Here is a 144179-nt window from a genome sequence, read left to right as displayed (position 1 = left end):
CCGCCGCGGTGTCCGCTGGAGGGTGTCGCTGTGCGGCTCTTGTCCCGCCTTCCCTCAGGCGAAGCGGCTCTTCCTGAGGGCTGCCTGCGCCGCCGCGGCCCCGGGGCTTTCCCGCTGCCCCGGGAGGGTGTCTGGGGTGGCCCGGTCAGGGACGGAGGGGACGCCCGCCGCCGCAGTGTGCTGGGAGGCACGGGGATGGTGCCGAGCGGGCCCTGTCTCAGTGAGATGCATTCCCTTTTCCCGCTAGTGCTGGAGGGAGACAACTGCGTGTTTGATGGGATGATTTATCGCAACGGGGAAACGTTCCAGCCCAGCTGCAAGTACCAGTGCACCTGCCGAGACGGACAGATCGGCTGCCTGCCCCGCTGTAACCTGGACCTGCTGCTCCCCGGCCCTGACTGCCCTTTCCCCAGAAAAATCGAAGTCCCTGGAGAGTGTTGTGAGAAGTGGATCTGCGACCCTAAAGATGAAGTGATTTTGGGAGGTTTTGCTATGGCTGGTGAGGAAACTAAAACTAATTATCGCAGTCATTGTGAGGAGGAGGTGATATCATACCAAAAAAATCCACGGGGTTGCCAAATCTAAGACACATTGCTTTGTGCGGTTGTTTTTTTCTGATCTTTTTTCTCATCTAGAATCACTAGGAACGATACCAGGCGTTATGAATACAGGTGGAGCTCGATACATAAATGAAAAGATATTTAGAGGATGAGTGTGCATAGCAGTTTTAAAAGGCAGCTAACTTGAGTTAGTTCCCAATTCTGGAATTGCTGTTTATCTGGTACAGAGTAGTTCTGTGAGCAGAATAAAACAGGGCAAGCTTATAATCCTCCAAACATTTCCTCCCCCTCCAGAATCAAAGCTTCAGTCTCACTAGTTGCTCTGCAGGAATGTTACATCATAAATACTATTCTAAGAGCTTAGTCTGCAAGAGACTTTTTTCCCCTAAATTCCCCAGCTATTACAAGTGGTCATCATGGTAGCTAAAATGCCAGCAAATTCCTGCCTGTCTGTGCTAAAGCTCTCATCATTATTGTTGGCATCAAAAGCATTACAAAGTACTTGGAGAAGCAGTGGTTATAAATGGAGTGAGTGGATCTAAAAAAAAAAACAAAAACAAAACCCGTCCCATTCCAAAATGCAGAACTCATAAAATACTTTTGTAATTGAAAAAAGCTACATAATATTTTCCCCCTGTTTTCTTACTGAATTATGTCTCCATGCCCTTTAAATTAGACTATTAGTTCAACATGAATAATAAGCTACTTTTACTGAGAGTTGAGGGCACTGCATTCTCTTCCAGTCACTGCTCTTTGTGGTCTTAAGCAGTTAGTTATGCCGAAACTCAGCTAATCCATTTGAAAAACAAGTAAGGAAGGATCCAGGAAGAAAAGCTCTAATAGCTTTTCAGAGTGCTATGAAGTGTCAGTTGTAAGGCACATAAGGTATAAACAAAAAGCTTGCCACCTTTCTACTATCTTTCCTTTTCTTTGATTTGTCTGACAGTGACAGGCTAATCTGTAAAACGCCTACAGATGGATTATCCGCATTCTTTCTAGCAATGGCCATCCCTCTTGCGAGGCCACCTGTTGGGAGCTTCACCATGCAAAAGGCAGAAATGCTGTTGTAGAGGAACTTAACAGCATGAGCTGTGCCTGACGGCTCAGTCGTGTTGCCTCATTCTGTTTACTCTTACGATAACCGCTGAACCAGACTATACCATTAGCAATATTTGCATAATACAGCTTAACACTGCCATGAGGGCAGGACAATGGTCAGAGTTAGCTATGGCTTTGAGTAGCCGTGATAACTCCTGGAAATTACTTCCCTCCTTCCTCCCCACCATCACTCTGGCTGTAATCTGTCAATAATTACAAGTTCAGGTGACTTTATGATGACTGGAGTAAAGGACTCTACTTCCATGCTGCTTATTAGTTTAGATAAATCATTCAGTCTCTCTCAAATCATATCTAATATAAATATTTTTATGTGATAGCTTTAGAACAGATTAATAATGTATTTCCATTGGAAAGAGTGAGGAATAAAGAATTAGAGTTCTAAACTGCTTAAAACATTGGCAATAATTCTTCCAGCTGTGGACTTGAATGAACTGAATCTAAATACTGTGCTGATTACACTGATATGCACCTTTCTGTTATTTTTAGATGTAGGAAGTTGCCATCCAGGGCTCCCAAAAAAAGGCAGATTTTGAAATTCCTAAATCCTGTCAAATGCTTGGATTTTGGACCTTTTTTTGTCTCGTGTTTCTTCCCAGATGTGGTAGCGTTCAGTTAGATACTGGGTTTTCACATGAGTTTTTCTTGTGATAAAGTTCTGTGGGATTTTGTCTCCAGCCTACAGACAAGAGGCCACGCTCGGGATCGATGTGTCGGATTCAAGTGCCAATTGTATTGAGCAGACAACAGAATGGAGTGCTTGTTCCAAAAGCTGTGGAATGGGCTTTTCCACCCGCGTTACCAACAGAAATCAACAGTGTGAGATGGTGAAGCAGACACGGCTTTGCATGATAAGACCTTGTGAAAATGAAGAGCCATTCGATAAGGTATGCTACAAAGGGAGCAGAGTCTCTTCAGCTGTAATTGCAAGGCTGCAATATTATGGTCTAGAATTCTCCAGATGCAAGTGTGCCTAAATAGACCTTTAAGCGTATGCGCCGCAAACCCAGTGGTTTTGTTAAGCTTTAGGCTTGCTATGTCTGCTCAGTAGCTTTGTGCTGCACCTCCAGCAGGTTGAGGGAGGTGATTCTGCTCCTCTACTCTGCTCTCATGAGACCCCACCTAGAGTACTGCGTCCAGCTCTGGGGTCCTTAGCACAGGAAAGACATGGACCTGTCGGAGCGTGTCCAGAGGAGGCCAGGAGATGATCGGAGGGCTGGACCACCTCACTTCTGAGGACAGGCTGAGAGAGTTGGGGTTCAGCCTGGAGAAGAGAAGGCTCCAGGGAGACCTTATAGCAGCCTTCCAGTACCTGAAGGGGCCTTAGAAGAAAGATGGGGACAAACATTTTAGTAGGGCCTGTAGCAATAGGACAAGGGGTAATGGCTTTAAACTAAAAGAGGGTAGATTCAGACTAGATAGAAGAAAGAAATTTTTTACAATGAGGGTGGTAAAACACTGGCACAGGTTGCCCAAAGAGGTGGTAGATGTCCCATCCCTGGAAACATTCAAGGTCAGGTTGGATGGGGCTCTGAGCAACCTGATCAAGTTGAAGATGTCCCTGCTTATTGCAGGGGGGTTGGACTAGATGACCTTTAAAGGTCTCTTCCAAGCCAAACCGTTCTATGATTCTATGATATTTTGAGCCATCCCAAACTGATCAGATGTATTGTACATGCAGACTATTTTGACAGCTCACACAGTCTAACTTCCCCCACAAAGGCAATTGTACTACCTGCATGTATACTTCAGAGCTGCTCTAATCATGCAGATGGATATGTCAGATTTCTAGTCTGTTGAGCATCTGGAACTGCAGAGAAATGTGTGAAGTCCTGCAAAATCTGCTTGGGTAAATTGAATGATATCTTAATCCTTATGATGCTTTTTCCAAAAGCAAATCCAACACTGACACTTCAGGTGCAATAAATGTACACATGCATTTTATGTACACTAAAGGACCTGACTTTTTTGCTGCTTCTACACATTATACAAGTGTTTCTGTCAGGGATAATATCATGTAGCTAGGTAAAAGGACCATCAGTTCATGTAATGTTCTGAGTGTTGGAAAGCATTGCTAAGGCCTTTGATGAATGCTTTGTTTTAAATACTGTGTTTTAAAATACTGTGTTTTGAAAAGGATATGAAACATTTGGGAAGAGTTGGGGAGGCTAACAAGAATGATCAAAGGTCTAGAAAACATGTTCTGATATGGAAAAATTGATTGAACTGAACTTTTTTTCTGAATGCAAGAGAACGGAGATGCATTCTTATAACTGTGTTGAGATATTGCACCCTGTTCTGAGTCCATGGGGAATACAAGAATAAATTGTGAATTTAGACTGCATAATAATTAATACATGAGTAAAAACCTTCCAAGCAGTAAGAGTAGTGAACAGTTAGGATTGTCTGGGTCAGATGTGGAGTCTCTGTCATTGAAGACTTCCAAGGACAAGTTAGACAACTGTCTGTTAAGAATAACATGGATAAAGCTGATTCTGCCTTGAGTCCCAAGAATTGGTAATGACTTTAGAGGTTTGCTTTAATGATATTTTTCCCCCTGAATCTAGTCCTGTAAATTGCTCATTTGGCTGCCTGATTCTCTGATGGAACTACACTAGCCTGAGAAGTTTTCCAGTGGAATATAGTTTCTTAATGAGTTTTGGTTTGGCTTGTCTCAGATGTCAAGAGTGGGCTTTAATTATTTGTCATTTATTCCTGGCCCAGTAACACTGGTGTCAAAGGGCAGATCTTGCCAGAGTTACCTGTAAGTAACTACTGAAGTAGCTGCAGAGTCTTATTGCTGTTGAATGAGCAAAGACAACAAATTTAAGTTTTCAGAGTAGACCTATATGCTTGCCTGTCAATTTTTAACTGCTTTCTGTCTTATGCAATGATGTATCTAATGTCTCTTCATATTTCTCTTAGAAAGGGAAGAAGTGTATCCGAACAAAGAAGTCCCTGAAAGCTGTTCGCTTTGAATACAAGAACTGCACTAGTGTGCAGACATACAAACCTCGTTACTGTGGCCTCTGCAATGATGGGCGATGCTGTACCCCACACAACACCAAAACGATTCAAGTTGAGTTCCGCTGTCCTCAGGGCAAAGTTCTAAAAAAGCCAATGATGTTGATCAGCACCTGTGTCTGTCATAATAACTGCCCTCAGAGTAACAATGCTTTCTTCCAGCCATTAGATCCAACGTCTAGTGAAGCAAAAATATGAAAAGCATAAATAAGGTAGTGCAAAAGGTATAAATAGTTTATACAAAACTTGACCCACAATCAGGTGAATGTAACAATTGCATATGTAAAATATCTAAGATGTTTTTCAAAACAGTCTAGGCGCTTTCTTTTTTCCTATAGTTTATTAAATACCTCATTTTGCATTTTCCCCCTCCAAATGCCTTTTATTCACTTGAAGGAAATTTTGTACCTTGGACAGAGCCTTCTTTTTTCTTGATGGTTGCATAAAGATTACAAAGCGAACAGCTTGGCTTTCTCCTTGAGTTAAGGGGCTCATGCCACGAGCCCTTTAAGAGTAAATGGATTCCTTGGGGAATGCATGATACCATATCACATAAGCTTCCAGGTTCTTAACTTCACTTTGCATAGTGCATGTAAACACTTAAGCGATGTTCTTTTTCCATTCTAATGAAACTCTGTTCTGATGACAGTAAAAATCTTACTGATGAAAGTGTTGCATTCTTGTGTCTTATGAAATACCTTCTATCTTTACCTCTGACTTTCTCTGAGGATTAACTTTGCACATAGCCCCAGAAATGGCAGAGCTATGATCTCATATCCTGAAGCATAACAGGTTGATAGTTGACAGCAATTAAAATTCTCTTTGGTAACTTCACTAGCAGTCTAATCCAAAACCCACTGAAGTCAGCATCTTAGAACTTGGTTCTAACCAATGTATGTCTGTAGATATAACTATTTGGATGCAAAACCAAAATTTCTGTAAATTCCTCTAAAATACTAACTGTATCATATGGTGCTTCATTTCCTAGAAAGGTGTATCTGTAAATAGAAACTGTATATATTGTAATATAACTTTACTAAGTAAATAAACTTTATGTGATTCAAAGTATTTTTTTCCTAGAGTTGTTTTTCTTAAACTACCAACTTTTAACGGTTAAAAGCAACAGAAAGAAAAAGGGTCTGCAGACTCCTAAAATCAAAAGACCCCATCCTGTGATGTTCTTAGTGTACCTCATTGTAATTGCTGCCTTAATGGGTATGCAGTGTCTTGGTGCAGGAAAGGGTGAAGAATTTGTGAGGCACACATTAGAAGCGACGTTTTTTTCAAAGTTACCTTGGGAGATAGGATGAGGTAAGTAAAGCGAGGTTTGGATGCAGTGTGCCCTGAAACGTTGTGCTGGTGGGGAAGAATGATAATGTGATCTGGAGTTTGGGGTTGGGTCCGAAGTACTAATGAAGTATTCCATTTTGTCTTGCAGCATTTCTGACTCATAAAAGCAGCCTATGACCCTGCTTGTGCTAGATAATGTATAGCAATATCCCCAAGGAATATAGAGCCTGAGGGTGGCAGTTTCACATGTGTTAAATCATGTATGTAACAGGATAGTGCAAACAGGTTGTAACAACAACTGCGCAGACATTCAGCTGCCTAGTGTGTGGGCCCAAGCTTAGCTCAGTGTGTGACACTGTTAGATACCAGAGTAGTATCTATGCCACAATCATTCCATAACCATGTGGTACAAAACAACTTTCTTGAGAAAAAAAGGCAGAAGGCCAAATCTGAGCATATTTGGCCTAGCGTCCTCCTTCTCTGGAAGAACTAGCAACCTCCAGTTTGGCAATTCCTGAGATACACAGAGGGTGGAACTCAGGTCCAGGTTAAGTCTTCTCTTCTCCAGGCTGAGCAACGCCAACTCTTTCACCCTGTCCTCATAAGTGAGGTGGTCCAGCCCTCTGATCATCTTTGTGGCCTCCTCTGGACTTGCTCCAACAGGTCCATGTCTCTCTAATGTAGAGAGTTTGTAGAGTTTTTCCTGGTTTGGCACCCCAGCAACCCTATGTGCTAGGAAATGATGAGTGCTGGAGAGCACGAGGCCAGGACTCCTCTATGTTGTTGAGGATCAGTTAAGGAGCAGGTTAGAATCGAGGAGAGAGGGAAGACGGATTATTTAAAACTACTTTCACCTCACATCTCTATCATCTGCCTCGCTGAGACTCAGGCTGGTTTGTGCACTGCTTTTCTAATATAATGCAAGCTACTGAGTATTTCTCAGGATCATCTTGCAAATTACGTGCCTCTTGATTTGCAAGAAACACATCAACTACTGAGCAATGCAGCATCTAATTGGCCAAATTTTAACAATCTTTGGATTAATAGAATCCAGCTAATCCCAAGCCAGGAGTCATTAGAAAGGAATGCAGTCAACCACTGATTTCCTAAGAAGCAAAATGGTTCACTCAATCACTTTATTTTGACAGTTCCTCTACTTTCACACCCAAAGTCATTTATACTTGTGCATTAGCTTATGATTGTTGCATTGCTTCTACTTTATCCCTCTGCTTTCCTTTCATGTTGTCTGGATTTTCATATAATGCCTTATGTTTTCCTTTTATTGGATCATACAAGCAAAGCAGAGGCACCAGGGAGAAGCAGTTCAAGTAGCTTCCCCTTAGCAGGCGAGTTGAAGAGCTTACCTGGGATATGAACCCACAACCCGTTGTACATTGAGATCATCCACTACTCCTAAGTTTGTGGGTTTTTTCCCCTCTAAAGGCAGGAGTTCAATTTCTGATATTTTCAGAGACATAAACCCAGCTTCCTGCTGAGACACTTCTTGTGGCTCATCCATCACTTCCTTTGAAAAGAAGACTATGTGCACCGTGGCATATTAGTTCAATTCCAACTCGAGCAACTCCTTTAGTCTACAGACATTTCCCCAGCACTTGAAACTATGGTCACCACTTCAGTACATCCAGTGCCAAAATGCCCCCAATAACCTTCTGTAGTGCTGCTTTATGTGACCTCCACGTCTTCAACCCATTTTGTGAGAAGGGAGTTGCATTGCTATGAGTGCTACAACCTTCACGAAAGAAAAGTGCTACAGTGTTCAAATCCTTACTAGCTATTTTTATTAACATCAGAACTATTGTAACCTCAATGTCTTCTTATCATGCTGTAGCATTTCAGCAGGAAAAATATCTTTTGGAGAGGAACACAAATGTTTCCTCTGGACAAAAGGAGCCAAAGATCTGACGCAGTTCTCCCCTGTTTTTCAGACTATATATATAATACCAATTCAGTGGCTATTTTTACCTCAACTCACTTGACAGAGCTTTTCATCTGGTACCAGTTTTGTTATATTCATTTAGATTTGTTTTGCTTTAATATAGACAGTTACTAGCTTAGTCTTTGGGCCAATTTCAGCCTGTTCCTGCAAAACGTCATGATACTGATTTAATTAAAACACAACAGTGGTGTGTCAAACCTGTGACATTTGTATAAGTAAACTTCAATGATAAAATCCTGAACTTCCCTATTTTAGGGCTGTGATTTTCCCAAACAAGCAACGTTAAATTATTCAGATCGATCAAAATTAAATAATTCAAATGTCAGCAATTCATTTTCACATCTCTGAGGATTCCTATCAGAGTGTTTCAGGAACATCACTCGACATTCAAAGTGTGGGTTCATACGGCAATATGTACTGAACATGCTATGTTGATGGAAAAAGCACAAAATATGCTGCTTGACTTGTTCATCCCGTACTCTCAGAACAAATTTACCTTTCCTTTGCTAGTACCAGTCAAGGACTGCCCCAAAAATAAGCTGGTTAGAAGCCATTTACTTATTTATTTGTTTGTTTGTTTGTTTGTTTATTTTAATGGCTCTTGACTAAGTGCACCTTCAAGAAGTGATGTTGATGAACAGCCAGTGTTACCCCCTACAGCACATATACCTAGTAAAGCTGTTTCTAGCTACTGCCAGGACTGTTTCATCTGTACGATTTCGTTACAGCAACAGGCTCCTTGCTTTTAATCTGCTTTGAATTTGCCTAATGCAGCAGTCAAAGACATATTCCAAATATGTCTTTTTTTTTGTCTCCACTGACTATGTAAGGAGACCAGCTCCCAGCCTCATCAACTGATGCCTGACACTAGAGTGAAAACCTCACAGTGACTAAAATTCTATAGCTGATTTCAGTAAGATTGTAGCTTCATCCTTTCTGTTTTCCAGTATAATTCCAGGAGTCGTACAATAAAAACTTCAGGAAAAATAGAATGTCCCTATTTTTTTTGTCTTTCTAGTCCAAGCTATAATTTGTCTTCAATCTATTTTTTTTTTTTAATTTACAGGTGTGTGGGGAGACAGACAGGAAGAAATATAGTTACTGTGTCTAGTCCTACAATTTACATCTTACAACAGCTCTGAACTTCATGAGATAAGATTGTATTTCTCTCTTCTGACAACTTACTACATTGGAATTTATTCTTAATTTTTTTAATCAATAATAAAATAATTCTTTTGTACCAAAGCCTTCTGTATTAACTCTTGTTTCCCAAAGCCATTCTAGTTATGCCTACCATGCTAAATTTTCTAATATGAGCTGTCTAGTGCAGGCACAAAAATGTGTGACCTGTGGGAAAATTCTGCTCTGATTTTCCCATTTCCGGTCCCAGTTTATGCATTACACAGGTATGAGCACCTGTTCTATGACCAGAAGATAGTTCACTGACATCAGCCAAGAGACCTACCATGCAGCTGTGAGAGGAACAGTTTACTTGCAAATACCTAGTAAATATGTTTTATATTGGTTTAAATCCCTGCAGTTGTCACTGTGCAGTGTTAACTAAATGTGCAAAGTTAGAGCTAACAGCCTATTTCTTTATGGTTAAGCACACATTTAAAATCTCATGTTCTCTCCATGGACTGTAGAGGGAACCCAGGTAATTCCCTGCCTGCCAGTGAGCTTGCTGGAATAATGTGAAATTAATCTCACACTAAGCCTTTCCACCAGAGAAACAGTAGGGAATAGCCATTGCTGATCTATTGATTTGTAGATTAGCAAATGAAAAAAAAAAACAACAACTTATTTATATCCCAAGAAGTAGATTTATCTGCCCTGGACATGCAAATGGTCATATTAAAATAATGAAGAAAAGTGCCAGGCTGACCTAAAATGCTTCAGTGTTCATGGGTGTTAACCTGGCTGTTGTTATTCTCAAAGTCAGAATAAAATATTGCCCCCCTGAATATTGCATTTCAGTTCATACAGGGAGACCTGTATCTCTGGTCTCCTAGGTTATCTCTCCTCTTCTTTAGCCTCTCATTCTATCCGTACGTGTTGAGCCTGTTTCCCACCCTCTTCCATATTTTTTCCAGGCTTTCCTCCACAAAACGCTCTTTTTATCGCAGTTCTCAAAGCCCACTCCTTATTATTCACTTCTACAGTGCCCTCAGGTGGTAAATTAAACATGCATATCCCATTGCCAGAGGCCTTCCTCATGCATCCCACGCACCCCCACGCACCCCATGCACCCCATGCATCCTTCCTTCTCCCTTTCTCCATGAGCCTTGCAGCCCTCAGGGTACATGTTTTGTCCATTCTGGTTGCAAAAACATCTGCTTGGAGCTAATCAGAAATTTTTCAAGCATATGTGTAATTTAATTTTGCTGAGAGCAAACCATTTACAAGGATATTTTAAAGAGGAAAAGTTGTGTTAAGGGAGGAGAGTTGCTCTCCTGCACCACCCAGGCTCAGCACCTCATCTCGCCTGATTCAGAGAAATTCGGAAAGAAAGAATCTATGCCTTAGGCCAGAGACTTGAGCCTGCACATGACCCAAGACTCTGCTCTGATAATCAGGACAAAAAAATAAGCATGTTAGCCCCTGTGGGTTGTTTTGGTTTCTCCCCCCCCCCCCCCCTTTAATTAAATAATTGTACTTCAATAGAAAGCTAGGGTTTTGTGCAAAAAGAAACAAATCCCAGAAATCCCTGCAGGGGCTGAAGGTAGAATTAAATCATAGAACCACAGAATGGTTTGGGTTGGAAGGGACCTCAAAAATCACCTAGTTCCCATCCCCCCCGCCATGGGCAGGGACACCCTCCACGAGACCAAGGTGCCCAAATCCTTTGAACTGCCTTTGTAAACAACTTTAATCGTTGAAATGCTTGAAAAGTTGTACCCTCACCACTTTGCAAAAACTCTGTCTTCAGACTGTAACATGTTGGGCTGGCTGATTCACAAACAAAATGTACCTCTTTGAAAAAAAGAATCAGACTTTCTACATGCCTATATACCTTCAGCACTCTGCAGCTAATGCTCTCACTCTGTGGGATGTGAGTTTGTGATTGTACATTAAAACTCTGTCATTCTCATACCAGGACCGTGCTAAGGGCTGCCTTTGCCACCACTGCATTGCTTAGAGGGAAGACGATTGGGGTCAGAATTACAAGCAGAACTTAATTTCAAATTTCCAGTCAAATCTGGGTTTCAGTGGGATGGCCCAGTTCTCCTCCAAACCGTGGAGAAGAGGGACACCTGGTGGCTACAGGCCACTTTTCTTGTCAACGATGACAAACTTCGGGCCTGAAAGTAGGGATGTATCCGGAAGGATGAGGCCAACTGATGTTACTCATGACAACTGCCACTGGTTACGGGGACATTAACAGCAAGGTAGGGCAGAGGTCTGGATAGCTGTCCTATTTTTAAATGTATGCAAATTATTATTAGCATTATGGCAGACCCTGGAGGCCCCAGCCCCACCAGGGGCCTCCTTTGGTTTGGTGTAGATATACAATGCAGAAGAAAGTTTCTCATCCCAGAGATTTTCCAATTAAGTGGGAAAGACCCAAAGGATGAAGGGAAGGAAAGACCCTTTTCTCTGGTTAGCACACAAGGCACTAAAAGCTCAGAATATACGAGCATCTTCCTCCCCACCACACACAATTTGTGGTAAAACTAGGAAATGAGCCCATTTCTCTTAAGTCATCATCTTCAGCCTTAACCACAAAGGCTCTCCTCCTCCTCTTAGCTTTATCCTTTCAAGTCCATCCTGCACTTCAGAGGATCATGTTGCAGAGGAAATGAAGCAATATGCTTTCTTTTTAGAGAACCAGAGGAGCCTCCGGCACCACATAAGACCTTTACAGACTAGAAGGACAACGAGCTTGGGGAAAATGACGGTCTCAGGAATGGTGACTGTTCACTCCATGGTGAAGAGGCTACTCTCTGTGTATGATACAAATGTACTTCACGCTGTCTTCATTTGATTGCAAACCACCATGTTTTGGGTAACACATTGCCTAGTGGAATATGGCTTTGCATCTCTCTTCCTTGGGATGCTTGCGGAGGAAATGTTCATCTCTCACTTAAATGCCCATTATTCAACATGGTTGCTGAATCTTTCCTCTTCCAGACTGGAGCGAACATTTTCATTTCCACATCAGCGTGAAAAAAACCCCAAAAACCCACAAAGCCTCGGGATCAGTATTTGCAACCCATGTACAGCAGCATAACCATGACTCGAGAGAGACAAGTGTGCTGGTTTTGGCTGGGAAAGAGGTAATGTTCTTCATAATAGCTGGTATGGGGCTGTGTTTTGGATTTGTGATGGAAACAGTACTGATAACACAGGGATGTTTTCGTTCCTGCTGAGCAGTGCTTACACAGAGCCAAGGGCTTTTCTGCTCCTCACCCCACCCCACCAGCGAGTAGGCTGGGGGTGCACAAGGAGCTGGGAGGGGACACAGCCGGGACAGCTGACCCCAACTGACCAAAGGGATATCCCATACCATATGACATCATGCTCAGCAGATAAAGCTGGGGGAAGAAGAAGGACGGGGGAGGACATTTGGAGTGATGGCATTTGTCTTCCCAAGTCACTGTTAGGCGTGATGGAACCCTGCTTTCCTGGAGATGGCTGAACACCTGCCTGCCCACGGGAAGTAGGGAATTAATTTCTTGTTTTGTTTTGCTTGTGCGTGTGGCTTTTGTTCTACCTGTTAAACTATCTTTATTTCAACCCACAAATTTTCTCACTCTGACTCCTCCGATTGTCTCCCTCATCCCACCAGGGAGGAGTGTGGGACCGGCTGTGTGGTGCTCTGTTGCCAGCTGGTTAAACAACGACAGTCCTTTTTGGTGCCCAACATGGGGCACAAAGGGTCCAAGATAACGACAATTTGTTTGGAATGTGCTAGATTGAATTTATAGCTGTTATAGCTGTTACAGCTGTATTAATCAGCAGGCTCCTGTGCTTGCCATGGGGCTTGCTTGCCTTACCGTATAGTAGAGTCTCGTGCTCGTTAGTGGCTGCTTTTTGCTTTTTGCTGCTCGCTGTACTGGTGTATTGCTGATCATCTCACTGTGCTGTGCCTGGGAACAGTTTGACAACAACAATGACAATGGGCTGGCAGATGGCCAGAGCATCACTGTTGTGTCTGTGCTGCTGTACTGGACAGGCTGGAGCTCTAGTATGAACTTGAGTTGAAGGGACTGTGACCTGTGGATGAGTCCACACGGGAGCAGGACACCCCAAAGCGTCTCTGGCCATGGTTATGTTTGTGCAGCAGCAGGTATATCTCTGAAGGGATTGTGGCCCAATGATAAGTCCACACTGAAGAAGGTACACCTCAAAGTATCTGTGATTGTGGGTAAGTCCATGCTGCAGCAGATACACCTTGAAGCAGTAGTGGCTGTACATGAGGTCATGCTGGAGAACCTCAAAGCATGTGGCCATGGATAGAGTAGGTACACCCACGACAGAGTAGGTACACCCCTAGAGGGACTGCAGCCATGGGTAAGGCCATGTGGGAGCAGGGACTGTGGCTATGGGTGAGGCCATGCTGGAGCAGGGATATCTCTGAAGGCATTGTGGCCCATGGAGAAGGCCACACTGGAGCAGGTGCACCTTGCACCTCAAAGTGACTGTGGATAAGTCCATGCCACAGCAGGTATACCTCTGGAGAGACTGTGGCTCATGGATAAGGCTCCATTTGGAGCAGGTACTCCCCTAAGGGATTGCAATCTGTGGATAAGTCCTAGCCAAAGCAGGGGCAATGGGAGGAGTTAATTGCAATGGTAAACTCTACGGTCTGGCCCAAAGAGGCCAGGAGTGGAGATTGTAATGGAAATACCTTTGAATTGTTGTAACCCAGGATTGGAGTTGCATGTTATAGGAATTACTGTAGCAAGAACCACCTAAACCAATGGAGGACAAGCCTTACAAGAAGCAGTGCAAGTGCAGCAGTGACCCGACCTGAGCTGGCTTTGGTGCCCAGTAACTCCACGCAACACACCACCTCCCCTGTCCTGAGTGACCACCATAACAGATGGAGCCCACAGTCATGGACTGAATGAACTCAGCGGACATTTTGTGGACATTTGTGGACATTTTACAGACATTTCACAGGGGTGGTCCATAGACTAAGGGAATGATATCTGTGTATTATATCCAAGGACAGGAAGAGGGGGTTGCAGTTGATGAGGTTGTATTGGGCAGTGTGGTACCTGAGCATGATGTAAATGGTTCCTCTTCCTCCTTAGAACTTGAGGTAACAACTGCAACTGGCTTGAGACATTTGCCATCTCTCAAAACTATGGTCTTGCCCTTCCCTCTTCCCTCCTGCTTCAGGCAGGCCTGAAGGTTACAGCAGAAACATCTTCTCTCTCCTTTTTTGTGTGCCAAGTGCCCGGGGAGCAAGACTCACTCCCCAGCCCCGGGGCTCCTGGTCCTGGTTCCTGGAAGAGCTGATATGTTCTTGCCTTAATTCATATTTGTTCATCATTTTAAAGCCCCTGCTCCAGAGGAGAAAAAAAAAGAGAAAAGAATCTGTTGAAATGCAAGTGCTGACCTTTACTGAGCTTTTCAATATTTCTATAAAGAGAGAGTTTTCATATTTACCACGAGGGGGAAGCAGCTGAAAAATTATCGGACACCCATTCTTAGAACTCTGTGGTTTTTGTGAAAAACACAGGGACATCCACAAAAAGAATGCAAGCAAATCAGTCTTCAGGTTTAGAGAAAATATTAACCTTTTCATGGCTGTTATCAATTCGTATCCTTTTAAGTAAATTTTATTTTTTTAAATTGTATTAATTGCAGTTAGAATAAAATTCTAAATTTCACAGAGGAAGGAAATCTGCTAGTGGAAACAATGCTTTGCTTCTATATATGGAGTGAAATAACAGAAATAGTTTCTCCAGAATTTAAATCAACCAGCAAACACATGCTACATGTTTAATATGAAGTAGATCAAAGAAAAAAATCTTTTTTAATTTTAGGTGTGTTATACTATACATTGAATCAAAAAATACATAGTTGTACTAAAAAAGCAGATGTTTTCTCTTTCTAATAATATATTCTACACACTCCAAATCTGTTCCCCAACCTAATTCATTTTGCTGTGTGTCTGAAACAGAATTTTTAAGGACATAACTACCAAAACCTAAGAACATGAAAAGTCTTAAAGCAATAACTAAGGTCACCAAAAACCTTCCAGTGCCCACAGCACCAGCAGACAGGGCAGAGAAAAAAGCCAGATGAGGCAGAGAGGTCAACTTCCTTCCCCATGGTCTTCAGCAGATCAGTGGCAGATCAAAAAATATGAGGTACTAGCAAGGTATCTCTTGGATGGCTTTTCTTTTCTAACTGATGAAAATAAAAGGTTTCTCTCTCATTTCATCTCTCTGATGACTGTACTTCAACAAGCCATGGAGTATTCGAAGTCCAAGGTCAACGTGAGTGTAGAGCTATGAAAAGCAGCTGGGGAACCCTTTGGGAACACTAATTATGAGCGTATGAGAAACGGTCTTCTGCCCTGTGTGAGACACCAGTCTATCAAAGATTGGCATTCAATAGCAAGCCTGCAGAATAGGCCACCTTTGAAAGCTATAATGAATAACCTCGAAAGAAACCCTTATAAAATCTTAAACATGCACAAGATACTAGCCAAGGGCTTAATAAAATACACAAGCCCCACACGTAAAAAAACAGACAAAACAAACAGAAACCTATGGCAACTCCAAACATAACAAGATGGACCTCATAAGGAGGAATTAACAGTAAATCTCTCAATAACTTGCCTTTTGTGGCCAGAGGTCTGCTATCTCCCCAGGGTATGGAGCAGAGAGAAACCAAATTAAACTGTGGTTATCTGATGTCTCTGGTGAGATTCACTTCATCCCACGTCAGAGCTCAGTGGGTAGCTAAAGCCCAGGACCGGGAGTCAGAAAGTCTGCGTTCGGTTCCCAGCTCTGCCACAGGCTTGCTGTGTAGCACTGGTCTACTTACTCAGCCTTTGTTTGCCTCAGTTTCCACAGCTTAAATAGTCAGGGATTGCAACAGTGCTGCAGCACAGGACGATGCTGCAAAGCCCGCAGCAGGGCTGCTCACACACCCGCCAGGACAAGGGGGGTAACCACTGTCCAATGTGGTTTTTTCTAGATGTTCACCATCACATATTTTTGAGTTCTGAGGATTCCTGACAGGGAAGGGCAGCTTTCTGACCAGCCTCTCTCTATGGATGGTGGATTAAGTGATTGCTGGAAGATGTGGCACTTCTTAATTGCAGGAGGTTGGTGTGCCTGCATGCTGAGCAGCATGGCAAGGGGAGAATGCAAGCAGCACCCAGTCCCGGGAGCCTGAGGCTGCGCCGGATGAGGCAGGCTGTGCTTGCTCAGTACCCCGCTGAGCTGCCCAACTGTGTTTTCCACCTATTAGTGACCATGAGTTGCTCAAGTCACAGCAGTAGGAACAGTAGAGAACTGTGACTATATCATATTGCAGCTATGATGGGGAACAACTGTGTAACCTTCGTAGTATGTCACCACTGAAAAGGTATCTTCACTCCTGCAGTTACGTGACACCATCTGCAGCAGTGTCAACCCCAGACAATGCGCATTTGATGCCCTCTGTGATCCGTGCAGTTTACAGATGGTGTCTCACAGCCTGGGGTAAACTCAATTTTGTAGAAAAGTCTTTGAGGAAGTTCTGACCCTAGTGCAGATCTATAACATCACTCAGCAAGGTCTCAACCCGTTAGGCGCAGTCATTTCCCATATTATCACAAAATTAAAATGCCGCATCCAGCCTGATTTCTGATGAAGATATACATAACCACACAGAGAGGAATTTGCAGGAAGCCTGTGGGAAGAGAGGGCTGGAGCCACGGGCAAAGGGCATGCAGATGGCATGAAGAAACACGGGCAAGAGTGAGCTGGATCCTGGCACAATGCTGGGACTTATCCTGACTGAACTTCACTTCAAATCACATGGAGAAAAGTCAAGAGAGCCTCTCCAATGCACAGGAGATCAGGGAGTCAGCCTGCAAAATTGATTGCTGCAAAAGGAAATATCTATATTAAAAATTTTATCCAATTAAAAATTATATCTAATTAAAAAGCAAACAATTAACATTGCCAATTCAAGCCCTCCAATCTAGGAATGCCACCGATAAAGCTGCCTGTATGAGGTGTGATTCAAACAGGTTCCCTCATCAGTCTCACCCCTTATTCGCTTTAAGAGTTGAATCTTGATGTTACAATCCCCTCAGGAGAATGCAACCTGGAACTTGCATCTTACATGGGCCAAAGCAACTACTGTGAGCCCCAGGAAACCCCCTCTAAAGATACTGGGTGTAGTGGGTATAACAGATGTGAGACAAAATAGCAGCTGGAGGAGGGTCCACAAGGACATACCAAAATGACAGGGCTCAAGATAGTAGGAGCTGGTTTTTCCTTGCAGACAGACAGGGAAATAAACTGTATGAGCCAAACAATCTGTGCTATCTCTGAAATAAGGTGAAATCAGTCAGGCAGGAGATGGACTGGCTGTAGTGGAGATGTCCTTCTTGACTACAGACCAAATATGAGAAAGGTCAGTCGATGCCACAGTTCCTTTGAGTGATCATAGGAACACCATCCTGATTCCTCTGGGCATTTTCTCTCCGCCAGACCTACATTTTGTATCTCCAAGGTCCTCACTTCCTACTAACCCTTAACGGAATGGTTAGAGGAAGCGAGCAACTCATTTACAATGTTCTCTTCATCGCCCTCAACACGGGACTCATACATGGACCTTACTCTGTGTGCACTTCTAGTTTCTACAGCTTTGAGACGTATGTTCTCTCATGGAAGTATGAATTAAGGCTTAAATTTGTCCCTTTGGAAAAATTAATTAGGTAACTTCAGACAGCTTTATTGTGTTTAAGTAGCCAGAATTACTTGCAATGATTGACAATCATTACAATAGGCAGTGGTTATATGGGTTGTAATCCGAGGGCTTGTGTCACAGGAAGTGCTTTCCGTTACTTGTAACGTCAGTCACATCTTGGCTCCCATGATCCCTCGTAGCCTCTTTTACCCTCTTGCTTTTTTTGACATGAGTTCTTCATAGGGCCTGCCTGGGGTTTTTGCTTTCACAGGGTTATTTTTAGATGTTTCCGTGTTTCAGATCAAGATGCCTTTTACATTAACTTCTAGGAATACAACAGGACAGCATAAGGCAAGAATAGGAGGATGGGAAGCTAGAAGTGATAGAAACGTATTAATAAGGTATCTGGGTCATCACCCAGCAGAAAGGATCCCAAGGACCACAGGAATCTTCACAAATTGTTCTGTATGCATAGAGGAGCTCTGCACAGAGGACACTTCCCATAAATGACTTTGGCAGCTGAGATACAAGTAGTGAGGACCAGTCCTCCAGCCTTCAGGGCTCTCTCTGTTGTGTGCCATTTGCAGGTCTGTTTTCCATTGTTTGATTTCATGTTTTTGAAGTTGTTTGATATTTGCATCCAGAAAATCATTACAAGAGAATTGTATCAAGATGTGTTTTAATGCACTTTATTTTTCCAGGCAGTTGTTCTATCCACCTCCCAAGTCCCAGAATCATACTCCATAACTAAATAAGAAACAGGGTTGTGAAATCACCTCCAACATGATGTAGCTCAGGCCCAGCCTCTAATGACTGTGTTGTTCATTCTGACCTACATCAAAAGGCAACGCAAAACTTGATTTGCAGTGCCCACACAGTGCTGTGGGTAGCGAGCCAGCCTGAGCACAACCCCGTCACTGCATCTTACAATCTTTCTGCAGATCAGTACTGTTTTGATCTGCTTCCTGTAGGTCTGAAGAGCTCTGAATAAAAGCCAATTGTACAAAAAAAAAATAATTTATTTCTTCATAGAACAAGCCAGTAATTTAATTGTGACAGAGATAAAGATAACAGCATGAAAAAAAAGCAAAGAAAAAGAAAAAACAAAAAACCCCCAACAAACCCCCAAAACCAACACCCAAAATTCTGTGTTCTCTTAAAATATACCTGTAAGGTTTAGCCAACATAAAGATCCATAGCACCTCACAGACTGACATCTCCTCTCCACTGGTTGTCAACAGAAGAAAATTACCCCTAACATGACCACTTTGTAGACACCTCTAAACTTTCAACCATTTTGGCTCTGAGCTTTGCCGTTTCAGTTTCCAGATTTACTGTCTCTGCTCTGAGTGTTACTGTTTCAGCCCCCTCTGTCAAGAAGCAGTATCAAGCAGCACACACAAAGCAGGTACCTACCTGAAACAAAAATTTGAAGACTTATGGAAAACACTTTCTGAATAAAGCAGAAATGAAAATCTCAGCATAAGTTTTCTTCACGTATTTTTCAAATACTTATATCACCTCTTGGAAACAAACCTAATTACCTGTGCCTAGCATGACAGTGCTTGTACTTCTAGCTCTGATCCAATAAAGGTCATGATAAATTATAATAATAATAGAGCACATGTGGAATTAACCTCCACACAAACACCTGGAGCTCTTGTAACTGGGTAGCACTTGTGCCTAACCAAAAACTGAAACTGGCTGACCTGGGAGTTTGGAAGTTGCAAAGCCATTCAGATCCAGCAAGAAAACCACTGCATTTTGGCCAAACTTTCATCTTCTTGGCTAACCAAAGAGCATTCTGGTTCAGGCCAAATTAAAACAGGAGATTGGCCTGCATGGGGAATTCATTTATAAAGTGATGTCATACTGCCCTGCTTTACCATCCCCAAATGCTAGCATTGTTAGGATAGGTCACTCTTTCCACTGCAGTAAGGTGCAGGTGCTCCGTGCAGCTGGCCCTGGCTCACACCAGCGTGGGGAGCGTGCCAGCGAGCCGGGGTGACGGCTGAGCAGCCTACAGGAAGAGCAATGCACTACAAGGGAGACTTGGACGAACCTGGGGGCTGGAGGAGCAGAAACAGGATGGAACTTTATGGTGTATAATGCAAAGCTGTGCGTTTTGGGAGTGCAGAAGAGTATTTCACAGAAAGCATGGGATTGTGATTTGAGAACATCAGGGGAAGGGAACAACTGACATGTATCCTAGCTGCAGCCGGGATGTGTCATGGCATAAACAAGGAGAGATATTTCTCTGTGAGTAGAGAATATAATTGATATTCCAGGATTTACCCAGAACAGGTAAAGGATTTTTTGGGAGGAACAGTATTTGATATGCATTTTTTCTTACATACTCATTTTCAGTAAAGGTGAATTTAAGCTAGAGAAGCTAGGAAGGAAACAGGGGAGAGGAATGCCTGCCTTACAAGACGCTATTAGAAGAGTCTGGGTTAGCTTGAAGCAAACACTCATGGACAAACCTTGTGATTATAAACACAGAAAAGTAGACCAAAAACAGAGAAAGGAAAAAGCTAATAAACTAGAAAAGCTCATTCAAGAACCCATGGGCACAGCGTGGCAATGAAGAAGTTTAGGCTGGAAATTTGAAAAGGGCTCCTAACAGAGAAAGTCAGCAACACATCCCAGTAGGAAGGGGAAAAACACAAAATCCAACTGATTTCTAGGATAGTGCTTGTTATGTTAATTTAAGCTGTCTGTTTTAATGCAGTGGCAAAGGGCTTGAGTTTGAGGTCAGATTACTTTACAGACCTAGACATTGGAGAGTCCTGGCTATGCACGGTCTGCCAGAGGAAGCAGCTGGACACTTCATTGACACCTGAATTTAACTGGGATGCCAAAATTAGTCTTTTGTGCCTCCTAAACCAGTTCAGAGGTTCAGAATGAGGCACCAGCTTTGCTGGGACCACCAGCCAGCAGCATCAGCCACCTACACACACACAAAAGCAATCCTGCTTTCATTCAGGTGACAATGGCAGGGGTGCTGCTCTCCCGTGTGCTGTATGTTAGCAGTGACAACATTTGTCTGGGAAGCAGGGCACAAGGACCTGGTGGGAACTCACCCTGACCCATGTTCAGCAGGGGATAAGTACCACATGGCTCAGCAAGGCAGAAAAGGCAAGAGGAGGTCAGAAGTCTGTGGGCAGAAAGAACTGTAGGTCCTGTCCCTGCTCCCAGGAGTCTCTCTGTTATGTTACCAGACATTGGATAAGATATGAAAACAGCTCTGGGAGCAGAGAGGAGAAGCCAGGCCACTTCCTTCCCAGCTAAATGCCCTCTGCCCTGAACTAAAATGTCATGTTTATGCTCTTTCTCTCCTCCAATGCATGCTGAATTCTTCCCTGCAGTTTCCCCAAGAGCAATGCAGCTTGCTCAGTCCAGAATAGTCTAGAGCTGGTGACTAAGAGGCTGCTGTTTGAGGGCAGCCATGGTTTTGAGTGATGGACAACTGTTGTAACCACCAAGGTATGGGAGGGGAACCAGCCTTTGCTGGACGTATAGCCTTAGGCTGCTCCTGTTTGCTAGCTGACACATCTGTAAACAGCTTTCTTTAAGAGCTGTAAGCCTCTAGCCAGACCTTATACAGATCAAACAAACCTTGCGAACAGATTCTTTCCTTCACCTAATCTTAAATATCCAGCCTAAACTGAGGTACTTTCCCTTTGAGAGAATTTCCCAGTTTTTAACCTAAGGAAGCAATAAAAGTACCAACAGAACTTCCCAAAGAAAATAAGGTTCATCTCCTTATTTACTCATCTCAGGTTAACCTCCAGGAAAAGACTGCAATGACTGTGTCTCCAAAATCTCTCTGCTACTCAGCTCTACCCCCGACATTTGCCCAACCCTCACTTCAGTGAATGAAATGTGAAAAGCGCCCCTCTTGTTTTCCTCCCAAAATACTACAGGTTTTTGGGCAAATACTTCTGATGCATGACTACAGTAATACATATGAAATGATGAGCTAAATAAATCATAAACTGTGAAAACTAGACCACTAAGATTTATTTGTCACTACTTCATGATATTTTTATTTTTAAAACTGACAAGCAGAGGAGGCAACACAGCTCCTAACACATGAAAAGAGAGGACATGCTGTAACATTTAACTTCAAAGAGCATAACAGAAATAGACTGTTGATCTGTATGATTATTTAAGCCAGAGTTTCCAAACTTTTAGGGTAATGGGACCACCATTAATGCTAAGACCCTCTTGTGGACCACCATGTACCCTGTATCATCAAACTTTTAATTGAAAACACAACTGAAAGCTGTTCAGTTTGGTTCTGCAGCCCAGCTGTGGACCACTTACCATAAGCTTGTGGACCACCAGTGGTCTGCAAACCACAATTTGGTAACTATCAGCCCAAGTGACTCAAGGCTAGAAATGTGCCAGAAAAAGCAACGGTGGGGTACTAATGTCATTACAAAGGTATTACACATAACTAACCATATGGATACAGAGCTCTTTATACCACCCGCAGCTTTCCATGTGGGAACACAATTCCAGCTCCTGATTGTCTTCTTGCTAATGCCTCCCATACAGTGCATTTTTTGCAGCACAACCTGGGATTGTTTATATGCATGAGCTTTGTGCCACAGCCAGTAGCTACAATTAAGGCATAATTATAAGTGGTAGGGCAGGGAGGAAAACTTGGCTACCAGTAAATTTCACAACCGATAGTTCTACATCTAATAAAATAGTTTAATTGGGCTCCTTCTTGTTTGACTCATTCTTTAACTAGCTATGGGCCTGAGCTGCTTTTTCAAAGTCCCTGCGTCTTGTGGGTCTGTATTTTAAGGCCTGGTTCTCCTTCTCACATAGAGGAGGTGGGGCAGTGCAAACCAGAGATCTCTAGCCACAAATGACTACTTCGAGTCTTGCCCAAATACAGTTTTCTTATATGTTTTGGGCATTCTTGAATGCTTGGTTTACGTTTTTAGGTCCATCCAAACTCTAAATACACATTGATCTTTGAATAGCAGATACTTGTTTAATCTGCTGTAATATACATGTACACACACGTACGTACACACACACAGAGGGTTTATCTACGGGACACAGTGAGGTGCTGTGCAGAAATGCCTTAACTATCTCTAAATGACCTTGCTGAGGGCTGCACAGCACCGCACAGAGCCGTGCTCAGAAACCCGGTGGACCTTACAGGCCAGCCTTTTCGTTTCTGGTGTCAGTGGATACCACAAGGCAGAGAAACCCAAGTTGTCTCTAAACAAGCTTATTCAGATACTACAAATAGTGTAGCCATGACCCCATGGAGCAGTGAAGGTATATTGTAGGTGAGACATTTTTTACTACTAACATGCTTACAGGCTTACATGGTGCCTTTGGAAAGGAAAATTCACATTCAGTCCTCACTGTCTCATGGAGAGGTAAACAAGCAGCGTGAAGCTGCAAAGCCCCCAGGTAATAACAGGCCTGTTTTACAATATGCAAAGTCCAAAAAAGCACAAAGGGAGGATTTCAAATGGCCAGAAGGGATGAGCAAGCCTCTTTAGAGCTCCTTGACCATCTCCAAGGTGAACCCTTGCAAATGCATTCAAGGGCTCAGAAGATATTTTTATGCAAAATTAATGTTTGGCACTTTCTGATTTGGACTTGGTAAGGCTTTTCAGACAGTATTTATGGCTGCTTGGGAAGCAAATGGCAGATATCATTTGGATACAGAAAGGTTGGGTCAGTTGCTCTAAATTGCACAGCAAGTCAGTGGCAGGGCCAAAAACCAAGGCGAGGAGTGCTGATTACATGTTCTGTTCTCTCGACCCTGCGCCTGCATCCCACTGCTGCAAAAGGCAAACACAGAAGAGGGAGGGAGGGAGTAAAAGAAGAGCAAGATTTAAAAATCTGGAAAAGAGATTGCAGAGAGGAAGATGTTGCATATCACCCTTTTGTTTGTCACATGGAAACAGCAGCGGTTCCCCCAGGCCAAGCCTGTGGAGACAAATTTATCTCTTGTGCAACATTAGTGAAGGAAAGAGACAAAGTTACTTCAAGAATGGACCTGAGCCAGTAAACCAACTCACTTTTGTTTGGTTGTAACAGAAACTTGCCTTATTCTTCTTTATCCCTGACCTTTTATTGGGAAAGAAATGAAAGTAGAGCTGGGCAAAGCTGCACTCAGGGAAAAAATATATCAGCAGCACATGGCTTCATGAGATGGAAGAGCCACGGAGACTTGTTTTTGCTACAGAAGGAAGATCACACAGATATACTCAGTTTACACAAACACTATGCTGATGCTAATGTTTGCCATTGCCCATGGCACCCCACCACGATGTGCTGTTCCAACACCACTCAGCCTCCGTGACTGAGAAATGAATGTGACATCTAACGCAACAGTCCTAAGTCCCTCTGGAAAAAAAAGATAATTTCTCTTCTTTTCCTTCCAGCGCAAGCAGAGGTGAACCTACGGTGCTCAGAGGCGTGCACGAGCCCCGCTTCCCATGCTCGGAGCCATCCTGCGGCAAGCTGCCCATGCAGGAGCGCCTGCCTCACCGCTCCCAGCTCCCACACGTGGGGCTGGCGCATCTCCGCCAGGGACCCGAAGGCAAGGCAGCTCCGCTTCCAGGGAGGCAATGGCTCTCTGTCCTCCTGCATCTTTGCAGCTCTCTGGGAGGAGATAACCAGCTCTTCTCTTCCTGACAGGGGAGCATGTGAACTAGCATTTATACTTTTTTCTCCATGTTTTTCACAAACTGTTTTTGGAATCTGGGAGCTTATGGGTCTGAAATAACCCAAAGTCTGTTTTTCTCATGATACCTCAGATCCTGCTTGGAGGAAGTACGGCAAGAAGACCAGACCTAATCTCATTTTATTTCATCCTGGAAGCTCCTTGAGGAATTTGAAAAGCCTGTGAAAACCCAAAAACAAACAGAGAAAGAAAAGAGAAGAAACCCACAGACAAAGAAATCCAGCTTTATTTGGGTTTCCCCTAAACACATGTTTCTCAACTGCACAGCACTGCTCACTGAGATGATATTTCCTCAGATGTCTTATGACTCAGAGCTACATAAACTATGTTTACCATTCGTCAGGGCACTAAGTGGTGCATATTTAGTTCTTCTCTATCCCTTTGCATTCTTCTCCTTATTAACTTTTCCCAACTGCCTGACCAGTAACTCCTTCCATCTCTGATTATGTCCATCATGACCTTTCAGGATAAGGGGACTTACAAACTAGGTTTTTTCTCTGTGACTTTATCTCCTTGTTTCAGGGCAGTATTTGGATGCAAGCTCTATTTTCCAAAACAAAGTGTAAGTTTCCATTCCCTTATATTTCAAATTACCAAAGTCAAGTAAAAGGTACTGATACTTTTCGTAACAGTGGAAAGTAAAGGGTCCCACTGTTGTTTTCATCCTTCCACTAAGCTTGTTATCACTACCCACTTTCTAATCCAAACTTGCCATGTTCCAGTGCTTTTCATGGGCATATCTGAAGCTGCATTATTAGTGCATTAGGAAGTCATATGCCCATAAAATAGCAGTGGCATCATTCAGTCACAGCACATCTGGAGGTTCAGCTGCTGAAAAAGAGACTGCTTAGGGGGAGACAGATTAAGAAGTGGTCTGCAAAGGCAGATACTTTCACAGGAAAAAAAAAAAAAGAAATGGGGGGGGGGTGTCCTCCAACTAATCCCAGTTTTCACTCCACTGGGGAGCTAACAAAGAACTCTTCTTTTTCAAGTCCCTCTGTTGGACTTATCTGACCACATCAGTGTAGAGGGGGTCTTCAGCTACACCTCCTGCCCCTAACACTAGAGCAATAGCAAGAAGATGGTCTTATAGGGGACAGGATATCATCCTGAGTCCCCATCTCTCTCTGCTCCCTGTGGCACAGCATGCCTGTGAGGCAGGGATACCGATCCCCGCTCCATAGGACAACTGAAAAGCAAAGGCCATCTATGAGTCTCCTCTTAGAAGTCTCCCTTCTAGGCTGGCAAAATCCCAGTCTGAATAACTCCTTGAGTCAGCAGCTTTCCTGTTCGGTGAGGGAGCTGCCACTTGTCACCTCAGATCTCTGCTTGCTCAACACCATCACCAAGCTCCTACGTCAACCCTACTGGGAACCAAAAATCACAATCATGTGGATGGAACAGGTCTTTCTGAGGCCCCTTCAGCAGAGACATCTGGGCTCTGACACATACCAGCAGGATCAGACCTTTCACAAAATGCAGCGCTACAGCCACTTTTTTGAAGAGGCAGCTGGAGCATGAGGTGCAATCACAACTCATCTTCTCTGTCTAGAAGACAACGCATGTGCCCAGGAAGCGGGATCTGAGGCTGGAGACCTTCCTCAACTTGAAGTGATGCAAACCCAGAGCTCCTACTAAAAAGCAGTCACCCAGACATTAGCCTAAAAACTAAGGCAACTTCCTCTGTTCACCATCAGCATGCTAGGTTTGAATGGACAGAAAAACCAACCTTGCAAGTCTTAGTTGAGGAGAAAGGACTCATCCAGGGTCAGAGCCAGAATGGTGGTTTGCTCTTCAAGAACTGCTCAAGGCTGCTCCCCACTCCACACATTGTTTGGACTGAGCTCCTGTGGTGATTTTCTCTCTCCATCCACTGATGAGGGAGCTTGAACACCCGTCTGGGTTTTCCTCGTCAGTCTTGGGCAAGTGGCTTGGCCTCGTCATGGCTTGCTGTAACCTCAGCAGATGTGCTGAGGGTCACATATGAGGTCTGTGGAAGAACAGGAGGCTGAAGACGGGGTCCAATGTGGTCTTCTTCATCAATCAGCTGTCCTAATTGCCTGAGCCATACTAGAAGTTCTCACACCCACAGTCCTGTGAAGTGCAATGTCACGCAGTGACATCTGTGACTAGAGACCAGACCAGAACATATTATCATATGTTATGATGTATGCCAGGCTATGACATGCTAAATGGGCCAGGCACCTGGCTCAGACAAATGAGGCATCACGAGTCTTCATTTAATTGGCTCAGAGCTGGGGGCAATTTGTTCTTTGCAGGATCTGAACCAGTGACCTAAAGGTGAAAAGCTCATTTTTCCCATGCTAAAGCTACTATTTTTTCCCATCCATGAGTTTTCATATTGGCTTCAAAACAACTGCTGCTTAAAAACCCCAACATTTTGTTTGAATATTTTGAGGTTTAGAGAGGAGGGTTTTGGTTAAATGTACTAAAAATAAAAACCTAAAACAATTAATTGCTGAAAAAAAGCAGTTAGGTTCAGCTGAATTTTTTCTAATAAAAAAGGAAAGAATCCCAAGGAGGATGGAATCAAAATAATGCACTACTGTCTTGCCATTTCTCTTATGAAAACAAGTTATGGTAAATATGGAAAAATAGTCTGATATTACAATAATTAAAGAGAATTGGTGTAAACTGTAATGTACAGCCATGCAAAGTCAAGAAGTGCCTAGTCCAAGGAAAGTTTTGACATCTGGAAATCGGTTTTCTTTCCATATTATCCAAAAAAAAAAAGTCAATATTTACGTGATAAAAACATTTTAAAAAAGTCATTCTGGAACCATATTTCTTTTCAACAAAATCACCTTGCTTCATTTGATTAATAATGGCATACCACATTTTAAAAACATGGTATTGACGTTAAAGGAGTCTTTTTTAAACTAAAAAGTGAAACATTCCCTTCCAAGAAGGTCAAGCAATACATTTCAAGCTTTATCTAAATGGCTTAATTTGTGTTTCCCCAAAGCAAAACTTTTTCAAAATGGTCACATTCTTGGGGAACTTTTTTGATTTTGAAATTTGGAAAAATGATAAAAGTCTGTTGCTGGAAAGGTTTCAACCCATTTTCCTGATTTATTTAAGGCAGACTGAGGCACACCACCCATGCAAAACAGCCAAGAAAACCTACTGAGGTTAAAACACCTCACCACGTGCACTGCTCAGGCCTTGCTTACACTTACCTCCTCCTGTGTAGTAAATTGCATAAATGCCCTTCAACCCATGTGTCCAGGAGAGATGCTGCAGCTGAACGACCACCTTGAGGAGTTGACATCCCTCGGGATGGGCCCACCAAGCAAAGCCATGGGCCGCAGCTCCAGGACAGGTCGCCCCCAGGCTGCCCCCATTGCCTTGCATTTGTTCTCACCTTGTCTCACCTCGGGCCTGTGGCAGCCCAAGGCAGCAGAGGAGAACCTTGGGCACCACTGAGGACCCATCCCTCCATGAATTCTCATTCATGTGGTGGCCTGCCTCTCCGGGCCAGGCAGAAGAGTTCAGCAGCTCCTGCTACTGCCAGGGTGGCTTGGTGGCCAGACAGGGACTCAAAAGCCAAGATGCAGCCCCTGCAGCTGCTGTGGTTAAACCATCTTCTTAATTACGCAGGAAAATGTGCTTGGAACCGCAATTTACATTGGTTCAGCTCACCCCTGCCTGAAACCAGAGGAAACTGGGCAAGAGGAAATCACAGCTCATAGCAGATATTGCCTATCTGCACCAGCCTTATCAGGACGCGGGGACATGTGGTGACCGGAAACCAAAGACTTTTTCTGAAACAGAGACAGTCATAACTAGAGAAGTTTCTTAAACCACACAGATTTTTTTTTCAGTTCCCCTCATCATGGTTCATATTAGCTGTTGCTTATTTAACCCACTCTCTAAGAAGCTACTGCCACCAATACTTGTGTTTAGCAAGCACTGAAGGTTTCCCTAGCATGTGCTCAAATGATTATTTATGTATTTTTACTTGTCATAGCCAGCTATGTCCAGAAACTCAAAACCAAGAACAAACTCTGAGACAGATCGACTTGCAACTATTACGACAATTGCCCTTGCTGTGTAATGATGTTTAAACCATACAAATTCAGCTTTGCAAATGTAGGATAGATTGCTTCTGCAGCTGTGTTTTAAAGACATTGTGGACTTCTTACTCCAAGCAGACTGAAAATTACTTTCATCATATGGTTTGGAAAAAATAGCCAAACCTCAGGGATTACTAATGATGGGTAAATAAACCAAAGTTAGCATTCTGGGGAACGAGTAAACAGTGGCAGTGCTTGAGATCCGACGTGGTGACCCAGGCAATGATACTGATCAATGCCTTCCCGGAGGAGGAAAAATTAGAGAGTGTGGAATTAGAGACACCATTCAGTTTAAAATGAATAGAGCCTTAAGCAAAACAGAAGGGAACAACCTTATAATGTTGTAAAAGGGCTTTTTGTTCGGCCTGTACCATACCTCCTTTCATTGTGCAAGGCTGTTATCATCTTTCATTAGTGGCCCTTTTGGCATAAAATTTTTCTCCCATGAAACATGCAAATTTTTATGGACCAAATTAGGACCATTAAATTAAAATCCTGGATGCTTGGCAATGAAATATGGCTGAGGAGAGAAATCTAAATGCAGACAAGAAACAATCGAATCACTTGGCAAAAAGAATAAGCAAATAAATACTTTGTGGCTGGATAAATGTTGTGCTGTGTTATCCTTCAGGAACATCCAGCGACATAAGCCCAAGACAGGCATAGGAGAGCCAATTCAAAGTCCCTTCTAATTCAGAGGCAACCACATGGACCTCTAGAATGGGGTCTCATCTTTTCTTTAAAAACATATCAATTTATTTTATTGAAATATTCACTACATCTGGAACCCAAGTAACCACAGCTACTGAGCTGGGGAATGACTATTGCTTCCTCTCACTGCATGCGTCCTGTTGGATTACCTCAGTGGGAGCCAGCACCAGCGGGAGCACAGGGGACATCCCGGAGTTGTCTGCCCATACCATGAGGGCTGGGGTATGTGCCTGCAGAGAGGCACCTATACAGAGGAGCTTCAGACCTTCTCAAGTGGAAAAGTGAGCTGAATGTGGGTCCTCACAACCTCTATAGGTGTCCCCACTGCCAATCCATGGGGACAGGCTCCCATGTTGACCCCTTTCCTGCCTCAGGTGGGGTGAGTCCTTCTAGACTGCACTTTCTGTGGTTCCTCTTTGCTCAAAATGGGGTTGGGGAGAAGGTTCAGCCCCAATATAAAATCAGATTAGTGGATTAAAGAACAATGATAACAGTCACTTTGGTGACTCTCATGGCAGGCCCTGTTCTTCTGCAGCAAAACTGGAGCTCTCTTAGGAAAAGCAGCGAGTCATAAATTTACAATTCCTCTTCTACTTTGACCACAGTAAGGCAAGGAGAAACATTAATTATCCATTCTTCTTGCAGTGCTCCTTACTGGCAGTGGAAAAAAGGCAGGAGGAAGGGTATTTCTTCTATCACTTGGTCATGACAGAGAGCATCAAGAAACACCTTCAGCTTGAGAAGGAGGATGGGGAATCCCCAAGGACAAGTAGGAAAATATGATGTGAAGGACTAGAGAGCACACAGTTTTTACAGGAATGGGCATGTAACAACAGCTACAGAAATTCTTACATAAGGAATACGGCACCCAACTCGAGGTGGTACTGGTATTAGACTTGTCTTGACAAATGAAGGAATCAGAGAGGCTGGTTTACATTAATTGCGTACACCCAGAATGAAATCTGAACCAGCAATTCTATATACTTAGTGCTTTCAAGAAGTCAAATTACTCAAAGCTGAAAACAATTATGAGCCGAATTATTTCAGAGAAAGAATTTAAACAGGAAAAATGTGAGTGATAATTGGGAACTAGTTAAACACAATTTACTAAGTGCCCCAAAAGTCACATTCTCACATTGCACAGAAGAGGTCAAGTGGAGCTAAAAACAAAAGCAAAACAAAATAAAAGCACAAACTGGCTTAGAGAGGAAATTAAATCAGCTTTTGTAAAAAGCTCCATAAACAATCCCCCTCCACCATTCTCCCAGCAACAAAATATTAAACAAACCAAACCCACATATATCATAATGAATAAGGAAGGAACTGCCGATAACAACTGTGTATCAGACTCCAGCAAAGGTAGATGACGGGAACGGGAAGCAACAGCATACAAACGGGGTGTACGGCCACTGGAATGACAGCGGGAAAGGACTTTTTCTCTTAAGTGTATCAGATGAAAAAGGCCTCCTAAGACTAGTAATTATTCACTGTTAGATGGTAAAAGTGGAAGAACTATGAATCATAGTTTTAAGATTCTTCTTTTTTTTTCCACTTGCAGGAAAAAAAATTCTTAGTTTAGTTCTGTACTGGGGTGCTGACTGGGGTGGTGGTGAAATGAAATAATGACAAGGTTATGAAAAATAGACTTAAATAAAGTGGCAAGTCCACATCACTTTCAATGAAGTATCTCACCCAGGAGCTAAGTTTTTAAATATTGATTTTCAGATTGTTAGAGTATCAAGAAACATATAGGACAGTAAGAAGGTTAAAGCTTGGCCAATTTTCAGAGGACATGACCAAGGGCAACTGAAGGAATTACAGACTTATCTGCCTGGCACTGGGCACAGGCAGAATAACAGAACGGTTGTGATGGGGCTGAGTTAGTGAAGAACTGGGAGTGAAGGGGAGGCAGAAAACACAGTTGGTGGCAATAGATACACAAGAAATAGGCCTTGTCAAACAACCACACATCTTCTTTCTGTTGAGGTTACAAATGTGGTTGATAACAGTCATAATGTTGTCACTATGTACTTAAATCTCCATAAAGAGATTCCGATTTAGGACTGAAGAACAGGGAAAAAGTAATGCAACAGTAGAAATTCAATTTGGTGCACATTAAATATGTTCAAAATAGCCTACTCAAAGTAGCACCGTTCAGTGCCTGAGACAGGCAGCAGCACCCGGGGGACAGGGAAGGTGTGAAGATGGACCTTTTCTGGCTGTGCACAGCCCTGTCCCACCACAGATCCCAAGTCAGGCATACAGTGCCCCTGGGGTCTTGGGGGATGCATTTTAGGAGGAAAAGGCCGCACTACTCAGCTTTGCAGGCTGACAGAGATGTTCTGCAAGAGATCCCTCAACTCTGGTGCATATTATGCGCCACACCCACAGCAGCACAGACTGTGTGATCAGTTACAAAGCTGGTCTCTGAGTACCTCGGGAGCTCAAAAAACAACCTAAGTATGATCTACCCAATGCCATATGTGTTAAACACTGAATCCAGGCCTCTGAATTGCTTGCCGATGCCTGGTCCCCACAGCTGGTAGCAGCGGATCGGGCAGAGGTGAACAGCATGAGTGGGGCCAGCACAAAGCATCCTTCGCCCCCCAGGTCCAGCTCCCACAGATGGCGACTTGGCAGGGCCTGGGACCTTACAAAGGCACATGATCTCTTGGGTTTTGCAGGCTTTCTGCCAGTTTGTTTAGCCTCTAATGCAGCCTGACACCCCACCCTTGAAAGATTATTGACGTCAGTGCTAGTGCTTGCTGGAAATACACTCATCTGCCCTACAAGAGGCATCCTTAAAGTGACTGCAAAGTCCAGACTCCTATGCTAACTTGATCCATGGCATTTACAATGACTTCCAAGAAGTCAGGCCATGAGAACAGTGGTTTTAAATTGCTGTGACAGATGGTATGTGTTTTGCTCACAGCTGGTTGTATGTGAATACGTTACGTTCTTTTGAAAGGATTTGGCTGAGCAACACAGAGAAACGCTACCAGTTTGCCTTGTCCTGGCTGCTGTGCTGCGGGTCAGGAGGAGTCGTCTGTGGGGAAGGGAGATGGCGTCTTCCCTGAAAATCCTGGGAAGGGGCGAAAACTGTCAGAGGGAGGATGCTGTGAGCAGAGGGAACATCCTTCCTTTGGCAAATGGGGAGCCTTTCCATGGAGCAGAAAGTTGGACATGTAGTGAGGTTCTTCTCCCAGATGCCTGGAGGGGACTGCGAGGGCTGGATGCAAGTGGAGAAGCTGGAACGAGGTGGCAGGACTAAGGCTTGAAGGAAAGGACCTGTCTGTAAGGACACAATGAGCAGGAATGAGATTTGTTTACAAACTTTCTTAATTTAATCCCATGTTTCCTTGAAGCTTTCTTCTTGCAATTTCTCTTCCAGTAAAGCCTGGATGTGGAGTTCACAGACCCTCCTGAGAGCACTGGGTATCACCCACTCTTCTCACAGCCAACATCACCCGGAGCCAAGGCTCAAACCCAGACTGGGGGCTTTTAGCCCATTGTCACAATTCCACCTTCTCCAGACAAGTTTTTTGCATTGAATATTACTCAAAACAGGAGAAAAAAAAAAAGAAAAAAAAAGACAAAAAAAGACATATTGCCTAGTTCTATGAGAGCCTTAAAATAATGCTTTTGTGGCCCATCCACCTCAGAAAAAAAAAAAAAAAAAAAAAGAGATGAACAACCAAAGGAGTATTAAGATAGTTGCTGGCCAGGAAAGTAAGAAATGCAACAATAGCCAAGTTTCTGCAAAACAGGGCTTTGCTGCCTGTTTCTGCCACATTTAAGGGACAGTCCAGAGAAGAAAGAGCTACTGGGAAATGACCAGTACGTTAGACTCTACGATCTTAAAGGTCTCTTCCAACCTAAATAATTCCATGATTCCATGACCCTGCGATGCCAGGCTGAGGTTGCACTGAGGCTGCGGCAGGCTGGAGCCCCTGCCCTGGCTCTCCACCATGGAAATGCCCTCAGGCAGTGCCAGCCAGGAGCTGAGAATTTCTTACAGGTCATACATGAGGTCCTTTTTCTCTTTTGCCTATGCGATGGGATTCCCAAACTGTGGTGCAAGCACCCGTAGGAATAAACTGCAAACATGTACGCGAGCACGGCTTGATCCGCCTCCTCCCTGCCTTGGTGCCCAGCTGTCGGGGAGCTCCTGCCGCTGCCACCCCAGTGGGGACCATCGGAGGACAGTGGGGCAAACTACTCAGAGGGGCATGCAAGCCCTGGAAGCTAGGGGGACTGGAAATATAACTCTATTTCTATGTATTTCTACACAGAAATGGAGACTGGTGAAAAAGCTCACTGAGCTTTTATTTGCAACCACTCTGCGGTTTCAAGGAGTGATGCTGCTGGTGGGGTCTGCCGCAGGGGTTTCCCTCACCTCTTGGGATTTTCTTCCCTTCTTAGGTTATTTGATGACGGATCTCTTCCGTGAGCTCTCTCATTTCACCCTCTTACCTTGCGAAGATGGCTGCAACAGCATTTCCCAGAGAAAGATGAGGTAGGGGAGCAAAGTTGGGCATCTCTTTAGACACCGTTCAGACATGCTCCCAGCTTTAAGTTCTATTTAGGCATACAATTATCTCTCTCTCTAGCAGTTATTTCAAGGAATGTTGCTCAATGAAAATTTACTACCTTAAATTATGCTCTGCATTGCTTAAGAAAACTTTAGCTGGGAGACTTGCTCTACTAAAAAGTTTAGAAAAACTAAGGATTTGGGGGTTCTGAATTAATCTTTTAACCTTGGGAAAAAGATTGGACTTGGTTTGAGTCTCCCCACTGAGAAAAAAAAACAACCATGAGCTGCTGCTTGATTTTTCATGTTTTGAAGTCATCTTGTTTTTGTAACACATTAGCATTACTAATATGTTTGAACAGATTTAACACAATAGGTCACAAATAGACTGAGCTGTACATGTAAACCAGGTTAATTGGTATGTGAAAAGATCCTAACTTGAGGTTTATATCTTTGGCCTGGATGCTACTTAACATTTTGTAACTTTAATACCTGCCACACATGTATTTTATCTTTTACCTCATTGTAAACAGAGATTTTAATTCAACATTTAAACATTATTTAAAAACTATTTTGAGTGTTTAGTGTTTTTAAATCTTCCATGGTTCAACATTTAAAATATCATCTATTCTGAGAAGAAATCAGTTGAGATGAATGCATCATTTAAAAAATACAGCGAAACCCCCCAGATTTTGAAAGGCATTTGCAAGCTAAGTGTATTTCTAGAAGAGTTAAAGAGATTCTGTATTAAGCTTTGAAACTCGTGCGCTAAACCAGCATCAGCACAAACACTACAGGGTAGTCAACAGCCCATATCAAGATAATCATCCAAATGCCAAAATCTATTCCGTTTTTCCCTCCTCCCCCTAAACTTTGCGGAAACACTTTTCTGAACTTCTGGGATGAACTCAGGTCAAGGGAATTTATCTAACCAAAATAAAAGGCAATTTTTACATCGTTCAATAATTTATAATTACCAAACATCTCATCAACAGACAAAGATTGCTTGCTTTGTTTGTTTTTACTGAAAGCTCACTACCTGGTAGGCCATGAAATACTAAGCTTACTGCACACTAATCAGCCTTTTAATCACGGCTGTTTTGCAGGCACCTTTAGAGATACGTAATCATTTTCTCATTTCCTTTTATATGCTATTTTGCTTAATCAATGAATGTAAGAATTTACGCAGTGCAGCACAATTAAACAACAACAAAATAAACAAACAAAAAGCTCTCCAAACCCATGCATTTTGGAATAAACTCAAGCTAATGGAGCAAACAATTACTATTCCAGCATGCAGAAGTTATACAGAAATACAATGGGCAAGTAAATTTATACATATAATTGTAGATGACAGACATAATACTTACTTATAAAGATCAAGGTTGTTTTCAACCATACATTACCATTTCTGGAAAATCAATCATCTACATTATTTTTAGTACAGGTTAGGAACTGGAGCAATGATTGAGTGATTTGCCAAGGACGTGGTTAGACAGACGGAAAACTGGAAACTGTGATTTCTTTCCAAAGGGAACATGTATCATAGTCACAGTTGGTATCACTATGCAGCAGAGTTCAGTCCTGTAATTCATGGTGTAACAGACCAAACATATTTTAATACAAAGCATCCTATTACCACGGTAACAGGACTTATCCTTGAGCAGACTTTAGTCAAGTTTGGGACCTACACTGGGACCGCAAGTAGGACAAAGCATTCTACACTTAGAGGGCACAGCGTAGCACTGTATAATCCTCACAGTGCTCTGGCAAATGGACATAAGATTATTACTCTGCTTTGCAGAGGGGAAGGCAGACACAGCAGGCAAGCAAAAAGATATGAAAGGATTTGCAGTTCATAAATATTTTTTCCAACACCCCAATGTACTTCTCCCTCCCAGTAAAACCCAATGTAGAAAAACGCTTTACAGCTTTAAACACATGCTCAAGTGCCCTCAAAAACCAAAAGGATTTAAGTATACAGATGTGAGCTAAGCACACTTAAGTCTCCTGCTGGATTACACACTGACACAAGTTTGATATGAGTGAGCAAACCTGCAGCCCAGTAACAGGCGTGCATTTAAAGCCAAGACAGTTGCACGGTACAACATCTCCATTGTACAATACCCCAGCATTTCACCCAGGAGTTGCATTGCGAAGGGGCAGGTGTCTATGAAAGAGTTAGGAAAGAGTAGACACTGAGAATAGTTTTCTCCTTTGTTAGCATGCTGCTTTATCTGGAAAAACACAAATTTTTAATTTCAGTTTAATATCAGAGCTATCCCAAGGCCACGTTTCCTGCAGCGCCTCTTCTTTTTCCACCTGGGAACTTTGCCCAGGCAGCTTCCATACTGAAGACTTGGTTACTGCTGCCTCTCCGTCATGGCTTTCAGAGGCTTTAGATGCAGCTTTGATCTGAGCAAATGGCAGATGTGCCATGCTCATCCTGTGCATCTGATCTGGGGCCCTGGGATGTATGGGGGTGCTCGCTGATGGCTTTGGCATGTTCAGAGCATCCAGGAGTCCTGGGGAGGCTCTGGGTGTGCCACAGTCAGTCTGTCCCTCGCTGCACACATCTTCCCAAATCCCAGGCTAAATTATAGGAGACTTCCCTGGAAATAAACAGTATCAGAGGAACGACATCACCGGTTCTTCGTCTTAACTTAACCAGCCTTTTGAGACTCCAGAGCTTTGAATAGCTGTCCAGGCCAGAAGGAAGCAACTGCTATTTAACATGATTCGATCTATTTTGCTGTGTCAGCATTCATCCATCCTCACAATAAATTATGTTGTGCGGGACGAAATATTCATCTTTCCTAGAAAGGTCTGGAGCACTGAAATTCCTTTTGGTTGGAAAGGAAATTCTTGGAACTGTTTTACACTTTTAAATTTACTGATTTGTAGAATTTGGGTAACCAGCAGAATCCCAAGTTTTAACCACACGTAGGACTCAATGTAAAACTAATCTCCTTGTTCCCTCAATAAATGCGGTTAGTAAATGGCTTGGCAATGCTTTACCTGGGCAGGGAGGACAAAAAAATCATTCACAGTGGAGAGTCCTGATCTAAAGATAATTCAGTATAAAACCAGGGTGAAAGGCAGAAAGAGATTAACCACCTTTCAGAGGGAAATACTGCTCTTTACATTGCAAATAGAGGGTATCAAAGAAAACACAGATGAACCAGATAATAATAGGAGCTTTTTCATTCAAATGTTAAGCACATTTTGAAGAAGAGATCCAGCGTACACTGATGCTTGCAGTGAAATGCTGCAAAAACAGTTTCTCCTGTTCTTTCGTCCTTGCAAATATAAAAGATAAAAAAGTGAACTGAAAAGATAAAAAAGTGAACAGAAAAAATAGTATTACCTAAAAGGGCCCTGGCAGGGTTCAGTGAGAGGATCTTCAGCTGGAAGCAAGGTGTGAAACAACGAAGAAAACGCTGGGTGCAGGAAAAATGTCCCAACAAGGAGGAAAACAAGGAGGAGGCCTGTGGGGAAGGGGAACAGGCTGCCAGTGAAGTGGTTAAACCCCAGCCCTTGGGTCATTTGAAGTGAAGCGAGAACACACTGCAGGGAACGTCTGTACAGGCAGGAACAAGATCATCTAACAGGGATTTTCCAGGAATTGTGTCTGGTACAGTGGAAAAGGCTGAAATTGCATCCTATCAGACCCATCTCTTCATGGCTGGTTGTTTCCTTTCAGAAAAGTGGCACATGTGGAACATACAAAAACGCACAGACGCCTAAACGTACCCCCAGTGTTTGCACATCTTCTGCGTCCTCCTGACTAGGAGGTCTGTGATCTGTCAGTTTACGCAAATTAATTTGCACAGATCCTCTCCCAGGGGAGCACTGGGCGTACCATCACTCTTATTTATGACACCCATTGGACCCAGATTTTTCAGACCTTTACCCAATGGTTATACGGGTTAAATAGGTCCATGGAGACGAAGGCTGCTGAAGGGAGGAGATCACACAAATGGTGTGATCACATTACCAGACCAGAAATACTTGGCACACCAGAGAGGAGTACATTTTCCCAGCAGCTGCATCAAACACAGACACGTACGTGGACTTAGGCAGCTCCTGAAATGCTCTGCTGAACAGAGCTCAGCAAACTCAGGGCCTTACGAGCAAGGAGTGAATCCTATCAAAGTCAGCAGAAACTGCCAGCACCATTAAAAAAACAAGTCATGTGGCTATTTGAGCAAATAGGTAGTTAGGCAGCTACCTTAAAACACTGTAAAATAATGACCTCAGCACAGGCAAGTCCTCATGCTTTGGATTGAAGTTCTCTTGAGCAAGAGATAGAACTATAGCATCATAGAATGGTTGGGGTTGGAAGGGACCTAGTTAGAAGAAAGCATAGCAAAAAGAAGTTGCTTAACTCTGCCCCACTGCAGCTAAGGCTATACTCTTCGATGCATGGATATACTCTACAGACATACCCTTTTTTCCTTTTCATGAACAGCAGTAAAGGTTTACTTCTAACACCTGGCAGATCCTCAGCTGAGCCCTCAGTTATTGGTTTTTGAGAACAGCCTCAGGATGAAGTGCAGAGAGATGGGCTGAGCTGAGAGCACACAGAAGCTCAAGGACAGCGCATACCTTTGGGTAGCAATGCGTAGTTTGACAGGCTCAGCTGCCTCATAGCACTGCAGGACAAGCCTGCACCAACAGGGGTAACTGGATTAGTTTGAACCAGTAGTAAAGATGATTTAAAATAATCAGGCTGCTTTGTGTCTGAAGCAGACAAGGGCTGTGAAGGATCATCTCTCCTAACTCCAGCTGTCCCAGATGCAAATATATATAGTCACCACCAGATCAACCCAGTCCCTCCATCACTAATTATCACTCTTGTTGGTTTTCTAACTAGGCATATCCTGTGTTTCCCAACCCATTTCCAAATAAAATGGGCCACATGAGTAGATCTCTAGCTTTTAAACTGTTCAGTGAAATAATCTGTTACTCCAACTGGAATGGGTTAGTGGGGAGCAATTCTGCAGGCACTGAGGGAACAACAACCCTTGCAGGGAGAGGAGGCAATAATTTCTTCAGCCAGCTCAGTGCAGCTGAAAGATTCTGTGTCCAGAGCCCAGGAACATCACACGATCCGCTTCTGCAATGCCAAGAAATTTAACCTTCTGCTGGAGTCGGTGACTTGTTAAACCATTCCAGAAAGTCCCACAAGAATATATCCTTAGGCAAAAAACCAACACTAAATTATGTGGGGATGGACTAAGTGGCTGCTGGAGAATTATTATCTTTGTGCAAGCTTTATTTGCTGGTGTATATTTAATTATGGGAATGGAAAATACAATCCTCTCTATGACATCCATACTGTAAAACTAGAATTAAGCAAAGGTACCCAGGGCATGAAATGTAGGCATGTACTTCCATAAATCTAAATCCATAAAATAAATACAAAAATTAAACAAGCATCTTTTCCAGGAATCAGTTGCAACAGTTTCTTTTCTTATTCAGAAGAGAGGTGCTTGCAGCTTAAAAAAAAAAAAAAAAAAAATTTGGGGGGGGGAAGGAGTGGGTGGATTATTTAAATACCAGTGAAGAAGGCAAGCTTGTTAAGATAAGAATGATGTTGACACAAAAGGGATAAGAAGATATAATCTGACCATGGAACACATTTAGGCTTGTCATTTTTTATCATTACAGTTCTTGATCTAGCTTCCAGCTAGAGCAGCGAGGCCAACAGCTTAACTCCACCGGAGCTACAGCTTGTTGCAGTTCTTGCTAGTGGTTTCCTAGACCAGTTGCCTTCAGTGTCAAGCTGGGATGCAGTGATCTGAAAAACTCTCACTACTGAAAGTATTTGTGCAGTCTTTTGGGTGAAATTCAGAAGTGCAGACTCTAAGACTATGGAGTATCGGATATTTCTTTCTCTATCAGGTAACGCTCATGTTATAAGCAAAGCTCCCAACTCTGCCCCGTCCTGGGCTACCCTTGTGAGACCTGCTCAATTCATACTTGATGCTGAAGTTTTGAGTGGGATTTTCCATGCTTCTCCATATCTTCAAATGTTGTAACAGTTGTACAGGCTAGAAGCTTCAAACCTTTTCCAAGCCCTCGTGGTATGTGCTGTATCATGTTACAAATCACAAGCCTTGAAGTATTTACCCTCATGAATACCCATCTGCCGTTACATATTCCAGGGCACAGAGGGTACTGGGAAGAGCTGAGGATGTCAGCCCTTCTCTGCTAGTTGCTCTGTGTAGTGAATCCAACACTTCCAACAGACCATCCTCGGATCTGCACTGTAGACCGCAAACAGCCATGATGTCATGGGTGTTAGATAACACAACTGTGTGGCTGTTCCCCTCTTTAGTTATATAGTAGGGAAGAATGTACAGCACCTGTGCCACTAAAGGCAAAAGTGAAGGGGCTATTACTCCTCTCGCCTTTCTCCACTTTCACCTCACCCTTTCCTATGCCCTCATAAACCTGCTGCAGATAACTGACAGTTTTGCTTCTCGTGTACAATGAAACACTGTCAAAAAGCAAGCAATTGCCCATGCAGGAAACAGAATCTTCCTGGGGGGCTGGACAAAGACCACAAAATTAACTCCCTGAGGGACCAGAAAGCCTTTTCTCCAACTTCAGTGCAACATGAAAATTAAGCATACCAACGTCCTCTGAATCACATACTTCTCCAACTTGGATGACAATAAAAATAGAATATATGTTAATTACATTATTTAATGCACAACTGCAACGTCCTTAGACAGACTGGTGGTGAGAACCTGGCTGGATCAGAGCAGAGCAGGAGAAGCCTATGAAGGACAGTGAACAGGGAGGAGTATGAAGGGAAGAAAGATAAGTAATAGGCAGATTGTCAGGCAATCCACCAACCTTGGAAAAGAGAAGTGGACAGCATCAGGTAAGGGCCAAGGGGAGTGAGGTGTAAAAAGTCACTCCCAAAGACTCAGAAAACCATCTAAACTTTTTTTTTTTTTAAATTGATTGAAGCTTTTGTCAATGAATACTCCAAGGAAAAAGTTTAAAACTGGATTGACTACATCAGAGTTGGGGTACCAGCCAGAATAATAGGTCATGATTTTGACCACAGGAGGGCTCCCAGGTTTCATGAATGCATATGGAAACCTTTTGAAGAAGGCTAGAGATAGATCATGAGGCATGGAAGATGAAAGTCATGGAGTTGCATTCTTAGTTCACACTGGATGCCTGCTAGGCCAGCTGAGCATACTACATATAATGGCTTTCTTCTTCAACAAAATAGAGGAACAAAAGGAACTATTTTTCTGCAAACTTCTTTTTCTCTATTGCCATAAAATAATCATTCTGAAAATATCAGGTATGAAATCCTTGAGGCAGCAGTGTTTCCTCTGGTGTTACCAGTAAGGAGAATCTTTGAAATTAAAGGGGTTTTTGCTAATGAATAATGTTTGGAGATTCAATTTTTTTCAGATGGGAAAGGACTGTCAACATCTAACCAGGCTGCAGCCCACACGTATTAGATACAGCCTGCCAGCAGATAATACATCCTCTGTGACCTGCTTCCTATTGTCTTTTTCTCTAGACTCTACAGATGTGGAGAGTGGACTATAGATCATGGGTTCATCCAAGGGCCTTGGGCATACGGAGGCAATGGTAGTCAAAGCAGATGAGCATCTGATTACGAGGCGGGTAGGGACAACTATTCATGTGGTTGTACAATGGAGGAGGAAGAGGACGGTGAAGTTGCTGTTGACCCTGAACTTCCCAGAACACCATGCTCATGCACCCCAAAACACATTCCAGTAGCCAGCTAGAAACACTGGAAAGACTAAAAGGACAAATAATAATGCACATCAGGAAGAGAAACTGCAGGTGAAACTGCAGCCATCACCAATGTCCTAGGGACTTTGTTGGATGAAAAGGAGCAGATGAGCAGAGATGGCCTGCCACAATTCCCAGTGAGGTCAACAATGAGACATATCCTGACCTCTGATGTGGCCTGAACTTCCCAGTCCCAGAAGAGACAATACTGACATTATTAATCGTTAATTTTCTCAGTTGTTAGTAACATTTTAGTTGGGCATGGCCTGTGTGGAGAATTTCTGTTTGATACCTCACATCTTTGATGTCCTACCCTCAATGACATTAAATGCCTCTATACAAAGCCACACACATAGGTAAAGGTCACCATCTTAAACACTCTGACGAGGATTTTCACCTGCAAAAGCTGGTACTGAGGATTTAACTGGACTAGAGGAGAAACTGGAGATGTATCAGGATCTTCCATGTCTTCTCTTCTGCAGCAAGACTGTGTAAGTTCTGAGAGAGCTAAGAGCTGGGAGAGCTGGTGGCAGTGCACGCTGTGGAGATGCATGTGCACAGAAATTGCACTGGCTGGGCTAACACTGGAACTATTTGGAGATGATGAACAGATCAAAGCTGGAAGAAAACAGGGAGGCCAACAGAAAAAAAAAAAAAAAACAACCAACAATGATACAGAGATAACAGAGGAAGTTTTCTACTTCCTACTTCCTCAGGAGACAGAAGAGGCTGAACAAGTTGAAGGTCCAGGAGATGCTATCAGAAGGGAATTGGGGCTGGAGAAGATTTATTCAACAGGTTTATGAAATCCTTGTTCCCCCTGCATCCGGCTTCTTCTGATAGATCAGTCCTTCACGTACAACAGATGAAATAGCTCCCTACTTTCTGCACACAGCCTGGAAGCAGAAAACTTCTCAGGAAAATATTCCCTGAAAAGGATTTAATCATTTTCTGCTGATGGTTTATGATGACAAATAATCCCACCTCTTTTCTAGTAAATTCCAGTTTTAGAGTCAATCAGTTACAGCTGTGCTAATCCACAATTACTAACTTTGCCTGCAGCTCTCCATGGTGAAACCTGCAGATGAAACCAGAGTGACCTCCATCTGCCTTTCCCCATCGTATTTAGAAAACAGCAGGTAAGGTAGAACAACGGTGCATATAACTGTGGATGCTATAGCAACGCAGGGATTTTTTTCTTTGTGAGGGCAGGTTTGAATAGGTTACATCCCAAACTTTTGACTTGTAAAGGCAAAGAAACCTGTGGTTTTGTTTACCACAGTTGACTGCAGCAATGCTGCTTTTTATGTCAACATACATTTTAGTAAATGTTAGCTTGTACTCTGTAGTGATGGGCTGTTTGCAGTAACCTTGGGAATACTGCTCTTATCTTATATTTACACAACAAGTGCAAAGAAAGGAGATTAGGTATTTTTCCACAATGTTTAAAATGCCTTTTTTTCTCCTGTCTTGAACGAGGGCTGAACTTTAAACATTTCAAACACGTACGGCCCCACTTGGAAGATGTACAGTTAACACAGTACTAGTCATTTGCTGGCAGGTCTATCTGGATCAGCGTATACTTGTATTACCGTGACTATACTGTGTATCTCAGGTCAAGTGCAATGGTTGTCTGGGACTGCAAGCAAGGGAAATGGAAACTAGAGACACAAAACTGAGCTGGACTAGGACTACAGACAGGGTGGACAGACATGTAGCATGCCACCCCTCTGGAGACAGGGGAGGACTCCGATAAGGAACCAGGCCTGTCACAAGCATTTTGATGAATAAGATTGATAGAAAACTAATTCAGCATGGTTTATTGTTCCGAAAGGGAGTTTTGCTTCTATAGCCCTGTATTCATGTTTTATTTCAGCCACATGATTCTGAGGCTTCTGCTTTACAAAACTTACCCTGTGCCCTCCCACCAGCAGATAGCACTACCAGAAGTGTTTAAAAATACCACATATCAAACCCCATGCAGGAGTGCTGTGACCAGCTTTACTGGGCTCACCGTACATGTCCTTAAACGTATTATTCAGCCTCTCCATGCCACAGTTTCATCCATGCCTGTGAGAAAAGCCACTTCCCAGGAAGGCTGTGAAGTTTCGTTTGCCCTCTATGCCAAACCAGCAGAACAAACCCCACTGCCGTAAGTGCAAAATGTGTTTGCAGAGCACCATGCTGGAGCAGAGGGGAGAGGAGGTGGCAGGTCTGAAGCTCCCACACATTCCTCTGCCCTGGGAAAACCTGGTTTTCTCCCATCTCTCTCGCAGGACAGAACAAGTGCATTTGCCCTCCTGTGGGGAGGGGGTTTGCAGTTTAAAAGAAAAAAGGGAATTTTCTCATGCTTCTTAGCACCAGGAGCAATATCTCCTCTGTCTCCTGCAGAGAATAGCTGAGGTACGCTGCACAGCTCTAGAATGTGAATTTAAAGTTAATTAAAAGATGTGTGGGGTGGACATGAGCCTGAAGGGAAGAATTGCTGGAATATCAGCTCTCGCTGCTACAAACTTATTTCTTTCAAGTCAGATCCTGCACTCTGTCCTCACCGTACAGGCCTTGACACTTCCGGAGTTCGTGTCCTGTTCCTGCAACCAGCAACACCTTCAGCGGGGAACTCCTTCAACTTTCCTGAGAAGTTTTCTGCTTCCTGACTACGTGCAGGAAGTAGGCAGCTATTTCATCTGTTGTACGTGAAGGACTGATCTATCAGAAGAAGCCGGATGCAGGGGGAACAGGCACTTCATAAACCTGCCAAATAAATCTTCTCCAGCCCTGGTTGCTTCTGGCAGCATCTCCTGGACCTTCAACCTGTTCAGCCTCTTCTGTCTCCTGAAGTAGGACACTTCCTCTCTTATCTCTTTATCGCTGCTTTTGTTTTCTGGCCTCTTCTACAAGAAGTGCATGTTTTCATTTGTTAAAATCTTCACACAATCAGTTGACCGACTGCATATAAAGCACTGAGAAGCTGGGGACTATGTCAGGATTGCTTTGGAGCAGCCTCCAGGGACACAGCAAGATCGGCCTAATTAAACATGAGTATTTAAAGTTACTCACACAATACTCCTGCGAATACTGGAAAACCTTCACAAGACGGCACAGACCTGACAATTATATTTTTTAATCTTCTCATTCATCTGGAGCTGAAAGTGCTTTATAAGACTGTACAAACTGATCTGCCATGACCAAAATGCTGGCAGTGTCCAAGCGAGTGCAGAAACTGTTGAATGCTGCACGTAACACCATGAAGGGACTACAGGCTGGAAATGAAGAACAGGGGAGTAGCAGTGAGCAGAAAGTATCAATCATCTAATCAAGCTGTTAGCTGACCAGGACAGAATATAACCAGTGGTAATTAAGAATGTCAGTACTACCAGTATAGAATGGTGACTTTTGCTATAACTTTGCCATCATAACCATGCTGTTGGTCAGGTTACTTGACCTGCTTTCAGTATATTAAGGATTTTGTTCCGGTATTTGACTGTGAAAAAGGGGTTAAAAAAAGTAACAGTTTCCTCTAGCAAGGATATTCCAATTGCATAACTGCCTCTGGAGGATTTTTCCCAGAGCAAAAGGACTTTGTTAGGTGTGCAGGGCACGTACCAGCTTTTGTTGCCTTGACAATTGCTCAGCTGAACTGCCTCTAACTCATTAAACATGCCTCAAATTTACATCACCAATTGCAAACAGTAATTACCCAAACCCTCAAAACTGGTGTTTGCTCGACAGAAAAAGCCAGCGCTTGTTCTCCTCAATGGACCTCTTAGCAGAAGCCAGAGAAATATCACGAAAAGGAAACATGTAACACAAGCAAGTGGTATTTCATATTTTCAAAATGGTCTAACAGGAATGGAAAGCAGAGGGGTTCCTTCCTACACACTGCCCTAAGCTAACATTCACCCTGATGAACACCAAAGGGAAATTACAAGTTTCCTTAAAAATGTATGCTGTTCCTGCAGAACTCATGTTGCTTAGACGGACTGACGAGGCTTTAGCTTTGCACTGGAGCTTTTGTGTTGATAAAGCATCTTTCAACAGGAAAAAAACCCCATGTAATTCACAGAAGTCACCGCAAACATTCCCCAGAACAGCTACTTCTGCCGGCACGGGAAAATAAAACAGCAATACCACACAAGAGAACGGGGCCAAGGGCTGAAGAGAAGTAAGCAGAAGTAAATTACTAGTATTTATTCTCACAGTAAGCAACTGAGTAAATAATAATAATTCCCTACACACTAATTGTCATTCTGCAGTGAAACTGAGATAGTTAAACCATCTCTCCCAACAATCATCACTAACTGTATTTCAAAAGCAAATGTCTCTGAACACAAGAAGAGTATCTTTCAGAGCTTAAATGTTCCTTTGGAATACATGTCATCTTATTTTGGGAAAAAAAAAAGAATTACATCATTTGCTAGATTTAATTAAAAAACAAACAAACAAAGCAATGGATGAATGTCAAAGCAAAACAGTAGTGGTGGTCTTTAGTTTATGAACCACCACATTATATCATCGCTAAAGTTGGTGTTGGAGGAATTAGGTTTTAACTGAAAACTGTTTTAAATCCAGAGAAAATACCCTTTGTAGCACATGTAAGAACGTAAAGTTTATCATGGCAGGAAGCCCTGCCAAAAGTTTACAGAAAAATATTTCTGTGCTACCAGACAACCACAAGAGACAATTTTTAAGTTGCAAGAATAGGATGTTTCCCAGAGCTTTGTACAGTTAGTAGAATTTCCATCCTAACACTTTGGGGGGATTTTAAAGCTTTCAAGTATTGTGCTCTTCTAATTTAAACAGAATTTGGCACCTAGAATAATAAAATTTTGCCTATTAGTCACAAGAATTTTATCATCAGTGTTATCGTGATTAATTCCAGTTTACTACTTTCTCTTAGATGGATACTCAGGGATGCAAGTTGTCAAAATTGTGCCAGATTAATTTTACTTAGGAGACCTGGCTGCTCATCTGTGTACATGGCTGAGATGGTTTCCAGCCCTTCCCACTTCCCTCCAGCGTTTGCTACGCTCGAAGAGAAAAGAGACGCAAACCACTTTGGTAGAGAGAGGGAAATCTGTAACCCCAAATGATGGCTTTGTAATAGTGCCACTAGTGGGTTTAGCCTGAAGAGGCATTCTGAACACCAATTTATCTTTTACATCATCTAACTAAACTAGTGCTCCATACCATATGCCTTCTATAACAGCTGTTCAAGCCAAATCAGGCCATTATCTAGATAGCAGGATGCAACGCTGTCTCTTCCATTGGTTAGGACTGTGCCATCAGTGGCACTCGTAGGGCTTGCCAGGATTATGAGACTCTGACTGCATAGAAATAGCCAACAGAGACTTGACCCACTTGACCAGGTAGGTGATGGCTGTAAAACACATACACTGCGTGGGGTTCACAGTACCAGAAGTTATACAGTGCAATCAGGCCAAGGGGCTTCCTCTGACAATGAGGGCTGGCATTAAGCCTCAGATTAGGGGAAAACTTTGCAAATTCTGGCCATTAGAACAAGATGATGAAAATCAGATTTTCTCCTCCCAGGTAAAAGCCCACTGCAGGGTGTTTAGCAATGTCATCTCTGTCAACATCTGCCTTATCTCAGCTTCCCTCCAAGTCAAAGCAAAAGCCGATGGAACAGGTGTCCCCAGTCACCAGCCCAGAGCAGCAGCGGGAAGGGATAAGACACAGTCTGACTGGCAACCGCGGATGTTGTCACCTCACATCCTCCCCACGGCTCCAGAGCAGGGCCAAGTAGCCTCAAGCATGGAGTACCCCTGGTAGCTTATTACACCAACCAACCTCCTCTCTCAGCTCTGCCCCTCTGGCAAAACCTAACCAGTAATGTCTACTGTGCATGTCTGGTTTATGGTCTCACTGCTGAGTACCAGGGCAGGGCACCTGGGCTCCTAGCAGTCCTCTTTCCAGCAAACCTAAGCTCTTGAGAAGGGCTCTGCCTGGTGAAAAAGAGAGATCTGCAAGTGCCTCTGAATGTCCCTGTGAAAGGAAATCAAAACACATTAAAAAAAACTGAATGTGTGGTTTATTATATTTAAGATGCTATGGTCTATAGGGTTTAAATATGTCTGTCACATAGTTAACAGTAAATGAATGTAATTTTACATGTTCAGTATTTTGATACACAGTACAGGACTACAAGTGTGGTAAAGGAGCATGGGAAATTAATATTTCCTTGATGCATGTATCAAATCCTGCAGCACCGCTTAAAAGCTCAGAGTAAGGACTCAAGCTGCAGTATTACAAGCGCTACTAAATAAACCAAGAAACATACCTATGTTAAACATTAGAGAAACAAAACAAATGACACAAGGCTTTAATATTTAGGATTTGATACAGGATTAAAATACTAATATTTTTAATGTCCTGGTTTCAAATTAATAAATATAAAAACAATATAAAAATATACACCAGTTGATAAAAGGATGCACCGAGTAAGGTTAGAAAGCTAAATTTCACTTTCAAACGTATGCAGGTATGTCTTTAGGGAGAGGATTTCTGTGTAGCTGCGACTGGTCTTTCGGAAGAAGTCCAAGCTTGTGAGCTGTTCGATGTCACGCACACGCGCAGTGTGCATCTTAAGAAGATCTTCAACCCACTTTGATTCATCCTCCAAGCTCTGAAATGTAAAAACCCCAAGTTTTATAATATATCATGTCAAAAATAAGCTCTGAAAGCAAATGCAACTTTTCTAAACATTGAGTTCATTTGAAGAATCTCTGTGCTCTGTTCAAGAATGACTATGGTAAACTAGCACCAAGAAAACAGATTTGAAACTTAACATGCAAGATGATTCCTACAGTTTTATTTTGGGACCCATTTTAGGATGGGGTTGAGACAATGACCATAGTCATCTAGGAAAAGCTGGTCCCATGTTGCAGGTGTTTCAGAAGAACAGCCATATGATTTTAGAAGATCCATCGGTCACTACATCATGTTTTAGCTCACAGAGAGAGGTCTACATCAATCAGTTGTGTATTAGCAAAGCCCAAACTCTAGGCTGTTTAGCTTTGAACCCTACCACTACACATTATTCTCATCTGACCAGAACCACATCTAACACAGTATTATTTTAATCTTTCCACTTTACTGTTAGGAGACCATTACGATTCATTACACAGTTAGGACTATGGTTTATGTTGGTACCTGCAAAATCCTGTTATTAGAACATACATATTATTCACTGATAGAAAAAAGACTTTCACTAAGCATTTCCCAATAGGAAAAAAAAATTAATTAAAAATCAGGAAGGTGATACTGCCAGAGTGATTGGGGTCGGGTTGCATGGCTATTATCTGTCTTAGGGGACTGCTCCTGCACCTCCCTGTGCCAGCTCCAGTGCTTGTTGGAGCCGTCCACAAACTAACATAGCTCACTAACACATGAGAAAATCAGCCCTGCAAAACACTGCAGTTACTGGCTGTTTGAGTGCGGTAACCAGCCCAGCAACATGTCCCATGAGCACTGGAGCCAGCCCTGGGGACTGCACAACAGGGAGCAGACGTGGGAAAAGGAGAAAGCAAACAGGACTTTTCCCCATTTGGCCTCTCTGGCTGGTACGTCTACAGCTCAGCTGGGGAAGCAAGTTAGAAATGGAGGGTGGTACCTCCGGGCATTTGGACTCCATGTGTGTGACTTGCAAATCGTGCTGATAAAAATCTATTTCTGGGCCTATTCCTGAAAACGAGCCCTTTTCTGACTGTCTCAGCGAGATCCTCTCGTCAATCGTCAGCAATGCCAGAGCCTACCCAACGCGGTAGACGTGCCACAGACCTGGCAGTGGGTCACGCCGCAAAGGCCAGGAGGGTGAGTGTGATCGTTTACACAGAGAGGACACGAAGTACCAGCTAGGTCACAGCTTGTTGCTCTAAAGCAAACGTCCATGACCCAGTCCGCACTTGTCTGGTTTGAAGTTTTTCAGCTCCAAATCAACTTTCCTCTCCATGTTGCTAGCAACCGGAGGCTGAAAACCAGGTCTGGAACATGAAAAGCAAGATGCAAATCAAGGGGGAAGAGAAGGGAGCGTGCCCTGCTCACTGCCCCTTGCCTGCGGTGCCGCGCTCCAGGAGCGCCGCCTGGCAGCACGTGGCTGCAGGAAGTCTCCCGCTCAGGGTTCAGCCTGGTGATCAGGTTGCTAGTCTGCAAATGGGCCTCAACAAGGCTTTTACTGCAAACGCAATCACTGTGACATTTTTGTTGTCTTCAAGGCTTCCTTTTGAGCAGGAAATCTGCATTTTACAGAGCTCAGAGGGAAGTGCCATTGCTACAAAGCTCGCTTTTTTGAATACAAGGAGGATTCCTAAGAGTTTGCAAAAGATCTGTAAATCAAAGGACTGAGTTTGGTTTTAAACCAAGTCCAGGGAGACAACATTTGCATGACCCCAGGAAATCCATCAACTGATCCAGGTTTTAGTTTCTCCATTCCACAACTGGCCCATGAAACCTCAGGTCCAGCAGCAAGGATTTTAAACACAGTGCTCTGCTAATGTGGTATTATATTACTGCAGAACAACGAATTAAGTATATACATTTAAAATTATAAGTTTTCTCCATCTGTGCTGGTTAGTCTCACCTCAATAGTACAGTGAGTCTTAGAAGGAAAGTAACAATTGAAAACATGTAGGTAAATAGAAATAAGCAATCAATTAGGAGGCTAACTTAAAATCCACTGGAAAAGATACCAGATATTCTGGACAAAAGAATCTCTCTGGATATCAAACTATTAGCTGGAAAGCTGAACATGATCAGAGTGTAGACAGGTGGGTGAGGAACTCATTAAAAGAGAAATTTAAAGGTTTTGCAGAAAGGGAAAACAGTGGCCTGGAGGAAGTTTCTAGTAGGGTTCCTCCAGCTTTGGTCTTGGAAAGGATTTTGTGTAATGTTTTCATCTGTGCTTTTTGTGCCAAGGCCATTAGTGTGCTAGTAAAAACAAAACCAAACCAAACCAAACTAAAACAAAACACACAATTGGGAGCTCCTGACAGTGCAGAGGAAGACTGGAACAGCATACTGGAGGATGCAGATGGGGGAGTCTGGAAACTGAAACGCTGGCACAGGTTGCCCACAGAGGTCGTAAGTGCCCCATCCCTGGAAACATTCACAGTCAGGCTGGATGGGGCTCTGAGCAACCTGACTGAATTGAAGATGTCCCTGCTCATTGCAGGAGGGCTAGATTAGATGACCTTTTAGGGTCCCTTCCAACTCAAACATAGATAATCTATGATTCTGAGTCCCTGGTATAGTGTGAAATTGGGTTACCCACCTTGATGGCAAAAAAATCTGCTAAGCTGGGAGCTTCTCAGGTGAAACAGTAGATAGAAGAGAAGGACCTGGGTGTACAGCTTGTGCATGATTGTGAGCTACCATTATAGCACAGCTATGGAAAAGGCAAATCCTAGATAGTATCAGAGGAGTTGTGTCCAGTGGAGAGAAAATAATTTCTATTTTGAGAGCTCAGCTGAAGTATTTTATCTCATTGATGTTCCAGGAAAAAAAAAAAATAAAACAAAAAAATCAGATGGGAACAGATGCATAGGGAGGCTACTGAAATGCTCATCTTCTCTTACAAACAGAGCACAAAAGATCCTGGGTCTCCCGTGAATAGAGAGAAGTATATGCCTTGAGAATCATCATAAATCATCACTAGGGTAAATCCCAAAGAAGCCCAGTGAAGGGCTATTTAAGCCATAGAAAAATGTTGACACAAGAATAAATGGGTATAACCTCACCATGAATAAACACAGTTTGGAAATGGAACAAATTCAAATGAGAAGAGTAGTGGTGTTCTCCAACGGCTGTGTGAAGAGAGAGAAAGTGTGTGCAACAAGAGCAGAGTGGAGGGGAAAGCTAATATTTCTTCAGATCTTAAAAGAAAGCTGCAGAGAGGTTAAGGAAAAATTCTTATATTATCCCATGCATTTCATCCATGAAGTATGGGAGGTTTTACACAATCACTTCTTTGAACAAATCAGATGGAAGACCATGTGCAAAAGTAAGACTGACACTGTATTTGAATGGCAAAATTTTGCCTGACTGTATTTTCACTCAAAAGCTACATTTAAATATTTTTGGACTGGTTCTTTGCTATGTATCTGCTAATGACCTCGCCGTAGCACAGAAGTTCCTCCCAGAAACATAAATATATAAACCATAAGTATCATGACCTACAGAGAAAAGAAGCCTGGGTTGGAATATAAGAAATCAAAGAGTAAAAGAGGCCATTATTCTAAATAGTTCATAAAAAAGATTTCAGCAGTTTAAGAGGACTGTGACGTGCAATATAGGGAGGAAAAAAATTGCCTTCGTCTTGAAATTACATACGGGCAGAGATAGGAGGACAGAGGCACTAATAACTGCCAGATTAGTAACTTCCAGATCACCAACTGGACCTTGATTCAGAGGAAAGCAGTCCAGAGAAAAACCATGATGAAATATATGTAGGACTTTCTGAAACTTCTGGTGGAAGACAACTCTGCCCAAAGCAGTTAAGAGTCTAAACAGGGGGAAGCCAGACCTGCTCAAGAGAGAGGGATACTGCTCCAAAAGCGTGGTTTTAAAAAGAGGGACCTGAAAGCAGGCGATGTTTGATGAATGAGAAAGAGACAGTGTTCCAGGTGAATTGTGTACAGAGTTGGAATGACTATTTCTGCCTGTTGCTGGAATAGGAGTCTCAACTTTTTGTGCCAATACAAAATTCATAACATTAATGCGTTCATTCAGGAAACGGTCTCCTGGCAGCCTATAGTGAAGCGTCTGTGTGCAGGAATCCACACAGCTGTGTAATGGGAGAACAAGTTCAGGCGGAAGGACAAGTCTAAATACAGCTGCCTGGGAGGACTGCTGTCCTTGCAGAGCGCCAGAGCCCGTGAGGACTCGACTGCTCTCCTGCCGCACGATCAGCTGCCGAGTGTGCGTGTTACTTTCTGAGGTGCTAACGAGACCGAAGCCTTTGTACTTCACCAAGATTCTTACGCTATAGGATTTTGCATCCTAAAGGAAGATAGGAAATGAACCAGGAGGGTGTCTGGTCACCTCTGGTAATGAGATTCCAAACTTTTCCCTTGAATCGAGACGTGATCTGGAAACAGCCAGAGCTGGCACTCTACCCTTGGCAGGTTTTAGCATATAGTTTTAATACTGTGTGGGTTGGATGTAATCATGCTGTCTGATGCACTCAGACTCCCGTAGCAGACAGACTATATTGTACCTGCGTATGGAAACAGACCTCAATAAAAACATCAGGCTGGCTGCCAGCACAATACATCTACGCACACAGCCTCCTCCCGATCTGCTTTGAGGTTACACTGACAGTGCCTGTCAAAACACAGAAGCCCACAGGTTGTTTACTGCCAACCTACTGTACGCCAGCTCTTCCAGACAATTTGAGATGCAGTAATAGTTCCGTATTTTCTCTGATATCATGGAGGAGTGCTTTTGTCTAATGAGTTGAACACAACACTTAATAGAGCCCTACCCTGTGCTTTCATTCAAGACATCAGTGAGCACTAGCATCTAACAGTAATGGGGTTTCACAAGTCCCGGGGACATATTTACCATGGAGCTACAGTAGAGCAGCAGAACTTACATTGCAGCTCTCATCATTGTCAGGCCGGTGGGGAAGGATGTATGAGAGAACGGAGAGTGGTCCATCGCACTTGTCGGCTGGCTGAGTGAAATCTAAGCAGCTGGTTATGATGGTGTAGTAATGAGTAGGAATGGGGATGGCGCTGCCTTCCACAAACCTGGGGGAATAAAGCAAACGTTATCCCCAAAGGGTAAACCTGTTTGGAAGAAGGTTACACAAACAGCATGGTCTTTCCTCCCGTACGTGTGAGGACACACGTACATTACTGATTCCTAGACACTGTCTGAAAATGAGCAATACCACATGCCAGTGCTGAAAGGCTTCTTCAGTTCAGGGACATAGAAAGCATTACTGAATTATCAAAAGGTTTGAGTATCTGACTCAATAGCACTGCTATGGTTTGCTCTGGTATCCAGTTGTCAGCTTTTAAGTAACTCTAAAGTTCTAGAGAATTTTAGAGAAAATAGATTATTTGGAACATAATTGAGCTTCATCTCAAGGATGAATGAGCACTTCACTTCAAAGTCAAGGTGAACAGTTACCTGCTGAACTGCCATTTCCTTATTTTTACCACTGTCCTACCTACAGGGGCATTCAGTCTTGATGAACAATAATTTTAGGAAGAGCTAGAAAATTATATCTTCTCCCAAAAATTGAATAATGTGCAGATAATGAATTGTTTAAGAAAAAGCCATCATTAAGAGAAGCAACAGCAAACCAATTTAAAGACAAACTCTTACTGTTTTATTTTGTCAGGTGTGTCATGTAAACCATCATAGTCATAGTCAAAGATAGGTCCACTTATAACATTGACTCCATTTCGTTCAGTGGCATATCTCTTCACCAAAACCCTTTGGAAATAGTTCCATACCTCTATGGGGGGGGGGGGGGGGGGGGGGAAAGGAAAAACCACAACAAAAAATAAAACACATCAAAATTTGGATAAGTCAAAACATGCCAAGATTATAAAACAATTTTTTCCCCCTGAAAATAAAAATCCATTCACACAATGGTAGGGGAAATCAAAGACTAAGCATTACAGATTTATTGCAGCTTCATTCAGTTTGGTCCCTAAAGCCTATTCAGAGTTCCTTGTTCTCTGTTGATTTTTTTTTTCCCCAACCAGTGATAAAGGAAATGTACGGTACCACTCCCAGGCTGGCATTGCCACAGACATTGCACAGAGAGCTTGCTGTTCCTCCACCAGCCAGCAGAAACAGCTATTCACACGCTTTTGATGTCCCTATAAACACTTCCTTTGTCTGTCTTATCTACTTACAGGGAATGGTGGTGTGCTGCGGGGTTTTTTTTAATTCTAGAAAGGAAACAGCACCGTGATAAAGAGCAAACCCCAAATATTTTAGAAGAAAGGGAAGTACAAAGGTCATATTCTTCCAGTCAGATTCTCCTTGGATACAAAATGTCTAACTTTTTAATTAGGTGCCATCAGGGATGAGCAAATTATGGCAGGGCTTCTCATTACAGCAACTTTTAGGAAGAGCACGACACACTTTCTCTCACCATGCCCTCCCCAACCTTAACTAGTTAAGATGCTTGCAGAGAGGGGAAACACGCTGGAATCTCCAATTACATCATTCTCCTCCCTTTTTATTTTAACACTAACAGAAGTGTGTGTAAACAAAACAGCTCAGACATGTAAAAGTTTAACTTCTGTCTTGTCAGCTCAGACCCTTATGTCCACGGTTCCCCAGCGCTGTCGGCAGCGCCAGCCCCAGCAGGTTCCCCAGTACGCCTCGTCCCAAGCCCGCTCAGTGCCGCACGCGCCCCCTGCTCGGCTGACGCGGAGGGCCCCGCACGCAATGCTCAACAAGAACCTCAGCTGCAGTAACCATTTGGCAGTACCACTCCTCCAGCTGCTTGCTCCTCAGTGCATCAGCCTTAACAATAAAAATAGCCCAAAAAGAAAAGCCTTTTTTTGGTTTTTTCCTCTCCCTGAGTTTTCCAGCTGAATCTGTTCCCCACTTGTTCCCACTGCTGCCACAGACAGCAACGTCAGTGCAACAGGGGGGCAGCCCAGGGGCACCATCTTGCAGCTCCAGCAAACTGGGAGCTGCTTAAGCCAGGCTTACTACAGAAAAGATGGATACAGAATTATGGCCTAGGAGGGGGTGGGATGGGGCAGTGGACTAAAAAAACAAAGCAGAGGAGGAGGCTTCTGCAGCCAGCACTGCCACTGAAGCCAGCGTAGCATAAAACTGCCACCTCGTATTTTCCCTGTTGTGGAAAAAGCTCCGTATAACGAGCTTATAATCAGCTCTCTACACTGCAGCCCGCACACATGTAGTGGTTCGTAACTCCCCAGAAAGGATATTAGCTCCCGCATTTGTTCTCAGGGAATACTTCGCCCACTTGTGATGAAGAGGAAGGCCACTAGACAAAATGAGCTGTTGGTGGTGGGTAGTTCTCCTGTGATTAGCATCTCAGCTAATTTGCTTAGACTAACATTAGCATGAAGAGCATTTTTATGAAGTGATTTGAGAGTGGGAAATCCCCAATAATTTTGCACTCTGTAATCAGTTAAGTGCCTTTGCTCAAATTTCCAGCAAACATCACCACTTGTTCCTACTCAGAGGTTTTTTAGTTAAAAAAACTCTTTTCTGGTTGAAAAGAAAAAGCCTCCCATAGGCTTTGATGTTTGTCCAAACCTCTCTGGCCTAAAGTCTGAATTGGAAATCTCACAAGAACAGGCTCTTGAGATTCTTCCAAGGCTTCTCAATTCCTGCCAAGCCAAAAATGCCACCAGAATAGCCTGATGGTTTTCCTACCTCTTGGCAAAACTAGAGAGAAAAGGGATGTGCAGACAAAAGAAACGTTAATACTATATCCCTGGAGTTTCAGGGTTTATAAGTTTCAGACAGGTTTAAGTCATTCCTCATTTTCCACAAATTGGTTTCCTCTTCCTTTTTCTTTATAGGTAATAAATATGTTTAGTCTCCCTCTAAGGGCATGAATAGAAAATAAAAAATTATCACTTGTCCCTGAACATGCTGAGTGCACACTCGCAGGCTTGCTTTGAGAAGTAAAAACATGTCGTCCAAGGACGTTCTGCACTAGCGTGGGCTACAGACAAGAAAATCTGAATGATCTTGCACAAACGGAATTACTGCTGCATGAAACAAAATTGCCGAACTACAGCACGTCTGTGCTCTTACCTTAGCCCAGCACCGAGGAAAAGAAACCTTTCTTAAAGCTTAAACCTTTTTTGTGGTATTTTGCCTGCTCATACCTAGAACTATACAGGTGCCCACATGTATTACCTGCTGGCCTCAGGTAACTGAACTTTATGTTCTAAACTTCTCCTATCAATTCATTCCATAGTGCAACACATATACCGTTAAAAAAAAAAAAAAAGAAAAAGGTTGGGAAAGAGGTGAAGCCATGGAAAAGGCACTTACTTTTGAAAGCTGGATACATTGGAATGATATTTGTTATTAGAAAAGCATCATATTTTGCTTCTGCAGAGGAACTTAATTCTGAAAAAAATAAACCATAAAAATATTAATTAGGTGAAATATCAGAAATTCAAGGAACATGAAAATATTTTAAAAAATTGCGTCAGAGTTCAACCAAAGGGAATACTGTCATCTAAACAGTAATCTGAATGCTATATTCAGAAGTGCACATTATAGGATAAAATTTTTCTTCAATGTGACAGCTGGACATGGAAGGTAAGGATTTTATCTTTGCTTCAATCGTCAACCACTTTAAAATATTTTTATAGCTCACATATTTTTGCAGTCTCAAAAATCAGAGCGCTGCTCTGCAGGCTTTTACAAAAGAGGCACACACAATTTCTGGGGAGAGGAGTGCGGGATTATCTTTTGGTTCTGAGCAAGCCTCTGCACCAGTAATTCCACATCAGAAATCCACCATAAAATATTTCAGCCACTGAGTGAGGAAGGCAGAGTAACGAACTTCACAGCTATGAGATAGTTGTGTCCTTTGAAGATCATCGCTCCAAGACTGAACCAATGTAACTGCAACAGGAGAATCCAGCACACTCATTTACACAGATTTTCTACTAGCACTTCTTCTATAAAATGTTAGACATTTTTACAGTATGCAAGAGTCTAATATGGATTTATCAGTTAAATATATATCTTTCTGCTGTTTGAATTCAAAATTAAAAACTCTGACTAAATTCCCAGTTTATGTAAGCTGGCATCTATCTGCTGACTTGAAAAGGCCAGCTTTTGAAGATTGTCTTCTAGCTTGTACTCCTACTCTGTGCAATTCTTCATTCACCTTTATTTTTATTAACTAAACTGGGTCGCTTCACGTTTGGTGCATGAAGCTGGGTAGCAGTTTGGAGCATCGCTTGCAGAGTTGAGAGACCACAGCTGTAATGGCAACTTCTGTCACTGGGCCCTTGATCTTCAACAAGTGCAGCAAGAATAAACTACCCATCCCATTTAGTCCCATATGTGACACCGGTGCAGAAGCAGCTCCTCTGAGAAGATGACATCACCAAGGAAGAAATCACCCCGGAGTGGGGGAAATTAAACCATTCCCAATATTCTTTCTCAACAATCTCAAAAGAACCCTTTAGTCTGTTTATATCTGATGGGAGGTTCCTTTCCAAACCTAAGGTTTTTCACTAACAAAAAAATAAAATTAAAAACCCTCTAGGTATTAAAAAGCTATCCGAACTTACGGGGAGGGAAAAGGAAGCCGTAGGAGAGCTGTTTGTCGCCTCTGTAGGCTGCGCAGCTCTGGCTGTTTCCTGGAGAAATGCGGAGGTCGGGTCTCACACAGCTGGCCAGGTGCTCCGGGACACCCGATACCTCTGCCTGCATTGAGGAACATACACCGAAATGACCAGAAAGGTAATGCCAGCATTTATAGCCAAAAGAAAACAATTTCATATAGTTGAGAGATTAGGTGGAATGACTTGCGTGGAGTCCCAGCTGTACAACCAAGTCCTGCTCCTGTACCTGCTGCAGAGCCCCTCCTTCAGGCAGCAGAACTCACCATGGGAAATACTTCAAGTGAAGTCACTAATTATGCTATCATAAAAAACCCACAAACCTCCATCAAGCAAACATTAGAAAGAAAATGAAAGCAGGAACAGAAACATACAGCCCTTCTGCATTAAAACTCTTTTCTCCTGAAGGAAAAAAAGGGATTTGGACATTGATTTCAATGGTATTTGATATAAATACTGGTGGGAAATTTTTCTTGGGGAAGGGGAATTTTAGAACTTCAGGAATAAAGGTATCAAACAGATTTCCCCAGGATTTTTTAAGCGCTTTCCAAGAACAAAGACAGCACTGACCTGTTTGGAAATAGTGTAGGATGTCCAGAGAGGCATCAGGAACGTTTCGCTGTAGCCACTTTCAAAGTCATGGTGATGCAAGATGTTGTATTTTGTGCGGTACAGTACTGCAGGGCGCCCATATAGGAGATGCTTATCTGCAGATCAGAAGAAATTACGTTTACATTTATTACTGAAAGCCTTAAAGATGAAAAAAAAAAAGGGGGGGGGGGACTGGCTTTCCAACACATGCTGATTCTACAGTGATCCTTAATGGGATAATGACCCTGAATAACTGCTAAGGAAATCTTGTAACAGAGAGAGCAGCAGTTCTTCCATATTTTTGGTTGAGATCCCTGTTCCAGGCTCACAACACACTTTGAGGTTAAAAGTCCCTTCTGCACTTGAAAACTTGCTTTTCTTCTGTCTTGGTGATATGTTATGGTTAAATGTCATTAGATACCTCTGACAAGCTTGAATATAAAAAGACCAAAAAAAATCATTAAAAGAGAGAGAAGAAAAATAAATTTCCTGGCTAATCTTTCCTTGTGCTGCACAGTTCATTGATTTTGATAACCATTTGGCAAACGGGCTTGGCTCGCTTTTGGAAATCAAAACATAGAAACAAGGAAAGCAGCCTAACGCTGTTCACAGATAGGCTTTTAACCCGAAGGAAAAGGGCATGTTTTATTAGTGTTCGAGTCCAAATAGAGGATATTTTTATAGGACACAAGAAAGAAAAGTAGGAAAAGCCTTGTCTAAGGAACTTTATGATAAACTTGCTTTATTCGAGAGAAGCTGAAGTAATCTTGTTCTTCCACATAAGAATAACAACACCACCTAAATTTGTGTGGTGGACCGTGCAGGAGGAGGGAATTATCAACTAAATGCAGAAAGATCCACGATCAGGTGCTACAGCCTGTCACAAAATACAACAAAATAACTTGCACATAGAAGAACTGTCTGTTGTTTAGATAAAGGGCACGTCATTCCACTTAACAGACAACTTAGAAACGAGCAAATAAAACTGGTTTAAATGCTTGTATCTTAAAATACATCAAAAATACTATTTTTATACTACTGAAGTGAAGAAGCATCAAAACCTTCAACCAAAATAAAGATGTTGAGATATCTAGGAGTACAATGGTGAACATGTTTTTTTCCTGATGCCAGAAATTGCCACAGCAGGGAGTAGCTCTTCACTAATTGCAAAAATCAGTTAAACAAGATGAAAGCTGCAGAAAGGCAATCTAAGTCACACAGAAAAGATGAAGAAACTACAGGATAGGCTGCATTGCCTGTTCACAACAGAAAAACTGAAGAAGTAGCTTGACAAGGGAATTAAAAAAACGTATATCCTTAGTCATCTGAGCAATACTATTTGAAGTATCTCAGAAGTCCATGTCTAAACTCAAAACTTCAGAATTTGCTAATTTGGACAATTGTAATGGTGAGGGGAATGCTGTGAATTGTTATGCTGAACCGGATCACAGCTGTGAGAAGGAAAGCTCTGCTTTAGCATGCCTTTCACTCAGTATTGCTGCTCAGAAAAGCAGTTCCCATCCCCTCCCCTCTGGTCCTATCGCTACGTTTTGACCTGGACCACAGCCCTGACACGGCTGAGAGTGCAGGCACACAAAAGTCAGCAGGGAGGGTGCAGGAACTAGTGGCCAGGAGAGCAGGGGATGCTTTCTCATGGGAGTAACATTGACTTGAACACTGATGAGGGACAGAATTGCGCTGAGCATCCCTGAACCAGCAGAGCATTTCTGCACTTGGTTCAATGGATAACCTGCACCCTAAAAACTAAGCATTAAAGATCTGGTCAGGGATTGTCAAAGCAGCTGTGCCATCCTTTCTAACACTGACCTGGTGAAATCTAAGCCTGAACAATACTGGTAAAACACAGTGTGCAGATGTGGTCTATGTTTTTTACCCCATTTATCGCTTGTGGTCAAGTGGAGCGCTGCCTCATGCTGCTTCTCCTTTCCTCATCTCTCTGCTTCCACAGTGGAGATCAAACCTCCTAACAGTGATGGAAAGGAAGAGCTAAAACTCCTATCACTTGGAGCAATACTTTAGTCCTGGTTACAACAAAAGATAGTGTGCACTTCCTCACATGAGCAGCACAGTTTTCCCCACGTCTCTCATGTGTGTCTATGTGCTATTTTGACAGTTACTTGAAAAGACGGTTTACTACACATTAACTAAACTAAAGCAGGAGTTTGTCTGGTATCAATGATGCAAACTAACTTGCAAAAAAACCCCAAAATAGGTTTCATTAACTGAGACATCAGGCTCTTACCTTCTGTTCCCTTGACATGAAAGCGCTTGTTGAGTTCATCCAACTTGTTCTTCTCAAGAATAGAAAAAAGGAACAAGATTAGGATCACTGGAGCATTCAGACATCTCATTTTACTAGGCATCTAGCAAAAGAAAACTAGTGCTATAAAACACTGATGATTTTTTTGTTTCCTGTTTTACAAAAAGCCATAACTGTTCCAAAAAGTCACAAATGCTTCACAGGAAGTGAAATTCTTACAGATCAAACCCTCCCAAAATAAATAAAATGGCTACAACTTTACTAGCCAAGTACTGCTAAGAAGCAGAAGCATCAGCAGATCCTAAACACCTACCTTATCATCACATGTACATCCTATATCAAAATCTGACACAGAAGGTAGAGCGACAGGATAAAATGGTTTAGCCACTTCATCTGGAACAGTTGGTTTATAAACATTGGCTCTCAGCAGGTGATTTAAACTCCCGTGGGTACCATTATTGGGAGCAGGCTTTAATCCAAGCAGATCTAGGAAAACAGCAAAGATACATGAATGACGGTTAGATTGCAAACGTGTATGCAGCAGTGTCTCTACTGAGCTAAGACAATTATTTTCAATACTGTTTACACCCGTGACATGTTAATGAATGCTTTTAATATAATAAAAATAATAACCTTTTGTCCAAATCATAAAACTGCAAATGCTGTCTGAATAGTACGGTGGCCTTTATGACAAGAAAGTTAATTTGCATCAAGACGTTGGAAAACAGTTTTATTATAACTACTCCTGCAGCTTCCAGTGCAAACCTACAGTCAATATATTGACCTTACACCAACCACCTGGAACACAGTGTTATTAATCACCTGCTTTAGAGATAAGGGATAATTACCTTTTTGGTATTTCAACTTTGAAATTAAATAAGTGAATTTCACGTTCAGCTAGAAAGTTTTTTTACCCTGGAAAATCAGTATTAAAGAAAAGATCATAATGAGTATCTATATACATCATCAGATTCTGCTTCATGGCTACAGCAGGAGTTTAGGAAACATAATCACAGCAGGAGTTGCCACGGAAAACTAAGCGATGCCCTTGAGCTGCTCCATGAGACATGCAGGTGCAAAAGCAGCTTCGGAAAGGAAACCTCCGTCCTAGACTGCTGAGGTGTGGACACCACACACTGCAGCGGTGGGTATTTCACCTCTGCAAAGCTATGGTAACCTCCTTTACTGTCCAGTTGATAGAACAGAGCAAACTGCAAAGTGCCTTCAGCTGTCCTGGCCAAAAGGCAAGTGCTTGGGGAGGGGGGACTGGGGAAGGGACACTGGGAGAGAGTCAGGGCATGAGCTCACAGGTGCCTAAGTGAAGCCCTGTTAGCTAAAACAGTGTGTTTCTCTTGCAATTTCTCAAGCAGGTGGCTTACCACACATGACGTTGTAAAGTTCAATATTTTCAAAAGGAGGTACTTTGGTCTTGTATTTGAATGTAGGGCCGTAACCTATAAAGACAGTCTTTAAAAAAAAAAAAAAAAAGAAGGGAGAAGAATACAAAAGAAGAGCATTAACAGGTAGAGGTTTTTTTCAGTGAATATTCACACTTTAGAGATCTGCAATTTCTTCTGCCTTCAATGACCCTCCCAGAAAGGTTACTGCATTCCTCATACCTGCATGCTGTTTATCTTGTTGTCATAGCCATGGTCTCCATGGAAGAAACATTTTCCCGTTGGTTTCTTGTAAACGTCCACCGCTTTCCTAAATTGAAAAAATTATTTTGAGAATTTCCTCAAAGGTGTAGGTATGGTGGCTGACCTGACAGTGTACTTTTTGGGAAGGAGGGATAAGGTTACAAGGCAGCGCATTGCTCATCTCTCGAATAGCAGTAGTGGGGACTGCAGGCTCATCCAGCAACCCTGGGGTTTCTCCCTCTGCTCCCACTATAACAGAGTACAAACCTAAGAGCCAGCTCTTACTCATTGATAACAACCTTAGCATCTATTTACTTATTTTCCTCAGACTTTCTCATTTCACATCAGCTCCTACAGACTGGAGGTATTTTGGACCATACTCTTCCAATCCTCACAAGGCCAACAAAGGCTTCTAAGAAAGCACATTTGAGATGTTACAGTGCTGCAAATGTCATACAATGCTGTAAAGTGCTTTCACCTGTTTGCCTTCCACCCAATGAACAAAAATGGGGAGCAGAAACAAAACTGGAGGGAGAAGAGAAATTGTAATGAAGATAAATAGCTGAGAAAATAAGTGCTGTATCATAAGAATGCTAATTTTCAGCTTGTTGCTGACTTTTGGGTTTGTTTTTTTTACAAAATATGTGGAAAAATAAGTATTGTGTCATAGGAATTATAATTGCCAGCTTGTTCCAGAGTACTTTTTTACAGTTTTATGAGGGCCATGTGCAAGCAATACATGCAGTGGACCAGATTATCCTACAAGTTAATTTCTTCATCTGCAATAAATGCTCTGCCAAAGTTTGATTTTGGCCTTGTAAATTACTAGAGTTATAGCAATCGGGTCTGTACCTGCCATTTTCCTGGCTCTGATTATACAATGAATTACAGTTACGTTAACAAATGCGTTATTGGTGAATGACATTTCAGAAAAATCTAATTATTAAATAAGCCAAAGAAAGTCTGATGTAATTAATAAGAAATTACTAAATGTAAATCAGCTTGGGCCATCCCATCAGTTCCAGTAAAATTCTTAAAACTAAAACTTTTATAGGCCTAAAACTTTTATAGGCCTAAAACTCAGAGTGGGATTCTTTGAAATGTACATGAACCCAACCACAGAAACTGTACGGGGCAACTGGCCAGCCAGCTAGTAGAGTTATGAAAGCAAGCAATTGGGGTTTCTCATTCACTGCTTCAGCAGAGTGATCCTTGCATAATTCACGGAAAGATAAGCACAGATGTCAAAAGGCACTTACAACACACCATGTGTTTGCCTGGCAGCTATATGGGCAAAAAAACCCTACCATAATTTAAAGCTCATAACAGACTACCGTGAGCCAAAAGCGGTGTCATCTTCCGAGAACCACCGCGTCACCTTTATGCATAAAGTCCCAGCCATTCTCATACTGTAATACACGTGCCAAACGATCAAAGCAAGAAAAATATATATATTAAACCAGAAAAGGGTACACAATTCATAAACAAAGGCTACTCCTCTCATGTTCACTCTATAAGTATATGTACCAACTTGTTTTTCCTTGCTCAATTTTTAGCTAAGAATATTAAAAAATGCTCATATTTTATAACTGAAATTCAGAGGCATATGGGGAAGTACAACCCAAAACAGGGTTTTCTCTGAGCTAAAGCATCCTAGTTTTCTGTGGATTTGTTTTGCAACACAATACACTGCCAACACTTTGATGGCCACCCTGTCATACCCTTCCATATGTTCTCAGGCATTCACCCACACTGCCAATAACTCCATTTTCTTTCCATTTACCCACTACATCCACTCAGCCTCTTGTTCCCTAACATCCCCTGGTCACACATGCCTTCCCTTTCCCCCCGTACTCCCTGCTTCCTCATTGGAATAAGCTTGCACCTCATTAAAAAAAAGCTTATCAGCTCCTATACTTGAGCTAATCAGTCAAAAACCACACAGCTGCTTGAGGAAACCAATCTGCATTTCTACCCTCTATCCAGCTACTGATTTTCCCAAACTTTAAAACAATTTTGTGTTCTGAGCCACATCCCTCTGCATCAAATGTGATTGAACCTCACCAGGAGTTCAAAACTACTCTCGTTCATGGGGTAGAAGAGCAAGATGCTGACAGACAGGGCAATCCCAGGTGTCTCGTTTCCTCAGGGAAAAAAAAAAAAAGGCTGAAAATCAGGATGCAAGCAAAAGCAAGAGTTTACCTTGCCACATGCCATTTGCGATCCACCAGTAAATGGACATCCTCAATTCTTCGGTTGTACGCATAGTGCAAGCGTTTAGGCAGGTGCTGTTTCAAGTAAGGCTTGAAGTGCTGGTCTGGCTTTCTACACTGAAAAATTAATGGTTACAAACAACACTGCTGTCAGTTAGCTTAGATGTGCATAAAACCTTGAACTACAGAAATCAAGCTGTTAAGGTCATTATTGATGATGTCTTGTAAACAAAGTGTACATCTAGAGTACATGGTCCAACCCTTTCTGTGCAGTATTTACGTAAGACGAGGGCCCAGGGAGTCATTCAAAGATGTATTTGGAAAGCTTCATTCTCATGACAGTCTTTTTGAAAGCATCATGCAAAACATCACACTTACTTAGCTCACAGATGAAGAATTTTATTCTAACTGAACCAAAGCTTAAGTTTCAGAGGAAAGCTGAATGCTTAAAATACATCTTGTCTGCAGATATATTTAAAGCCATCTGGTTACAAAATTTGATATTATTTTTTTTAATCAGCTTTTATTTTAAATACTTTTTTCCCATTAAAAGCAAGGTTATAGTTGAAGGCTATCAAATGAAATTTTTCAGCGTCTTTAAAGTGCTAGTAAAATATTTACCCTAAGAGATTATTTTCCATTTCTGAAGAAATGAATAAATAGACTCAATTCAGGGAGTCAAGACGGTCAGGGCGATTCTGGCTCTGCGCTGCCCAAAAAGGTTATAAAAGCTACTACAGCAGCAAACAGTGGAATTTATGAGACACATTAATCTGCACTCGTGAAGGGCACCATTTAACACTCTTTCTTCACGTTAATGGTTGGTTTTCCTGCCTAAAGAGTGAGGAGAGAATGCTGATTAATGCCCCAAATTAAGATATGAAGTGAGCGGTGCAGTATAGACAGAGATACCTCCCAGTTCTAAATACTTACTGTAAGGTTGGCAACAATGACTTTAGGGTCATCTGTTAAGCAAAAGAAAAAAAAAAAAGACAAAAATAAAATATTTTGCAGAAGAAAACATAAGCTAATAACATAGTTTTACAGAAGCATTCTTCTTAAAAGTTGGCTGATTGTTACTAAAAGTACACTGTATATATTAGATAAGAGATCATGAATATGAACTAAAGTTTAACTGTATACCCTTTTAGTAATATTTTAGTTGCTTAGGTAATGTTGCTCACTGTTCTATGATTAGGGCCTTAGATTAATATTTATTCTATTTTCTGAAAACATATTATTTGAAGTCTCTTGACTGCTTTCCTTTTAAATAAAAAGTCATCCCCAAACACAAAGACTTTCCTTGAAAAATTTTGAAAGCACATTTGAATGCCACAATGCACTTCCTTAGAAGCAGTAAGATAAATGTGTAACACTTATTGTCTCTTTTCACATTTCACATATTTCATAGGTTACTACAGAGTAAATGAAAAGCCACAGTAAAATATTCTGGATACATCTTCAGACTATTAAAGGTACATGCAAGATGGAGAAAGCCCAAAACCAGCAACAGTCCACACTAACTCCATCTTCTTCCAGAGGCGGGGGGGAAGAATAATTTTCAGTCCTGAGAGAAAAAACAGGCTAAGAGAGAATCTTAGGAAGTGAAAATCTCTTGCTTAACTATTCTTGTTTTGGTTGCTTAATGCACAATCATGCTGGGCTTGAAATGAGCTCTACTCAGTCTCAAAAACCACAAGCTGCAGGCTTACCCATTGCAAAGGTGTGTCTGCAGGCCTGAAGTTATCAGTAGGAAAATGGAGGAGGAATAAAAAAGCTGATAATTTGCCATTTATGGGGGTAAACCCCAGTTCGCAAAACTAAGGAATATATTTCTTTGTTCTGTGTCAAAACTGCTGATTTATAAGTAATTGCAAATATGCAAATTCGGAAGCTGTGGACAGAGGCCAAAAGAGGACAATGGTGTTGCAGGAACACCAGCAGTGTAACTCAGTGGTCAGTTGGATTAGCTGGTCTTTTTGGAAGATATTGCCATTCATCCTCCAAAGAAAACTGATTTTTCTCAGCAATTTGGGAATTCAAGGATTAAAAGATCTTAAAAAAATCTTCTCAGAACTGAAGATTTTCAGTAGTTTTCAGTAGACTGTGAAGTGTAAGAATTGAGTCTTTATGCTAGTCTAGTAAGTTTTATCAATGCATGCACTATTTTCAACAGATCTTTACAAAATCATCCCATATTCGTAGAGCATAAATACCCAGGTAAATCAGTTTACAGTAAAATAAATGCATATGTAAATCAGTATCTAAGAAAGTTTTACCAAATTCTTACAATTTCTGCTACTATTCTGAAAATCTTTAATCTTCAAAGATAATTTTTTTGTGAAATCTGTCCTCAACCAAAGAATAACTGAAGTGTTATGAGGGGTCAGTTGGCTGCCCCAACTATCTGATCTTCCCCTCTACCAAAAGTAGTCACCCTTATAACATATGTTGCAAAGCTCATAGGTTCTTCTGGTTAGTTTATGAGTTTCACAGTTTGCACAGTAGCTTAAACTGCTGGCAAAGCCAGGCTTGCCCTGGTACACTGAACCAGAGCAGCCACTGTTCTGGCACAAGCCCGGCACTGGTACTGCTGCCCTGGAGGCAGTAATCCTCATCAGAGCAGTAGCGGGGCAGCTGGGTCTGTAATGGTTTAAATCACAGCTATCTTCACCAGAGGACTCCTGCCTGAGCACTGAGCCCTCTCATCAAAGATCAGCTGGTCTCAAACACCAAGTCAGGGTGAATTTCTAACAGCATAGTACAAAAAAGCAGAAAGTTTTACTGTCAACATTGGCCCTGAATACGTGCCCTAAATCTCCCTTATATCCTTCAACATCCCCAGCCTGTTGCGGTTTAGCAACCCATGCCACTTCTCATCTGTGCCAAAAGCACGAAGAAGCTACTGAATTCAAAATTAACAATTCACTTTTTTTCCATTAGCTCAGAAGAGGTACCAGATGCTTTTTTTATACCCAATCTGTGCACTGCTGAGATCCACCAAGTCCCATTTTTGTTGACAGAGGGGAGAAGTGCATGAATAAACTCAAAATGACATGTAAACTGGCTTTGAGTTCCCACTTCTCTTTGCTATAAAAGGCTGGGTTCTAACCCAGAACATTTCAGCCATCTGCTTGACATGGCTCTACCACTGTGGGGGCGGTGAACTACAGGCTGGGAAGGGAGCAAGCAGGTGGTCTTCAGTGGGCTTCCCTCTGAATGGCTCACTGACACACTGCAAACTTACACCCTCAGCCCAAACGAAGCATGGAGTCTAGTTCTCAGGACATAAAGGGTACAATTGAATTAACTTACATTTTAGGTTATTGCTAGACCTAGGGCGAATTCGCCCTAAAGATCCAGGCAACAAAATGATATCTTCCACGTTAGTCAGATAGTTGCTTAAAAATTCAGTTCTTTCACAAGTAGTGTCTTCCATCCCTGCAGAAGGAAAATGCAAAATTAATCCAGCTTGAAAATAAACGTGTTTTCCAAAACAGCAGAGAAAGAGATCCCAAACAGCCCATGTATTCTTTTCTTTTGGATGACTAAAGACTAATCTTATTCTTGTTCTTTCCAGTCATCTAATTCCAGCATCAGACCCTGGTAGGAGCCAAACTAGGGGTGATTCAAGCACTTTTCTACACAAGAGAAATACCAGTCTCAATGCCGTAGAAACAGTCACCACATATACCATGTGTGCACTGACACATCTCCAAACTAAGCTCATGGAAAAATCAAAGTCTGTTTCTTGTTTAGTGTACTACTTTGGGATCTTTTTTTTTTTTTTTTAAACAAAGGATTTTAAGAGAAGTCGCACACAAAAGGTATTGTCTGTTGGTGGTCTGTTCTAAGGCAGCCGCAGATAAACAATTCTCTCCTACAGCCGTTTGTGGTGGGGAGGAATGTATTGCCAGTCACGGGCAGTTCTCAGCACAAAAACTGGCTCCCCTGGAAATCTTTCCTGCCCCTTACCCTTCTCTCCCCACAGCCAGACAGGAGGCATATGCCATTTTATTGCTAACGTAGCAGTTCTTGCGAGACTTTCATAAACAAAGATCTAGACAGAACAGGATCTTTGGTAGCATTGCTAAAAAGTTATACAAAAACAGGTTTATCTCAAACATGGTCAATTTTTTCTTTAATAAAACTTTTTCTTTTTATCTTTGCTAGTATTTACTATTTCTTCTATTGCAAAGTTTCTTCTGATGTCCGAAAGAATGAGACGTACCAAATAATATCTCTGCTTTTCAGTGACTCTCCATCTGACCCTGAAATATCTTTTTACCATTTTCCTCCTTCCTCCATTATTTCGCTGACGTTTTCCATCTAGGCTGCACACAGTCCCTTACAGATATTCTAGTCTTTCTCCTAGTAGGATAACTTGACCGACTAATTGCCATGGAAATGTCTTGCTCTAAAGCCCTATTCCTCCCCTCATGAAAAGGACAGCGCTACTAAATTGTTTCCTTCCATAAAAACTGTCAAAAAGATTACTCTAGGCACATTATAGCTTTCCAATACACACAAGGAGAGCTGCACTGGGATGTGATATCAAAAATGCCAAGCTTTGAAAAACTTTTAAGTGGAGGTGTGAATCCCCAGATCACTGTTATGAAAGTGTTCTCCAATGACAATTAACAGGCAAGCTGAGTGGCCAGTCCACGACGACACAGGCTGGTTTTGGGGATTTAAACTACCAGAAAAAAACAGCACAAAAATATCTTAAATGGAACTTTCATTTAAGCCACCTATTATATGTACAGCTGCATTGCCCAAGCATTTATATACTGATAAAGAATACTGTTTATTTTACCATGATCACCAACAAATATGACATTGACACATCGATGCAGCTTCAATTGTTTCAGTCCATCCATTAGTTGTCCTACTGTTTTGTCAATCTCTCTCAGGGGATTCACCATCATCTGTATAAATACGCAGAAAGGAAAAACAGTTAATTCCGTCATTGCGGCGTTCCCCCTTCTTCTACAAATGGAGGTCCTTTGGCAAAACTCTGATAGGATAACCATCCAGGTCAAGAGGCAAAGCCTTGGCTGAGCTGTTACACCTACAATTACCGTACCATTTCCTTTCCTATATCCACGCTGTGATTTCATTGTGAGAAAGCCCTGCTGAGATGTTGACACAAGAGAGCAAAACATCTTTATGGCTGATCCAAGGCCTCCCACAGACACATGTACATTTGGTATAACAAAGTATAGATATTAGAAAAACGCATGTGACTTTGGGGTTCAGTTTGTTTTAGATAAATAGCAGTACTTTTAAAAGGCTATTTTATGTGAATGGTTCAGTCAAAAACGCGAGCATGAAATGAAGCTTTGGACTTGCCATTATGTGCCAAGTCATTTAATGAAATTCACTTCAAAGGACATCTGATACTAGGATGACAACATGCAAGTCACTTGAGTAGCACATGGGGCTCAGAGGGAGCATTCTTCAGCTTCAAAGCCAAGAGTTTCCAACATCTCAAATGACAGTTTTGGCAAAATTGTCAGCAGGCCACAGAAGACATGGATACAGTATTGTGATTTCTTCATTTAAGTTTCCTTTTCATTAAGAAACAAAACCGAAAACACAAAGCCACATTGACAGGACTGTGTTTTCAGCTATAAGAAAATGAAGCATTTTTTACCAGATGGCATAGAGAAGGGAAACGACTTAAAGTAAGATTTTAGGCAGAGGACTCAGATTTTGTTTTGGTTTTGAGAAGAAAACATTTCTTGTCACTATATGCCAACTTCCTCCTCACTTGTCTGTTTGATTTGGCTGGTCCAAGTCTCCGCAACAAAACATCAACCCAGTGACAAACAGAATGCTAACAAATTTTGGATGAGAAAACCTAGATTTTGGCAGAATTTTCTGAGAAGAAAAAATAAACACCATATTAGTGTGACCCAGAAAGAGACGGTTCAGAAATTCTCCCTCTGCCCAAGTCGTTAAGGGATGGATGTTAAATGAGTCTGATAGGTTAGGAGATGAGACAGGAAATGTCATCTCCCATGTGGCACTATAAATACACGGAGAAGGGGCTCATGAGCGATGGAATCACAATGAGGAACAGGAGCAACAGTTTCTGCAACATACAGAAATGGTTCAGGAAAAGGGTGAAATTTTAAACTATTTTAATTCAGAAAAGCCTAAGTAGTCAGCTTAGTTAAAACTTTGAAACATTTCGAGTTTAGAAAAAAATGAAAATTGTCTGTTTCAGCATTCCTCCACTCTCAAATACAAAGAATTTCTTTAACAAATGGGAATTCCATTTTTATGAAACTCTATTTGTAGAGCATCAGTCATTAAGGAAATACAACTTTTACTCAGAATACAAAGCTTATTCAAGGAAGCTGGAAATCCAGGTGGATTTCCCATTAATGTTTACTTTTGTCAGCAGGCTTGAGGCTTTTTTAAAAAATAGTAATAATTTTTGAAAAAGAGCAACAATACTTCCAGAGATTTCAAGGATTTCAAGTTATGGTAATTTTGTTTAGCTACCTTCTTCACCAATTTAATCTATAGACCTGAAGAGACATTTCTGAAACTGTAAGAAAGTCAATATAAATCAAAAAAACCCTGTTTTTAAAAGAAACAAAAAACTCACACAGAAAACCACACCCCCACCCCCCCCAACACCTTCAACTTTGCAGTTTTCACTACTTGATTTTGTTCAAAGCAGCTCTTAGAAAGACCCTCACCAATATTTCTTCATCTCATTGCATTCTGTCTCTCTCCAATTTTTAAATTCAGGTATCTTTTATTATTCTATATGATGCTCAAGTTTTTCCCCAACTGGTGTTTGCAGCCTAAGGCTGGCTCTAGGTGGCATAAAGGATTTTTTGTGTGGACATGCTACTCTTAGAGCTTATCTTCTTTCCCAGATGCAACTTCCAAAGAGTTACTGGTAAACAAATAGAATTACTGCGTATACCTTTCTTCACCTAATATGTTGATATCAAGACTTTGCAAGGGTGTACAGAAACATTTTATCTTTCAAGATATATTGAACCCTAAGGTGGTGCTACAATAAAGAGTTGATACTATTGTGAAAGTATTGGGTATGGGATCTGAGACATATAGACCACAACTGTATTCTCTCCTGAGTTTTCCCTTAGAAGCAGCTTGATTAGAAGGGATACAGAATTTCACTGTATCCTTTTTATTATTCTTTTTTTAAAAAAATTGGTAGGATCCAGCCTGTACTATATTCCATTGCTCTCCAAGAGCAGCAAAAGATTAACTTACAGATATGATGGGAACTATTGTGTAATATTAGGATTTTTTTCTGAAATAATAGTGATACATTTTCACGGTTGACTTAACAGGAAGAGTTCTTTAGGGATAAGTTTGGATGAGCTTTTCATCCAGAGAAATAAAGGAAAAATAAGGGTTACATATGCTGACATCAGTAGGAATGATATAAGCTCTCTACTACACTTCATGTCAGAAGGGTATAACTTGGAATGGTAAATTAATGAATAATAGCAATATCATCCATAGCAGTTATCAGTTATCCTCTCAGGTAAATCTGTATTAAAAAGTTCTCTGGAAAATTCCTGTTTTCTTATAGCGAATAATTTTTTGCATGTCCCTGTCTGCCATGTCTTTACATTTAAAGAAATGGTCTCAAAATAACTGTTTTAAATCGTATCATGCAACAAGTCAAAACCCACCCCTACGAAAAAGCTGTTGAGAATAGTGTTTATAGCCCCTTGTAGGACACAGAGCAGTGTCAAGGCTTTTGTTTAAAGCCTAAAGAAGAAATATTTAGGTTGTTTATTTGAAGAGGCTTTGAATTATTTAGTTAAATTTCTGAAACAAAAATAATACCAAAGTGGTCTGTAACCCCTCCTAGTACGTTTGTTAGTGCCTGGTGGAGAAAGACAGTACACTAAGGAAATACCCTTTTCTTCCACTTACACCATTTTTGAGTAAAGCAATTTCTATTTGACCTTTTTCTTGTGAAAACAGACTGCACAACTTCTATTGCAAATACAGCATTCAGAACTCATGTAATCAAGAATCCTCTACTCTCCACAGTCACAACTGGCTTTACTTTTTTTTTTTTTTTAACAACAACTTTTTAAAGTTCTTTCCCTTTTAGATTTTATGAGTCACATTTTCAGGACTTTTCCACAACCACGATGACTAGACACAGAATCTCAAATAATCACCAGGCTCCCAAGAGCTGGGGAGTTAAGGAGGCTACAACATATTGCAGAATTTGTCATAGCTCAGAAGGGTTAGCAACACTGGTAATGTCTTCCCCGGGATTTATCTGACATTGCTTCCAGCTGATGGCTGGATTTAAAAATATAAAGAGATTATAAAGATGATTTTCTCTAATGCAAACAGAGGCTGAAGCAAGAAAAACATAGCTCCCAGAAGACTTGGTCTGGTTTGGCTGCTTTCCTTTGGGTCCTTCAGTACGTTTATAGAAGTTTTGTCTGCAAAATCCCAACCTGAAGCACGGAGTGAACTCCCAAGTTGAAAAAAATAAAGCTAGAGTAGTGCCTAAAAAGTGGCGCTTCCACCATAAAATTTTGGAACATATGTAAACTTACTTTCTTCCGACGAGTTTCCGCAGCATATTGATCCACTTTATGTACTTTTCTTCTTCTTTTCTTTGGTGCTGCAACTGGTCTTTCCTGTCTCCTTTTAGGAGGAAGCTTTCTCTTAGGTCTCTTGGGCGGAGTAAGAGGGGAGCCATAACTACTCTCCTGTACTGGCGGGGAGAGATGTCTGGACTCAGAAAAAAAGCCTGTCTTGACTCACATCAGATAGTAAAGCTACCTGTGCCAGCTAATTCTGAAGCATAAATACTGTGGCCTTGTAAAAAATGTAGGCATTTGGACAATTTAGGATCTGTCTCTCTTTAAGGAGGAATCCACCAAATTGTACCGAAAGCAGAACAGCAGTTACAAGAGCGGACAGCATAAAAGCAAATTAAAATGGTGTTTCAGAAGATAGGTGGGGCTCCTGGTTTTGAAAATATGTAGTTATTTGGGGGTTTTTATTGATCAAATATTGATCCATGAACATTATCAAAATTTAAGTAAACTTAATTTCAATTTAAATAAAATTCACTCCATACAATTTAGTGAGTGTCTGGGGTACAGTTTCTCTGGTGGAAACGCAACATTTCACTTGGATGATGGCTCAGGTATGAGTAATAGAACCTCTCTGGTCCAAATGGCTTTCTGCAAGGCTTCCCATACCCACGTTTTGGCTGAATCAGTGGCACTGGGTACCCTCATCAGTATCATTAGCAGATGCCACCATTGTGTGCCAGGCCATGCACCCCACTGAAATCACCAGAACCCCACTAGCCACTATTTGGGGACTGCAGGTCTGCAGGACAAAGCTATGAAGGTGAGACTCAGTTAGCATGGCGCTTGTACCCTTCAAAGCAGCCAGGCAAGGCAACTAGTGGCAGCCCATCAGAAAGCTGCACTGCTACCTGCCTTATTACCAGCTTCATGGGCAATTTGAGAATTTTATTTCCTAGCACTTCCAGTGTGGCATCTTACTGGGTAATGTTATTGTTCATAAATGCACAAAAACCTGGGATAGACTTAAGAGATGGGAAAAAAAATTAAGACATAACTGGAAAAAACCTACTATCCCATTAATCAGCTTGCTCATAATTTTGAACTGTACCACTCTCACTGACTTTAACACAAGTCGCAGGCTCTTGGCACTGCTCGGGATTGTGTGTGAAGTGCTGATAGATGACGCCTACAGGGAGATAGTAACTACGATGTGCTGTGTATAACGGAGCACGCTGAGTGGGCTTGAGAAGAGTCGGAGATTTATGATGATATTTAACTTCTATGTACTTAGGCAGCTTCTCACAGTTGTTCATTTACAGAGCTATGTAAACAGGGAAGGGAAGGAAGGGGATGTTACCATCTGCCATGCTGTTTCATTGCTTCCAAGGCAAGCAGCTGGAAAGGAGATTCTAGTCCAGTCTCATTCGTCTCTCTCCAGAAAGGCATTTTAATAAAGCAGCACCAGAGTTTTCTGTTTTTAAAATGCTTCAAGCTTTGTGCAGTCCTGATGAGAGGAGCGGCAGGGAAAGGAAGGATTCTCGTTTTACTGTCTCTGAATCGGCTCAGACAGAGCTCCACAATGCCAGAAACACGCGAGCGCAGGAGACCCAGGTCTGAACACTGAAAATAGCCGTCTCAAGACAGCATGTTAGAGGAGCAGCAGGAATGGCTTAGCAGTGCCAGATTTCGATGTGGTTTAGAACTCTTACGGTAGCTTATTTCTAGAATATTTTTTTTAAAGATAGCTTGGAGGGGAAAAAAAAAAAAAAAGCCAAGTTCTTATTAACCAGCCAAATCTTAGTCTTGCTTGAGAGGAGTCAGAACAGAGTTATGGAGGAGGGAAATGAATCCCTCCCTGCTTACAGAAGGGAACCGTAACATCACAAGGGTAACTAGCCAGCCAAAGCTCTGCTTCTTGACCCGGATGGACCAACCTACCAGAGTTCAACTGCAGAAGCACAGAGGGAAAGAAAAAAAATATGCAGAAGTAAATCAAGAGCAAGCACGTATTTGATATCTCCCATAACTACTCCTGGAAACGTAATGGGACCCACTGAAGTACTTCCTAAGAAGTTTATTCATGTCCCGCAAAAAAATCCCACCACACCCAAAGACAAAAAAACCCCAAACCTAGACAACCAATTCATTTACACTGAAATCCGTAATGTTAGAGGACATGCAAAGTTACACTAGTGGACACTGGCCATAATCCTTATTCCATTTATATCAACAACACTGGCAATTCACCAATAAAGTTTAAGTGCCTCAAAGTCTCTTTATTTCTAGCTTTTAAAACACTCTGCACATAGGCTGTTGTCCATGTCCTGTGAAGCCCTGAGTGCCATCCGCTGAAGTCTACAAGCTGAAAATTATCAATCATGGACACCATTAGACCTTAAAGGTAATACATTTAAAATACATTTAGAACACTATTTGGCATAAGAAGCTCTAGTAAACACCCACTTTAATGGACATTTTTAGGATTTGGAGGTTTTCAAGGTGTATTCCTCAAGCTACTAAATGCAGAATGAAAAACGCTGCATAACATCGTCACTCTTCAAAAGAAGAAATAAGAAGCCCGTCTTAAATATTGTGAAGAGCTTGTTTTCAAACATTATTGTTTGACTGATCTGCCTTTGCATGAAGAAAAATGAAGTGGTCAGAACTAGTCTAACTGCTGCCAGCTGTATACAAGAAATGAATGATTTCAAGGGGAGGTCATGGTCTCGTATCAAGGAAGCAGCTGAAAGGGATCCCTTGGAGGACTTTCTTCCCAGCTGATTTATGTAAATTTTATGGCTCCTAAAAATTATATTGAAAACAGTGTCAAGGGAAACAATATAAAATACTTCCTAGCTTTTCTATCCTGAAACCAGGCCCCTAGCAAATCTCAGCATCTGTATACTTACACAGCTGTGTTCATTTATTTAAATTTCCATTCACAAAGTTATGGCCACTGTTTGAACTGCAAACCCATACATGCTCATCTGCTAACTCGTCTGTTCTCAATTTCCTAAAAATCAATTTCATGCTCTTGTGTTTAACACAAATGGCATAAATCAATTTATTTGTAAACTTTCATAAGCTATTAATTCACACTTATTAAGCTTTGCCTTGCAATTAGAAGGCAACCTTTAGATAACCATCCAGAAGAACCCCCAAACAATAAGTGTCTTTGGGGGCTTTTTGCTTTTATAATGACTTTTCCTATGATGATACAATTACGCTTCACTTTTTAGACTCTTACAATTAACCTGAAACTAGATTACCACATTGGATGCTAAACTGGTTTGTAAAAGACTAAAATTTAAAGAACAAATTCAATGTCATCATCTTCATATTCTCCTTTAAGTCCATGGAAAGAGCCCCACAACTCTGTTCAGAAGGAAGTGGTGTCTACAGATAAATAAAATTAGAGTTGTCAGTCATAAGCCACACATAATATTTGTAACACTTCAATAAAAGTAAGTATAAAACATCACTGAGTAATATATCTGTGAATCAGAGATCTCTCATTACCTATACCTTGCTTGACCAAGTCAGACATCTCTCCTGTTCTGAGCCAAATGACTACACGGAGACTTATCACTGCCTGTCAATTTAGCAAGAGCGTTGGCAGATTTTAACCATCGTTTATCCAGAAAAAAATGACTACCTCCTCCCCTCCAGTATGATGTTTCAATGCTGGTTTGGAATAACTCACACCTGCTGCTCTGGGACCATGGCTCAAACTGCCCCAACAGGGCTGCTACCCACAGCAAGGTCATAACCTCTGCAAACTTACTTAAACGGCCCAAATAATTCAAGTGTATTTAAAAAGATTAATTCTGCTTCTCTTTGCTTTCTTCTGCACTAGAGAACAGCTATCAGATGTATATAAAACAAGTAAGAAACTACTGCTGGGCACCTGGCTGCTCAAGGAGATTTCTATTACCTTCCAAAGGGTAGGTATCTGATACGCTCCTCGGTTTTTGAAGATTTGCAAACATTTGTTTACTCTTTAAAAAGTATATATAAAACCTCCTAAAGTCTTGTGATGGCAACCTGCAGGCATACATTTGCACTGAAACTAGGGGACCTTTGCTGGGTGTCAGAGATTATCGGAGATGCCAGATCCCAGCTACCCCAAACAGTAGGATATTTGCGTGCAGAATTTACTTTCCCTCCCCACAAATCCCAGACAAGCGCATAGTCTTTAAATTCCTGTCCCCTGGACAGTGTTGGCAGGGAAGCAGCACTCATCAGTCCCAGCCAGCTACCCACAGCTCAAACAAGGGGTTAATACTGTAGAGTTTTGTGCGTAATTATTCATTAAAATACCTTACGGTGATTCAAAACTTTTTCCAAACTCAGCAGTCCAGTCCTGAGGGAACAGTACTGACAAAGCTTTCTGAACCCCTGTAGGGCCTATATAAAACTGGAAATAGCAGCTTTTTATAGTTCATGACAGACTGGAATTATTACTTTGGCTACTGCAGGCTGTCAGCTTTAAAGAAAGCTTTTTCTTCTCTGCATTTTTCCTCAATATTTTCTGCATTATATTTTTATTATTTTTAAGAAGGATAAATTGTTTGAGGAAAGTTAAATTATGCTGTTGCACCCAAATATATTCCTGTCTTTGCCAAATAAATCTTCCCAGTTGCATTATCCTATCACACAGAGAAATAGCCTCCTGAAAGGCACGGGCACAGTTCCTTCTCTCAGAAGTGAATCTCATATGATAAATACTTAAGACAGTAAGTTTGCTTTCTCTGGCAGCGGGGAAGCATTCTGCAGAAATGGGTGGAAAAAAAGTTGCTAAAAATGTTACTCCTGAGCAGTGGCAATTATTCCAAAAATGTTTTTCAGCCATGTGCTTTTTCTGCAGAAGAAAATCTATACTAACCTCTGAGTTGAAAGGACCGTATCTGTGGCCAGCAGCATCTGGTTGTTCAGAGTAGAAAGCATAAACATAAGGCCTGAAAGAAGGAAAGGTCTTGTTCAGGATAGCTTTGCTTTGACAACAACAAAAAACCCCGGATCTTTTAGGTCAAGTCAAATCAAGTCAACCTTCCAATGAGAGTTGGCTTTATGGATAAAGAACTGTTTATCAGTCATGTTTCCATGGTATGATTAAGCAATTAGTTGTTCTACAGTTTTATTAAATCCAAGAACACATGCAGGGAGGCACATGGGGTACCATCTGAGGACACACGCTCTTTCTAAATCTTGTAGGAGAGATCACAACAGCAGCTTGCCTGAGCTTTGGAGCCAGCAGCATGTGGGAACTTGTGTACTAAAAAATACTCATAATTAAAATCTTAACATTTTCCTAGTCCTCAGGGTCCAGTTCTGCAACTGCCATTGCCTGTGAGGTTGTTAAACCGTATTAGACTCAGTAGGATAACAACAATCCAAGCTAATCCATGTAACGAAATGCTTCATGATAAGAAATAAATTCATACCATACATTTATGGAGAAGAATCAAAATGCTGATGGTTAAAAGCTAAGATTAAAACAAAACCAAAACAAATCAAAACCCCAAACACAACCCCCCAACAAATCCTTAAATCAGTAAGAACGTGTCACAGACAAAAATTATTTTTAGAATTAAATTTCCCCTTGCTCTTCCAGCTACGTTTAGGGAGAAGACAAACCAGCAGTTATCCAACAGCAGACGACAATAAGCGAATTACCTTTCACTGTCTGGAAGTGTTAGCCACTGCAGTATTGTTAATATTCTGCGCTCATGGGGGATGACACTGGACCACAAAATACAAAAATATATCTTGTTACCATAAAATACAAAAAGCATCAATAAAGCCTTGCTATGAACTAACATGATTAAAATAAATCATAATAACATCATTTGCTTTTAGTATGCCGTATATTCTTTCTTGCTTGATACTGATTCTTATTATGCAAACAGAATCACTTCAGATCTCCTGGATGTGCACATACTCCACAAGAAAGATGATTAAAAGTTTCTAACTAGAGTCAGAACTCAAGGGAGTAAATCTAACTGTTCTGAATAGGAGTGAATAAAGATCCGTCTGGTAGCTTTAACCCAGATGAACCATTTTTATGCACAATGGTGCTGCCATTGGATAGCTGGCATGAGTCAAAACCGGCAAATAGCTCACATCGGTACGGGTTTAAACTACCACCCTGCTCTGGTAGTCTTGAAGACACTGGAAAAGTTCCCACTGACTTAATAGTAACCAAACCAAGGGCTAGGCTGGTGTAAATCAAAACCAGAGCCATCTGAAACACCAGGCCATCAGCACGGTGACTTGCACAACGTTGACAGCTTCTCACTCTGCAGAACAGACTCATCCTGTTTCACTGTTTCTATCCTGAGACTTCTCACTTGGCTGCTGAGGCTCATGCTATGGGAATGACTAACCTTATAAACAGCTGTTAAACTTCCAAATATCTCATCTTAGGAAAGATCTGCAGGTCAGTGACCACGCAGTTATTTTAATACAATAGTATAGTCAGTCCAGATTCATTAGATCAATAGCAGAATCCCAAGGCAGGAATCAAATACAACCGTCTTGGATTCACCGTGCTGAATTGAATTCAGCACTCTTTGGAAACGTCTGACAGAGAAACAAGGATGCCAACAGCCATTGTGAAATCAGTTAGTTTTTAATGCCTTGTAGAACAACAGTGGTCCTCAGTCTCCAACTACAGAGAGAAGTTTTGGTTGTAAAATAACTATAAAAATGAGAATATATGCTAAAATTTGCAAACAAGGTAGTATCATAAAGCACAATAATAATCTTGGGTATTGCCCAGTTTTGAAATTTTTATTAATTGTGCAATATGAAAAAAATCTATTATTTCACTTAAGTCATTTGTGACTAAGATGTTTTTAACACTTCTGTTTTCCTGAAAGAGTTTGCCTGAAAATTCTCCCAAAGAACATTGTGTCCCATATTAAATAATACAGTTTTAAGGCATATATATTTCATTCATACATAAAGTGGCTGTCTCACTCCCTTACTTTTGGCATTCATATGACATATCCTTGGTTACCTTCCGTAACATTTTATATCCCAAAGCATGCATTGGCCAGGGTGTTTATGGTGACTATGTAGTTTTAGGGCTTAGGAATCACATTAATTTCTTTGTTTTGTAGAGGACCAGACTGGAGCTCTGTCACATAACCATCTCGCAAGCCTACACCTATCATCAGCTTTGTACGTGGTATTTATTATTTATTATTCCCTCCATATGCCATATGATATTTAGAGTAGCAAAGAGCATTATTCCTAACGGAATCACAAAAATTAGGCAAACGCCCTTAGTACTTCAATCTTGACAGTTTGCCCATTTGCTTTGCTCCTGCAATCCTGCCACTACAATGAAATAGAGAGATTGATCCACATGAATTCCTCAGAACTCAGAAATGATCAAAATTCATTCATTTTCAGTTAGGAAGATACGTCTTCGTTGGGACAAGGGAAAATAATTTGGAACCATTAAACAAAAGAATAAACAGCAAAGATCCTCAAGGCTGTCTTTTAGGAAAGGGAAATTGGATATCTTACTCAAAGGTCAGAATGGATGGTAAAATGAATGAGTCAGGCTTTTGAGTCAATTAGGCTGTTGATGTCAGATGACATAAGAGGACAATAAAAGAGTCTTCCACAAACACTCAGAGGACTTGGAAACATTGGTAGCAATACTAAGAGGCAAAACAACACACCGTGAAATGAAAGAAAGTAATTTTTTACATAGTCACACATCTTTTCTTCAGACAACAGCTAAAAATCAGTGTATGAACTTAAAGCAGCAAATTGATGCATTTGCTTTAGTTATCAGAAACATTGCACAAATGAAACAAGGGAGGGTTACACATATGGTCTCCAAGCTACCTAATGCTTAGAGTAAGGAAAATAATTTAAAAAACACTTGCATCAAATTAATTCTGAATTATTAGTTACTAATCTCCAGAAAACAGAAGGCACTTACACAGACCAGAAGAACGTGCCAGCTTTCACCCCTTGCTTGGCTGCAGTAATCCAAATCTAATGAGGAAAATATAAGAGGATTAGAATGTGTTCAGATCTTTAATGACTCTCTGAAATCAAAATAAAATGTTTTCAAGACACATTCTTCTACCCTGAGCCTAGAATGAAAATTGCAGTCTTCAGCCTATGTGCCTAATTCAAACACGTGGAGTGACAAACCTATGCAAATTCTGTAGCAGTGGATCACCCGCTGTGCTGTAGGCTCTCACCCCTAAATCTCTGTGTTATTTTAATGCAAAACATTAGGATTCATGGCCAGGAATGTCTCCAGTATTCCGTTTAATTTTCAAACCCAGCCACTACTCATCTGAGCCTTTTAGTGTTCAAGTTTTGGAGGATTCTAAGGAAAGAACATGGCTTAACATTAATCAGTATCTGCATAAATGCCCCTCTCTCCCCATATTCTACCATCTGTAGCCATCAACAGAAAACGTGTTAAGAAAGAGTACACAAAAAAGGGCACAGATGAGTGAGCAGGGGTATAAAGAAAGCAGGGAGGGACACCTTCTTCCATCGATGTTTAGAAACTTTTTGAGCTCACCCGAAGTGGTGATTGATGGAAATGACGGAAACAATCTCCGTGAATTTTTCAAATCCTTTTTTCAGTCCTTCAAATCTCATATATTTTTCACGCTATAAATCAGTTTGTAGCAGCAAGTTCCACAATGTAGTCACACACCACATGAGTGTATTTTTCTTTTTGTTTGGTTTAAACCTGCCAGTTTCACTGGGGTTGGGGTACTGTTCTCATACTTTGAAAACAGGTTATTAATCCTTTCTCTTCCCACTTCTATACAACATTCAGGATATTCGTCTTTATTTATTCCTCTTCGAGCAAGAGTAGCCTTGGTTTGTTTGATCTTTCTCTAATGAAAGCCACGCGCTACCCCGGTTATCCTCATTACCCTTCTTTCTCTCTCTCTCCCTTCACCCTCTTTTTCTTTTCTGTTCTGTGAATATCTATACTAGGCAAGGGAATGAGAACGACCAAACATCAGAAAGGTCCACAAGGAAAGCAACCAATATGAGTTTGTAGCCCTGCAGAACTAAATTTCTCTTGCAAGGAACTATCCAAATTATCCCAAACCTCATTTCAAAAGTGGTAATGGCTAAAAGGCCAGCATTATGTATGTAACTACATTATCTCTTGCTATTATTTATGCATACTACAATTTATCCATTTCACAAGCAGTTAAGCCAAAACACAGTTCCCTTACTTAATTATTGCAAAATCTTTGGTTTACTTTAAATCAACTTTTTGAAAAGACATTCAAGGCCCCTCTACCTTGCTCAAACAGGCACTTATAAACTGTCATCTGGGCATGCAACATTCCAACACCATGCCTAAATCATTCATGCATCAATCTTAATTTAAATAAATTTGGTACAGTCTGATGAAAGATCATATGCACACTGAGGCTACAGTGAACAGGAATTAAATTTGGATATTGTTATGTTATTTATGGGAAAATTGGTCATCTTTGCCTTTCCAGTGCCCTGGACACACCCTTTATCTTTCATCGTCTACTCTTCCAAATCTTACTGGACTCAATCCAGTTAAATTAAAATCACAGCTATAAAAGATCATTTGTTTTTATTGTATTCTAACTTTTTGGTAATGTATACTCTTTTACAGAGAATACATCCATGGTAACTGTATAGAAATGGTGGTTTACGAAATAAATGCAGCAAGGGCAGGAGCAGAATGGCCACAGATTTGCAGCCCACCCTTTTCTGTTTTCAGGTGCTTCTCCTCAAGAGTCTGATTTCAGGGTTGGTTCATATTAATCTGTGCTCAAGCTGACACCCAATGGAGAGTCCTCCAAAGCATCTCCCCCAGCCTCTGCAGCCCCAGCCTTCCACGAGCACTGAGGTTTGCACAGTTAACGATGACCACAAGATCACATGGCTGCAAAGTAACTCCACCAAAAAAAGAAAAAAAAATGGCTTTGAATTTATATTGGAATTTGGTTTGGAATTTTTGAACAACAGGGATATTGTTTTCAAATGCTTGCAGAATACTAGTCCTGACAGGATGGGTCAGAAGGATGCAGGTGAACAGAAGAGATGAGGAAGTGTGCCTACAATCCACTGATGATGTCACTAAGCCCATTCGCTGCAGTCAGAGGTGTGACTACTATGCAAGGATGCATCCACAAGCTCGTTTGTGTCATATAAATCAGCACAGGGTATATAACTTCAGCCTGGACCCTGTGCCTAACTAAGGCGGGAGCTACTCCATATTCATTAGTGGTTCATGAGCTTCCCAGGTAAAAAAGGCCCACACTTAAAGGAATTACATTTTTCTTTGCGTTGCAGGTTTATTCCTAGAGCAGAGGAAAAGATGTCAAATGCAAATTCAGCATGAGGACTGTCAGCTCCACTGCTGGTATGCTCTTTGGACTTCCTGTACTTGGAAAACCATTGTCCCCACAGAGCTGCAGCAGATTTATTTTTCTTTGAAAGTTTTTGTGTTCCTACAAAGTTTAAATCATTTTGCAGATATCTTTGGGAAGGTACCAACAAACTAAGTCCAGGGAATTCAGTATTTAGAATTTACCATCTGTTAACTCTAGCTTGACTTTCTAGTGCTTTGGCCTGCACAGGTCCAAGTGGTCCAGCCTGCCTGGTTGGCCAAACCAGGCCAGCCAAGTTCCACCCTCAGCAGCTGAAGCTGTCCTGTGCTGCTCCTGACTGTCAGCACTGCTGAAACCACCCGTGACCCTGCGGATTTTAGGCAGCGATTTTAAACATGTGCCAAAAGACACTCTCCCTCTGGCCAAGCAAGTAAAACAGTAGTCATTTTGACAGATGAATAATTAGGCCCTGTGTACATTGCCAAGGTACCCAGCACGCCTGCAAGAAGGTGGTAGCTGGTTTTTTATTCCTGTCCAGCATAGAGCATGCTACATGAGTGCCATGTGAAAACAGCATGAACACCTTTCTGAACAGGGAGTAACACAAGATAGTGGAGATCACTCCTAGTTGCGCACTCCTAAGTGAGCAATAAGGGGAGAGCAGTCCAAAGGCACCAGGACTGGCTTCAGACCTGGCAAAACTGCACCGTCTCTGCTCCCAAGTATTTCACCTGAGGAATGCAGCCATTTACATTGGCATTAACTGTTTGGATGAGGACATGCGTCTGCTGCACTTGAAATAAGCTCAACAGCTAAGACAATGATCTGCTGAAGTCAAAGACCAGCAAATCAAAACGTCCATATCTGACCGCAACATCTGAGAACTGAGTCTGAAAAATAAGAAAATTCAACACTACTCAACATCACACCTAAAGCTGCTACTCATAACAATACATTTGCAGAGAAGCAGCAGTCATCTAGGTGGAAGACTTTCTGTCTGCATTGAACAAGCTTTAAATCAAATTTCCAGGGTGTTTGAGTTGTGACAGTTATGCTGAGTGGTAGCAATCTCTACCAGAGGTGTCCTTTTTTAGCCAGACCCTTTACTGGCTAGGTAAAATTAGACAACAGACTGGAGCAGCTGATAGGACCACATAAGTTTCCTTACTACCCTCAGCTATAGGATAGTAACTCTAACATAAAAGCATGACAAGCTGTTACTGCAGCCTAATCACCAGTGAACATCTCTCACTGTCTTTAAATTAAATTCATTGTCTTTCAAAGCAGACTACAAGCCATGCCTCTTGCAGGCTAACATGAGTCTACGTTGTCAACCAATGTAGGATAGAAAAAAAAAGTTAGTTAATGCCCTCACGACCTTGTCTATCCAAAACAATTGAAATTAAGAAGGGAATAAGGGTTATTGTTCCATTTCCTCTCTGTTGGTTAAAGTCACAGTCTTAAAGTTAATTAATTCTAGATGTTCCAGTACTGAGCATGTAAATGCAATGCGTTATATACGCTCTATGGCTGGTCACATCTGTTCAGGTCACTTATCATAAAGTTTGCTGTGTTAGGCATTGCAAGGTCAGTACCATTTGTGAGCTTATGTAATTTATTTGCCATATGTAAATACGTTGGTTTTAACTGTTAATATGTTAGAATTTTATAGTCAGCTGTTTAACTATGTCAGATGTGCAACTGTGGTTTGCATATGGGACAAGCCTTATTGTATGGCAAGCTATATAAAGGCCAAATTTCTGAATTAATTTGCTAAAGCAGAGAGGAGGGGAATAAATATTTAAAAAAAAATATCAAAGATTAACCAGTCTGTCTTCATACCATGCCACAGGAATTAGAGAGTATCTAACTCTTCCAATGCAGAAAGAAGTGTTAAATTATGGCCCCATAGATACAACTCTAGTACTCTGGCAAATGTCCCAAGAAATAATATACATGATTTTCTAGATGTATATGAAACATATCCTGTAAGTTGAATTACTGTCATTTTTATGTCTTCTGTGTTGAATGACTACAATTCTTCTCTTTTATTTATGGATAAAAATAGACAAGCTAAGCAATAGTTTAGTTGGCAATGCCATATGGAACATGTAAGTCCCAAGTTTTCCCTTCCTCTGACTGCTGGACACGTTTTCACACAGATACTAGATACAGAGTTATTCAAGATAGCTGTTGAATTGTCTTGGAAAATCTGCACGGAAGGTGAAGCACCTCCCTACTTTAAATCTTCCATGAAAAAATAAGAGCCCGTAACTTTGCAAAGGCTGCCCTGCATTTGTTGTGCCATGAAACAAGTGGCAGCAGCACATCTCAGGTCAGGGCTGATGGGAGGGACGACTTTGAAGTCCTGCCCTTGGGCCAAATTGTGCAAGCATGCTCCCACTCACCAACCAGGGAAGGAGATTCGTGTCAGGAGCAGAGGAAGCACGTTCACCCACTGCGGCGGAGAGTTGGTAACGCATTAATGCAAAATCCCTTCCACATCCAGGCAAAGGTGGGAAAGGGGAAATCACAGCATTTCTCAGGTAAAGAAACACGTACAAGATTGGTGCAAGCACGCAGAATTAATACCAGGGTGGTGTCACATGTTACACTCCTGCACCATTTGCAGTTTGTCCCGCCAACAAGGTAAAACATGGAGTAGCCCCTTCCACACTCCTTACTCTTTAGCAGGACACAAATGATCTCAGAGCTTTGACAACTAAGCATTGCCTTCTTGCCCAGACAGAAGATTTTGGTACAAAAATCCTCTTAAATAATTAGACAGACTCAAAGAGCCCTGTTGCTTGTTCATGGCTCAAACTAGACACAAATACTTATAAAAGGACAATTATAGGCATGCCTCCTTCTGTTTCCCCCACCAACCAACCAAGTGATTGCAAAATATGTTCAGGACAAAATGGCACATGACAGCTTTCTGCAGAGCCTGGGCTCCTCAGATGCCAATGCTTGGGCTGACTAGGCAAGAAAATGAAAATAAGAAGTTCTTTCTGTAATCGTTAGATAGTTAAAATCAACAAAATTCCAATTAACATGGAAGCAAAATGGTTTTATCCCAAAGATTGATATAGAATGTGGAATTTCGATGAAATTGGGAATATTCACTTAAGACATGTAGCTATGATGCCTAGTGTCTACAGGCATACCTTGCTGACTGTAAAGACAGCTTCACAACATCCTGTCACTGATCTAGGAACGCCATGGCCCTTTTTAAGAATTATCTCAGCATCTCAAGCTGGGCCCTTTTTGCGGGTTGCATTCTCTTTAAGAGGTTAATGATGAAAAGAAAGCTTCACACATGGTGCCCTAAACAACCTTTAATACTTTTAGAGAGGCATCTTTGGAGCCAAACTCAGATCCAAGCTAGGTTACCTCCTGAAGGACCCTCTCTGTCCCCATTAACCACAGACCGGCAGTTTTATACCCATCATCTTCTGACCTTGGGGAGGCCAATGGATTATTTCTAAGGATCATGAAAGATCACTTTAAAAAAAACCCTATGTATTGTCTGTAGTGTAAGGTTAAGCTCACTACATCAAATCAAGAGATGGAAAACTACTGCTTAACAGAAGCCAAAGGCAGCTGTGGCCTAATGTAGTGCTTAAAGTTACTTGGGATGAAAACAGAGTCTCAGTGTCATGAAAAATGAGCGGTAAACTTAGTTTCCCCCTTGGGAGCATGGGCCCTGATGCTCACCATTTCTGTGAGATGCTGTAGCAATAGGAGGAGTGGTTTTTGCGGCTGTTTCCTATCAAATACTTTTGTTTTGAAAACAAGGCATTTTAAGCTTGTATAATAAATCAAGGCTGTATACTAAATCAGAAGACTGGATTTCAGGAAGTCCCACAATCAGCTAGAGCACCTCGAAACACTTCCAAGCTACCTTCTCCCCCCTTCTCCTTTTCCTAATGCTCTTAAAATTAATTTCTCATAATTCCTAGTGTAGAAACATTAAGCTACTCATCTGCCAAATCCCACTGATGTCCATGGTAATCTGGCTGTTTCCTAGCAAGATGCTGAGTATTAGAAGAACTAATAATAATTTAAAAAAAAAAACCAACACAACAAATACACCACCAACCCCCCCTCCCCCCCCCCCCCATTTTAACAAAGCCATATACAATATGCCAGTTTCCAGGACCAAGGAAGTATTTCAGAACTTATCAACATTAAATTATATTCTCTTCTAGGCAGTTTTAGCCATAATATGAGGCGGGGGGTCCCAGACCCTTTTTCTGCCTTCCTGGGCAGAAAAATATTAATTCCCAATTCTGAGCAAACCAAGTACCACTCTGAAGTTGTTCGAGTACTCCAGTTTGAGACCCAAGACCTAAAAAGAACCAGATGAATATATGATATGACAGAGAAGATTTCTGTGGTATGCAGACTGTGTTTCCCTTCCTCCTCCCTTAATTTTACTATCTTGTCTCCCAATACCCAGCTATTTTTGGCAGTCTGTATCAATGCAATATTTAGAGAAAATTATAAAATGCATTAGAAAGAGACCACATCTAATCCATATCTAGATGGAGATAATTTTTTCTCATATCAAAATCTGCAATTCTCTTATCAAATGTGCAATTCTTCCACATGCAAAGAAAGTGTCATTTATATCATATTTCTGCAAGAGATCTTCCACCTCCTTACCCAGCCACTATGGCCACTCTATCAGGTTTGCAAACTTACAGGTTTCCCTCATATTAAGCGTGTGGGGGTTGAATTATAGCCCATCCTCTATGCATTTTTTTTTTTTTTCAAATTCTCCAAAGACATCTCCAGTTTATTACATTATTTGTGTGTTTTTCCTTTTTAACACTTCTTCAGATCAGCTGGCTTATTTTATCATCCTTACTCGTGTATGCAACACACACCCCTCTCCTATGAGGATTTCATCCAGTGTACGGTCATCCACTGTTGTGTAACTTTCTTGAACACTTCTCAGCTGATATTTTTCATGATCCTTATTTACAATCCAGAAAAACTTTTATTCTCTGAAGCAGCATATGTGTTGCTAATGGATGGGTGTGGGAATTACCAATATTCCCCACTCAACACAGCAGGTGATGAAGTATTTATAGACTTACATTGTACTTTAAAAATATCGTAGTCTAAAAATGGAGATATTTGTACAGTCCCCAGTAGTTAGTTCCCCACTAACTCCTATCTAATTGTGATTAAGGTAAGATGCACAATTAAATTTGCAATGCATAATTAAATTACAGCTGCTTAACAAGTTGTCACCCAGCAGTTGAGCCACAATATTGTGTATGAGCTCGATGCTTGACTGCAGCAGGCACAGTTTGTTAGCTGTCTGGCTGTAGCTGAGATGGAGGAAGAGGTTACCCGCTGCCGCCCTGTCAGTGCTCCTAGTTTTGATCCTGCTTCTTTGCTCACATTTAGGAGGATAATAGCTAGGCACGTTCCTCACCCTCTCCTCTCCACACATCCCCCACTAAAAGCTAACCCGGGCCATAGCTGGGCAAGGGAGTGACTACACTCAGTGTGATGCTGACAAATTTTACAAGAGCATAAATACCTCATTCTGGCACAGCTACAGCCAGACACATCTGCCTGTCGCACATCTGCCTGCAGCTCTAAATTGTCTTGTCTCACATTTGTTGCGGACTAAAACCACATGCAGACAAATAACACACACATTTGCAAAGCCTAAAACCATCTGAGTAACTTCCTTTAGTCTCTTGAGATATTTCTGTCTTAAGAGATTTGGGGGATGACACTGATCAATTTAGCAAACAACTTAGCAATGACAGATTATAACGTCATGGAATCCTAGAATGGTTTGGGTTGGAAGGGACCGTAAAGATCATCTAGTTCCAACCCCCCCTGCTGCGGGCAGGGACACCCTCCACTAGACCACGTTGCCCAAAGCCCCATCCAACCTGGCCTTGGACACTTCCAGGGAGGGGGCATCCACAGCTTCTGTGGGCAACCTGTTCCAGTGCCTCACCACCCTCACAGGGAACAATTTTTTCCTAATATCTAATCTAAATCTACCCTCCTTCAGCCTAAGGCCATTACCCCTAGTCCTATCACTCCATGCCCTTGTAAACAGTGTTCCCAAACCCCTTCTGATCTCCCCATCTCTATCACACCATTCTTTGTGGGGTTAACTGGTTAGGGAGCTTTTAAACTATAGTTCCCTAAGCAATAAGTGCAATGAAATGTGAATGGATGTTGGCTGCTTGCACATAAAACTCATTGATTTAATTTAAACCCACTTTTGTTGGCAAAAGAAGCCACCACAGATTGCACTAATAGGGGAAAGCGCAGTAGAAGCAAGGGGACTTTCTTAGCTATAGTAAAGCAGAATACTTTGAAGGACACCATTTCCTCGCCCAGAATAGAAATGCAGAGCTAGAGAAACCACCGAGTCCAATGCTAATCTAAGAGAGAGGACCTAGTTCAGCCACTGCTGCTGTGCTCGAGGCAGAAATTAATTCACAAACTTCTACAGCCTCTGCAGCAAGTCAGGTAACAGCGATCACTTGTGGACTTCACAAATGATAATTATGAAGTTTTGCCATGCTACGCTGACAGAACATTAATACTAAAGCTGCCACAAGAACATTACTGGGACGAAAACCTGAGAAACCCATAATGAAAAGGAAACATTATGCCACAGTGACAAAAATATAGTAATTCGTGCTATACTGCTGCCTAAAGTGAGGTTTTTCCCTAGCCACATCTAATTTATACTTATCAACGCAAGCACCTTTCCATAATCAATGGCTTTATTATTCTGAAAAGCAAAAGCTAATTCAAAATGTTACATTAAATTGATAGACACAGGGCCAGCCAGGAGGGAGGGGGCAGATTAGGTACAAATTGTTCACAGATGTATTTTTTTAATTATTATTATTGGCTATGTTCCACAGCACAGGGGGAGGGGAAGGAGGAGGGAGAAGGAGGGAATCTGAAACTTACTGGTTGACCTCCCCACCATCTGTGATTGAATTTCTCTCGCCCTCGAAGACTGAAGCTGGCATCAAACACTGGGTCATACATCGAATTGCCAACGATTCCATGCGATTCAGGATAGAGTCCCTTTGTGCAGAAGTGGATTAATTAGTACAACCCTAATGCACACAAATCCAGTTCCTCATAGCTATCTGCAAATACCACTAAATGGTTTTAAAACAGGTATCTTTGTAACTGCACAGCAGAAAAGGTTTTAACTTTAAGATAAGCACATTTAAAACAGGCTGTAGTAATGAAAGCAGTAGGAGATGATTGAATTGTGCTAAAAAGCACAAAAACTCCTGTTACCCGATACTTTATTTTCACATTGGTTAAAAGTTAGTGTGAGGCCATCTAAAGTAAGCAAAAATTTATGAAAAGAAGATTGATTTGAACTTTCAGTTCCTCTTCATGAATTCCCTTACTGGAAACAGTAATTCATTCTCTAGTTGCAAGAGTAACACTTTGCATTTCCATTTTATAATGTTTTATCTTCACCAGAGATAAGAGTTTTTTCCAAGAAAAAAAACAAGACAAGTCACCCGAAGCCATGGCTTTATATCACAATTTCTCCAGCGGTAAAGCCATTTAAGGGGTTTCTCTTGACCCTCTCCCATCCCCAGCTATTCATTTCTCCATCCCTTCCTTTCTCTTCCCATTTAACATTTGTGCAGAGGCTGCAGGAAAAAAGGGGGAAAAAATGCAGCAGCAGGTAGGAAGTCCCTTAGCCCAGCTTTGGGAGCACTCTCACTGTCACACAGGAGTGTTGGCACCCCAGGGTGGGGACAGCCTGGCCACCAGCTGTGCCACCAAAGTGCAGAAGTGATGGTTCATTTTACTGCAGGGCCAAGGCAGCATCCAGACAGGCTCAGCAGCTGGAAATTTTTAAGTCGGCTGCTAAGTCAGCCCCACTAACTTCAACTACTCGAATGAAGGAACAACTGCTGGTTGTATCCTGGGGAGATTTCAGAGTGGATTTTTTCCCCTAGAGAAACTGTGACTTACACAGCAGTACAAATAACTGCAGAAGCAGGCATAAGAAAACACAGGAAAGCTGTAACACAGTGTGTAATGGTGAGATACCATTAATCTCAGAACTTCAAAATACTGAAGAAAATACTTCACATAACTGAAGGCCAAAAAGGATGGACAGCGAAGCAGTTTTATTAAAATAAAAAAAAAAAAATAGTCCTGCTTCCCACAACCCACATTTCTACTGCAATACAACATTTTATCATCAAAAAGTCCTTCCCAGGGACTTACAGTAGCAAGGGTGTACAAGTTGGGGAAGGTTTTTGTCGGGTAGACAGGTCTCATGTAAGGAGAATGTGTTCCACAAGATCCTGAAAAATCAATAGGGAAAGCAAACATTAGGAAGTGAAGCTCTCAGACATGGAAAACAAAGCCAAAGGAAGTCATTTGCTGTGACACAAAATACTGCAGAAACTGGTTAAATTTTAACCAATTTAAATGAACATTTTGCTGCTTAACACTGGCAGGTCTTACCACGAGATAGTAGTAAATCCACTCACACACTCTTTGTACTTCATAATAAACAACTGAAGTAATGCAGCCAGAGGACTACAGAACCAGCTACATTTCCACAGACTGTTTTTCTTTCTGAGCTAGCCTCCTTCCAGAGTCATTGGAAGTATCTTGCTAAGTAAAACAACACGAGAAAACACAGGCTAATTTTAAGCGACAAGTATAGTAAAGCTGCAGGTTCACAATGGGTTTTGGCCGCAGCTCCCCAGATGGCTACACAAATATGAGGTCCAGCACACACACACACGGGCGGAAAAACCAAATAAACCAAACACCTTTCAAGAGTATGGGCACACACACAAACTACCATGCTATACTAAGAAGCTCAAATATGCGTTGCGTCCAGTGCTCCACAAACCCAGGTGGATGCCCACTCCCCCAGAGGTGAGTGGCAGGGCTGCTCATCGCTGGGCCATGTCCCCAGCCAGTTATCACACATTCACTGCAGCTCCTGCACCCACTTACCCACATGGCCAACATTTCTACTTGATTAAGTAGAAAATTTTGTGGGCGCTTCCCAACTAGCCTCTAAGAGTGCACAATATGTATCATGTTCTGAAGATGCCTTTCTTTGCTGACAAATCCATATGAAGGTGACCGATTCTGAGCAGCGTTCCCCAAAGCAGCAGCTCTCTCCCCATACTCTGATTGCCACACACTGCTTTAGCCAGGGTGCTACCAAGCCATCAGTTGATACCATCTAAACCAAAGGGGGCTTCTGCCATTTCACTTTCATGGAAAAAGACTGTCTTTGCAGACCTTTCAAGTCAGAGGAGCCCTGCGTTCGGTGCAGCCCTTCTACCCACTGGCTCCACGCTGACTTCTGCTGCTCAAGGAACAATGAAAACAACTGAGCTGCAAGAGATTGTCCTTCATTTATTGTAAGAAAACAGATCTACTCACTCAGTTTTTCAATATTGGGCATGACCTTGTTCCCTTTCTTCATATATGATGCACGGAAACCATCAACAGAGAAGATGATCAAAGGAGGACGAACAAAGCTAAAAGCAAAAGCAGCAGGAGTGTAAGGCAGCATTTCAAAATGATTTTTTTTTTTTTTCCATTGGCTCACTGAGATTCCAGAGAATCTTAAGTACAGTTAGCGCATATAGGTCTCTAATTTTTTTTTGCTTGCTTTAATAGATCATCACAAACTGATAATCTTCACACTTAGTAACATCCAGCATTTGCTCACAGGCAGTGAAAGGGCTGAGCTCCAACATAAAAGACATCTTCCCTGAGCAGCTAAAAGCATACGGCCCAAAAAGGCAAGTACTTATAGAAGAAGATGGAGAAGGAGAAAAAATAGTATGCATGAGTACCCACCCTAGCTTACAATCTGTAGTTAAAAACCACATGTCTCTGACAGCTGGTCTTCTCTCTTCACAAACAAAAGTCCATGTGGCATTTTGAGTGAGCTCTGTGAGGCAGAGCTCATTCTCACATACTAAAGATGACAGTATGGCATGTTATTTTATTACAATTTTATTTACTACTACTACTGGAAGTTGACCCTAAGCTGAGAGAAATGTGTCCTGGATGGACACACCTGGTCTTTTAGTCACCTGCTGCAGGGGTAAGCAGCCATCACTGTCACCAGGAGAAGCAGGGGCTCCTATCTCCTCCAAACTATCCTCCTAATAGCACAGACTGAGCTGCAACCCAATGCAGCACCTGAGCAGACGCTTACCTTTAAGGATAATAGCAAGCCAACTGGTTTCAAAAGTGCTTACTTTCTCCATGTTATTCATGTGCTCAAACACCTCAATAGGTCAAGCCTGTATCCCACTGCCATTTAGAAATCCTTTCATTTAGGAAGATAACACTAAAAGTACAAAATTCAATTTAAAAAAAATGGCCTGAGCTATGTTCACGTATGGCTCAACCTGAATTTTATTGAAATCAGAAAAACCTAAACCTTTCCGCTGGCTTCAAGGGAGTTTGGTTACCTTCCCTATGCAGGTAAGCGAAGCAGATAAACCCATCAGCAGGTGATCAAAGACCAAGAGTTCAAGCCCACATATTATACACCACTACTCATCCAGCAGCTCAAAGGCAAATGTGTTACAATACTATCAACCTAAGAGTACAAATGAGGAAGCACAGGAAGCATCCAACCCACAGCCATTTAGGCTGCGGGACAGGGCCAGTTTAGAAATGCGGTGTCTAGAGGTCCAGGGCAGTGCAGGGACCATTGGCCTTGCTGCATCTGACTTTGCAGTTGTGTGCAAAACACTTACCCAGCTGGACATTCAGGAGCCTTTATCTCTTCACAGTCATCATCCACCCAGTGGGTTTCTCCTACCAGAAAAGTCACATTGAAGTTTAAAAAAAAAAAAACAACAAAAAAACCCGAAAAAAACCCCAAACTGTGGACACAGCTACGGGTTTCACAGAATATGTCAACAAAAAATAAAGTCTAGTTCCAGTTAATGGACTGTCTTGTCATACTTCCATGAACAACGAGCAGGTCTTTTCACAAAGCTGAACAGATTACCTGGTCATACTCCATTCAACAAGAATATCCAAACTAGCACTCCTAGAAGTAGCTGTTAAAACTGGAGTTAAAAGTGTTCTTTTGACCTCAGGAGACAGTGGTAATACTTCAGGCACAGTGGTAATTTATTTTAATTTTTTTATTTTCGATCTGTCAAAACAGGTAATGCTGCTTCTGGCTGTGAATTCCCACCCTCCTCCCCAGCAGCTCTGATGTCTCCATGAGCTGATTCAGCTGGCTAAAGACACAAAACAAAATTCATCCTGGGGAAGAAAAACAACCCTAAATAGTTTCCAGCTGGTTTAGATAGCTGATCAGCTCATGGATCAGGTGAGACTCAGACACAGCTAAAAAAAGCATTAATACTCTTTCAGACCTAGATTAGTTAAAATTACTTTATATAATGAACTATTTTCTTAAAGTTTTCACTGCTGAATGCTGACAGTGGCTCATGACTTGCACTTTCACAGGTCAAGTGAAAAACAAATTATTAGCTAATGAGGCTCACTTCCTGAACCTGGCACTATTAAAGGAACTGCAGTTCAATTAAAAGAACAAAACAAAAAGCACCATAGAAAAGATCTGCAGGAAATGTGTTCTGCAGCAATTCCAACTGACCATGACAGGAGGTGGAGGGACAATTTCCAAGGGAAAAAAAAAAATAAATAAACAAACCCAACACACTATCCTCAGATAGGCAAAGGCATGAATAAAGAGGAAACACTGTTCTCACATAAGGCTTACTCCTGTCAGAGTGCCAGGGTCATTGAGATCATTTGTTATTAACCAATTAAACAAAGATTATGGACATTAAAGCTGGAGACATGTAAATTCCTCTGTCTTGACCCTTGTAAGAGGGAGCTCACAAAAAAGGCAGGAACTGAAAACCGTATCAGTATTTAAGTGGTCTCAGCCTTGGGCTTCCTTGGGAAGGGAAAGAACATAATTTATGGGGGCTTGCTGGAAGATATGTATTTCATTTGGATTCCCAACAGCAAAACTCAAGTAAAGAAAGTATGGATCTGAACTATTATAATTTTCTGAACATGTGAAGTTGGCCAAAATGGTGTGGAAGAAAAAAATTCAAACTGTAACTCTCCTACCACTAAAGCTAATGAATGAAAAAACTAAGAACTAGCTGAGATACAAAAGTGAAAACCTGTAAAGCTCATTACCAAGGATCAGAAGACCTGCTTCGAATGGGAGACACATTACACAAGGCAGGACATGCTCCAGGAGATTGGGGTAGAGCATGAAAATTAAGCCTTCACAGCCCATCCACCCACCAACCAGTGCAGGCCATACTGCAGCGATGGTGTGTCTAGAAGGTGGCATGGTCATCCCCAATGTGTCATCTGAAGCCAGTGCCACCCATCTGCAAAATACAGGCCTTGTATTCTAGCAACCCCTCTCCTACAAGAAACAAAGCCTACAGGTGTTAGGCCAAGTAGTTTGAGGAGGAGCTTTTGTGGTGGGGGTGAGGAGAGCTCTTTGAGATGGAGATAAAATATCTAGGAATGCTCCATTCTTTTTGAGACCATCAGATCCCTGCTTTCCCTGTGATGCAGACAAATGCATCTGAACACTGTTGTGTTTTGCTTTAAACTCTTCTTCATCCACCCACACCTCTTCTCTTTCTATCAGTATATCTACAGGCAAAGACAGCATCCTTCTATTATCAACAAATTAGAAGTATTCACCTCTGCTAGTGCCCAGAAAATTACACATGTAATTCCCCATTCTTCCCCCCTCCTCCCAAAAAATCAGAACTAAACAAGGAGAGGGTTCCTTCTTTAGAAGAAAATTCTATACCCACAGGGCTGTCTTCTATCAGTTTTGGAAAGATAAGAGGTAGAAAGACCAAAGTCATACCTTTGCAAATGACTTGGTAATTAGTACAACAATCTCCTCTACTTAAGCAGTCTTCAGAGCAGTGACAAGCATTGTCATCATTCCTGGTTTCTCCACAGCGATCTTTGGTACATTCCCAGCCCCGAGCTAAAATATTCACAAGGTAAGCAAGAATGAGAGATTATAATCAAAACAAAAAGTACTCACTCAAGCAATAATGACAACACTTTAGTCGTTAAAGTTGGATGTAAAGTTTATGGCCCCATTTTAGTGATTTCAAGACCTCTGAAGTAGGCAAGTCAATCAGAAACAAAAAGAACCCTTGTGTCCTGCAGGTGCAAGAGAGCTTCTCTACCCACACACAAGTGTTTCTGCTATGCTCAGGTGTTGTACTCCAGGCTTTGTGCAACCTGAATGCCAGAAAAAGTGTGGAAAGGAGAAGACAAGAAAGGATCTTGAAAGATAAGTGGTGGAGCCTGGAGCACAAACTAAGAATTCTGGTGTTTCTTGGGTAATCCGTTCTTTTTCTTCCCTAGTTCAATCCATGGGAAATAAAATTGAAAAGAGACTATGTAGATACAATTTGATACTTTACTCCCACCAGTTCCTCACCCATACTGGGAGACTCAGCACCAACTGCAAAGTTATGAGAACAGCAGCTGCTCTTCAGGGAAAAGCATGACATGGCTGCTGTAAAACACTTCAGCTCTCCACATCTTGAGAATGAAGTTTAGGATCTGCCTGTCTAACTTAGGCAAGGGCAGTACATTGCTACACTTTGGAATAGAACTTAAGGATGTAAGCATATGGTTTCCCACGTCCTGGCCCAACCAAGAAGAATCTTTAAAAGTCACTTTAGACAACATGCACCCAGTAAAAAACACACCACATCAGAGCAATGTCTTTTACCCCCTTTTCTCCTTCATTTGGGGCTTTTTTTCTATAAATAAGTAGTATTTACAGATTGTGTATGTAGTAATTGCCTTAATAAATGCCTATGGGAGTATATGACAATTCACACAACAGTCCCAAGGGCTCTGCAGGTACCCATGCATGTATGTAGACATGGTGCACTGCGGACAGGAGGCTGAGGAACTGAAAATCTGCCCTTTGGTAGCAAACATCTTGTATTGTGCTGACAGTCTTCAAAAAAAAAGAGCCTCTCGTTCTGCAGTCATTTACACCAGGGGCAAAACAGCATCAGGCTAAAATTCAGACATTTTTGGCCTGGAACTAAAGTAGTTTTTCATACCAGATTAGCTCGCCATTTTTTGGTACCAAGCTATTGAAATGATATCATTATAAACAGAACTGAGGAAGTCGGGACTCCTAAGCATGGCACATCCATGGGCAATGATATTTTTAATCACTAGACTTCTCTTCTGGCTGCATAGGAAGTGTAATTCTTTGATAAAACAAGAAAATGTTTAATGTCAAAAGCAGAAGGCACCTGCGTCAACTCTGACCACTATGCAAACACTCAAGGAGATGGGCACAACTAATAATTTAAATGCACTATGCTAAGAAGTAAAACATAACTCATGGCCCTCTTTGAAGTTTTCCTTGCCTATGACTCATGAAAAAAACAATAAGAAAATGAACCCAGTGCTGTATTTCCATTCCCCAGGGTTCAATGAATTGAAGTCGAACGTTTACCAGTGTGTTATATTCATCCTGACATCTGGAAGTTGGAGTCTGGGGCAAGGGTAACGAGCCCAGCCTGTCACCTGCAGCTCACTCCGAAAGGACCCACACGGCTTCAATGCTCCCAGCTTCAGGGGCGCTTTCACGAGTAACCACAATGCACAGTCCACAAGCAAGCATGAATTGCTCCAATATTAAGTTATAGCTTGGGAGAAAAAAAAAAGGATGGCTGACATGGAATGATCAACTTCCAGCCTTTACCATGGCTCTTTTCATTGTAACCTGGAGGTCAAACTGGGGCCTGAACATGTGTTATTGCTCTTAATTGAGTATCAGAAGATCTACTTTTCATGTAGTATGAATAGTACCCTGCTTTTTCTGCCCTGGAAACCATGGCTGAAGCCCAGCAGTGAGGAGTGATAGGTGCACATCCCTACTGGTCCTTGCAAAGAAACATGGGCTGCATTTTGGGCTGACCCAAGCCTGCTTGGCAAGGTGAGGTGCGGAGGAGATGCAGGTTATGGCAGGGAGCGCTGGTTTATCATGGCAGGTTCTGACCGCTGGCATAAGCCAGGCATCAGCAGTGCCTGGCGGTGCAGGACAGGAGACCCATCGTACCTGTCTTTAAGCACAGCTCATCAAAGTCGAAGCAGCAGCTGTTGTAGCTCTTGCACAGGTTGTCACAGCGGCAGCCAGGAGGCTCTGCCTCTTGAAGTTCAAAGCATCTGTTTTTGCAGGAGCCAGAGGTACTGATCCAGGGGGAATCTGACAGGACTGTGTGGAACAAGAAACAGGGCAACATCTGTCAGGCCAGCAGTGATGGGACGAGGGGTTCAGTGCCGAGCCACTCAGATGAGCAAAACCTCGGCTGCCTGCTATGGGGAAGGGAGCAGGGAGAGGAGAAGGGTTGCTTGAAGAAGCAAAACCAAAAAAGAACAAATTCCAAAAAGGTTGCTCTTTTTAGGGATTAAAAAAAAAAAAAAAAAAAAAAAAGGAGGGGAAAAGAAAGGAGGAAGCAGCATGCTGTGATAATGTCCTGAAAAGAAACAGTCCTGGCTTTACCTCTGTAACAATCAAGAGATCATTAGCAGAAATGTATTGAAGTCTCCACGGCCCCATTCCAGGAGCTGCAGCTATTCCTCAGAAGCAGGCCTTTGTTTTCAGAAACCAAGTGACATTTTCACGGCTGGCTGGGCAGTTTGCATAGGAAAGGACTGCAATTAATCTACACGCAGTCAGCAGGACTTGGTTTGCTATACTGGAAGGCGCCAAATCAATGTCAAGCATGAAAGAAAACTATAAGATGCTCTGTAAATTAATGGAGAGACAAAGCAAGGCTTTTTGGTGGGCTTCTGCAGAGCATTAAATTATAAAAACTTAAAAAAAACCCAAAGTATGTAAGAAATCAATATATTTGATGTGTATAACTAAATGCAGGACTGCCAGCCGGAAAACCATGAATAATGTATTAGACTTCAATAATCTATTTATTAGTAAGAGCCCTTACTGTCAAAGCTGATATGTACTTCTCTGCTCTTTTCTCAAAACTTGCTATTTTATACACTTTATATATTTTATAGATTTTGCCTATAAGAGAATCTTACATAGCAGCTTATATGAAGCAGGAAAGTTGTGTCCTACTCTCCAGGGTTAATCATATTTTATGAAATAAAATAACGAATGTATGTTATTCTTTAAAAACAGAGGTGTTCCAAGGAAAATTTCACAATGCCTTTTGTTCCTTGAGAGACCTATTAAAATTAAGTCTTTGAAATTGTCTTGCAGTTTGTTTTCTTTTAGGCCACGGTTTGGTTTTGGTTTTGGCAAACCTCACCATGATTAGCAGTATGATTTTAAGAGGACTGATGCAATGGCACTTTCGGGAAACAGTTGCTCTGATCTCTTCTTATAGATTTTTCCCCTACCCTTTCACATAGCTGAAAGTTTAGTTTCCACATAAACTGAGGGAGAATCTCGTCCCAAAGGAGATGGCATTATCCCAACACTGTGAGAATCAATGGAAAAGATGAAGGGGGAGTTTGGAGGTGACGTTGTAGGAGCTGATGTCCCACCAGCTCCCATTCCCAGCACAACTGCTCCACCGTTTCCCTGGGAGTGGCACTGGCACTGGTTGGACACCAGCATAAGCCACTTCAGGGAGCAAACCTGGCAGCAAATCAACCCTACAGCAAGATAATGGGTAAGAAAACCAAACCTACCCTGGTTGCAGTCATGGAGCATGGCAGTGGCAAGGCACATTCATACCACTGCTGGAAAAGGTAGTAGTAGACAACTATGTCTCTCTCTGCTTTTGTGTCTCTTTCAATCAAGTCAGTAATGATCAAAGCAAGTAACATCGTACGCACAATGAAGTTTCACCCTATAGGTACATACCCTGCAAAGATGCTCTTAATGAGCCATCAATATTTTGGCCATTTGGAGTTCCAAGGAGCTAAAGGTTGTGTATCTATGCTGGCAACACACAGATCAGTATTTTCTTTACTCACATAAACAGGCCATAAAACTATGTTAGAAATTAATGACATGTGAATTGTTTCAAAGCATGCTAACAGATTTTCAGAGATATGAAGTCTTTTTCATTATTCTTCACGACAGCTACTTCCTGCCAAGTGCTTCTGAAAATCTGTTACTAAAGAATATTTCCATGTTATTTAACCTCTTCTACTACTTTCCTTTTTGGAAGCCAGGTATATATAATCATAGATCCAGTAAGCTGCAAATCAAAGGTATTATGGACTCAAAGGTATTACATACCAGCTTATACTATATATCCCTTACACTGGCATTCCCCTCTTCATTTCAAAGGGATGAGAGGGAGATCATTTCAGAAGGTCAAAAACCACATGCCAACATGCGTTTAGGAAAGAGAAGGTGTAAATCTGACTACAGATTACATAAGTGACAGAGTCAACTGCAGTTCAAGGAATGTCTAGCTGTTGCAAAGAGCAGCTCATTTATCAGGAAACCACTGGAACAAATTGCCCACAGAGGCTTCACAATCTCTGATCTTGGAGATTTTGAAGAACAGGTTAAACCAAGATCTGTCAGGAGCACTTCAGTAATAACTGACCGTGTCTCGGGATATAGAGATCATCTACATAGCTGATCAAGGTCCCCTCTAGCTCCATCTTCTGTAACTGTGAGTAGGGTTTCCAGTTCACGTAAGAAAGGTTTAACCCATCTACTTTGTCTCTTATTTTTTCACATCTCTTGACAACTACTTCATTACTAATGTGACAAATTATCCCAAATTCAAGTCACATCTCCTGAGCCAATGTAGGACACTTTCCATATAGCAACATGAAAGAGGACTTGGTTTAATTCCTCTGATCTCTGAATACATTAAGATCGTTCCTTTGTTTATCATGCTTGACCTTGCCTTTGCAGCCAGACCACAATTTTCAGGTCGTGCACAATGCCATAGCATGGGTACTGGTGCATGCAGAATAGTTTGAAAATATATCATCAGGAGCTCCATCTCTGGTGAGCATTTTCAAATTAACAGAAGCCCCTGTACAGAACAAACTCCGACAATTTCAAAATCCTTTTCAAAATTCCTGCATCCCGCCATAGCTCCTGCAATCAAACCATGCAGCAGGCAGAGGGACCTCAACATGAAGATCCTCCCCTCCTTATTTAACACATAAAACTTTTCACAGCCTTTTCCATGTATTCTTTTTTTTTTTTTTCCCCCGACTAAACTCAAAACAACCATCTAAAGATTGTCTCTTACGTCATAAGTTAGAGAGAGAAGTTACATAGGGCAATAGTGCCTTCCTGATTCAGTCCATGTGGGTTGCTACATTTCCACTGTAAAAGTGTTATATTTACCTTGGAAAGTGCCATATCAAACTATTTGCTCTGATTCTATCTGATTACAATATTTAAAAAAAAAATCAAATTCATTTACTTCCAGTAGTATTTCAATCATAGGACTACACAATATAGACATGTTCACACAGTCATTACAGGAAGGAGACTACCCGATAAGAATTTGCCATTTTGGATCCTATGGATCCCATATGGAACCTATATGAATCAACCAAATACTTAAATAAAACGTCCAGAACACCAGTTTTGCTAAATAATACTCATATTATGAACTTGCATTTCATTTTGCAGAATGCCATTGCAATGAGTAAAATTTCAATGAAAAGTTGCATAAAGTAAAAAATACCTCCTAACTGTTCCAATACAAGAAAGATATGAGTCTGCTTTTAATGACGTGCTTAAAAATCCAGTGAGAAGGGATAGAAAAACTTCAAGTGTTTCTCCTTCCAATACTTAAGCTATCATCCAAGGAATGTGCTTCAAGACACTACTAAGGCCATTTTCCCTGAAAGTGCTTATAAATATGTCTAGAAATCTTATAAAGCAAATAACGTACAAAGGCAAAGTTATGAAAAAATGGGAGCCTTGGCTCTCTAATGTCTTTTAGAAAGTTTAAGTCAAAAAATCATTTAAATGAAATAATTGTTGAGTACAAATATTAAATATCCCAAATGTATAAAGGCATATATATCTGTACACTGTAAAAAGAGAACAAGAGGGGTTTGGGCATTATGGTACTTCTTTGACATGTATTTATAAGGGACTAGGAAAAAAACCCCATGTTGGTTTTGACTCATAGATATGTTCTACATTAGATGAAAACTTAAATTTGCTTACAATCATGGCATACCCCTGGAGAAATAACAAATTGGTCATATACACTAACGGTTGGTAGAGAGACAGTGTTTTGTCAATCCAAAGTAATTAACTCTAAACACCAAGAAACTTGGAAATAAATAAGCCAAAGCAGAGTGGAGTTGAAAAAGAATTTACAACAATCTTTTATTCCGGCTATTTCATTGCACTGGGCTTCTGAAGAGCTACAACTGGAAGTCATGCAACTACGAGAGCCTAAATAGGTTCTTTCATCACAGTGCTCTAATTTTATTAAGAAAAGCACCAGTCTAACTTCTACTTTCTCCTTTAGACAGATGTGACTATAATACTTTATTCGTTGCTATCACATCCTTTTTTTTTTTTTTTTTTTACTGCAATAAAAGTAACAAAGCTGCGTAAACACAGGAGGGACAAAACCCTCTGTTACTTTTGTGTCTCTCATTGTTGCACCCTGACTGGACTCCTTCAATGCCAGGTGCTCATCCAAACCCACCTGCAAGCAAATTCCCTATAGACTACTAAAAGCACCCCATCTCGGGCCCTTCTGCAAGAGATCCTCTATTTCTTCCTATTTTCCTGGAATGCTGTGCTAAACCTCCTGCTATTGGAAACAGCCCACCGGGACTGATCCCGGCCCTGGTGGTGTCAAGCAGTGCTGGCTGGCTCAGCAGAGTTGGCACCGAGGAGCTGCAACGGGTCCCCAATATCGGACCTTTGGGACTTGGGTAAAAATCAACTGAACAGCCCTGCGCCACAGCCTAGATGGTCACCAGCGGGGGCAAAGCAACTGACAGTCAGGTGTTGAAGACGTGAGATGCAGATCCTTCACGTCACTATTACACACACTATGCAACTGCTCTACAGTTAACGTATTAGAAGATAGAAATAAATTTGGTTTTCAAGCAAATTTTTTCAGTGTTCTATAAAGATGAAATGCAACAGCCGCTACCTGCCTCTGCTCAGTGCTCAGCAGCCCCGATTGTGGCTGGGATTAGACACCAATTCTTGCGAAAGACAGGCAACAGAGGGACACATGCACTACCAGCAATACAACAAGCTCAGGCCATGATAAACAATTTTATAAATAAAATTCACAAGCTACCATTACAGACAGGTATTGCAAATGAAACCCTTTCACTTCAGTTGTATTAAACAGCTCTAAGTCAATGACCACAAGTTTTCTTTCCCCTGCCAAAGGAAGGAACAGAGACACAAGTCAAGCCTACTTTTTTTTTTAAAGAAAAAAAAAAAAAGACTAGGTTTCCATTTTATATATTTTTCCACTTGGACTATGCCTGAGCTCACAAAAACCTATACTGCCCCAGAACACAAACAACAGTCCCTTCTGTGGCATGTTCTTGCTTTCCTCCAGGAAAAAAGTAGGAGGCGAAAGAAAAACAGAGGACTCGGTGACAGCAAATCTGCGCGAACACCTGCTCTCCTCCGGCCCTCTCCGCCGTCAGATGTCTGCCGTCTACTGTTCACAAACCAGCATGACCTCAGGAGCCACAAGAAATCCCAAAAGCTTTTCTCACCAGCGCCTCTTGAAAGCATTAATCAAGTTTCTAGAAACCGCTTCGATAGCTACCAAAATAAAACCAGTACACTTAAACCCACCGGGGTGTTTCTCTTAGCTCTGGAAGGAAACTGTGCAGAGCACAAAACATAGCAAATGCTACATAGGAGCTGATGAGAGCGGGCTCTATGAGACTGACAGTGCTCTGTCCTAAAATAAGCTAGATTTTCCATAGTCACATGCACACAGAGCAAAAGTTTAAGTAAATAGGAGACCTATAGGGGAGTCCCAAAGGTCAACTGACTTGGGCTCAGCGAGTTATTTATTCTTCTCTATATCCTAGAGGGAAAAGGAACAAGCAAACTACTGTTTCGGAGTAGGAGCGGTTTCTAACCACAGCATATAACATAAGGGTATTACGCTGTACAATTTATGTCCGTTACTTTACCTGAGACCGGGCCCTCATCCCATTCTTCAGATCTCCTAAATCGATTTGTTGTAAATCCCATGCAGACATTTACTCCAAAGGCAAAAGCAAATAAAGATATAACCTGCAAAAGTAAAACAGCAAAGTGAGCAAACTGCACAAAAAGCAGGACTTTGGAGCGAAGAGCATTACGATTAAAGGGGCAGAGATGGTCCTCTGTACATTCGAGCTCCCCAGCACTGCAGTTCCCATCACTGGAGCAGCAGCTGACAGCGTCACCGTTGGAGAGTAACACAAACCAGAAGGGGTTTATGAATAAAACATCTCTTCCCGAAGCTGAAACGCTCCTTTTTGTAGGAACTTATTCAGGAGAGACGGGCTGCTACTCCTCCTCTAAAAGCAAACACGCTCCTCTCCTCCCCTACCTGGTGTGAGTGGACGCAGCCCTTCTTAGCCATACTAGAGAATTCTTGAAAAGCCTGCGCGGCACCGTCGCCTTTTCTTTATAGTGAGCGCAGAGCTCTGTTTGCTCTGGGAGTTCGGGCTATTAGCCACAAGTAATCCCACCTGGTGAGGTTGACAGGCTCGTGTGATTTGTCCAGGGGGTGATTTCATCATGTTTCACTCACAAATCGCAGCTCCGAGTGCAAGAAGCTCCAGGCATCATCCCTCGCTGCGCCCTCCCCCCAAACACACACACGCACGCTTTTATGTGGTTTCCTCTGGCAAAGCAGGGCTTTCTGATGTTGCTGCGGCCAATAGCTGTTCCTGCTCGTTTTATTCTCCTCGCAAAAGTAACATGGTTAAAAGAGAAACCAAATGCGTCTCCATCTGGCTCAGAGAAGGAGGAGGGGGGGAGCTCACTCGGGGCCGTGAAATGAAAATGTCCCGATGCCACCCTCAAATGTCACCCAACGTTGCCGCGCGGAGGGCTCGGCGTACGGGGCGAGCACGCTGCCGCAGCTGCTGACCTGGCGACGGCCGGGTGGGTTTTGGATGCTCGGGCACCCGTCTCATTCTCCAGGGGTGCTCCTGAAGTTTCTAACTGGGTGGCGGAGCAGAGTCCCCCCAAAACTCGGGACACCGTTAGAGCAGGGGGTTATTTTTCAACGCTGTTCTCCTGCGCTGCTGTGGCAGTGCAAGGCTCGGATCGATGGAAACGCAAGCAGTTTTATCTGAATAGCTGGAAACTGCAGACTTCCAGAAAGGAAGGGAAGTGACACGTTCCCTCTGCCCCACATTTTCCCATTTTCATCAACAACAACAGAAAGCTCGGCTGTTTGGATAAGCACTTCTATTTACAAAGCAAATGATAATGCTGAGCAGAATTACAGTTCAAATCAGTGGCTTAAATATTATTTGCCAAGGCAAATTATTTACCAGTGTAGTTTGCCACTTTTTTTCTGATGAAAGCTTCTTTCATTAAAGTATTTACTAACAATTACATTTAAAGGGACAGAGTCGAGGTTTGTAAGCCCTGGGATGGACTGAGCTTCCCTTGGGACCTGTCCCATATTCTACACTGGCATTAAGACACAGTACACTTTTCTTTAAACTCTCCTGCAATATTAAACACGTACAATTTCGAGCTTTGTTGAGAGGTACCTTTTACCTGCTGCAGTATCTCTCCTTCCCCACCGCATAGCTATACAGGGCAGTGGCTAAAAAGCCCTCCTCTTTGCTGCCCGCATCTTATCAGCCTGCCAGCCTTTGCGAGGAGCTGATCCTTTTTTATGCAGTTTCTTACCCAAAAGTGGCTCCATTGTGCTGCTGCATCTTTGCACTGTAAGCCTCAGGGAAACATATTTAGCCTACATCTTAGCTACACCAGGACATCTTATTCCTCTCCCTTGCACAGACCAGGGCTGTGAAGTCAAGACCCATCTTCTAATGTTCACTTCATCACTAGCCGGGTTGAAAATTAAATAGGTTGCAATAGTCAATATTTTTCTAGCAAAAAAACCATGCCCAGAGATCTAGAGAAAAGTAATCACCAAAATTTTTACTAGCTGTTCCTATAAAATTCTTTGCCTTTAGCCTTTGGTGTATGCTGTGGTTAAATAACTTCACCCCCGAGCACTAGGTAAAAGTACAGCAGTGTATGACAGCAGCAGAAGGGAAACCCAAAGTGTCACAAATAAAATCACTCAACGGTGTTGCCTGTCTATCTATCTCAGCTAATGAAGTTCATGATTTCATGGGCAAACATGGGAATCGGCAGCCCCAGGCTCTGCTCCAGCCTGGGACCCTCAGGTCACTGGGTGACCCAGGCAAAACACAACTGAATTTTCAAATCTGGTGGCCAATTTTGAACACTCAAGCCAATACATCCAACCTCATTTTCAGAGATGCTGAGCCTTTGCTCTTCCTGCATATCTTCCTAACACGCGGGTGATCAGTTCTTTTGAAAGAAAGTTCCTACATAAGGTAAAAATGGCCACCCAGAAAACTAAAGCAAGAAACAAAACCAAAAAATACAGCATCATGTATGCCTTCTAGTGATTTGAAAATACATCTTTCATTTTTCCATTCATGTGACCTCTCTGGAGCTTGTACACTGCACAATTTCACATACATGGAGGAGCTTGTTTTATGTTTCCTGGTCCATGCTACAAGTTTAATTAACCTCCTTTGTAATATCCTTTAGAACTATAGATGATGATGAATCTGAAGCTGCTAATCTTTTTCATATGTGTTATGTAAGACACATTTTCCAGTAGCTCTGAACTGACCACATACTCAGATGCACAATCATCTTTTTGTCGCAAGGATTCTGCCTGAAGCCACCCCACAGATGCACAAGGAATTTATTAGCATAAACAAGGTCTAATGATTTTGTTCAGGCAAAATTTCACTGCTGGGATCACTGGCAATTAACTTTTTAGCAATTAATTGCCATTTTACTCATCAGAATAGGGAAGACTAAAGCTGAAATATTGTATTCCCAGCCCAAGAATGCAGTGGTTCAGTGCAAGTTTTAGGGCTTGAATGAAACACATTAAAAAGGAATTCTAACAAGATCAACCGAATATTGAATGCCTCTCCATTGATTATTGTGCATAAGAATTGGCCTTTGGCTTTTATGGCTTATGTGATCGTAGTGATTGTTATTTCACCCGGGATGCAAAACTTCCAACCAACCACTAGGTGCCACTTTAAATGAGAAGTTCACGTTGCAACATTTCCACAGGGACAAGCATTCTTGTTCTGTTACTCCTGAGAGTTAATATAAGAAAGGCAATATTTACAGTCTTATATAAACCTGATTTTTCTTCAGCAGTTTTTTTTTTAATGAGAAAAGAAAATGCAGAGTAATCAAGTACGCTGGCTGAGTCAGAGGTTGGGATGGAGTGGGCTCTAAAGAAATAAGCCTTTTAAGCTACTCATCTCCACTTTGACTGCTGGATGCAGCCACATGGGGTGACCGGGGGGACAGGGTCAAAGCCTCCAGTAAGCTTTACAGCAGCATGAAAGGCAGAAAGGTAGAAGGACTTCTCCAAAGTCTCCCAGAGCTCTCACACACACTCACCCCCCACCCCCTCCAACACAGCTTCCACATATAGTTTTGGGCAAGAAAAAGAGTTAGTCTGGTACATGAAATAGCAATTTCAAAGAACAAAACCTTTTGATAAACTATAGAAATTAAAGCAGTGTCCACATCGAATCTCCTCAGATACAAGCACTGTGAAACCAAGTAATCGTCCAGCAGCCAAAGCGAACATGGGAAGATGTGGGTACCTCACTGAAAGCACCCTGAGGCTTTTTAGCAAAACCAGAGAGGCACGACATAACAAGAAAAGCTGATTCCTGTGTGTAAAGGACTTTAAAACATATTTTTATAGGACTTTATAGATCAAACCCAAATATCTTTGGCACTCAGCCAGTGCAGTGACCGATAAACCAGATGGAGAAGAAAGGGAAGGCAAGCGTGTGATGGCAAGGACAGCAAAAAGGCAGCGAAAGAACAGCAAAGCCAGCCAGGGTCAGCATTTGGTGACAAAAAGAGAGGCAAGAAGAGTAAGAGTCAGTGCTGGAGGGCGATGGCCTGCGATGCACAGTCCCTCAGCAGAGATCAGCCCAGGATCCAGGCTACAGCCACATACAGGAGCCCAGCAATGTGATTGCACAGCCTGGGTATGCAAGAAAGAATACACAAGAGTTGCTGAAGGATGAGGGACCTATATCTGCTCAGTTTGTAAGACTACCACTGAAGACCCCAAAAACAGGCTCACTGAGAAGCCCTCTTTACCTGATGGAGGCAAAACCTGGTGTGGCACTTAAAAAATTATGATCATAAAGGGTAGGAGAGGACACAAACGTTCGCATGGATGCGTTAAGGGGGCAGGCAGGATATAGAGGAAAAGAAGCTATTAGCATAGACAAGGGTCAGACTGTCCCTTCCTTGGGCTTTAGGACATCTTGTGAGAGTTGCAACAGCTTCTGCAAGTGTCTTTTTTTCTTACATACATAAAAGCTGCATTTTGTCATGGAAACAATTTCCGTGGCAGAGGGCACAGGACCCACTGTTGAGGAGCTGCACCACCATGCCCACTGCTACCCCATGAGACTGGGAAGACCCACAAGCCAGGCTGTGCTGATGAAAATACACCCTCCTCAATGCAGTGCCTCAAAACACCACCAACAGCACCTTGAGGCTTGACGAACAGTCGCCAATTATCTGTCTGCTCATCACCACCCTGAGGGTAAAGGTATGCAAACCATAGCGCCTGGCTTACTGGAGGAGTGTGCTGAGGATGACATTCTTGGCCAGAAAGAGCCATAAAGGGGTTCCAGACCCTCAGGGATGATCACAGGCAAATTAAAGTCTTCAAAATTGCAATTTGCTGCAGCCCAACCCTTGAGACACCAAGTGCCTTAGGCACCTGTAGGCCCATCAACATTTCTGAGCAGCCTACATAACGCCTGCAGGGTTCACAGGGCTGGGAGGTGAGAACCCAGATCCAGCCCAAACCTCACTGAGGACGACCAGCAAAGCACGTTGCATCCCTCCTCCTCTCCCCTTCTTGCAAGTGCCCTCCCAGGACGGCTACCAAATCACATCCTGCACAAGACACAGGTGTGTTGGGCGCTCATTTGTCCGAAACTGAGCCTACATGCTCTGCCTACCCAGAGAGAGGAGAGGAACTGATGGCCAAGAGAGGACCTGAGTCCGAGTCTCTGCTTTACTCATGTAAAACACTTGTATACTCACTGGGATGAAGACTGAAACCCAGGTAGGGAGCCTGGTGAAAAAAAGGGCATAATGCAGTACAGGAATAAATTCTTCCACACTGCACATCAGATACTGCAGCTTTGGTGGCTGAACGATGGCTCTGGATTTGGTGAGAACACTGCAGCTCCTGAAGTTGCTCTGATGCCTGTGGAGGGGCCTGAGCTCAAGCACATCCTGCACATGCAAACACCGTTTGTGCCTACACACAAGCAAACTAAGGTTTCTAAGCGGGGTCACATCATTTATCAGAGCAGCTAGGTTAGCTGAAAAAGAAGACAAGTTTTCAGTGATCTGAAGAAAACTTTGTGTGCCTGACTGCCTATCTCCTCCCAGCAGTACTACAGCTAATAGACCATCCACTCCAGTACAGGGTATCACACCTTGCCCTGTGTGTGACCACACATATGACATTAACAGCATTAACACTAGCCCAACATGTATACCTTCACCATCTTCAAAGAAAGTAACATTTTCCCAATTCAGTTTCTGGACAATATTATTATTGTGAAGCAGCGTAAGTACTTCACTAAAATGCACTGAGTTGATAACTATATTTCTTAAGACAATCATATATAAAAAGTCTCGCGTGCTGCAGGATGAAACCTGTTCCGTGATGAAAAAGATCACTTCTTCATGGCGGGGATGAATGAGTGAAACACGGAACCAAAGAGCCCAGATGTGTTTATAATGCAGCCCATGTGAGGCTAAGTATGTCTTCAGGTCCTCATCCTTACTTTCCACTGTTTGAGACGGTGACGGGTATCACAGGTGCCCGTCAACAGCTTTACATCCATGTTTTAAAAAGAGCTGTAGACTTCAGCGGCATGAAAATCACCCACCTACCCCCTGACAGTAGTCTGGAGGTCTCAAGGGCCTCGCATGGTACCTTGCACGTGCCACACACACTCACTGTACATTAATTTGAATTTTACAAGTGATACAACCTATTCTGTTGTCCTTTAGAAACAGCAAGTTAAAGCTAAAAGAGACAACCCCCCCAACAAACAGAGCAAAGATGCAATAAAGCAGATTTTCTATACTTCAAATCATGTTCCCAGTTTCATTGTGTAACTAACTCGTACATACATCCTTTACCCTGTTCGAACCTTTCTCAGTAGAATATTAGCTTTGAATTTCCTAGATATGTAAAACTTCTTATGGGGACTTCTACAATAATATCTCTCCTACTTAATCACATTTACCCTCAGCCCAAACTCTATTTTGGCACACTTTCAAGCTCAAGGCTTGGCTATGATTAAAAAATTTCCAAGTGCTAATCTCTTCCCTACAAGTAAAATGTGGATATAATTAATGCTGTTTTGTTTACTTTGAGCTTGTTTTCCCTTCCAAACAAGAGTTTCTGTTTGTTTGTTTTAAATCTCTTTTTCTTAAATGTTTTTGGCACTTGGATCAAAAAAAGAAGTATTTTAATTAATATTTTTCTTCTACTTAATCTAAAAAAGCCACTGGTATTTTCTAAATAGCAAAATCCTATTTGATTTCAGTTTAAAGAGATATGTTCTCTTTAAGCAATAGTGTTCTCAACTTGTTTGCAGTTGAGGTTTTGGACATCGGTGCTCTGCAGCAGTGATACTTCTGGGGAAAAAGCAAAGTATCAGGCTGGAAACCAAGGATTTCCTCATGGCAAAGAGGGACATGCCCTCACATGGGCACATTTTCCTCCTGTTTCTATGCTCAAGGAGGCATCTCAAGACTGAAGACCTGGCTGCTCTTATGGTGATCTATAGGTGTGCGTACCTATGAAGGCTCTTCTGGCACAGGAAATGAATGGATGCACATATGACAGGCTGTGACAGTGTTGCAGTTAATTAAAAAAAAAAAAAAAGGGCTGTGGGCCTTCTGGGGCTTGAACCTACGTCACATGAACACAAGTCCAATTCAAGTGCGGAGCTATTTTATTTGCATAGGGACTGCAAGACAGCACCACTAAATGCAATCAGTCCAGCATAAAGAGAAGGAAATCCTCTATTTAAAAAAATCCTGAATAAATCAAGACATCTTTTGCAGGTGTCCTCTGAAAAAGAAAAATAGTTATTAAAAGCTGGCTAAACTGCCTGGTCTGATTCACCGAGTGGCCCCCCAAACACTTATGTCGGGGAGGACACAATAAGAACTGCACAGGCTTTTGCTCAAAGAAAAATGCATAAAATGAGGACATAGCTAACACTGTCACAGACTTAGTCCTTTCTGCAACCTCTTTTTGGGGGTACTGATTTATCTTATAGTTGAAGACACATCTTCATAACTTACACAAGCTTTAGCTATCCCCCAGCTTTTGAGCACGGTGAGGCATTTGATTAACTTGGAAATAACTGAATTTTCTGCCCTCTTTCTTCCGAACAGAAATCAAACCAGCAGGTAGAGTCCAGATACCAAGCGTTTACCAGCAGCGCTGGCAGACTGGCTAGTCTTTGCCATCACTTCCATCCCTCTCGCCCCAAACTACCATTCCTAGGACCACGCTTGCGAGTCAGAACAGGTTAAAAAATTCCCTTCCTTGGACAGGTTTTGCAGTTGGATGAGTTCCTTGCTCTGGTCCTCAGCCCTGGAAGCGGCGTGTCAGTGAGATGGAGCGAGCTGCAAACTGCTACTGCTTCTGAACGCCAAGGCAGGTACTGTAAATAAGGAGCATCCCATGGCCGGGGAGCGGAGGGCAGAGCACAGACAAGCTCTTCTCTTCCCCCCAACTCGCTGCTGCTCCCCGGGGAGCAGCGGCACAGCAGCATGCGCTCGGCTCTCCGCAGTTCTTAACATGCGTCTGCTGCCGCCTGTTTTAATGGCAAAGCACAATAGCATAAAACAATTGCGTATTACTTTTTAGGTCATTTCGGACAGATGGGCTACTTTCCAAGCATCACAAATTTTCCTAAGCTGAACCATGTCACCACCACTTTAGTCGAACGCCAGCTTTTTTTTTTTTTTTCTGATTACAGCCGAGTGCAAAGATGACAAATGTAAGTACAAAGGGAAAAACATCCTGTTGGAACAGTACTCCCTGTTTTCTCCAGGTGAGAAAAGTATAAGTGACATTACAACAACAAAACAATGTGGAATTTTTTTTTTAAACCTACATCATAAGGTGTAACTGAACGAATTTCAAGCTCAGCAGGAATGTAATATTTAAAAAAATGAAGGAAAGTGCTGGAAATCAAAAATATGCAACTGTGCTAGCAAAGGTTTGCATAAGGATTATCAGGGGTTTTTTTGATATAAATACTTTTCTCACCTTTTCAGCATAAAACTTTGGAAAGGAATAAAGAATCATTTTTTTAATGGAGTACACAAGTAGACTGTAGGAAAACTCTGGCCACTTAAATATTAATAGATTTCTTCAATATTTTAAAGCAAATAATCTTATTGAGTTAAGTTTTGTTTAAGTCTTTTTTTTTTTCATCTAGCAATATAAGATTTTCAGAAATAATCGGTTCCTCAGTTTAATGATTGCTGACGGCTGTGAAACAAAAGCAGCTCTGCTTTGCTCAGCCCTCACAGAAGGCTCCCCACCCCAGTAAATCTCTTTTTCACAGCAGACAAGCCTAAAGTCAGCTTGAAATTATAGTTGTTGAAGTTTCCCAGGGCAGAGACAGATGTTCCTGGGCATCCACAGAGAGTCCGCAAAACATCTGGAACTATTTAATTTAGCATTCTTCCACTGTCCATTGCTATCCCTTCTCCAAGATGCTGCAACCAAGCACCTTTGAAGGCAGAATCCAACCCACGTGAAAAGGATTTGAGTAAACTACCACTCTGATGAAGAGAGTGGAGACACCTCCTTTTCCAGCAATAGTTTTGCCAGCTGAAGGAAAGGCCTCCAGTGCCTGCTATCCCTGCTCAGGTGTGCAAACTCAACATTTCATGCCTTCAGCTGAGGAATTGCTCAGCCTGGCTGCTTCTCCCCCTCCTCTGCACCCCACTGACCATGGGAGTTTCACTGCTTGCGTGATCTTCCTCCAGCCTGGTGCTGAGGAACACTAGAATTAAATCACCTTTAAAAAAACCCAAAACAACAGGCTTTGGGTAGAGAAGGCAGAATGGATGATGGAAACAGGCAAGGAGCAGCAATATCTTCAGGTGACAGCTGAAGGCAGCAGAGGAGGAGTACTCCCACCCCTGGGGCGAACTGGGTTCACTTTGCACTGAGAGCAGGAGCACGTACAAGCATCTTCTCTGGTAGCTTAAGCCGTGACAGCTGTTTTGAAAATGAGTATTCGACCATAACCTCATGTTCATAACCCTGCTAGTAGGCAGCCTAAGCCTGCTGAAATGTCTGCTTGATGCTGCAGATAATTCAGGATGGTTTTGGAAGATACCAGATTTAAAAAAACAACATCAGGAAAGCTTCTGCTTTCGTTGCTTTCTTCTCTGACCCATTATAAACAAAACGAATAAGTTCTCCCCAAAGCCCCATTGTATAATTGCCATCCCCTCCCGTGTGAACCACATGAAGTTCAACAAGGCCAAGTGCAAGATCCTGCACATGGGTCAGGGAAATCCCAAGCACAACTACAAGCTGGGCAGAGAATGGACTGAGAGCAGCCCTGAGGAGAAGGACTTGGGGGTGTTGGTGGACGAAAAGCTCAACATGAGCCGGCAGTGTGCACTTGCAGCCCAGAAAGCCAACCGTGTCCTGGGCTGCATCAGAAGAGGCGTGACCAGCAGGTCAAGGGAGGTGATCCTGCCCCTCTACTCTGCTTTTGTGAGACCCCACCTGGAGTACTGCATCCAGCTCTAGGGTCCCCAGCGTAAGAAGGACACAGATCTGTTAGAGGGAGTCCAGAGGAAGGCCATGAAGATGGTCAAAGGGCTGGAGCACCTCACCTATGAGGACAGGCTGAGAGAGTTGGGGTTGTTCAGCCTGGAGAAGAGAAGGCTCCGGAGAGATCTTATAGCAGCCTTCCAGTACCTGAAGGGGCCTACAAGAAATCTGGAGAGGGACTGTTTACAAGGGCATGCAGAGATAGGACAGGGGGTAATGGCTTTAAACTGAAGGAAGGTAGATTTACACTAGATGTTAGGAAGAAGTTCTTCCCTGTGAGGGTGGTGAGGTACTGGAACAGGTTGCCCAGAGAAGTTGTGGTTGCCCCTTCCCTGGAAGTGTTCAAGGCCAGGTTGGATGGGGCTTTGGGCAACCTGGTCTAGTGGAGGGTGTCCCTGCCCATGGCAGCGGGGTTGGAACTAGATGATCTTTACGGTCCCTTCCAACCCAAACCATTCTCTGATTCTCTGATTCTATGATAAGGGCAGGTGGAAGTGCAGTCAGGCTGCAGGACAGAGGGCACAGGGCAGAGGCATGGGAGACTTTTGGAGAGGTGTCAGCTTCAGCAAATAAACCAGGACTGACGCTGCCAGTAGCAACTGCCAGGACAGCACAGTAGATGAAGAGTACCCAATATCCCATGACTGTCACAGCCATCTCCTACCACCCATGGAGAAATGCTGTGCAGCACAATGGAAGGACAGAAAAAGACATCTTAGTGTTGGGGGTGAAAAAAGAGACAAAATATATTAGGAGAACAGAGCTTTCGAGATTCCAAAAGGGAATATTTCCTTCTTGTTCTCTCTATTGTGGGGCTTGGGTGGAGGAAACCATTCTAGTGATCTCTAGTCTATTGTTAATGCTCTCTCTCAGTTGTACCTCACAAGTCCTACATATATTAAGGGACATTAAAAAATTAGACCTATTTAGATGCATTGAATTTATGTGGTCAAGCACAAATGACCTTAGTAATGAATCCTTTTGGACTTGGCAGCCAGCTGAGATTGAGACCCTTCAGGTTGTTTCCTTTAAGAGAGGACTTAGACTGTGGCATCAAGGGAAGCTTTGGTACAATCCTGTCGTTTACAAAGAATGCACAAAAAATGCTGTTTCCCTGAGCTCAGAAAGGAATCCTATTGTTTTGGATATCCAAGAGGCACTTAGAGGATTCTTACATTTATCCTGAATGAAGGGCCATCAGCTCCGAGGGAATTTCACCCAATTTTATAGCAGTGACCTCTTCCCTCTGTTTCACCCTAAAGGGGTGACCATCTTCACTACCTCAGCGTGGAAAGAAAGGAAAACAAGCATTTACAGGTGATAACAACTTAATAATTTACAGAGAGTAGTTTCATCAGGACATTTTCTCCTCACCCCCTTGTAGTGCCATATTTTCATCCACGGGATGTTTTTGATGGTCCCAGCTAAAATTCCTTTTCGGGAGGAAAGAGACACTTTGAGGAATGGCCAAAATGACTGAAGAAGCCATAACTCGCCTGGCCTAAGCCACACACTCAGGCTGCACAGAGCAGCCATTGTCCCCATCTTCCAGATCCCACCATGGTCACCTGCTGCAGGTACTAGTCCCCAGCCACAATCTTACACTCTTCTTTCTCCAGAGATGGCTGAAACAAGCCATATTTTCTCTTTATACAACCTATGAAAGCTTTGAAATGAAAGTATTGCACCCAACATTCTTCACTGATGCTGATATAGATGAGGGCCAGGCTGCCTTCAGCCTTTTCCCACCATCCCACTTACGTCCAAGGCCGTGCTGACATACTGAACTGTGGACTGGAGCAACTGGAGGGGTTGCAATTTGTTGCAGTTCTTGCAGCTGCAGTCAGAGTTTCTCTGCCCCAGCTTTGGTAGCCTTGACGCTGAATTTGGTGCAGGGCTGATGCCCCAATCCCTCTGCTGCTGCCACAACACTGGTTCCTCACCACCACCCTGTCCCAGCTCCAGTAACCCCCACCAGCCCTTGGCCCATTTTCTTTTTTTCCTACCATGGCCAGAAAACTTTTTCAAGCTGTCACATTCGTCAAGAGCACCAGGCACATACAGCTAATACAACTGAAAAGGTTTTTCTGCAAGGGGGAATATACAGCACTAGGTGAGCAAATATTCTGTAAATAACTTCTACAGCTATCTGTATCTGTACATATTCTGTAGTAACTTCTATCTTTAAATTAATTTTATTCTCCTTGCCCTTTTTATAGCTATTTATCAAAAGTGCTGGTGCTTCTTTCCTGCTGCATCAAAATCTCGTCCTGCCTCAAAGACTTGCACTTAAATAGAGCAGTTTGGAGCAATTCTGCAGAGCTGAGCCGCTAGTGTCAAGTCATTGAAAAGAGGGGGTGTGGGATGGGGTGTCCCTAGGCTGTATTCCGCCCCTCTGCTTTGTTATGCTGTTTGCAAAGTGCTGAGGGAAGTGTTCAACTCCTGTCCCAGCTTTGCACAGGGCTTGCCGTAAAACCTGGAGAGATTCCCTGTGGAGTCAGTTCAGGAGATGTCCTGCCTGCACTGACTCTGATACCTTTTACTACAGCACGGACAGAGAAGTAAAACCATCCTTTCTTCAGGTCCACACGTTTCCCCCTTGCAAATTATCCATGTCTGGCAAAAGAATGATGGTGGGTTGGTTTGTGTGTAAACACACAAGTGTATGGACCTCTGTGGGAACATCTCCTCATGGGTTAGTCCTGGCTAAGCACACGGGTGGCCCGGCAGCCTAGGAAGCACACCTGCCTTATCCCTACAGCTCCCTGCATCTTGACACATGCCAATACGAAGCCAGAAGCTTGAAATTTGGCATTAGATCAAAAAGCTTGTATGAACAAAGTGGTATTACCTGGGACAGTTCATATATCCCAAGTTCTTTGAGCACCACAGGGATGAGAGGAAGGACCTCATTGGAACACGCTATTTAACATCAAAGCAGTAAGAAATAAAGAGCTGTGAAGAGAATAAAATGGGAAATTGCAGTAACGGGGATGGGAGGTAGCTGCTGTGGGAGGGAGAGTTTCAGGAGAAGAATGGCAGGAACAACTCTGGCCATGTTCCTCAAATGATGTGCAGGTTTCTACACCAGATAACATGGGAGGAAAAAATAAGGTTATGTTCAAGGATGAGTTCCCAAAAATTCCTCAAAGAAAAAAAAAAAGCAGCTGAAGAGACGAGTGATAGCAAAGACAAAGATGTCTTCCTGTCCTGGTTTTGGCAGGCACAGAGTTAATTTTCTTCCTAACAGTTGGTATAGCGCTGTGTTTGGGATTTAGAATGAGAATAATGTGCATAACACACTGATGTTTTGGTTGTTGCCAAGCAGTCAAGGACTTTTCAGCTTCTCATACTGGCCTGCCAAGGAGAAGGTGGGGGGTACACAAGAAGTTGGGAGGGCACATGGCCAGGACAGCTGACCCAAACTAACCAAAGGGACATTCCATACCATATGATGTCATGCTCAGTAGATAACAAGGGGTGGGCTGAGAGGTGAGTCAGCTTCTCGCAGAGCATCGACTTCAGGTTGTTAGAAATTGTGCTGTGCATCACTTTTTTGTATATTCTGTTATTATTATTTTCCTTTTTTGTCCTATTAAGTTGTCTTTATCTCAACCCATGAGATTTTTTCCTTTTCCATTTTCAATTCCCTCCCCCAGCCCACCGGGCAGGGGGAAGCAAGCAAATGGCCGTGTGGTTGTTTCAGCTGCCTGCTGGGTTAAACCATGATACTTCCAAAACTAGGTTTTCAGGTTAAAATCTTAAAATAGCCCCCCCAAAATACAAAGAAACAGAAGATCAGAGGGTGAGAGTCCAGAAACATGTAAAACTGTGCATTGTTTTTGTAGATAGAAGGTTAAGATTAAGGCTCCTATTTAAGGCTGTGGTGAGGCACTGGTGTGAGGAGGAGAGGCCGGGGCTTGCCCCAGGCTGCACACAGCCGCTTCTAGCCCAGCAGCCAAGATGGTGGTGCCTCTGGTAAAACATAGTGAAGAATGGGTTAAAAACACTGTGCTGGTAGTGAAGAGTGAGGGAAAAAGTGTGAGAAACAGCCCTGCAGACACCATGGACTTGAAGAAGGAGAGGAGGAGGTGCTCCAGGAGCCAGAGCAGAGGTTCTCTGTCAGCCTGTGGAAATACCTGAGTGAAGTGCATATATCCTGAAGGACTACAGCCTGTGGAAAGGGCCCACAGCGGGGCAGGAAACATGTGAGGAGGAAGGAGCAGCAGAGAGGAGCTGTGATGGACTGATCATAACCCCCCCATCCACCTGGGGTGGTGGAGAGGAGGTGGAGGAATTGGGAATAAAAGACTGAAGTTGAGCCTGGGAAAAAAGGGAAGGAAAGGTGCTGTTTTAGTTTTTGTCTTTGCTTCTCACTATCTAAATCTACGTTACTTGGCAACAAATTTAGTTAATTTTCCCCAAGTCGAGTCTGTTTTGCCCATGATGCTAATTGGTAAGTGAGCTCCCTGTCTTTATCTCAATCCATGAGCTTTTCCATCTTATTTTCTCTTCCTGTCCTAGTGAAGAGGAGGGGTGAGAGAGTGACTGGGTGGGCATCTATCAACCAGCCAAGGCCAACCCACCACAGCTTCCTATTAAAAATCTCTAGATGTTATTATGAAATTAGATAAACAAAGGAGAAAGCTTGGAGATGAAACTTTTGAGGTTCTTCACAATAAAAAAATGAGAAATGAAAAGAAATGAAAAGAGGACAGGAATTGTATTAGAAGAGGAGGCATCTGAGGACACAATTTATCTCCCAGTCACAGATGTAAGGAAGGTCCATCTGCAGTAGGAGAAAAGCTCTGCTGGCTTAGGGTGAGAAGATAGGAGCTGAGCATACCTGCTATTATTTTGTATTCTTAATCTCTTTTCATCCAATTTTTCATGTACAGCAATAGCAACTGGAAATTCTAAGCAATTCTTCACTTCAGTACTTTGAAATATGAAGCCTGCTAGGACAAGAGACCATTTACCATGAATCTTTCTCATGGAATTTAAATAGTACACAACAGCAAAATAGTTCTCCAATGCTGATAGAGCCCATACGTATTTATTTCTAGATTTACATTTTTTTGTGTATCAAAGTGACAGTGACCCTATTCTCCTTTACTCTAAATGCGTGGAGCACACAGTTTCATGGGTTTTGAGACAAAGAAAGCCTGTGAGATCATTTGATCTAACACCCTGCAAACAGAGTCGTCATTTCACCCGGTGATGAGCCCAAAGGAGGGTGAATCCCAGCTGGGCTGGCATGGGCGGCACGAGGAGAGCGGCGCTGGAAGGTTCAAAAGCCCCTGTCCAGCAAGGTGCAGCAGAGGTCAAGGATGCCACCAGCTTTGCAAGCACATGAAAACCAGTTTGTGTTACTGGTGTGTCAGCAATGACTGGTTCTGCTCCGTTTCCATAAGTGACCCATTAATTTGGTGAAGCGCCATAAATGAGTCCTTACAATAGTGCGTGGGAATTCAGACAAGGTGGTTCTAGCCCCAGCGCTGCCAGGAGCAGCCTCATGCCACCACCTTTCATTCATGTCTTAGAAATATTCATTACCTCCACTTCCAGTTCAACTAATATCAAAGGATTACATTTGGCGTCCTTGGGTAAAGGCTGCTGTGCAAGCACTGTTATTAACAGCTACAGCTTTCAGGAATGATGCTAACATACCTTTAGCTGTCTGGCATTCAAACTCAGCTGGCATCCTTTATGAATAATTGGAAACCTCCCCACTTCAGTGACTTTAAACTCATAGTTTAACCATCATATTGCATCCTCTGAAATAAGGCAAGATTTTGTAGAATAAATACACAAGTGGAGCATTAACATGCTATACAGGCCAGCCTGCTAGGAGGAAACATTTCTACAGCCTTGGACTTCATGAGAAGCTCTTTCTTAGTCTAAAAAAAGTCCATAGCCATCCCTGAACAGTTCACCAGGTCACCTGTGGGCAGCCAGTGTTAGAGGTAGAGTCAACGTCTTCTTTCTTTTAGGTTCAGGCAGCCCCCCTCTATCTCTCTGTACCCACCAGGCACAGCCAGTGCTCTTTGCCGGCCCCCAGCCCACCTCTCCACCACCCCACCGCACGTCCAGCGAGGAGGGCTGGAGCACTCATGTAAGCTGCAAACAGAGCCTCAACACCACTTGGGTAATACAGTCTTTCAAACCTGCTTCGCAACAGAAATACTCTATTGCCCATTTTTTGGAATCTGACAAGCCAGCGCCCCGCTTTGAGTTGCAGAGCTCAGCGTTTCCATCACAGATGTGACAATAAGGAGCAGCCTGCACAGCTCTGACGCATGCTGACAGGAAGCTTGCATAGATCAGTAGTAATTAGAAGCAAATCACAATTAAATTCTAAGCAAATCAGAGGCAAAAGAGACCCAAAAGAGGGACTCAATTATTAATACTTCAAAATCAGAGTAATCAAAACCACTATGAGTCCAACCATATTGAGCGGAACTACAAGGCATGCACTATTTTATTAACACCTTATCAGCATGCCTTTCTAATCAGCACTTTACATTTGTGGCATAGGGAGTTATGAAAAAAAATCACAGTTCCTTGAGGTGTTACTGCCCTGATTAAAGAAATTCATATATTTCCTCTGGATAAAAAGGCTTAGGTAGAGGTGCCCATAATAGCAGCCTTATTCAGACAGATTGCCTTTAAGCCCAGCATTTTACCAGTGAAGCTCCAGACACTGGAAATTTTAATATAAATCAAAAGCCAAGTGATGTGGGAGTTTTAAATTCATAATTATGTACTTTCATAATATTAATATTGTAGGAGGTAAATACAAACAAAACACAAGATACTTTGCTCATGTCTGTTGTGCTGGATGCCAATTTTAATATTGCTATAAGGTAACATTATATATGAAAGGCAGTTTATATTAAAAAGGTTAAGAGAGAAGATGTCTTCAGAAGGCAAAACAAGCTGTAAGAGATCTACTACTTTTTTAAAAATACATTTTCTTCTCTATGCATTAAATAATGCTTTCTACTTTACTTATGCATCAGAGCACTTCCAACATCACCGCTGAATGCACATTGAAAGGACTTCCAACTTGTCAAATCCCAATCCAAGTTGCACTTGGCAAAAACACATTCATACTACTTCATGGCCTGACTTTGCTTGTAATTATATTTATTTAAGACTTCTTTAACAAGCCAGAAAAACACACGGGGTGGAAGGGGAGGGAAGATGCTCCTACCGTACCAGCGGGTCTTTTTTCTCCATGACTGAAGCTTGACGTGGAAACTTCACTTCGCCCTGGCCCCGCAGCAGCTCCCGGCAGATCTGCTTGTCCCGGGAGGTCGTGGGCTGCCTTGGCCCCGGGCTGGCTCCCGGGGGGCTGCCTGGCTGCCCTGGGCCTGGGATCCCAGTGCCCCACGGCTGAAGTCAGGGTGCCAGCTGCCCCGGCGGGACAATGGCTCCATTGGGAGATAGCTGGGGGACAAAGGCGCTGCTTTCAGGAATGATTTTATATGCACGCATGTGACCTTTGCCTGAAATGACTCTATGGAAAGCATCCCTGTCCTGAAGATCTGCTTTCAAATGCAGCGGTCTGAGGCGCTTGCTTAATCTGTCAGGTTTTTTTTTTCTTTTTTTTCGGCCACAGATGCCTCAGGAGAGGTCATGTGCAGATAACGAGGTGGTGCTGAGCTCTTTCTGATCATTTAATAGAGCTATTCAGTAACAGATAGGATTATTTTATTTATTTTCAAAGTTCTTCACCAGAATCTACTAACTGGAGTGCTTTTATCTGCTTCTAGGAATGTAACTATGAAACCAGAGCTAACTTTCAATCCCGTGTCCTGAGCCAGCCTACAAGCTGCTTCCAAGCTCAGGCCACCTTTGCTAGAGTGCATATAGGTTTAAATTTATGTATCCCTATAAAACCAGCAGATTCATTGAATTTTTAATGGATTTGCAGGACTATTTATTTATTTATTCTAAATTCTTTTATTGTAACGATGATTTTTAAGTATTTTAAAGGTTTCCTACTTGACTGGCTATAAAATCGGAGCTGTCAATACATAGCGTACATGAAATCCAAATATCGCTATAGCTAGGCTGGAGGTGGGGGGGTGAAGATGGAGTTTATCACCCGTACATTCCTGTAGCGAATGCTGCAGCTGTGGCAGGTGAAAGGAAGGTCTCTCGGAGTGATTCTTTGTTAGGTTATAGGGGAGGTTAACAGCAGGGTGCCTCTTTAAGGTGAGCCAACATTTTCCTTTGGAAGATCTTGATTTTTGCTGTTTATTGCTCTGACAAACTAACATTTGCACTGACCATGAAGGCAAAATATGTCAAACATTTTTGAGGTTAAAACAAAGGATGTATATTTTGCTATACTGATGTTAAACAAAATTCTCTGTCCTTTCTTTAAACAGATCTCAGGCTTACATAGCCTAGAGCAACAGATTGGATTTTGGGGGCCGGGGGAAGAATAGCCTTTGTTAAGTGAATACGTTCATCCATCCCTACCAAATTCCAGCCAGATTTGGTCAAGTTATAAATCTCTCAGAGATCTTTGTGTATGCTCAGCACTGTGTGCTACTTGCTCATGCTTGACTCTGAGCTCTCTGAAAATCATCTTCTCTGAATGTATTTGAGCCCCTTACAGACCCTGGGTCGCACTGTTTATTTCAAGGGAAAGGAGTTTTAAATGGTGCTCACAGTCACAACGGGATCCAGGAGTGGGGTTCTGTCTGTCCGTCTGTCTGTCATACACACACCCCCCCACCCCAGCACAGCTGCACGCGGAGCCCACATCTCTCCCCTAAAAAGTTTGTGCTTGTGCATGCTGGGGAAGGGGATTCCTTCTCCTGAAATAAATCCTGCCCCATCCCCCAGACACAATGAAATCCCACTGTGAAATCTCCTCATGGACTGCCCACCCAGCCTCCCTGCGCCGCACAGCCCCGTCTCTCACCATTGGACCTTCAAGAGAAGGAACACTGAAAAGGAGGATGAAATCAAAAGTGCCGAATAGGTGGTGGGTCCTGTACCGTAAGTGAAACAGGGCTGCTGGTGGAAAGACGGTACGGAGTACGTTATAATGCAGAGAGACCATAGAAGCGGACAGATTTCAAGTGTTTGATGTAGAAATCATTGTCAGTATTTTTGCACATCAGATCAAATAATTTTAGATAAAAATCCAGTTAGAGTTATAAAAGTACTAAATGCAAGTAATTTTTTAATTTTTTTTTTCTACAATGTCTACAAGCAAAATATCTAAGCGTCTTAGCACAAGGGAGCAAAAAAAGTACAGAAGAAGAAACAAATTAGCAAACTGACACAAGATCTCCCCACCTCATAGCAGGCTGTTCCCAGCATTGTGCCCCTAATACTTGCTTGAATTCCATTTAAAAGAACATGCCTCTCACTTCCCTTAGAAGCTAATGTGCAGCCTGCTGTGCCGTTGACAATTTTTTATCCTTTCATTCTCATCTGATTTTAATACAATTTTAAGGTTTTTTTATTTCAGCTTATCGTTTCTAATTATTTGTAGCCCCAGGAAAATACATCCCTACTACAACAGAGGGGCTTAAACTCATTGTTACAAATGCTCTGCTGAATAAAGACATGTTTACAGAACAAACAAAATGATTTCTCCACTTTTACAAAGTTTATGCATTATCAGGGTTTGGAGACAAGCACAAGCTTCCCCACTTAGTCTCCTTTCAGCACGGTTAGCAGGAACTAGCATGATTTAGTATTTCCCCATATATTCATTGCAATCTAAAAATATTTTGGTTGATCTTTACCCCTGTTGAACACCACAACGTTCTTGGTCATACGGCTATCGACTTCTTTGAGTCATACTCAGTTAAAATAAATCTTAGTCAACTCTCTCTCATTCCGTATAAACAAACTCAGGCTTTTTAGCAAAACAGACGCTGCTGTCTCTAGATGTCATGGGGAGCGATGGGTATTGCTTTAGATAATGCTTCGTCAGAACTAACGAACAGGAAGTAGCACGGTTCAGGCGGGGGCAGTGGCCCGGGGCAGGGCACGGTTAGAGGAGCGCACAACATGGCAAGGGGAAGCCAGTGCCTGTCCTTGAGGGCCCAAAAGGCACAGGAAGGGCTTTAGGAATGGATTTCTGCCCGTAAACACATGGGTTTTACGTGTATAAATCTAAAGAGGTAGTGTTAGGCCCCCGAAAGAGGAGGTCTGTGCAGTGCCACCACCACTCTTTTACAAACTGTGGTCATCTCTGCATTTTATCAGACATCCTCTCCCTGCGGTGTATCTCCAGAGAGCTATGACCAGAGCTGTTGGATCAGATTTCTGGACTTGGCTTTAGGCAGCAGCGAGGCACAAGCTGCTCGGATCAGGGCAAGGCTGGACACGCACGGGAATATAGCTGCTGCACTTACTTAGGAAATTTCCATGTGTGGCATGCAGCTACTTCCCATTTGAAGGAGCAGGTCAGCTGCACAGGCAGTGGATTGCAAGTCTTGGATGAGGTATTAAAAATCCACCAAAGTCCTAGTTCGATCATGCAAAACATCCAGTCTAGTGAAAACCAAAACAACAAGTTTCCAGATACACTATGTTCAGAAATTAGTATTCAGGAATTTGATTTTATAACAAATGCACTGAGGAGAAGACCTACTGTGGGGCATAGTTTCATGCTTTCATATGTAGCCCAGGCCAGGCTGTACTGGAAGGTTAATGAAAACAATAAAAATATTCTGTCTTTTTAAATATTCAAAATTTAAGGAGATGATAGTGGGTGAGGCTGAACCTCTGCAGCCACATAGGAGAAAAGATTACACAGGCTCAGCTTTAAAGCAGCTGTTGTCCTCATCAGAATCAGAAATCTGAACATCTCTTGGTCTTGTGCAATCAGAGGGAGTAGCTATATACTTAAATCAGGCCACACACTGAGCACCTATATATGGATTTCCGGAGCTAACATTAAAATCCTATTTTTAAAAGCTGTATTTACAGATGCCCCAGCCTGATAGAAATAAAGACCTTTTGAACATTACTCCTTTTAATCCCTTCATTTTCTGCATTCATTTTTAAACAGTACTGTTGCAAATACATTAATCAGAAAATTATACTGGCAGTTAAATATGCCTGGGTAGTACATCACAAAAATCAACCATAAAACCCAGTGCTTAAAAAAAAAAAATTAAAAAAAAAATTGCACTGTAGATAGTCATGAATAAAAGAAGATTGTGACTTACAAGAAATATACAACCCCTCCTTCTGTTAATCTGTTCCATATTTGATGATTGAGCATGAATTACAGCTGAAAAATATCCCGGGGGATTACTTAATATACTGCCTAATCCAACCATCCACCCCTTGCAAAGCACAACCTCATGCGGTTTTGCTTCATTAGGAGTTTCTCTGCAGCTCCAATGTCCCCGCTCAGTTTCACCTCCTGCAAACAGGTCTGAGCATGAAGAAATGGCTTCTGCGGCCAGAACTGTGCAGAAATATGTAGTTCTGTACAGGCAGAATTGCACGAGCTGAGCTAATGGAAAAAACATACTTTGTCCAGCTACCTTCTAGGCATGGTTGGAATTACCCCTTCTGCAGGCTGAATGGATGATGTGGTCTTGTATCTCTGGCTTTGCTTTGACATATTTTCCTTTTCTTAACCCTTAGTTTACAGCATTTGGGCTGGATAACAATTTTGCTCAAACTCCAAAGGTTTACCACTTCTCCTGTTCCACAACATTTTTCCTGCCATGAGATGTTTTATTTCCAATAGACTTTGCCCACCAGTGGGAATGTTATGGTATCCTTTATCCTGACTTTATGGAGAAATGTATCTTCACTTTGAAAAGTCATCAGATCCAGAACTTCTAAAGAGCCTCTGTCAAAAAATTAATCCTCCTCCTCTCTTGAGCTCTGCTAACTACAGTACACCAGGCTGTGAGCAGCTGTAAGATAGCACAGTTTTACAAACCTGCACCAGCAGGATCCACCTCCTTGAGGGTAACTGTCACAGGGAGCTTGTGATGGAAGAGAAATGGCCATGAACTGGAGTTGCAGGTAAACGTGTGCAGGGAGATGAAGCATGGATACATGAAGAATTGTAAAGATCTTAACTAAAGTTCAATTCTCCCTGACCAGCATGAAAAGGCTCTGCATGGGCTGAAGGTTTCCACTGAGCAAGCATGAACTTGCTGAGATAGCTTAAAGCTTTATCACTTGGCCCATCACATATCACGCTCCAGATCCTGGATAAGGCCAGAAAAGAGGAGAGCAGAGTATTACCAGCATCACACAAGACCCTGCTCCTTGACTTGAGGGCTGACACCACGACTCTTTTATCTACTGTCCGTATCACTAAAACACAACTTTGTACATCTCCTATCCTTCTCTTCTCCTACTGGTTTTCTTGCCCTAAGCCAATCCCTATGCCCTATCCCAAACAACATCTCTGGAATCTAGCACAGATACAGCTCCACCTCATTTTGAAGTTCCTAGTCTTGTACAGTATAGATTCATAGAATCATAGAATTGTTTTGGTTGGAAAGAACAAGTTCTGTCAGATTCCACATTCTGCACAAGATGTACAGAAATGAAACAGTAGCTCACAAATTGTAACTAGGGACCAAGTTAATAAAATCCTTCAAGAAATTTGACATATATGTACCCCCAAAGGAAACACCACAAATTTCAAGGCTGCTCGTACCTACTACAGAAAATCCAGTGTTGAAAGCTGGCTGTAAAGGTTTGAAAAGAGATATTTCACTAGGAATAAGTGATATGTAGATAATATTAAAAAATACTGATGAACCAATAGCATAGCTACAAACTCCCCACAAACTGTACCCTCTTCACCAAAGAGCAATGCACCGATCCATAGGTGAGGGTAGCCAACAGAGTCACAAATACAGCCAACATACCCTCGAGAGCTGAGAAGTAGCAAACTCCAGAAAAGGCTCACGGATGAAGGGGTGATGATGACTTCCAGGGGGGCCCACTGCAGGACAGGGGTTGGACACGCAGTTGGATTTGCAGGTCATATGACAAGACTGGCCTTTGAAGCATGGTGAGGGATTTTGAGCAGCCACCAGCAAGAAGCTGTTGGTCCAACAGCCATGGCTTGACTTGGATTGTTCATGCAGCATTTTTAATTCAAGATCAGCAGGTTGGCCACCATTACTATAGTGTCTGACTTTCATAAAGCCCTGGATCTGCATCTTCCTGAAAAGAAATTTATAATCTGGAGAGAACATAAACATTTGAGTCTTTTGGGGGTTGGGGAAATGGGTTGATTTTTTTTGAAGAAAAAAATATATAATTTCTTAATTCTCATTTCCTACAACTGGAGTATAAAAGCTAATTCAAGTGAATGAACAAGTCATCCTTGATTTCATTTTGACTGAAGATTGTAGAAAATCCATTGTGAAAGGAAGCTACAAGCCCAACTGCACCATGGGTTTGGCCTTCTGAGTGCTACTGAGCAGGTACCGATCACGGTGACAGTTACTCCTGCACTGAAATGCACCAATTCTGGGGAAAAAACTGAGAGCAAACTGGCCTGTTCAGTTTTGGACGTTGCAGAGAGGAGCCGCTGTGCCGTGAAGATTTTGGGGCACAAATGATCTCTGACTTGAATTTTACATATAACTATTTGAGACTTCTAAAATGTCTCCAGTTGGTTTGCAAAGCTTGGTTTATATTCCTGCTTATAATTTATCTGCTGCTTTTGATTCCTCGCAACATCTGTGTCCTTTTTCCAGACCCCCCTGCATGGTTTTATTCACTAAAGCTTTCAGAGTTTTGTTTTTGTTCTGATGTTTTTGCCTTCTAAGTTGTTTTTATTATGATGTACACCACACTGAGTGCTCTGGCAGCCTGCGAGGGGTGTTTTCTAAGAAGAATAAATTATGGACATTAATAAAGCACAGAACTTTTGAACATTTGGTTTCAACGTGGAAGGATTCTCTTTCATATGAGAATCCTGTTGAGGTTTTATTTCTAGGGGGACTTTTTCTGTTATTAAGATCTAACAAAGCAGTATTTTACTGAAGGCTTTTTGTTTTTTCCTTGCCCACTCTGTCATGGTTATTGCGAAGCTCTTCTGCTGTTTCTCATTTTGCTGCAAGGTACCTATGTGCATATGAAAGGTACACTGTGCAGGGTTTGCTTTCAAGTTTTCAGTTAAGTGGGGGGAGGGAGGTTTTGGGGGTTTTGTTTGAGCTTCTTTTGTGGAGAAGAATTAAGGTAAGGATACGGAAACCAGGGGCAAAGTAGTTCTTTAAAATAAATCCAGATCTCCCCTCTGTAAACACATGCCAACCAAATATACAAATTATGGCAAATTGGTTGGCTGTGTTCACAACTTGGTTAGTGCTAAAAACAAGAGCACTCTAAGCATGAGTTACAACATTTATTCGGACCTCCTTGAAAAGTCTTCCTTTCAGTAGGCTCAGTACTGCAACATAAACAATTTAGCTCTCATGAGTAGTCCTATTGACTAAAAGCAGGGCCTGGATTTACAGGGTCACCTAAACCAACAGAAGAGTTTTGAATGCAACATTTTCCCATAAGTCACTTCCCATTATACCCTTTTGCCACCTGGACTCCATCTCCTTAAATCTGCTTTATTGGTCCCATATGCCTCTATTCAGCGAAGTGCTCGATCTTTGATGGAATGGAAGGGATGTAAGCGAGCACCAAACAGCTTTCCCGAACCGCCGCTGCAGCCACACTCCTGATTAATGCCTCCTTTCATATAGCTGCGTCCCTGCACTACACGTGGGGAACAGCCTCACACTTGTAGTTCCCAAACATGCTGGCTTTCTCTTCCAAACCCAATCACCAAATCCACTGCATCCCGGCTGCCTCCAGCTCCCAGCTCTGCGCCGTTGTCCTTTGCACGATGGAGGCACCTTTTGCTAAGTATCATCGAGTGCTCCACACCACCAAGTGCTTCAGCTCCTGCAGGGTTTGGTCCCCAAGAGCAGGGTCCCGCTGGTTCCCAAGAGCAGGGTCTCACCCACAGCCCAGCAGGTCAAGGGGCTGGCAGCACCCAGCTGGCACCGCTGCCCCCTCCTTGTACCACCTCCAGCCCTCATTTGGCCCCCAGGGGATTTAATTTAGGTCCCCAAAAGGCACAAAACACTTTTTACCCCTGATTTTGGTTAGATTTGGTTTCTGGCCATTTAGCAAGCTGACTCACCCCATCAAAGTGAGCCTCTGGGCTGATGCACAGGAATTCCCAGGAGTGGAGTGGGGGGAGGGCAGGAGGACAGGACCACCACACTCCACAGCACTGGATTCACTAGTTGTAGAATCATACCCTAATTAGGAAAGAAGAAGCAGCAGCTCCATGTATCCTTCTCACAGGGTATCTCCATGCACCTTCTCCTTTTTGTCTGCATTTTATAATGCAAAAATATGAGAAAATATTTTAGTGTAGATTTCCCAAAAACAATGGCCATTTTTGCACCTGGATGGATTTTTAGTGGCATCTAAACATATTTCAAAGGTGATATATGTTAGCTATACACCTACTTTTAAGTTAAAGACACAAACAGTTTGATTTACGTCATACTCCAGATCAAAAAGTGAAGCGTGGGAACCATAAACTTCACAATGTTTGACTTGAACTCAAGTGAAAACATCTGAGGACTTTTATGGGTGTTTGTATTTCTCAATTTCAGGAATCAAGGTAAAAGCGACTTAGATTGTTTCTTTTTATCACTTTCCAGCCATGGTACAAAAACAGGAATCCGTTAATTACTTCGGACACCGGTGGGGTCGGATTGGCAGCAACGAGGAGCTCTGAGCCTTTTCCTTGTAACTGCTGTCATGAGAAACCCCCACGTGTTTCCTTCCTCGCCACAGGTCTCACAAAGAGATTTATGGCTGTGTTTTAACCACACGTCAATGAGCCATTCAAGATTTACAGCAGCAAATTCGGAGACTTATCTGCAACAGAATTTTCCCACCGATAGGCCATAATTTATAATAAGTGCTTGCATATTTAATTAGCTGTATGACGAGATGAAATACTACAGAACGGTAGCCTAAACGAAGGAAGCAAGTCAATGGCACCGTATCCCTTCCTAGGAGGGTAAGCAGGACCTGAGGAATGAGATCAGGTTTTGTAGCTGCGCCATGCTGCTCACAAGCAGCAGCAAGTAAGTGTATAGGAATACCAAGAAATGGGTGTTTATTTGCATGTCCTGAGGTTTTGCTTTGGTTCTAGCAGGATCTCTTACCCTCAATGCTACTTCTGTCAATTCGTTTTCAACCAGACTCCCAAACTTCCCGGCAGAGACAAGGACCTATACAGTGAATTTAAGCTGGTGATCACGTTGAGTTGTTTAACCACCTTTTACTAAACAAAGGGTTTGAAAGCCATTTCTCCAGGTGGTTTTAATGATCAGCAGGGAAACACAAGGCTGGCGTAGGGGTGCAGAGCAGTGACACCCTGCGGGCAAAGGTCTGGGCACACACCCGCTTTCCCAGCAGAGAAGTCCTCGCTCCCCCAGGGGGCTGGAGCGGCATATGATGAAAAGGGACCTTCTCCCTGAAGAAAAGGGGTCACAGCTGGAGCTGTGCAGTCCCTGTGCACAAGGATGGCAATCTGCGGGGCTGGAGCAGCGAGAGGCAAGGGCCTTGCGAGAGGATGCCAAAGAAGAGGCCTGGGGCAGGTGAGAGCTGAACACCCATATTTTCTTTACATGATATCTCTTGTCTCTTGGCACTGTGCTTCTTGGCAGCTCTCAGTGGCTTTCATGACGTGCATGCCAGGGAATGGGACAGCGCAGCAGGGAGTCCCTGCAGTATGTCTAAGCAATACAATTTCCTGTTACCAAGGATGCATTTTTTCCCTCAGGTCTTCTCCCAGCTGATTTCTTCTCAGCTGATGAAAGCTCAAATCCAGCTAAGGTGGTGTCAGTGCCTCCGTCTCATTTTTTGGCATGTGCCCAGAGCATAATCTTCCTCCATGTTTCACATATCAAAACTTTCATCAGGACTTTGAGCATTTCCGGTTTAGGTTGTTGTAACCTCTTCTGCAAGATATCCATGTAGCCAAAAAGAACATATACAACTCAAACACTACAGCAACTCGCCAAGTTGTGTTCAGCTGAGTTTCTTACTTCCATTTGGAGTTTGCTGTTATGGATCCCAATATTGAAATCAGCATATGTCAGTTTTCATTAATGAAGTTGAGCTGACTCAGAATACTCCAAAAGCTCTCCATCACAGCCCAGTTTCAGGATAGATTTCTTTGGTTCATCTCGAAGGTTCAGTGACTCCATTCCTCGAGGCCCTTTATTCTCAGTACCAGTGTTGATATTCTTATCGCCCCTTTTGGCTCAAAAGGTGAAAACACCTCCAGGCTCGACCTGCTGTGCCTCTTACGATCATCCCACCCATACATTCATTACTTCAGAGAGAGAGAAACATTTAACAGAACAAACCTAGGGAAGCCTGACCCAAATTAACAGGTGACAGCACCAGTCCTTCTTCCACTTTCTCCTCTTGCCCCACTGGCAGTCATTTCTATATGATGTTTGGCATATAAACACCTTGGTGCAAAACACATGCTTTACCTTTTACAAAGAGCTTACAGCACCTTCAGAAACTGTGTAATTGCTACAGAAGTCGAATTTTGCTGTTTGAACTATCAGTCCTCACACATCTTCTGGGGACCAATATGAATTTCAAAGAGTAAAATTAAGCACAAAATATACTTTAAAAGACAACTTTTCAAGGTGCCTTCCTACATTTTACAGAATTTGCAGAGCACAGTCCCATCTTATTTCCTTCTCAAGTTACCTGTAAGATACTCAGGAATTCTTGAAGCACAACAAAAAGCCAACTTAGGTTTAAACACAAACCATGCATAGCAGAAATAAAACAAGTAACCCATTTTTAAAGCTAATTCTTGGAGCATGTACTGCCCAGCAGAGTTTCACTCCTCTATTAATTCAGCTCATTTTTTACCAATAGGTAAAAACACCAGGATCAATGTGGAACTGTGCAAATAAATAAGACCAGCAATAATATAAATTGCAAAGGGTTCCAAGAAGGTGTTGCCACTCTCTTGCAAAGCAACAGTCTTCTCTCTCTGATCCCTTATGCTTTTGCCATTCATCTAAGGTTGGAAGTAAGACGAAATTGTTAAATCAGAGGCTGGGGAGTACGCCAGGCTTCCAAGCCCGGACTGTGAAAGGCCCCCTCTGTCCATTGCAGGGTTTTACTGCTGACAGCAGATCTGAGACAGCCTTTCAGGCCTGTCTTTATCAGTCAAATCTCCGCTGGCACTCTAGAGGAGCCCCCTGGAGAGGCTTCAGCCCCCCTGGTTGTGCTGGTGCAAGGGGGCTCAGGGGTCTGCACCCCCCCGCCAGCCGGACCCCCAGGCTGCCAGACTTTCCCTTCACGCAGCCAGTTGGCTCTCAAGCAGCACCGGCCTCCCTCTGCTTGCAGGACTTCCCCTTCTTACACCAGTTTCGATGTATGGAAAAATAAGATACCTGTCCATGGAAGAAATTAAGCCCCTTTCAGTTTTATTACATTCCTTCCATTTTATAGGTAGCCTGTTTCTTTCTTGTTTGCTTTGCAAAAGACATTACAATAATAATTAACCAGTGGAAAGCATTTGCTTTTGATTCGTTCGGATGCATTGCCTTAGAGAGACTGTGTCTGAAGTAGAAGAGATTACTACTGTATTTACTAACACGCCACAGGCTCAGTGAGAGAAGGGGGGAGTAATCCCTCAAAAAGGGCTGTTTGTTATAAAACACACCACAAGTAACCAATATACCCCAAAAGAGCAAAGGCAGCGATGGAGCAAACCCTTAATGTGAACCAGACCAAGTAACATGAAACAATCAGTTTGATGGGTGAAGTAGTGATTTGGCAAATGTTCTGACACTCCTTGCCATGGGATTTCCGGACAGTCATGGTGAAAGTAAGTAAACACGCCTCATCAGAAATAACATTAGCAACAGGCACAGCAGTAACGCACAGCTGGGCCATTCATTCAGAGAAGGGATTCCTGCCTTTACCTAGTGCTAAATCTTACCCTCTGCACAGCACCACAAAGCAACTTGGATATGAACTTTATGTGGGGTTCACTTCCATCAAAATACTTTTCAGCTGGAGGTGCAACAATGTGATGGAGGAGTTCATGACAAAATCGAGAGCTTCCCTGAAGGAATCCATATCCATGAACATTTGTGGAAACAATCCAGGAGCTGGCACTTTCTGGCTCCCAATGCTCTATCCATTACACAAAGAATTTCAGTGACAGGATCACCCAGGCCTTTTTGGGGAGCTTTAAGCCAAATCGATTTCCTCACCTGGAAAACAAGAATAAGAGGGTTAAAACATGTAAAGAGTTTTAAACATTCACAGTGAAAATGCTAATTGCTATTCTCCGTGTAGCAACTGCATCTTGATTTTTTTGTTTAGATTTCATTGAAGGAACTCCTCCCATCCCCAGGGAGCGAGAACTGCACAGAATGGAGAGAAGCAGAAAAGGGATGGCTCATTTTGACAAGAGAGGGATTCACTCCCTCCAGGAAAAGGAATATAATACATAAAATCACTTTATAAATCTTCTAATCCAGAGTTCCTTCAATATCTTCAAACTCAGATGATCTCCTGAAGCCCAGCCTCTCTTTCTGATTAGCTGCAAAGAGATGTGAGCTTTTTTGGTGACACCAAACGGGAGAATTTGAGATAATCCCCTGAGTGGAAATCAACAGTAACAATTGTATACAAAGGTTTGGATTTTTGGATAAAACATCAGGGCCCATGGGGAACAGTCCTGCATTAAAGTCAGCATTTGATTCCAAGACTTGACATCTCCAAGATGCAAGAGAGCTTTCCAGAAAACAAGACCATCACTCAAAGTGTGACAGGGGCTTCTAACTGTTACAACATCATCTCCAACAGGCATTAACACTAAGCCTTAAACACTGAACACTGGGGTTTGATGCAGCTCCAGGAAAGTGCTTTGCTAAGCTTCAGAGAGGATGTGCTAAATTTGGAACATTGTCCAAAGAGAAAACCAATTATTTTCACCAGAAGTCCATCTAATGTTTTGCAATGACCTTAAAGCAGGCAGATATAACAAGGGATGGCAAGTGTCCACTGATGTGAATTATATTTCATCCCAGCTCCAAAAAGTCGCTTGTCAAATACAAATAGTGATCAAATACTGAGGAGACACATGGTGTTCAACATGCAGCACAAGGCTGAAGGGAGCTTGCAGTATGGCTGACGGGCAGCCTCCTGCCTTCTGCAGAAGGAGATCACAGCTGGGTGTGTGTTTCTCTGCTGCTGAGGGGCTGTGACCGATCACTGTGGTGATGATTACATCCCTATGTGTGGTGGGTTGACGCAGGCTGGAGGCCAGGTGCCCACCACAGCCGCTCTGTCACTGTCCATCCTCAGCTGGACAGGGGAGAGAAAATATAACAAAAGGCTCGTGGGTCGGGATAAGGACAGGGAGAGATCACTCATCAATTGCCGTCACGGGCAAAACAGACTCAACTTAGAAAAAATTATATCTAATTTATTATCAAACAAAACAGAGTAGAGCAATGAGAAATAAAATCAAATCTTAAAACACCTCCCTCCAACTCTCCCTTATTCCTGGGCCCAACTTCATTCCCAATTTCTCTCCCTCTTCCCCCCCCCAGCAGCACAGGGGGACGGGGAATGGGGGTTGGGGTCAGTTCATCACACGTTGTCTCTGCCGCTCCTTCCTCCTTAGGGGGAGGACTCCTCACACTCTGCCCCTCCCGCAGAAGACAGTCCTCCATCAACTGCTCCAACGTGAGTCTTTCCCCCAGGCTGCAGTTCTTCACGAACTGCTCCAGCGTGGGTCCCTCCCATGGGGTGCAGACTTTCAGGAACAGACTGCAGTTCTTCACGAACTGCTCCAGCGTGGGTCCCTCCCATGGGGTGCAGACCTTCAGGAACAGACTGCTCCAGCGTGGGTCCCGCACAGGGTCAGAAGTACTGCCAGCAAACCTGCTCCTGGCATTGGCTCTATCAATCAGACACAGGGGAAGCTTCTAGCAGCTTCTCTCAGAAGCCACTTCTGTAGCCCCTCCCGCTACCAAAACCTTGCCATGCAAATCCAATACACCCAGAAGCACTGAGACTCCTGAACCTCTGGTTACAGCCCAACTTGTGGAGTGGATTGTGGCTCTAAATTATTTTGTCTAGTCATCTTTGCACATTGTCCCTCAATGCCCAGCTTCTCCTCCTCGTTGCTGTTCCCTCTCCGATCTTCTTTTGACTTTACTCTCTGGCACCGGTTCCTTGTTCCAGTTCTTGATCCATTCACTTAGTTCCCTCACTCCCTGGGCTGGCTCAACTTTCTATTTGATGTTTAACTTGCCTTCATCAGGGGTCAGTCTAAACCAGCAGACTTCACTCTGGAAGGGCTGAGCCCAGAGCACCCATTCCCTTCTGCTGCCTCTGCCCTGGGGGCAGTGATCGTATGAACTGCTGCAGCCATGTATCAAAGTGATAAGTCTCACAGAGACTGACAGGGCTTCGATTTCACCATGCTGGAGTCGTTTCTGGAAATTGGGCAAAGACTTCTAAATCACGTGGATGGTTTGGCCAATTCAACCTCTCCCATCTACTGAAAACTGCAAGCCTTTTCACTATTTCAGGCAGATATTAGTGGATGATTCAGGGAGCGGATATACACAGTTGCCAGCCACTACGCTGAAGAAGTCCAAGAGAGAGTCCAAGAGATGATAAAGTTGAGCAGAACTGAGAGTTGTCCAACGCTTGTAGCTTGCGCTCAGCTCCCCTGGGAACACATAACACACACTGAGCAATGGATTCCAAAATATTAAGAAATAAGCTAGCATGTAAGAAAAATAAGGATCTCCTGTTGAATTAAGGAGTTAGGTCATTAATGCTTGTTCATATTACATTACTCACACTTGAGAGACAAATAACTATCTGTTGCCTCACTAACCCACATATTTATTTGAACAAATATTTCCCAAGAAGTAGGGAGAACCATTTCAACAGAAAAGTTCTATATTATGGCCTTATCATAACAAGCCACTTCACAGTACGCTGATGTGTATGGTACACAAGCATCCATTGTAAAAAAGCTATTAAGTGTATCTCATTTTACGGTGCTGACATGTTCGTTCATTCACAGAAGTCATTAGTTCACAACGGGGCCTCTCATTTCCATATGCCCTACTGAGGTTTTGCTATATTTCAGAATCAAACCTTAATATGAGCATTATTAACTGCAAAGGCCATGATTGGTGCCATATAAAGTCAATTCATATAAAAATCCTGCAATCTTTCACAACAAATTTTATATAAAAAACCCCTACAGTCTCTGAATGGAAAGGACATAGTACATGATTAGCTCAACTTCACATGCTTAATAAGTTTAACAGAAGGGTAGCCTTTTAAAACAAACAGAAAAAAAAAGACCAAATCCTAAACAAAACTACCTATTGTCCTCTAGGTTGAAAATGCTGCTCAGCTGCCTGTTTACAGCTTGGCCTGCAAACACGGTGCTGGGCGCGAGCTGTGTGTGGAGGCGAATTGCTGCTCACGTTCGGACCGGACAGGTGGGTTATTGCCGCGGAGTGCCAGCGCAACCGCCAGCCCAGCGAGCAGAGCCATGACGGGTGCTGGCGCTGCCCCTTCTCCCCGATCGGCTCCCCCATGCCGGAGCTGTGCTGGGCAGCCAAGGGCAGAACGCAATCCATCCGGGGAGTAGGGATGTTATTGAGTACTTGACTCAATAACACACTGGAGAAAGTCAAAACCTCTGAAAAAGTAGAACAAGGTATGGGAGTAGGCAGCAGCTCGTGAACAGACTGCCCTCACTCACACCCATGCACATACAGTTTTAACCATCTCTGTAATTGTCTCAAGGGCATGAAAGACTACTTGATGGCATGTACCTCCTGCATAAAAACACTTCCATCTCCTGGTTCTGCGCCTCATCCCAATGGAGCGTGAAACCCCTGGGCAGCTCACATCTGAGGCTGTAGAAAGGAAAAAAAAATAGTAGAGGAACAGAAAATGGGAGGGAAGGAAGAGAGGAGACACAAGAGCAAGGGGAGGGGTGTGCAGAGAAGAGGAGGAGCCTGAGAACTGCTGGGGTGCGAGGTGGCCCTTGTCTGTGCAGCAAATTCAGCTTGTGAGAGCCACACAACAATTCACCTTCCAGTCTCTCCCCAGCCTGGCGAGGTGCTGGCACAGCATGAGCAGGCACAGGAAACATCCTAAACAACTCCCCTAAACAGCACATGTGGCTGATGAACATGAATGGTCATCGTGTGGAAGGAGAGGTTGGAGAAAAAGTCCTGGCAGTTACAACTGCAGGTCGGGTACTTCTTGTCTATTTTGTCCTGCCTCCCCGAAAGGGCAGAGAAGTCATCTGCAGGCAAATAGAGGACTTAGGCTGTAATTTGAGGGAAGAGAGGGATGTTGCCTTGACAGAGAGGAACTCTGCAGATGAAAAAAAAAACAAACCAAAAAGCCCAAAACCAAACTAGCCTGAATAATACCGGGATCCAAAAAGCTGGGGTAGTCATGTCCCTCCAATGAATGTCAAAGCCCCAAGAATATTAGGTACTAGACCTGCAACAACTCACCACCTGGAGCTTCTTTTAACAGTATAAGGCATTACAGATGCCTAATAATAATTAATTTTTACTTTAAATAAGAGTTTCCAAAAAAGGTCCTAAGATTTACAGCTTCCCTGTTTTTCCATAGCACACAGGCAGCTGTCAGGAGTTGCTTCAGGAGCCCAGCGTGTGGAGCAGGATGGTCCCAGCCTGAAAGTCTGCCCAGCCTGAATTTTCCATCATCCTCGGGTGAAGCCTCCATCATATTTAAGTACAAGAAAGGTAGATGAATGAGAAAAAAACAGCACTCAGACTGGGGAAGCTGGAAGGGACTCTCAATGGCCTGGTAACCACAACCAGAAATACATATTGATAAAAATATAGCTCCTCTGTGCACAGAGGCCAACTCCCAGTTGTATTTCTGTACAGCCCAAGTACACATTACATATGTAATTGAAGAACAGGTAAATCGGCTTCACAGTATCTTTAATTTTTGTAAAACAACTGTGAATCACATTTTTAGAAGCTTTCCCTATTCTTAAAAGCATAAATAATTAAAGGAAAATTAAAAGAGAAATTCCAAGCCCTTAGTTTCAGTTAGATGACAGGTTTCAGTCACGATAAATTGCCTGACTCTGGAAAAGAAACGGAGTTCTCGCTACATTCTCAACACTAAGGAATACGGTGCTCAAGGACAACAGTCAAAAATTAAGCAGCTGTTATATGTTATACACATTATCAGTGTCTTGTTTTCATTTTATAAATGCATTTTTCTCCAAATTGTTGAACTTTTATTGTAAAAAGAGTACTATATTCAACTACCCCCTCCATACTATTTTATTTAGATTTTCCTATCTCCTACATTACCGCAGTAGTCAACAACCAATTCCTTGAAGTCCTTTCTCAATTCTCTTACAACATAATTGCACTTCTCTCTTCCATGAAGAGACGTACATCGCGCCTCCTCAGTGTTTTGTCCTGGCTTGGAAGTCCTGAGTGTTTTATTAAGCATCTGGAAGATTTTCAGTGTTGTAAAAACAGATGTCTATTTTTTAAAATCTTAGTCTTAAAATTAAAGCAATCAAAAGTCTTCAGTATTCTGAAATTAGTCAAGTACTCAATAACAAACATATGAATCCTAACATTTTAAAATGACTGCATCCTTTGATAAAAGCATTTCAGACAGAGAAACTTTTTCTATACATACTGCTCCAAACACAAGAAAAAGAAAGAAAGAAGATTGCACAGACTCTGGAACTGTAAGATGTCCATAAGGGACAAGGAACATCTATGCCTGGTCCTCAGAGAGGAGAAATAAGCTGTAGTAGCCTGCTGGCCACAGGGCTGGGAACAGACCATGAGACTCAAACCACCAGTTCGGGGCATCATCCTGCTCCAAAGCAGCTTAAACTCTCTGCTTTGGTGGATGCCTTTGAGCGATCTGCCTTTCTTGAAGCTTGGACATCTCTCAGTTGACTATTACATCAATACACTTGAAGGTAAAGCCATAGTGAAGGAAAACAAGTGAAGGCGGCAGGAGCTCCATGAGTGAGTCCATAATACCTAAAAGCAGTAGAGACTGCCTTAGGAAGGTGAGGGATAGAACTGATGCGAGACCTCTAGTCTCTCCAAGTCTTTCTTCAATCTGGTGACAGAGCATGTCAGTCCCTCCCCTTCCTTCCTCCCTACCTTGAGTTTTTCAGTGTACAACAAACCTAGGAATTAAGTGACTAAAACTAGCAAAACAGTAACACGCTGTCAATAATTTCATATCAACTGGAAAAGCTGTACTTAAGTATTTCCAAATCTGCTAAAAACCCTTCTTCCCCACATGCTTCAATTCCACTCCTAGGTGGGAGATGAGCTACCAAAAGACCAAAATCTTTTCTATAATGCCAACATTAAAGGCCTTAAAAAACTTGAAAGATTTAGCAAAATAAGTGACTAGAAGCTCAGCAGAATCAGTGGAGTAAGGTAAAACAGGTCTGGGACTGGTTCTACATGAGCTGTAGCTGGGCGCTGAAGGATGATGGTGGCCACCTTTCCTTATGTGCCCCGTTGGGTCCCACATGGACACCCACAGCCAGCAAGGCTTGGCACAAGCCCATGAGAAACAGAGGGTTACTCACAGGAATTCAAACAGCTTTTAAATTGTGAGCGAGTTTGAGTCATCCCTCCTTTTCCTGGAAGGGTGAGGAACAGATAACTTCCAGAAGAGGCTTTTTTCCCTGAAATAAGGTTTTGAAAAGGGGAAGAGTCAATCAGGTCTTGAAAAGCACTGTCATTCCTAATGTGCTTTCAAATTTTTTTCCTTCTTTTCAGGGCAGATTTTCATTTAGAAGTTTTATCAGTTGCTTATTTTATATTTTATATTATATTGTTTTATTTTACAGTATGTTTTATTTATAAAATATAGGAACATTTAGAAAATGAGAAATGCATTTCCAGAAAACAATGCTTTGTATTAACAATCTTCTGAAATTCAATTCTATGGGTGAAAGTAAAATAGAATAGAATAATAATGAATAAAAAAGAATAAAAATAATTAAACCCTCCCTGTTTGACCTGAAATGACCTTTGGAGTAGGAAGAGCATTTCTTTTGCCCTTTATTGTTGAGACCACTCCTTTGTTAACACAGCAAAGAAAAAAAATAACTGCCAGTCACATAAGCTCATCTCACTCCAGCCTTCCAGAATTCCCAAAATGAATCAGCTTCAAAACATTCACTCAACCAATTCACAAGAAAATTAAGACTCCCAATGAGGCGCAGATGTAAAAACGTGAATTCGCCCTGTCGTATTGTTTTCTCGGAGAGAAGTCGCAAGGAGCAGCGGAGCCAAACGAACTGGCTGCTGCTGCCAAAGAGGGTTTTGCTCCTGCTCGCGCCTCCTTCCCTCCCTCCCTCACCCCCACGAGCCGTCCATCGGCCTCGCTGCCTACTCAGCCGCTGCCCACAAGTTTCCGCTCGCTCACGCAGCGAGAAGGAGCCCGGCTGTGTTTGCAGGTGAGCGAGTTGTATCATCGGGCCTACGGAGGAGCCCAGTTAGCTCCCGGAAAATCCAGCGTGGGACCGCAGGGTCGGGAGCTGGGGCAGAGAGAGCTCCTTGCCGCAGCGGTGACAGGCTGTTAGGTCAGCCCACAGGGTGCCCGTGCAGTTTCGCTTCTACTCAGCAGTGAAAAAAACCTAGCTAAATACGCTTTCAAGTTTTGCTGTCACTTTATGATGTTTACCACATCCCGAGCACCATACTCGGTGACGTATTTTTTCAATAAAATACAAAATCTTTCAAATGAAATCCTGACTCAGCTACCTCAACAAAGGTTACTAACATTGTAGATTTATCTGGAGAAAAATAAGAATAAAAGAAAACCTTGGAAATGTGTTTAGCAAAACTACATTTAGGGTATCAGGTGACTATGGAATAACACAGACTTTATATATTAGCTGCCATGGCTTAATGTGTATGCAAATGCTCATATATTATTATTATTGTCATTTAAATTATAAAAGTAGGAAATATACGTATATATTTTTTACTGTATGTATTTTAAGGGCCCCAGTGCAATACTGATGCTCCATTAAAAACCAGGTTCCTAATTTTCTGTGACATAACCGTTTTAAGGAACTAAAAATATTGACGTGACTAAAAATTCCTTGTATTAAATTTTCCATAAATTATCAGGTTTCTGTGAATATGAAATCAACTAAAACTAAACAGTTTTTATACCCTAAAATGTTAAACAGTGTAAAATACCTTGTGATCACTGACAGGAACCCTAACGCCAGACGGTTCCTGCTCACCCAAGAACTCAACGACGTTGCATCCCACCGTCCTTCCCCCGCAGCCCTGGGACAGACTGACAGGGCCTGGTAGCGAAGCGATCAGAGCTGAAATGAATGCTTACATGGACACGCAAGGAAAGAACTATATCCTAATTAGACACTCGAGCACCTCTACAAATCTAAGAGAGGTGACAGTTAGTCCCTGGATGTTTTCTTCTATAATTATGCTGAGAAATAAAGAAAAAAAGATAAATGAAAAGTCTGCGTTAAAAATGCATATAGGTCTGTCAATGTTACATATTTTCCCCGCATTTATGTGCATTATAGTGTTTATAATCAACAAAACAAAGGAATTCATGTTAAAAACCGAGACGTCAAAATAAATTCTCCAGACTTTGACCTCTTTGCGATTTTCACGTCTGCTTTATATGTGTAGTGCCTTTTCTTCCAGTATTTGGATACGTCCCCACCTAAATCAAATACAGTGCACTCTCCTTTTGTTTCAAGGAGATCGCACTATAAACCAGAAATTTTAACCACAAACCAGAACCCAGGCTAAAATCCACTGCAGAGGTTACGACCAGCCTACGAGGTTTGGCGGTGGTGAGGATAAAGAGCTTAGTCCACTGTCCAAATACAAAGTTTTCGCTTGATGTCAGGTTCTAACTTTGAAATAGCCATCGATTTTTCAGAAGAAAACCCCAAGGTAAACTGTAATCGGGAAGATCTTGGCCAGGCAAAGGGCTCCGTCTCCTAAGCCTCTCCCAGGTGCCCATCACCTCCAGGGAGCCACCGCAGTAATTTCACCCAACAAAAATGGAAAAATCAAGAAACCATGGAAGTGAACTGCAGCAGCGAGGTCCCCGCAGTGGAGCAGGGCGAAGCGTCCCGTAAACATCCCCTGCAGAGGTTTGCCAATCTGCTGCTTGAAACCTACAAGAGCAGAGCTTTCCTATCACCATTATGTTCCATCTTAACAATCAATCAACAAAAATATTTTTGCTTGCAAATAAAGCTAATCCTTTCCTTCCCACCAGAAATATCAAGAACAATTGATAAACATTTTTTGTAGTAGCAATCTTTTAGGTATTAAAAGGTAGAGTTCCTTCCTCAGACTTATTCTAGACCGGGAATACTCAGTCCCTTTAATTTTTTTTCCTTACATTACCTATTGTTTCCATTTAGGGGAATGTGCCCACCTATTTCTTAAAATGTGTTGTTCAAAATCACTGGTGCTTCATAGAATAATTACTTTCACATGTAAAAAAAATTGCTCCTAAGCCTTGAGCTTTGCTTTTTTGCAGTAGTATCAAGCTGCTCACCTCTGTGCAACCAGATGCTTTTTTCCCCTCACTGGATCTTCCAAGGCGGGGGGAACGGCTTGCTTTCACCAACTTCATTTTCCCTCAAGTTCAGTGTTTTGCATTCATCCCTACTGAATTGTGCCCTGCTGCTTTTGGGTCACCTCTGCGATCTGCCGACCGGTTCCCACGTGCGAGCACACCTAACGTTTGCGAGCAGTGCCTGTCCATGCAGTAACCCCCGCCGACCTCCCACTGACTTCGCATCCCATCAAACACGTTAATGGGCATTCTGAACCAGGATGACAGAATGAAACTAGGAAACTGCACTGGCAAAGTCTCGATTTTTTTTCCCTCCCATTTTCTATTAATGGTGCCTTTGCTCTATTTCCTTAGCATATATTCCATAGGTCACTTAAAGCTACACAGCCCGATATATGATGGCAGAATGACTGTGTTACAGCTCTGCCTCAGTTCTGTGCCCGTATCACTAAACAATACGTTTCCCCTCAGCATAAGGGTGTAAAGCCACATCTCCAAAAGTAGAAACTAAACCAGACTAAATTATCCATGACCTCATTTTGAAAACATAAAAGCATCTGCCTTCACTCTCCCAAACAATGCCAGCTTTCAGTGCTTATTAGCCCAGGTCTC

At 42.4% G+C, this 144179-nt stretch overlaps 2 protein-coding genes and 1 long non-coding RNA gene across 3 annotated transcripts in view; 1 reads left to right on the top strand and 2 right to left on the bottom strand.

Moving 5' to 3' along the window:
• Positions 1-5768, top strand: part of CCN3 (cellular communication network factor 3) — a 6287-nt gene extending 519 nt beyond the window's left edge. Inside the window, exons 3-5 of the mRNA XM_075743436.1 lie at positions 248-499; positions 2355-2563; positions 4602-5768. Of these exons, the coding sequence (XP_075599551.1) occupies positions 248-499; positions 2355-2563; positions 4602-4898 (758 nt within the window). The 3' untranslated portion in view covers positions 4899-5768. The remainder of the gene's footprint in view (positions 1-247; positions 500-2354; positions 2564-4601) is intronic.
• Positions 5769-47709: 41941 nt separating this feature from the next.
• Positions 47710-122299, bottom strand: ENPP2 (ectonucleotide pyrophosphatase/phosphodiesterase 2). The gene is given in 27 exon segments (XM_075743434.1): positions 47710-48320; positions 53286-53442; positions 54026-54158; positions 56702-56779; positions 57961-58096; positions 58582-58718; positions 60866-60917; positions 61197-61369; positions 62263-62350; positions 62503-62590; positions 64726-64853; positions 65670-65701; positions 68052-68177; positions 69553-69664; positions 73316-73471; positions 78189-78261; positions 78980-79045; positions 81264-81319; positions 90646-90765; positions 91942-92021; positions 93127-93224; positions 94464-94524; positions 96593-96718; positions 98834-98989; positions 104869-104971; positions 122079-122144; positions 122147-122299. Coding segments are annotated over 27 exon segments (2925 nt in total). The 3' UTR covers positions 47710-48149.
• Positions 122300-135803: 13504 nt separating this feature from the next.
• On the bottom strand, positions 135804-137953 carry LOC142600708 (uncharacterized). Its single transcript, XR_012834268.1, has 4 exons — positions 137721-137953; positions 137312-137634; positions 136361-136641; positions 135804-135863 (listed from the first exon to the last, which is right to left on the bottom strand). It is a non-coding gene; the product is annotated as an uncharacterized LOC142600708 (long non-coding RNA).
• Between the last annotated feature and the right edge of the window lie 6226 nt (positions 137954-144179).

The sequence above is a fragment of the Balearica regulorum genome, chromosome 2, assembly GCF_011004875.1.
Source record: "Balearica regulorum gibbericeps isolate bBalReg1 chromosome 2, bBalReg1.pri, whole genome shotgun sequence".
Classification (NCBI taxonomy): domain Eukaryota; kingdom Metazoa; phylum Chordata; class Aves; order Gruiformes; family Gruidae; genus Balearica; species Balearica regulorum.
The sequence above is the reverse complement of the archived record's forward strand: the minus strand, read 5'-3'. Positions and strand labels throughout refer to the sequence as shown.